Below are 120,000 nucleotides of genomic sequence, written 5' to 3'. Positions count from 1 at the left end.
TCTTCAGCGGCTGTCTGTTTTATGCCAAGTCTTTGCCAGAAAAAAACAAACAAACAAACAAAAACTAGAAATGTCGCTATGGCAACTGGTATGCCTCTGCCTTAATGCATGATTCTCCTATTAGATCTATAGTACAATGTCTTGACAATGTGTGATGAGTTTCAAAATAATTGGCAAAATATTAAAATGATAGGTTTGTCACAAATGTGTTGCATGTTCACTTTCCTTGACCTAGGTTTAATTGGATGGATAGCTATACTGCATAAGAGTGCAGGTATTTGGGGATTTGAGGATTTTTACTTCACTTTTGACCCTTTTTTTGATAAGTCTATGCACTGATTAAATTCTCGAGGTATGGAGAAAAAATGTAATTTCATTATCAAATAGTAAAATATTTGCATTTTAACTTGGCCTTTGACCCTTGTACTTTGACCCTTGGACCCTAAAATTCCTAAGAGAATCACTGTCAGGTAGAATATGCATCGATATTATGTACTAAGTTTCATGATGATACCTTGAGTCACTTTCGAGAGATATATGGACCAAGAAATGAAATTTCGCCCTTTCACTTGACCTTTGGGCATGAAACTTCCAAGAGAATATCTATTGGGTTATACATGTACAGTATATATCAAGTTTCAAGAAAAATCTGCCAAGTATTGCATTTAAATATGAGGGAAAAAGTGAAATTATGAGGAGTTGACCTTGACCTTTGACCAATGACCTTTGATCCATGACTCCACATTCCCTAGATAATCACTGCTAGTCAGTACATACATGTACTAAGTTCCATGAAGATAGCTTGAACCATTTCCAAGATATGGAGAATATTAAAGTGAAATTTTAACATTTTCACTTGACCTCTGACCTTTGAACTCTGACCTCATGACTTCAAACACTCTCTAGAGAATCTTTATTTTGTATTACATGTATACACCAAGTTTCAAGAAAAAACCTCCAGGCATTGCATAGATATGGGGGAAATAGTGAAATTTTGAGCATTTGACCTTGACCTTTTGACCTTTGATCTTGAGCATGTGCCCCCAAAAGTTGATAGGCACAACTTCGTCCACTCATGCATATACATACCAAGTCTCATGAGGATACCTTAAACGGTTTTTTAGTTACGCTGTCCACAAAATTCATTACGGACGGACGGACGGACGGAAGGACTGACAACCCGAAAACATAATGCCTCCGGCGACACTTCCTGGCGGAGGCATAACAATGTAACTAACATTAAAAGGTGACTCCTTTCAAACAACACTATCATAACAGATCAACTTGCAGTACCTGAATCCTTTACATGCCCAGGCACTTATGTATTACTTGCTAAGCTTTTACATATCTATGGATCTCACCATCAAGGATTTCTGGTCGATGTAGAATCTCCTCCCTGGAAGGGGAGAGGGCAGCAACCAGGTTGTTCAGCAGCTGATCCTGGATCTCATAGTTCATCAAGTCTTTGATTAGCTCAGTTCCTGCCAAAACAACCAAGATTACTCTCCAGTTATAATAATAATGATGATGATAATGAAAGTATCAATGAAAAATGAATGAATTAATTAATCAATCAATTAATCAAAGATGATGATGATAATAATGATAATCTTTAATTAATAACTAATTTTGCACACGGACAAATTAACTAACAAACGAACAAACCAACGGTAACAAAAACATAACCTCCTCCCTTGGCGGAGGTAATAACAATAATGATGATGATAACAATAATAACAATAATAGTAATGATAATAATAATAATGATAATAATAATAATAATAATATTAATAATAATAATACTAATAATAACGATAATAGTAATAACAATAACAATGATAATAATAATAATAATAATGATGATTAATAATAATAATGATAATAATAATAATAACAGTACAACAGTTTTTAATTTTTACTCAACCAGAAACGATAAAACTGTGATTTGTTGGACGTACCTTCAAACTGGACCTCGAGGTGGTAGGATCTCAGCAGGGCTACAGCTGGCTCTACAATGCTTGGATTAGCATGGCCAATTATTTTCTGTGGGCATAACAAAAAAGATAAAGAATATAGTTCCTGATTTCAAATGTCATCTCTACACCTCACAGCAGTAAAAATTGTGTAAGTTAAATGCATGGGAACAGTAACCTTTATTTCCGCTGGAAAATGCTTATTCATTTTTCGGGCAACAAAAAAGAAAGACTATGGATTTCTGTAGGTTAATGAAGAAGGTGGTTTCTGCACTTGTGAAAGGACAATAGAAGCATGGGTGACCTTAATCTTATGTACACTCTGAAGTCATATAACACTTAGGCACAGCAACTGGTAAACGCATTATGGTTCAGCTCTTACTCCAATTGCCCACTAGACTTGTTGGCTAACATGAAGAACATCACAGTGTTAGTCATGATGTAAAAATTCCTGAGAAGCCTTCACTGTCACATCCCAAATATACTGTACCATTACAGACAAAACAAAAAAAAAAATCGCTGGCAAGTAATGGCATTGCCTAATGTAATCAACAATCAGCTTCTACTACAGGGTTATGGTTATTGTTTTCAATCCATTATTTTGACAATTTATAACACGCTTATTATCTATGCTGTCTGCAGATTGGCTCAGTACATGGTAAAGGTCACAGCGTGCAGATATTTTGCAGTACACCACCCAACCATAGCCCTGAAATGGTTTGTTCTTTATATATTCTTCCCACACTGAAGTCTGAGGAGAACTGGACAAGTGATTGAAAAACAGTTTCATAACAGACAGTTAACTGTCAATCATCCATATTCTTTTTTTCTTAACCCAGCAATCTACCAGGTAAAATTACTCTCAGTCCTTTTCAGGACTACCCCTATGTCACCTGTCTGGTCATCCTACCTGGACTATCCTGAGGGTCTGGGCAGCCATCTGCTGAGCCTTAGGGGAGCTGCATGGCAGCAGGGCGATGAGACCCTTGTAGACCTGGGACTGGAACTTGGGGTTGCCCTGGGCCAAGTTCTGAAGGAGGCTCCTGGCACACTCCTGGGTCTCTTCAGACTTGGACCTGGCCAGACACTCAGCCACTGCCCGGATACCTGTGTCACATTACGACACCACACAAGCAGGTCAAGGTGTTAAAATTAAGTGTTCCACAGTTCATCAGTGACTTCAAACATTCTACTCAAAAACTTCATTGCATTCTTTATTGTCTGTACCCTAACCAATCACTGAAACAATTTTGTAGTCACTCCATCTTGCACAACAGTTGAAAACACAAACTGAATTCAAAAAGTAATACAGCACAGACGGAAAGGACACCCTAAAACAAAGATAATGGGAGGAATAAATATAAAACAGTGGCAACATCGTCAAGAAAATGCGAAATCAGACAAGGAGAAGAGAATGCAACAAGACTAAGGATACAGCAGAGAGACAGGAAAGAACCTCTGCTCACCGTAACTCTCACAGATGAGCTCCTTGTACTTGCGGCCAGCGTTGGCCACACACTGGAGGAGGAGCAGTGCCTGTGTCTTATCCTCCTCCTTGGCTTGTTTCAGGCCAAGAATCTCCAGCACTGTCATCACACCACCCACCTCAAGAAACTCAGCCAGAAACTTGTGGCTGCACAAAGGACAGAGAAAACTTTGTTAGCCCCATGATGGACAGTTTTCAGACCAGTGTATAGCTAGCTGCACTCCTTTACTAGTTTCATCTACCATGCAGAACAAACACTGTTCAATAAAACAGGCTTCTGAAATTTCTTCTGGTTTTTCTTTTTCTTTTTTTTTTGGGGGGGGGGGTGTCAAATTTCACTTAATTTTGCTCCATAGGGAACAAAATCATGTCATGATTTATCAATATCCCAATTATATCACCAATCTATACAAATAATAAGCAGCAGTACCAAATTGATTTAAGGAGCAACCAAGGCTCTTGTAAGAATTAAAGAGTAGATTTACTTTATATTGTGCCATTTACATCAAGTACGATTTGACTGAAATACCGGTAATAATTTCAATGTGACAAACAAATCCATATTTATTCAAATTCATGCAATTCTTGTGTCACATTGTTTTCATGTAAATGATTGACAAATTGCCCTTTCATTTATGTTGATGCAGGGGAATTTGTCAATCAGTTGCAAATCCCTATTTAAATGACAATAGAATTTAGTAGGGAAGAGAAAACTTACCCGCTTGATGCTGCTAAGAATATTGTTAAAGCTTGCAGCTGTAAATTAACACAGGTCCCAACCATATACCTGTTCCAAAGGAGAATTTACTGTCAAGGAAGAAAGACATTCGTCATATGACATATCCAACGCAAGTAGATATACATTTCTGTTTTTACTGTAAACTTTACTTCATACAAATTGTATTCTGGACAGTATCCTGAAGAACATACGCTTGCACAATGGTCTGTAGCAAGTAATCAATACACTGTGACAAATCAATGCTTTTGAAACATTGCTGATGAGACATGTCACTTTTGTGAAAATGGAACAACTGATATTTGTCAATATGCATAAATTGAACAATCCTACCTGAAGTAGTACATTGTGTCTGATCTACAGTATGTCATGGTATATATGTCATCGTCAAGTAAAGAAAGGATACGTGAGGCGAAGCCATGCAGTCAATCTTGCCAGAAAGAGGCTCGCTCCCTGCGCAAAGTGGGCCTCAATTTCAGGCCCGGTCTTGTTGTGGTTGTTGAGGACAAAGTCCTGAAGAATGTGTGCCCTGACTGCCTTGGAGCCCTTGTCCCACTCCCGTAGGAGAGACAGCATGTTGCTTGTTGATGTGTTAGCTGATGCCATCTGGCAGCCTTGTGACTTTCTTCGAGCCAAGGAAAGTCAGTCCTTTCTTTCACAACTTCCTTTCAATAGAAAATGACAAACCATGAAAGGACTACAAATCAACCTGCATGTAAGGATAAGAAAAGAAGTAAAATTCCTAGTACAACTATAAATCAAAGAATGTGCACTAGTTTCTGTAGTTTACTTGCGGAGTTTTCTTCTTCTTCTGCTTTTCTTAATCTTCAAAGAGGTATACCGGTAGTACATACCAGTATATATGCAGCCTTGCGAAGATGATCTTGTGTGGGTAGGTAGGCTACTTCGCCGGATTAGCACCCTGCTCTTTTAAGATGAAAAATTAATGAAGTGGGATCTTTTATGTGCATGGGTTGTGGCTCTCTCACAAACAGGACCTCCATCTAATGGCCTATCCAAGGGGGAGTTTATGAGAATCTAGTCTCTAGAAGATCTAGAACTAGAACTTGATCCGTATTAACTATATTTTTTTCCCCAATCAAACTAAATTCATTGATTCACAAATTCCTCAGATTCTTAATTCAGTATTTGTTTTCCTTTAGTCAGCAGATCGTGAGATTACTTGATGTGCCAAAAACATTGAGATGGAAAGTCGATGGAGTCTCTGCCTAGCTAGACTTTTATTTGACCGAAAGATTGGTCTGTATATGGTCGTCTGGGATTTGTTCCGCGGAGACTGCGTCTGGCTTCACGGATCCCCTCCTAGGAGAGAGAGAACGTCAAAAAAATGAAAGACTCCTCCGGACAGACGGATCTTTCTGTCTAGACCTTTACATACCATGTTGAAATACCCGCACCTTGCCAGGGGCCCTAAAACCGCCACCCTGCATAAAATGGCTATCATAAGTGCACTGAACAAAAATGTACTCATGGCACTGTGTGCAGTTTCTATGCTTAGAACTTTGTAGGGCTAGCAACCAAGCAGACTGAGGTGTAAACAGGCCATTTTTTTTTCTCGAAAATCTTAAACAGATAAAAGAATATGTGTTGAAAGTATAACATTTACAGATATATAGACTGTGTGAAATCACTCAAGGTCCCCCGTACACATTTTTTTTTACATGCTTTGTCAATGGGACATTGGGTGGTGATGTGTAGGCCCCTTATACATATCTAGATCTACCAAGCGCACAAAATGACATCATTCACGTTTGACGATGATAGCTAGATTGTCTACAAATTTCTTGGATCGATCACTGAACTTAAGGTTCCATTAGAATCTTCAGCATTTTTTCTGGAGACCCTAAGGCCTAGCCCTAGGTAGGCTGTAGACTAGATGGTCTAGAGTCAGAGACTGAGAGATCTATAATTTCAATGAAGTTAGAGTCAATTGAATTTGCACAAACATTAGGGTCTATGGCGATGTGCGGGACAGTCTCAAGCAGCCTTGCTGCCTAGACCTCTGGTAGAACTCTCATTTTACAGTTTAACTTCTCTAGAGTCTAGGTCGGTCTAGAATTAAGAAATGGACGGCAATTCTCCCCCGATCTCCCTCTAGCAGTAATAAAGCCGCCAAGGCTCTTGACTCTAGTCTAGATCGAACGTAGACCTAGTTCTAACGTTAGGCAGATTTAGACTTGACCGAAAGATCAGTCTGTATTTTTTTTCTGTCATGGTCAGTCGTATCTCTGTTTCACAGAGACCAGCAACTGATCTAACCTGTATTGCTGTAACGTTAGTGTTTGTTAGGTCTCTGACGTTAGTAAAATGTTAATCTATTTCTAAGTTAACGTTAGAAGAACATTCTTGATTCATCATGTTCTAAATTTATACGTCTGGCTTCATGGAATCCGGAATCCTCTCCAGATCCGCAGGGGGGACTGTAAAATTAAAACAACAACAAAAGTGCTAAATGTTATAAGACTCCTCCGAGTCCGGGCAGACGGCTTTTTTCTGTCTAACGTTTTGGAGTGTCGAAATCCTAATGTTAGACTAACTACACGCAGCCGCTGTCGCGAAGCGCCACAGCGGTCTGGTCAGGCTAATGTTAGACGAGTTATCACTTGGCAACTTTAACATTACAGTAAAGTCAACGTATGGGACTGATCTGTTTCTGACCACTTTAACTGGACCACGGTCGTGGCGACAGGTTAATTGACGATAAAACTACTCTACACGACTTGTCAGGAATAAACTTATTTGCCCACTTGTGTTAGCTAGCTTTCATGTCACCAGGAATAGAAACTGTGGACAGAAAATAAATTTTGATTAAAAGTTACCGGAGATGATGAACTATCAAGCGCTCGGCAGGCGATGATCTTCGTTTCCAAAGAAACACAACGCTGTGTGTATGCAACCGCTAGGTGGCGCATGTCACCTAATGGTGACATTGCTAGTGATGTGCCAATCACCGAACTAAAACATGTTTTAGTTCGGTGGTGCCAATCAATCACCGTGATGATGCATTCACATCACGTGTGTGCCCATTTTATTTCGCGTCGTATTGTGTATCATTACCTGGGCCCTGTCTTATAAAACTTGTGATAGAAATCAATCAATCACAAATCTCTTAAAAGCAGCAATCAATCGCAACCTGTGATTGATTGATTGCAGTTCTCCGTTCTCAATCATAACTTTTTTATAAGATGGATTTGCATTCAATCGTAAAGTTGTGATTGATTTGAATCAATCACAAGTCTTTATAAGCCGGGGCCCTGAATTGCATCAACACTTTGCTCCATTCCTCGTCGCCGCACATTCCCTTGTTTTATCTTGTTTTTTATATTTGGTTCATTATGAATATTTATGTGTACTTTATCTCTGTGTGTGTATCATTTTGATGTATTCTGTTCTTTATTCATTTGATGTAAAATGTCACAATTCGGCCTTTGGCTGCACTGATGTTGATATCAAGACACCACTTCAATTCAAATTGAATCAATTTTGCGCATGTAACAAGCAAAACGAAACAAAACAAAAAACAAAAACAAACAAACCAAAAAAAAAAAAAGACTTCTGATACACAAACCCGGGGCCCTTGCATTGGGATTCATTCAATTAAAGAATTTTCCTTGAACTACGAGTTAAGTACTAATATCAAATATATAACTTTGAGGATTTTCTTGTCTGTATCGATATCCTTTTTAATCTTTTTTACGGGGTTCATGCTATCAAACATAAAATAATCATGAAACCTGTGAATGACTGCATGAGAATTAATTTTAAAAATTTAAAGCGTGAGGCCCATAAGTCTATCATCTACAACTGCCTTTTTTATGTCATTGAACGATACGGTGTGTGTGTGTGTGTGTGTGTGTGTGTGTGTGTGTGTGTGTGTGTGTGTGTGTGTGTGTGTGTGTGTGTGTGTGTGTGTGTGTGTGTGTGTGTGTGTGTGTGAGTGTGTGGGTGTGGGTGTGTGTGCGTGCGTGCGTGCCCTTTTTGTCTCTAAAGCTATACGAACCCAACTGCAAAGCTTCTGCATAGGTGTCATAACATCCAACGTCATTTTTAGCTACTTGAGTATATAAACCCTTCCCACCAAAATTCAATTATTCACTCTTCCGTCGGACGTCCCCCATTGTTATAATTATATAGGCCTGCTTCCGTCCGCTATCCCCGCATTCATTCACAGTCTTAGGACCCAAGTTCAAATCCCCTCAGGTTTATTCTCCGAAGAACTAGAATGCGTTGAATGCTTTAAAAAGTACATTGAAAACTAACTATTAAAAAAAAAAATGCCTAAAGAGCATACACCTTCCTAGGACATTTCTCAGAGTTCGTATTACAGTCTGTACGAACAAAACAAACAAAAAAGTTTTGTGCATGTGTGTTTGAGTTAATAGGTCTACTGATTTAAAAAAAAAATCTTTGAATCGAAAATAAAGTCGGTTTTCTGATAAAGCGTCATAAAACTTTATACTAAATAATCCTTCATTTGTTTGTCCATTCATTTGTTTGTTATGTGCATGTGTGTTTGAGTTAATAGGCCTACTGATTAAAAAAAAGTCTTTGAATCAAAAATAAAGTCAGTTTTCTGATAAAGCGTCTTAAAACTTTATACAAATAATCCTATATTTGTTTGTCCATTCATTTGTTTGTTTGTTTATTTTACCTCTTTATTAATTTGTGCATAAATTCATGAATTGATTTGGTTTTTTTTTAATTTCATTACAAGGCTCTGCCGTTGATGAGCATTTTCGACGTTCTCTATATACTTAAAAGATATATAAAATATTTAAAGCACCCCAAGAGATGCAAATAACTCCCCCTTTCTCGCGATCAAAGAAAATCTTTTAAATTATGGTATCAGGCAGTCATTAGAACACACATGAAAGATAATAGGTATTATTATTTAGGTCATTTTATCTTCCACACAAATTCTGTCAAAATCCGTTCAAACGGGCAAACAAACAAGACACCACCTAACAATTACCCGTAGAAAAAAAAAATATCTGAAAATAACAGTAAGACGAAATTAACACCACTACAATACACCGCTACTACTGTTGGGCTGTATATGGGTCACAGATGCTCTATGATACTATCTTAGCTTGTAACAGAGAAAAAAAAAGTTGGGCGGTTTAAGCGGGCACATTATACTAGTATTATATTCTCATACAGCAGCTAGGGCGGGAAAAAACCCAAACAAAGCTCAAACTGAAGTGGGAGAGCGACAAAGAGCTTATAATTATGATGAGGAGAGGAAAAATTGTCTTTGGAGAGCGAGAGATTTAGTGAAAATGGCCTCAAAGGGGGAGATCTCCCGCAGATCGAAGCGGGATCATTGCTTTACTACTCAGGGCGGGCGGAGCGTTTTCAAAAGTGGGGGGGGGGGGGGGGGGGGGGGGCATTTCCGGGTTTGTATTGGGTTCATAAATAGCTGTATAGGTTGGTTCATTTTATATATTGATAATGTTATTCATAACAATGTATATATGGGTTCATATTATATAAATTCAAAACGATATATACATTTATTGAGTTTATATTGTATGAATATACATTTATAACAATTTATATTGGTTTCATATCGGCTAAAAAAATATAAGCTTACATAATGACGCAATAATATAATTATATATATCATTACGCTTATCATATGAAGAGTTTGTTTGCAAAAACCGATAAGTCCATTTTTGGAGATTTTGAAGTACGGTCTCTGTCATAAAGTACAAAATAATACCTTTTAAATGATATATTGGTCACTACATATAAACATACATTTTTGAAGTCATGGTCAAAAGAAGCAAAAAATGTCTTATTATTCTCTTTATTTTTCTTGACCTTTAATGGCAAATATCTCCATTTGACAAATATGGGCTTATCGGTTTTTGCAAACAAACTCTTCATATGGATTCTTAATAATATATATATTAGTTTATATTATATAAAGGTGTACTGATTTATATTTGGGCTTGTATTGTTTATAATTCACACATGTTTCTGTGTTTATAAGGGCACCAAAACTGTCACAGAGTTTGACATTTAACTTTCTTATCAATACCTACATATTCCAAAACAGTATATTGTCTATATTCTAATAACATTAAAATATGCGAACATATACCCTGGCATTGATGGCAGTATATATGCACATATATCCCAATATTGCCTACTATTTCTATAATTAATCCAATTCTTGATAATCATTAACTACCTACATAATATACATATAACTTGCTACCACGCGCTCAATAAAATAATGATGATAACCAAAGCAAAACCAAAGAGAGGTATAGCGCCATCATTTGGCGAGGTTTGTAAAGTGTTTATGATTCGGCTAGGTGCGTGGCATGGCACGGCATAAACATGTGGTTGGGGTTGTGCAGTTGGATGTTGTAATTCAGCGGATGGGTAGTTACGCCCACCAGGGACTAACCACCTCAACCACGGTAAGAACATTTCAAAGTCCTATGTATAAATTTACCAGAGACTTTTTACTCGATCGTTTATCAGTGCTCACGTATAGATGAAATTATTGGCAGGCAATATCATCTTGTAAATTGCATAGGGCTAAATTTATATACACATGCTTGCAGACTCAGTAACTCCTCTTCATAGATGTTTCGTGCGTTAGAAAGAGGGGGAGAGACCACGCCGATTCTCTTCAGGGGAATACTCCGGGTGCAGCCCGCTGGCGGAACTGTGACCTTCGCGCTGTTGCGGCAGATAAGCTGTTTGCGTGTGTGTATGGATGCGTGTGTGTAACAAGTTTCAAGTTACAGCAGCAAAGTTTGAGGATTAGGACTTTGTGCAAGGAGTCTCTTATCACGAATTTTAACCGCAGGGAGGGAGTAAGCAGGGTTTCTTCTTGCCAATGTAGGGAGGCGGAACTCTGTTGACTCCTAGATGTCAGTGATTATTTTATAGCCCAATCTCTCCACACAGATCATCATGAAGCTAGGAAGGCAGTTCAAACAGGATTGTTGTACACATATTTTCGACAATGTCACCAGATCCTACACCTATCTGCCTATGGCTTGTCCATTTTGAGAGTTATAAAGGAGAGAAAAAATGGTATACATGTAGGCCTAAGTGATCTGCTACTCGCACACTGTATATCGAGATTGTACTGAGATCTATGATATGAGACAGGTTGTTTTTCAGATTCAGTTCAGTTGTGCTGATGGCAGTACAAGTCTAGTGTGCTGACGATTACCATCTGGGAAATGTGCCTTGAAGTTACAATGAAATATCACACTTTCTCTGAAAAAAAAGAAGAAGATATGATTATTTCCTATTTTATATCTTCCTGTGAAAAAATTTCAGAGACAGCATACACACATATTCCAAGAAAGTTGTGCACAATCTTACAGTGTACATGGTATGTAGAAATGGCAACTGTTAGCTGCTGGAATGTATTGCAGGAATATATTGTAAGGGCTGTCCTGTTTGTTAAAATGTTATCTCCCAACCCCCCCCCCCCCCCCTTAGAAAAAGATAGATAGATAAAATTAGAAATAAAAAAAGCAAAATTAAAGTGAGTGCTTATTAAATTGTTTAATGCAGTATCTACACCTTGTTCACATTGACATTAGTAATCTACAGTGTATGGTACCGGTATTTACATGAATAGAATTGTTGAGATTCATAAATCATCTGGGTCAGACTCAGAGGTGTTTTATTCTTTTTATACTGGAAAGAGAGAGAAAACTTACTTGGAGCATATTCTGTGTATTGTGTGATATATGTGTTGGAAAGTGATAGACTTGTGAGTTTATGGTATCAAGACCTTACAGATGTACAGGTGTAGTTTTTATTTATTCCATGGAACCACGTGTGATGAACCATCAACATTCACTGAATTCTCTGCAGATTCAAGTTTGATGAAGCTTCTGCTATGTTATACCATTTCCTTTGTTCAGTTTTGCTCCATTTTTTGAAACCAAAGTTAAACATCATGTGGAATTTCACTCTACTTTCTATCTTTTTAGATGCATTTTCATTCAAACTGCTAAACTTAAAACTTTCTGCACGATTAATGTCCTAAACCAGTGCATTGCACTGTAGTGTTTCCTTTCCAGTTTATTTGTATGGTGTACCAAGTATAGTCTTTTAACTATAAGATTGATAGGATTTATAGTGAATGCAAAAGAGATTAAATAAATCTGAATTCTTTACATAATTACCTGCATTTTTTCCCACTGAAAGATGTACACACTTGAGTGCCCTGTCTGTGTGCATACGTGTTAGTGCATACTTGCAGTAATAAATCGTCAGGTGAGAATTAGTGTTCAAGACAACTTAACACCTTTCTCATTCTCAACCTGCAGAATGCAAATCTATGCTTTTGTCGGTTACAACGAAATTTCGATTTATTGTAACAAAAGAAAATTGCTGGTCCTCAGGACTTTGTTATAATGGGAGTCCACTGTACCACTTGCTCTGAAATGAAGATTTGTGTGTGTGTGTGTTTAGAATGGTATACACGTACCAATTTTGTTTTTGTTTTTTTTCTTCTCAAGTGTACCCTTGAAACCAGACTGGAAGTAAGAAGGTCCAGTGTGATATAAATCTGTGGAGTTCTCCATTGATTATTTTACTGACTTTAGTGATATTTGTGATTTTTTTAATAGTTTGTATTCAAATGGAAAGCCTTCCATTATTCAGTGAAATCTTTAGTAACAATGCAATAAGATTTCATGTTTAGTAGATTCCAGCTGTCAAAATTCAAAATATAAAACTTGGTACCATTCATTATGTAATATGATTTAAAGTATCTCAGTGTTGATTGTAATACTTCTGTCATTGGAACTTCTGTCCTGGAGTCCGTTTGAACTAGATACGTTCTCTTCAGCCTTTCAGGGTGAGATCATAATACAGAAACTGTATCGTCAGGATGTGTTTTATATATTTTTTTATCAAAAGACTGATGAAGTTTCTTCAAGTTTCTGAGAAATGCCCCTTACCACTCCGTGTGAATAAAGGACACCAAAAAATCCTAGCATCAGCAATATACACTTGTTTTGTGTATTTTAACAACACTTAACATCAAGTTTACTGATTCAAATTTTTACAGTGGTTGTTTATATTACTAACTCACATTTTAGAATTATTTTGAAGCACTAGTGCTGGGTTTTTGTTTCATCTGTAAATGGTAAATTATGCCTTTAAGATATATTGAGTATACAAATGTTCAATTAGACATGGGAACTTTGCCAGTACAAGTAAAGATGACCATGGATTCTTGTACCAAGGAGAGGAAATGCTAGATCAGGTTACAATTCCCTCAGAAAGCCAAATTGACTGGTAAACGAATGCCATCTTGTAATTATTTATTACTACCAGTAAAAGACAGCAACTCATTATTGTAATGAGAGACCCATTAAAAGCTGAGTACTATGTGCAAGTACTCTCAATGAGAAGAAGTGACAGTAATAAAGGAAAAATGGTTACTCCTTGTTTAGATCACATGACTGAAATTTGCAATTCTGAAATAATTTGATGTGAAGGGATATTGTGTCTTCTGTTGGAATTCATATCAAGCAAGAAATAATGAAATTCACTGTTTACACACATGTGTCAATAGGAGACTTTTGTGGGCTGATAATGCCACCAGCCGTACACCATTAAGTTGCATTCTATGATGATTTGATTACAACCATTTATATGTTCTGTGAAAACCTGTAAGACTCATTTATTACCATGCAGAACTGTGAAACTTTGTCCAATCATCAATCGAGTGCTCTGTCAATCAGTATAGTTCAAATGTTTTGAACAGCGTATGGAGTTCCATTTGAATTGTTCAGGGACCTTTTCACCAAATTTGTCATTCATTTGTTAAAAATAAAATAATTTGTCTCATTTTATAAAACTGCTAGTAGAAACTGCTCTTTTTGCTTGATTTTGCTCTCAAGTTCACACAATTTAAATTTGATTTCACTTTGATTTTGTTGTTGTTTTCCCTTCGGGCATAGATTTTTGTGGTAAGTGTACAAAATTGTACTTCATGTTCAGATGCAAAATGCAACATTTTCTTCAGTCATGTACTTGTAAGCAGCACGTTTCAATCAACCTGCTAAAACACAACACAAGCTTTTAGTGAGAATCGTGTCACAAAAATCAATACCACTCTATTGTACAGTAGGCCTATATTTGCTGTGTGATTAGACTCTTTTTTTTTTTTAATGTGCATGTGCCATGCTTATCAGAAATACTAGGTTATCAAGACTGAGAATGGTACCATATGAATTGCCATGTTACTGTAAAAGCTGTTTTTTTTTTCTTGCATGTACCAATTCATATATTTTCGATATTGAGGAGGTTACAAAAATGTTGACACAGCGACTATCGTAAGTGAACTAATGCCTGTCTGTTCATGATATTTTCACATGTTTGCTAAATTCGCAGCCCAACAGTGAGTCACAAAATTTGTGAAAATTAAACCCTCATGAAAATACATTGTACCAGCATTTAGGCCCACAGTGCTTGTTACCATGGTATTTCACCATTGAGAGAGGTGGCAACAACTGACCGTGGTATTTAAGCTCTCAATATGCCCTTTTTCATTTGCTGATATTTTTAGTTTCACTTGAAATTTTGAAATAATGTTTGCATCATCGGATAACTTATGATGTACTCTTTCAATATTTGAAATTTAAAAAATCGAAAAAAATTGCCCCAAGTCCTCCCTTGCGGGAAGCCGACGATATATGAAAAGTGTGTTCATCGCATAAATGCGCAATTACAGTTGTAGTGTCATCGTGTAATGTGCATGTTGCTGCCCCTTTCTCTCCATACATGGAGTCATCTAGAGGCAACATGACTTGATATGTACTGTGAACGCTAAAAAGGGATATTTTGTGGATCAAATGAATGAAGGTTTATTCTGATGGTGAATTTGCACAACTATGAGAATGTTGTGTCTTTTTTATCACCATTTTGTGTGCACGTGTGCACATGTTGCCATGAACCAATACCAGCCAATTAAGCGGGATCACCGCTTAAACAGGAGAAAAACTTGTCTCCCGACCCCTCGCTATTAGACGTCCTGTAGTGTGGGGAAGCATGGATTGTCTGATTGAATTCATCTTCAGTCGCTGCACACCAGGGTACATTCGAAAATCATGAACGGCGCCCGTCAGCAAATATGTCCACGGAGACTCCAACCCCAAGCACCTTCTGATCTGGAGATTCTCCCGCCCGAAACCCCTAACAAACGGGAGACTCCAAGTTGATGTGTGCGAAGTTCCTAGGGTTTTAGATGTTCTCTGGTGCTATATAAGGCTTATTTTTTCAACATACGATAGCAATAAGTAAGAAATCCTTTCCACCGGGAGACACAGAGCGAGGGCGGGAGAAATCAAATCTCAAACGGGAGAACGGGAGATTTTGCGAAAATGGGTTTTCGGCGGGAGATCTCCTGTCGAAAACGGGAGAGTTGGAGTCTCTGTGTGCATCGAAACATCATACTCTCATCATGCAGTAACGGCCGACACCGGTTGAGATTCTTCAGCTGTGAGTGTACTTTTTAATACGTAGAGATCAGTGATAAAGCTGTAACACATTTCATTACCAGGATTTTTTTTATATGTCAGAACTGGGCTAGCCTTCCCATGCCATGGGCCATGGTATCAACATGGAGGTACACCTCCCTGGTATCAACAAGCGATTGGGTCTTAAAGGACAAGTTCACCTTCATAGACATGTGGGTTGAGTGAATGCAGCAATATTAGTAGAACACATCAGTGAGAGTTTGAGCAAAATCGGACAATCCGTTCAAAAGTTATGAATTTTTGAAGTTTCTGCTCAGTCACGGCTGGATGAAAAGACTACTATAGCTTGTGATGTCACATGAGTATAACGATATAAAGAAAGAATAAAGAAAATTCAGCATATTTCCATTTTTCTCCCATAACAAAAGAACACTCAACTTCTCTCTTTCAGAAGGCAGGGGGAATAATATTACCCTTAACATACGTCAGTAGCAAGTCGAAGAACTGTGCACTTTATTCAAAAAGTAAAGTTTTGTGAAATTCTCTTTTTATTTTCCTTATATACAGTAGTTGTACGCATGTGACATCGTACACTGTAGTAGTCTTCTCTTCCAGCAGTGACTGCGTAGATACTTAAAATATTCATAACTTTTGAATGGATTGTCCAATTTTCCTCAAACTTTCACTGATGTGTTCTACTAATATTGCTGCATTCTCTCAATCCTTATGTATTAAAAGGTGGACTTGTCCTTTAAGTACCATGGTAATTCCAAATCCAATGTGAAATTGCCCCAAGTGTATCAAAGTGTCTGCCAACACAGTAGGCCTGCTTGTTTGTGTGACCTCCACCATCCTCTCTGGGCTTGGTTACCTGGTATTGGGTCAAAGGTCACCATTTATTATATTAGGCTTTCAATGAAACAGCCCTAGAAAAATTAGATTTGGTTTGTGGTGTGTGTGTGTGTGTGTTTGTCTCTGCAAAAGGGGGTGGATTAGGAGATTTTACGGTAACTGATATTCAAAAGGGACTTGTATAACTACAGTACACCTCGATGGCGTATTGTACATTGGTTTGCTGCCATGATAGTCATCATAATCATGAAGTTCAGGCAGTATTTTACTTAAGTACGTATGTGTTGTTTATACAGTTGTATACGTCCCTTTTTGCAACCATTAGTTTCATCCTTTTGGTATGTCATTAGAATTAGAGAACATGTTTAATGTCATATATTAAATTCAATAGGATTAGTACAACATTTGTTCAATGAAAGCAGTGCTTTTCGGTAGACAAAGATACAAAGTCCTACATGTACAATTGTATGTGCTGTTCGTATAACTTTTTCAGAAATATGCACCCTACAGAAACCAAGCGGATTTATTTGATCCTTTGGGAAAAATACATTCTTTGGTATGAACATGAAAATTGCTGTAGTGTAGAGTAAATCAAGTACGTGATTGATGTGCATAATATCTTTGTGATTATGTACACCATGCAGACAGTCATGCACAATAAACCACAGGGAGCTGCTACAAAGTCCCCAGTTACAAATCGTCGGGTGCCCGTGCATTGGCCGCTAACACAATACAAATTGTATTGCGTTAGCGGCCAATGCACGGGCACCCGACGAAATCAGATAACATGACCTGGGTAGACATGACAACAAGGTCAAGGAAAACGCGGTCTGTAAAGGCACACACACACACACACACACACACACTACAAAACAACAACAAACAGTAATTTGTTGTCATTCTACTCACAGCAGCTTCTCTTAAAGGCATAATTTACCATTTGCAGATGAAGCAAAAACCCCGCATTAGTGCTTTAAAATAGTTTAAAAATGTGAGTTGGGGATAGAAACAACCACTGTAAAAGATTGAATCCATGTAATCTATGTTAAGTGATGTTAAATACACAAAATGTGAACAAAGGTTGTAATAAAAATGTTTCCGGACTAGACTGTCTACAGTTACATTGTACGGTTTGTTGAGAAATACATCTTCTTATATTTTAGGCTTTATTGCGAAAATTTGATATGGTAGGATGTTTTGTGATACAACAGACCTACACATTATATGCATCAAATGTGATATCTTGAACGTTTTTGAAATCAATGCTCCCAAAGGTAAACAAGACCTTTAACCCATTGAGGACAGACTGATATTGCTACAACATGCATTTCCCATAGACCCCTGCCTGAGTATACTCGGGACTGATCTTCAATGAGTTAATGTGGAAATACATGTACATCGGAGAAGAATTTGCAGCTCTTTGACTGTTCTTGTCCCTACTCAGCACTCCTCTGGAGAGGAAATCCATCCTCAAAATATATAAAAATAGATAAAGAAAGAGAAAAAAAATTCCCTACAGAACATTGCAAAAATGACAAAAATTAGTGAATAAGAAATAAGGAAGATAGGACATTTTGAAATTTCACATTTTTTTCAGAACACATTTCTTGATCAGTCCTTACAAATAATTCAATTGAGTGAGTTGATCATGTCATGCCGTCACAATTTTTCATGTAGGCCTACATGTTATGAAATTCAGAAAAATTGTTATTTTTAGCTAACACAGGTAAAAAACATAATCTCATACCAAAATATATCATAGATAACATATTTGTTCTTATTTGTTTTTGGTGGTTTTAAGGCAAGTTCTATATTTATATGGCTGAAATATGAGATTTTTGTCATTTCTCTCGAAGTATATGAAATGAGGATTTTGTGTATCAAGTCTATGGGGATAGGCAGAATTTTGGAGAAAAAATGTTCACTAACCCTTTCTGTGCTAGAGATATTGGACAGTGTGTAGAGTGCTGCATGAAGTTTCCTGCGCCGCACACATTATTTCTTGAATTGATGCGGCATCCATAATAGTCAATTTCCTGATAATGTACACAGGATTTAGTTCTAGTGGTGTGATCATTAATTGTCCTTTGGAGTCAGCGTGTGAGGGAATTTCATTGAGGTATGTTTCATGATGCATCATACATCTGAGAAAACCTCCGTTTAGGTGTGGTATAGGAAGAAGAAGAAGGAAAAAAAAATTGAAGAGCAACAACACAACAGCCTGCCATGTTCTACTTGAAACTGCAGTTTATGTAGACTGTTATACAATACTGAATGGTAAGTCTAGCGTCATTACTGGAATTAATCATAGTAAACACTTTAATATTCATGACGTTGAAAATAAAAGATGTGAACTTTTGTGTCAAGAACTAGACCACAAAAAAATTATTGAGAAGTTATTTGATTATTAGAAATTTGGTTGTGAAACCAGTTTCTTGTCGTATATCAGGTGTAATCCTCTGTACCAAATATCTATCCCTGTTGTGATGGGAATATGTTACGTGATGTCTTTTGTTATCATAAGCAGCATCATAACTTCGCAACACGTTTTTTAACCCGTTGAGGACAAGTCCCAAGTACCGGTATACTCGGGCAAGTGTCTATGGGAAGTGCATGTTGTAGCAAAATCAGTCAGTACTCAACAGGTTATGGAATTGGGAGGCAGTAATGTTATGTTTTGGCTTGTCCATCCCACCCTACCTCTAGAGGTAGGGTGGGATGGACAAGCCAAAACATATCTGTCCTTTCATTGGTTCGGATCTGTTCAAGAGATCATTGATAAGATTTAAGAAAAATCCCTCTTTTTATGTGTTTGAGGATTTGAAAGAATTAGTCTGAATCTTCAACCACAATGTATTTTTGAAGGAAAAGGTAATGACCTCTCTTTCCTGTCGCGACATATTTCCAGCAAGTGGAATTTCCTGTGGAGACACAGCAAATGTTTGTAGTCGTCATTATCACAAGGCTGCATTTGAATCTTGGGGGAGATCGTTTTGTGGAGATGTGTATGTCACAGACTCAAACGGATCTTCATATTCTTCATAAAATGTTTCATATTGTAGTCTTGAACTGGCTGGATGATTGTTTTTATAAACAAAATCCAACAAAATTGAAATTCCCATATTTTTTCATGAAGAAATAGGAGGTACTTTGTACTCAGGCCTGCTCTTCAATAGTGTATAATAATTATACACTTAAATACTGTATCGATATTGATAATTTAGTATTTCATTCTTGATTTAAGGGAGGGGGTAGAGGAGTAGAGAATTTGCCCAGGAATGTGTCTTTACAGCAAACTTTCATTGAACAGAAAATCAAACCCTTTTGTGGCACTGTTTTAACTTGGCATTTTAGCTTTTTTTAGCCTTTTAACTTGGCATGTCTAACCATGAATTAAAACACAGTTTGCATTTTTCATCACCACAAAAGGCCTCAAACACATTTGGAATGGTGATCATACCTCAGAAACGAGAATGTTTAGTAGGCCCACACGCTAGACAGCCTGCAAGCTGTAGGGGGGGGGGGGGGGCGTTAACACACAAATGAGGGTTTTTATGTACTTCACACAAAGGACACAAGTTTGTTAGATAAAGGTATAATAAGACATGTTTCACGCTTATCAGGTCGTTTATAGCAAAGTTCACAACTTTATAACTCTGTGAATGCATTTGATAGTGCATTTCAGAAATGTCTTGATACAGACATTAGATTGTGCCTTACCTCCCTGTGAAGAATTACCTCGAGTTTTAAATTCTATTCTAATTTAAGGTGGATGGAATGCAATCAGTGTATGGGTATATTCCAGAATTTCCAGAAAGTGTCTCTTTCTGATCATTGCCTTATCTCTTTAAAGGACAAGTTCACCTTCATAAGGATTGAGAGAATGCAACAATATTAGCAGCGGTTACTGCACAAAAACTTCAAAAATTCATAACTCTTGAACGGATTGTCCGATTTTCCTCAAACTTTCAATGATGTGTTCTACTAATATTGCTACATTCTCTCAATCCTTATGTTTATGAAGGTGAACTTGTCCTTTAATAACGTTTAATCCCGGATGTTGGGCATCTTGTGATTTGTAGAACATGACATGGGTGTCATTTATTGCTGGCTGTGCATTTTGATTGATGTCAGAATAATTCTAAGACTGAGAGAGGCAGTTCCTGAAAGAGTTTATGAACCCCTTCAATAAATGTTCATGAACTGTGAAAAGTCAACATCGGCTTATGTACTTTACACCCACCAGTGCTTGGGTCGGTAAAAAAAAAAAAAAAAAATGTCAGGAAAACTGTACAATAATGCCCTTTAAACTGGTGAAGAGAAAACTGTGCACATTACAAAAATCACAGCATCTCTGTGAAAGTTAATGTGCAAATGTACCAATTGCCACTTGAAACGTGGCAAGGAAAATGGCATACCATAGTGCTTAATTTTCTTGAACTTTGTATGAAGTTTCCTGTGATATTCGGCATGAGAATGCTTTCTGCAGAAATACTTTTTATGATATCATTTGTCAAATATCTGCCACTTGTTTGAATGGAATTGAAGCCGATAGCCTTTTTCGCGGCATGAAGCTTTCCCCAAATTGCCAACCATTAAAAACATAACAAGTTTACTAAATGTATCTCGGAGACAAACGTTTTCACAGGCATTTTACTTTCGTAAATTTTGGCTCCTTGGAACATTGATGAAATTTCATGCACATGAACATTTCTGGTTTTACAGTCTTCAAGTGTGTAGCACAATATGCACAATTTTTATTTTCCTTGCTTTTTTTTGTTTTAGTGTTTGCACTCTGCCTCAGCATCATCTGCCTAAAAATGCATGCATTGTGTATCTCAGCTGTGTACCACAGGGTGTTCAGATGAAAAAAAAAAAAATACTAGAACGGTATAGCTATACGATGAATTTATACGTCTGAATGCTAACTAACGAAACGACGTATGACAAAACATTGGTCAGAGCATCGTTTCGAACTAGAACTTGATAACGAATCAGCATTCCGTCATGTCCATTGTGCGTCTGAACGTATGACGACCATAGAACGGTATAATTGGGCAGAGCTTAATGGGAGCGAGCATGAAAGGTGACCTTGAACCTGTCACTCATGACCATAACAGCATGCGCAATGAGAAACTGCACATCTATACAACGTTTTCCAGAACGGTCGAGATTAGTGTCTGAACGGTCTGTTGGCTATACGATGACACTTTATCGAGTTTTGGTATAAATTGGTTTGCGTCTGAACAGGGGGCTAGTGACAAGCAGTACCAGGTGACACATTTGATTCCCTTGGCACCTGTAGTCTTCTTGTCATAGACAAAATGAACGCTCACCAGCAAACAACAGATTCACAGTTTTGTGGGTTTCCATTTTTGTGATAAAGCTGTCCTGCCTTCCAATTTACTCCTGTCCGTATTCAGAGCAGCCACAACAAGAACAACACAATCTTTGACAACAGTCACCTTTTCAAATGAGCAGCAACTTTATAATGGCAGCAACTTTAGATGGATGTTTAAAAGTGTCTGGAAATCTTAAATTGCTTTACAAGTGTACATAGTTCCATGTACATGTACTTGACCGTGCACTTGTCATTAGCTATGATGATTTATACTTGCATTGTGAATGTTTGTAGAGTCTGTTGTCAAAAAGCCTCAACAATCAATCACCTGTTCAAGATATCTAGACAGCGAATTGCCATATTCAGGGGGAATGGGAGGTAGGCAGGCATGTGCTCATAGCTGGATTCCACATTGAGGAAGAACTCATTTACAAGCGCGTTCCTTGAAACTGATTTGCCGACTGCTCACATCAAAGAGCAGTGAGTCTCACCAAACATGCAACTTGTGTATGATACATGATGCCTAAAATGAAAACAGGGTTCAGCCAGACTCTGCCTACTCGATTGTGATTAGGGCCTACAGAGGTCAAGCCATTCACATTACACACGTGCACCCAGAATCAAGCAAAACACATTTTAAAAACATCTTCGCACCAGGATTTGCCAGACACATGATTGGAGAAACGTGATAAAAGTTTGCATTCAGACTAACAAAAACAGAAATGATTTATTTGTCGTGAAACATGATTAGAAACACTTTACCAAACATTGTCATCATTCACAAGTGTTAAGAGGATACTATGGTGGGAGGTGGTTTCATGGTAATACCATGGAGGCCTACTCTTTCTTGAATATGAGTGTGGTACTGAATTACGGACCTACACAGTCTTCAGGGGTCGCACTTAACGTTTTTTTTAACTAGCCAGGCGGACTACTTAGAATCAATTTTGACACTGAAGCAATATTTTGGCTAGCCAGACGGACTAGTTACTTCAAAATTTTATGATTTTTAGCTAGTCTGACATGATTTTGGGTGGCCAATGGCCAGCGGACCATCGCCAATTTCGAACCCTGGTCTTGATGTTTCAATATTGCATGAACTTACCATCCTCCGAAGAATGGTATTAAGAACATGAATAGAGAAGCATACAAACGTGCTTACATTGTATCTCTGGTGAGAACATGCTTTAATACTGAAACCGAAATGCTTTCAGGGCCACAGTCGTATCCAAGAAAAAATACATGATGTTCCATGAAACCACCTGCTATAAGTGCCACCAGTCGTTCCATCACCATGGAAACCTTCCGAGAGTACCAGGATACTGGTACTTATATTTGATTTGAAGCACAGACATTATTACCTCATCTATGAAGTACACAAGCATGATTACAGCCATTGTTGCTGTTTTGTGAAATCAATATGTAAGATTCTGTAGCTTTTCAATTTCTGATGTAACCTAACTTGTATTGTTCTGTGTGTTTGATGTAATGTCATCTCGGACATTCCATTATTAGGTGGAGTTATTACTTAATTGCAAAGTGTTTGTAACAACCATAGGTGCTTTCAATTCTGAAAGACTGCAGTATTTTGTGTGGAATTTTGTAATTGTGTAAAGGTAAATGCAAACTTTGTAGGAAATACTCATATGAGGGCTTTGAGTGTAGATCATGTCACAGAATACCGCCTACTCTTCATGTGCTTCTCTTATTGGAGAATGCCTGTGCATGATGCTTGTACCAGAAATACAAGAGTATACACGTGTACATGAATAAGAACTGTACCAAGTGAATTACCATGGTATAGTATACTACCATGGTATTTCGCCACTGGAACAGTGCCAACAAATTACTGCAGTATGTACATATGTAATACTCCAGTAATTTTTAATGTGACTGCACCTCATATTCTTATGTTTGACCTTTGCACCTGTTCATAAGCCTAGATGCAGTAGTAATTGTGCTTCATTAAGTGTGTCATTCTTAAGTCTTAGTTAATTCCCCCAGCACTGACAAAAATAATGTTAACCCGTTGAGGACGGTTTGATTTTGCTACAACACACATTTCCCATAGACACCTGCCCGAGTATACTCGGAACTCGTCCTCAACGGGTTAACAGGTGTTTCCAATTGGTTGAAAAAATTCACATTTTCCTGTTTTTCCCCCACTGCTGTTACGAAGTGTAAGAACATGGAATGCTACCTAGAATGGTTTTTGCATTAACATGACTGTGAATATCATTTGCAAAAGTTTATACTCGGAATGAAATATATGCATCACTTGTTTTCAAAGGCATTTCAACTGAATTGGTATCACTGTATTGTGCAAGTTGATGTTAAATATTGATAATAATGTTTATCGTTCCACACTGATGTGCAATGTGTTTAAATTGTTATTTGTCAGGCTATGCTGATGAAGATCATGCTTACAATATGTGATTTTAATATGGTGTGTACTTTTTGTCAAAGCTTCCACAGACAAACAGCTTCAAGCACAATTTAAATTGATTTATTTTGTAATTTCACATTCTAAAGTATCAGATTTGATGAATATCCATAGTAAAGATAGCTTTGTAGGACATATGATTCTTTAAAAAAAAAAGGATTCTCTTTCTGTTGAAAAATTTGTAAACTTGAAACTATCTTTTGTTGATGCTTTCAGATATATTCCAGATACAATGTATGTATGTATTTTGTTTCTGTTCTTTCTTACAGACATATTCTGTGAGGTTCACCTGTGTTTGTTTCCAGTCAGTGCCTGAGGACAGATTCCAGACATGATCAAAAGGAAAACATTAGGTTTGTTTTGCATTGCCCTCTAATACTGTAAAACAACATTTTTTCAGCATGAAATTTTCATGAATTGGAGCCAATGGCCGTGTTCACACGGTATGAAATTTTCGCGAGTTGCCTCTCATGTTCAATGCATATAGAGTAAACAAGAACTTTTGAGCACATTTTAATTTTGCAAATCTCGGTTCTCGCGAAATTCGTGAAATTAAAATGCTTGTGAACATTCCTTGTTTTACAGTAGCCATCTTTGCAGTGGTACATTTGTGACCACCCAGCTCCAAACCCACAAAAAGTGGTTACAGCTCGTTATTCCGAAGGTTCGTTGTTCTGAAGGCTCTTTATTCCTAAGATTCGTTATTCCGAAGGTTCATTGTTCCGAATTTCATTTTCGGATTAACCAATCTTCGGAATAACGAACCTTCGGAATAACGCCACAAATTTTTGGATTAACGAACCTGTAGGTATAGGGAATTTGCGTGTTTCGGATTAACGACCCTTCAGAATAATGAACCTTCGGAATAGCGAACCTTCGGAATAACGAACAGCACCCCAAAAAGTCACAGATTAGGATTCTCTGTAATGGACCAAAATAGTAATTTGGGTTGACAGACTCAGTTTTGGAGAGAAATCCTTTCTCTGTTGACCTACTGTCAAAATTTGGTGCTTAAAACAGAATCAGAATCGATATTAGCAGTATTTATTTAGATGGGCACCCTTTTCGTTAGGATGCAGAACATGCTTTCATTGCTAATTCAGCACTGTATGCCTGAGTCACCCTAATCTGTAAATCCTCTTATCTCCCTTTTCTATGAAACTGCATCTTATTATAAGTCTCAAATATTTCAATCACCTCTTGAATAGGTTAGGATGGTCTAATTTTAGCAAGCATTATATCATTTTAAAGCTTAGAGCTTACTCTCTTAAACTTAGTAGAAAAAAGGAAATTATTTTTACCCTGCTTTTTGTAGGTTTTGAGCTGGGCGGTCACAGTAAAAAAAAGAGACAAAAAACCTCCACAAAACTATTGATAGAAATTGTGTGCAATTGCTTTGGTAACTGATGGTAGCAGAATGAATCCAAAATTTCTTTTAAAGGGATTAAGTTTCCTCAAAGCATGTTTGGTGAGTCATCAGTGCCCCACGTTGTGAATATTGTGAAAAATCAGACATTCTGCCAAGAATTTATGGATTCTTAAGATGGTGATTAATTCTGCTAGATAGGGACTCTGCAGCAGTTTGAGATGCCACAGTTGTAGAATGTTTTTTAAAGAAAATGCAAAATCAGTTGTAAGTTTTCATTCTCTTTAGGAAGAGTTCACATTCCCTTGACCATTTAGTGAAATATGTAATGCAATTATTTTTTTCCATATTTCTGTTGGAGGAGCTAGGTCAAGTATTCTTCCAGTTTCGTAGAAAAATTAGATTTCCTTTTCAGCTATCATCAGTTGTCATAAAATGTGCTCTTATACAGCTCTTTCAGTAAAAAGAATTTTCTTGAGTGATGCTAGTAGTACTTTGAAACCAACAGATGCAAATTGGATTGTAAACTAAAATTTGAGCAGAAATTTCGATAGAGAGAAGAAGCTAGTAACCATCTTAACGGTCATTGAGTTGAATGGAAATGGTATCCTAGAAGCTGATTAGAGTCTTGTGATTTTATTACTAGTAAATGATTTCTGTCATTTGCTGGCACTCATTTGCTTTGCTCGTGTAAAGCATCATCATTTTTTATATTTTTTTTTTTCAGTTGATTTGAGTAGGTCTATACTAGGATGGCATGTTTATTTATTCCTCACACAGCTGTCTCAAGCAAAATCGTGGAGAAAATTGTCTTTGAAGAACTTGTGCATGCTGTTAGTGATTACAAAGTTGAAAATGATTTTTCTTCTATATACATGTATGCAAATGAAGACACAGTCATAGAACTTGTTAGCTTTTTTTTTTCTTACAGTCCCTGTACAATCCAAAGTCATTTGGACTTACTGTTTCTGCCAATTTCAAAGGAGACTGCATCTTTCTCAGTATATGTAAATTTGACAGACTGCAAACTGAGGGATATTTGGTGTTTGTTTCCATGAAGTTTGGGTTTTCCATGAGCGTAGCGATGATACTCCCAATCCAAATTAGAGACTCTTTCCTGAAAACTTTGACTCTGCATGACCTCTTTTGACCTTTGTCGGAGAGAGAGAGTGAGAGAGCATGAGAGAGAGAGAGAGAGAGAGAGCATGAGAGAGAGAGAGAGAGAGAGAGTAAATTTCACTTCAGGTCAAAGTACAGTATGTCCTGCTGGGTGAGGAGAAAACTCATAAAATCCATCTTGTTCCTGGTATAATGATTGGAGTATGTACCTTTGGTTGTGAGGCGAGTTTATTGGATAACAGGTCCCCCCCCCCCCCCCCCCCCCCCCCCTTGATGAGGGAGGGGAGAAAAAAAAATCTTGCCTGCCCCTCCTCTCAGTGCACCATTCTCAAAATATGCAATTTGTGGAGAAAAATCCACCTTGATGTGTTGTTTCTGGTATTACTTCAATATTAATAGGCAGTTAATTTCTACAAGTGTACCTTCAGCAGTTTGAATTCATACAAAAATGAAGAGCCTATTTCTGGCCCAAGAAATTTACGTGATCTCATAATGCAGCTCATTCTCTGTCACACTAATGGAACCTGTATATTCGGGGCAAGTGCCTATGGGAAATGCAGGTTGTAGCCCGTCCTCAACTGGTTAATAGCCAAGAGCCTTTTAAGCCCTTTTTACACTTGTGTTTTTTAACCCCGTACTTTCTCTTACCCAGGACTATCGTTAATCCCGTACCAATTTTTTCAGCTTTTTACACTCGCCAATAAATCCCGTACTAAGCTCTTGTCCCGGGCTAAAGAGAAAACTGACCTTTTTATGCAGCTGTCATTTGTATGACGCACCTCTTGACCCCCGGGATCTGGATAGGTGCATCAAAGTACCAATGTGCGTCATACCTTTTAGGTACCATGACGTACCCTCCGTCACAAAAAGTGACACACCTCTATGAGACATTGACGCATTAACCATGCAAAATGGTGACGCACCTCTTCGTGAAAATGACTGACCCTTGACGCACATGTTATTTGCGGTACGTACCAGACTGGAATGCTGCAGAGCTCTGAATGATCATGTCCCAGTGCAGTGGCTAGTTTTCATTTTGTACGCGAGCGCTGTAGCCTGGCGCGCTTCCCGACGGCTAGTTTTTGTTTTGCATGCGAGCGCTATATATTATTAAACCTAGGGTATGGTGCACTTCCCGACGGCTAGTATTCGTTTTGCACCCTAGCCTAGACTATATGGCTCGCTTCATGGCGCGTACGTTTGCGGTATATTAAAGATACAAGGTAATTGTAAATATTTAAATGTCCAAACAGTAGGCCTACTTTCTGAATATTATTCAGAAATTTGTATCAACATTTATCTATAAATACAAGATAAATTAATACTAGTTGCAGTGGTGTAGACAGGTCCTTCACCGGGGGGGGGGGGGGGGGGGGGGGATTTCCCTATAGCTGGGTCGTATATATATCTATCCATATATATATAAACTCGGTCATATTGTAATTTTTATAATAATTTTGATAATCATTTGAATACTATTGTTTGATTTTTGAACTGGCATGCAATATTACTATTTAATATAGTTTTTGATCAATTATAAAACATCCCCCAGATTGATTAATTATAAAACAGATTGATTAATTATAAAACATCCCCAGATTTCCGTGGATATCAAAATCTCTTCTTCGTTCAATCAATAGGAAAAATAGGCTATATTATAAATTCAAAATGGATAAAACTGAGAAGTCAAAAGAAAAATATACTTCCTATAGAAATACTTTAACTAAGATTATACGGTTAGAAAAGAGGAAATATTATATGTTTCAGTTAGAAAAATATAAACATGATATGAAGAATACATGGAAGGTTTTGAACCAGGCCATGAATATATCAAAAAAGAAATCAAATATTACAACAATAAGATATGGCAACAAAATATATGAAGATCCAAGTGACATAGCTAATATTTTTAACTCTTATTTTTCAATGATTGGGGAGAATTTGGCTAGAAGGGTACCACAGTCAAATACGCATTTTTCAACATTTTTAGGTCAACCAAACCCAAGTTCTGTCTTTTTTGTTCCAACTACGAAATATGAAGTTATTGATATTGTTACTGCAATGAATGACAAGCGAAGTGCCGGTTACGATGACATAAGTAATTTTATTTTAAAGGGAATTATATTTTCAATCGCTGACCCACTTTCACATATCTTTAATAGATCTATATCATGTGGTGTTTTTCCTGATTTTATGAAAATAGCTAAGGTTTTCCCTTTATTCAAAAAAAGGCGATAGTTCTGATATGAGTAATTACAGGCCCATTTCTTTGCTTTCATCTTTATCTAAAGTTTTGGAAAAATTGATATTTAAAAGATCAATTAATTTTTTAACTTTTCATAACGTTTTTACAAATTCTCAATTTGGGTTTTCGACAAAAAACACAGTACCATTCATGCCCTTTTGAAGTTTATCGACCACGCAGCGCATACTATTGATAATCATTCTCATCTTATTGGTATATTCCTGGACTTCTCCAAGGCCTTTGACACAATAAATCATGAAATCTTATTTTACAAGTTGTCTCATTATGGGATAAGGGGAAGGCCTTGGAGTGGTTCAGGAGCTACCTGCAAAACCGTAAACAATACGTATCTCTGAACGAGAACGTTTCAAGTCTCGAATTCATTAAGTGTGGCGTCCCACAAGGTAGCTTATTAGGTCCTTTACTTTTTATCATTTATATCAATGATTTTTGCAGATCATCCGACGTGTTGTCATTTATACTTTTTGCTGATGATTCAAATGTTTTCTTTTCACATCAAAATCCAGATGAACTCGTGCACATTGTTAATTCCGAATTAAAAAAAGTGACCCAATGGATAAGAGCTAACAAATTATCTCTTAATCTTTTGAAAACTAAGTATATGTTATTTAGTAACTCTACAGAAGTTTTACGTAAAGAGATTATTTTTGATGACATTCAAATAGAACGCGTATCTCATATAAAATTCCTGGGGATTACAGTAGACGATAAATTTTCATGGAGGCCGCATATTATTAACATAAGTACAATAATATCACGTAATATTGGAATCATTAATAGACTTAAGTTTCATATTCCATTGTCTTCTTTGCTGACGTTATATTTCTCTTTAATTTTACCTTTTCTTAACTACGGTCTTTTAGCATGGGGTAACGCTCATCAAACTTTATTAGATAGATTACTGGTATTACAAAAAAAGGCACTTCGTGTTATTTGTGGCGTCCCGCCACGTTCCCATACAGATCCATTATTCACTAAATATAAGATTTTAAAATTAAAGAATTGTATTTTTTTCAGCTTGGACAGTTTATGTTTAATTTCAACACAAATGCACTTCCCTGTATATTCAATTCAATGTTTGCAAGGAATCAATTTTTCCATAATTATCCCACCAGACAATCTTCTGAGTTTCATCTACCTCTTCTGAGAACATTATTGGCTCAGAATACATTTATATACACAGGCCCTAGATTCTGGAATTCATTAAGTAGCGAAATAAAAAATTCTCCTTCTTTGTATTCCTTTAAGCGTAAGTTGAAATCCTTTCTGTTAAACCCTCACTGATGTTCGTTTTTGTTAATCAAGTTCCAACAACCACAGAGTTTATCATCCAACCATCAATCAATTGATTTCTGAATTCATTAATTTATGAAATAGCCATTATAATTTCTACACAGCTGTATGCAACCACCGGCTGTTTAAAGAATTTCAATTCCCTCTTCAATTCTCTCTTTCGTTTCTTTGATCAGCGTGTAGGCATTCTCCTTCTTTCTTCCTTCCTTCATTTCATTTTCCACCTTTCTGTCTAGTCGTGTCATGTTATTGTGTGTCTCCCGTTTGTTTCCGTCTTGTGTAAATCATACTTGTGTCCAGCATATACAAATAAGTATTTAGTTAGAGTTTGTTGAGTGGTTCACAATCTACAAGCTTGCTTTTTAGTGGACCTCTCAGTTCTCCCTTTTTTTCAACTGAAACAAAGACTTATATTATTTTGTGTATACATAAAATGTTACTTTATTATTGTATCATTTGATATCATTTGTAAGTTGTGTGTATACGATTGTGATAATAACCTAATTCATACCGTGTTGTGTTTTGTTGGAAAAAGGAGAATGAAATAAAATGAAATGAAATGAAATGAAATCAATCTTTCGATCGGGGGGGGGGGGGGGGGGTGAATGTACACACCATCCCCCCAGCTAAAATTCTGGGGGATGCATCCCCCATCCCCCCTGCTATCTATATGCCCCTGACTAGTTGACAATATGAAATCAAATTTTTGAGATATGAACAAAAATGCGGAGGAAAAATAGCAATGAAATATAATATGAATACAAAGTATTAATATCAAAGAATATTTATATTAAGAAAATGCAAAACATATGAGAAATAAAATACATAAAGTATTTTAGTAAAGATACAAGGTAATTGTAAATATTTAAATATCCAAACAGTAGGCCTAGGCGCCTAGGCGTACTTTCTGAATATATTCAGAAATTTCTTTCAACATTTTAAACATGTTACAAGATTCCCAAATACTAGTTGAAAAAATTAAGAAATCGAATTTTTGAGATATGAACAACAACAAAAATAAAAATGCGTAGGAAAAAACCACTTCAACTTCGAATGACTTCGAATTTCTCAAAACCGTTCCTTAGTTCATGGACATCCCATAGAAACGCGTGTTTTGATATACACGTTGCTATGGCATGTCCTCGAACTATCTAGTTTTGCGAAACTACGGCCTGGCCACAGTAATTTTTTCCGTAACCTTCCGCCTCCCCTGGCCTTCCCCGATTCGAAAACAGCTTGATTGAAGCCCCTGCCTATTTAAACACAAACCTTATTAAACCCTATGTTAGGTACATGGATTATATGGCTAGTGTTTAAATAAAATTTACTATTTTAAGTTAATATAGGTTTTAATAGACTCTCAGTAGTTCCATAATCGTTTGTACGTGTGTCGATCGGCAGGTTAAGGTTACAGAAAAAATAATCGCGGCCTGGCCTCTGCCATGCCTCGTCTTCTGTATGCGCATACATATGTACGCCTGTACTGTATACATGTACCACATGGTCCACATCACACACATGGTTTTGCTGCAGATTCCACGGTCGACGGTCGATGCTACACTACAGATTACAATGAGAGCAATTGAAGGATAGCAAGCTTCGCGATGCCGCGGGCGTGTATGTGAGGATTTTAATCACAAATTGTGTTTGGTAGTGTGGTTTTGGAGCAAATTTGTGCTCAAACTTTTTGAAAAGACCTTTAGTCTGACATCAGATAGAAAAAGAAGACATACGAAAATGAAGTGAGTATCAGTATGTTATAATAAAACTGAATGAAAATTGTGTCATTTTTGCGTTTTCAGGAGCCGGTGATTTCGGCCGGCTCGCGATCGCGAGTTTGTTCTATTCTGTTACGGAGGGATACCATGCAAGAAGCCTCGCAAAATTACATGACGGTCCTATTAACGAACCTTTTGACACACTCTGGTTAAATGACCGACTATGACGCACATATGGGTCAGTATTGTGACAGATATTTTGCTCCCATGACGGTACCACGCGTCATCAAATTGGTGGTACTTGACGCGACCATGACGCACCTTTCCCGGGGGTCAAGAGGTGCGTCATACAAATGACAGCTGCATTACACTCGTATTTCTTAGTCCCGTACTTTGTGGGGTTCGGGCTTCGTCTCCATCGCTTAACCCTGGATTATCGGTGGGGCTAGCCCACCTTGGCAAAAACAAGTACTGTATAAACAGAAAGTGGGCCAAGAAAAGTCTGGTACCAATGGTGGGGCTAAGAAGCCCCCCCCCCCCCCCCCCCCCCCCCCCCCTTAGCCCCACCGTTGGTATGGGATTAAGCAAAAATTTGCAAGTGTAAAAAGTGCTTTAGAGATTGGTGTGGGAATATTGTCATTCTATTTTCGAAACAACATTTGGGGTATGAGAAAAATACGGGAAGTGGTGCTCTCTCTACAGACACAAGAAAAGTCATTATTATTATGTTGGCAGTGCTGCCAAGACAACCACATTTAGAGAAACTGATACTGTGGTTATCAATCACATGCCTTTATGTGAGGCTGTTCTGCCAGATTATGCGAGCTCAAAGTGTGATCCCCCAGCTCATTTTATTGCCATGGAGAATTCAGGGAGAATTCCTGGCCCTGACAACAATGACATTCCTTGGCCCTAGCCAGCAAGGTCACAAATTGCAGGGCTCGTATATCTCAAAGCAATGTACCAACTTTTCAACATACAATGAGTGCAATTTCCATGGTAACAGCTGGGCAGCAACCAATCGGCTGTGAGTATTCTTAACTGTTACTATGGCAACTGCAGTTATGGTAATTGTATTACTCACAAAGTTTGATAACTATTGGGCACAAAGTTGATTGCAGTAGGGGAAGGATTTCCTTATTCTGGCCACGTTTGATATGCTTTCAAAGGACACTGGTGCAGTATGTTTCTTTGACACTTCAGTCATAGAGTTTTTTTGTTTGTTTGTTTGTTTTTTTAAGTCTGAGAATCCCAAAAGGATCCTCTAAGAAATTTTGTGCTGTTTGCCAATATAGTCTCATTTTTAGGCTGCAATACGAAATATATTTTGGTAAGGCCCTTTCAATATGTGTTTGAGAAATCAAGTATGTTCACACACTGTATATGTTTTAATCATGAATGACATATTTCTCAGCTTTGGGGTGCTTGAAATGTAGAGGTACTATCAGATGGCAACTCGTTCTGAATTATTACCTCCGCCAAGGGAGGAAGTTATGCTTTCGTTACCGTTTGTTTGTCCGTGTGCAAAATAACTCGAATAGTTGTGAACAGATTTGGATGAAACTTACAGAAAAGATTGAAAATGACACAAATAACAGATGATTAAATTTTGGTAGTGATCCTGGACTTTTTACAGATCTTAAGAAGGATTTTCGATATTTTGGCAGGTTGGGTCAATAAAATTGGGAGTTCAAGCTGCATATTTTTGAGATTTTCATGCGCGCACTATAAAAATGCATGCTCTAGTGTCTGCTAGCGCAAAGCGCACCGCGCAGCTGAAAGTTGATGACGTTACAAAAGGCTTCTACATAGGTTCCTATTGGGAGAGTGGGCTAATTTCAGCATGCATACATGTACATGTAGCCTATGAGTGGAAATCACTGAGCTCTATGGAAGAACAAGATCAGTGTAGGAAAAACCTGCTTGGCGGAGGTCTGTGCTCTTAGAGGGCTTTTCTAATTTGTTTTTTTCTTTTGTTTCAAGTCTGAGAATCCCAGAAGGATCCCCTAAAAATGTTGTGCTGTTTGCCAATATATTCTCATTTATAGGCTGTGATATGAAATATATTTTGGGAAGGCCCTTTCAATACTTGTATGTATTTGAGAATTAAAGTATGTTCTTGCACTGTATATAATGTTTTGATAAAGAATGGCATATTTATCAGTTTTTGGGAGCTTGAAATATAGAGATTATACTTAGATGGCTTATTGTTTTGAATTATTATTACTATCATAATGTCAAAAGGTAAATGTTATCAGGGAGGTTATTCAAAAGGAGGTGGAAACAACCTCCCAAAGATAGTATGTGTTTGTGTGCATTTTCCTATATACATTGTTGTTAGATTTCTTTTTTCCTTTTTTTATGCCTCCGCCACGAAGTAGTGCCGGAGGCATTATTTTGTTCTGATTTAGCGACTATAGACCTATAGGCCTACTTAAGAAATACTAATATGAGGAATTCCTTCAATTCATTCCAGATGTAACCAGTTTCTTGGGAAGAAAAAAAAAATCACCAAGATTATACAATGCCTTTAATATAAGATTGCTTGCATTTGTGCTTCGATGTGCTTCCCCATGCTGCCCCCATGGTCAAAGGTTTACTAGTAATCTGTGCCTTGTTGACTGTTGCTAATGCAATCCTGCTTCTGTTATCAGATAAGGCGTAACTTATATTACACATTTGTACAGTGTATGAGTATATGTGTAGATTCAACTGGAGCACCTTGCAGACCAGATGAGTCACACAGAACAATCTGCAGTTACCAAAAAGTGCAACTACAGTGAAACCCCGTTATAACGAGGTCTGTGGGACCGGCGATATTACCTCGTTATAACTGGTACCTCATTATAACAGTACACATCAAAAACAAAGAAAAAAATAAGCACGATATCATATACCCATCAATCAAACTATGGATCAGTATTATTGAGATAATAAAGGGAAATTATTTGTGAATTAGACGAAAAAGTAGGGGTTGAAATGAGTTAATTCTTTATTGTAATTCTTGTTTGTTAATTTTTTCTAAACACCAACACAAATAGAGTAAAATACCTGTAGGCATTGTTTACCGTAACTTACGAGGTATTTTTACGCTGTTGGTGCCCAGCGGGAAAGCGATGATTTCATGAATCATTTCGGCTGTAATCTTGTACAATATTTATGATCGTTGTGCCTGAAGGGATTAAAAATGAGTTCTTTATTTTCTTCCGAAAATCTCTTTGCGTTTTGTACATCCGTTCTTAAAAAATATGCGACAGGATTGAATGTGGAAGGTTGTGATCCTTTTTACGCAAATCTGTACCTCATAGACCATTCTGAAAGAAAGAAAATCTTCATTGTGAAATACAGTGTTAAAATTGTGATAATGAACAAACCCATTTCTATTCAAACCAATAAATGCGTTTGTTTCTTTTTCTGATTTAGGTTAACATGCGTCATTCAACTCTTTTTTACGCTACTGTCACCTGGCGAGATCGCGATGATTTTAGAGTAACATACATACGTTGTTTACCGTTAACTTGTGAGGTATTTTACGCTGTTGGTGCCCAGCGGGAATTGGATAATTTCATGAATCATTTTGGCTATGATTTTATACAATACATGATCGTTGCGCCCGAAGGGATTTGAAATGCGTTCTTTATTTTCTTTCGAAAATCTCTTCGCGTTTTGTACATCCTTGAACTGTTACATGCGTTCGTTTCTTTTTCCGAACACCGATTAAGTACGTGTAGGTTAACATGCGTTATTCAACTATTTTTACGCTACTGTCACCCGGCGAGATCGCGATGATTTCATTAATTATTTCGGCTTTAATCATACATACTCATATTTAAATTATCATTTGCTAAATGATAATGAACAAATCCAGATCTATTCAAACTAATAAATGCGTTTGTTTTGCGTTATTCAACTATTTTTACGCTACTGTCACCCGGCGAGATCGCGATGATTTCATTAAGTATCAATTTGGCTTTAATCACACACACTCACATTTACATTAATGAACAAATCCAGATCTACTCAAACTAGTAAATGCGTTTGTTTCTTTTTCTGAACACCGATTAAGTATTATATAGGTTAACATGCGTTATTCAACTTATTTTACTTGTATCCTTGTATCGCAATGATTTCATAAATTATTTCGGCTTTAATCATCAACATTCATATTTGCTAACCAGCAAAAGAACTTGAAGTTGGAACTAAAAATGGAAAGGATATAATGATGAGTTGCACACGCATTCCAATTGTCCAATTTTGGCCACAAGTGTCGCTACATGAAAAGTTTTTAAATGCTTTATCTTTTTTTTTCTCGTTGCGCTGTGGTCTGCCCTAATATCACGCACCCGTATCTCGCGAAAAAGAAAATCGAATGATTATGTCTAATGATTTAGTAGGAACATGGGAAGGCATTTCCTGTGTCTTATCGCGTGGTTTAGAAGAAAACATGGAAGGAACGGTTCTCTGCAAAACGGAAAAAAGACGTGGATAGCGTGAATTCGGTTTTCAGTGTTCCGTTTGTCGCCTGTTTGAAAGCGGCAGTTTAGTCAAGAAATGGAACCTCGTTGTATCTGATCAAATTGCGTATGTTTTTCTTTATCATGATGCACCGAAATTGTCCTCGTTATAAGCGGAATCTCGTTATAACCGAACTCGTTATAACCGATTCGTTCTGCCATAGGTTTACACGAAAAGGAAAACGGGACCGAAGCGAACACCTCGTTATTAAAGCGGTTCCTCGTTATAACCGAACTCGTTATAACCGATTCGTTCTGCCATAGGTTTACACGAAAAGGAAAACGGGACCGACGCGAACACCTCGTTATTAAAGCGGTTCCTCGTTATAAACGAACTCGTTATAACGGGGTTTCACTGTATGGTCAAATTTTCATCATTTTCTCAACAGCATTTCATTTTAGAGAGATGTCAGACTGAAGAATTGTGTACTTGTTCTAAATTGACTTGTTTGAAAAGAGTGTTGAGCTGGACTCGTGAAATGTGTATCCAAGGGCTGGTTCACATTGCAATTGAAAAATCACAACATCAGAAAATTCATAGCATTTCAATGACAGTGTTAAGGCAATGGTGCCTAAATAGTCCGGGAGCCAGCGGGGGTCAGCCTAGCTGAAAAGGTTACCAATTTTTATGTGTATAGCAATTTAGTACATATGCCCCTGAGTATGGAAATGCACGTCTGGCTGGTCATCGGTGGTGGGTGTGGCCAGGAGAGCCACAAAAAGGACCCCCCAAAATTAGGCTAGCCTAGCTGGAAAAGTAACCCCATGAAAACAACTGGAACTTGTTCGTTACACTTACAGGATAAATGAATGACCATTGCCAGACGTTTTAAGTGGTGGGGGGTAGCCGCCAGACGCTCTTAAAGGCCCAACTCCAGCTAGGCTAGCCTAGCTGAAAAAGTAACCTCATGAAAACCACTGGAACTTGTTCGTTGCACTTACAGGATAAATGAATGACCATTGCCAGACGTTTTAAGTGGTGGGGGGTAGCCGCCAGACGCCCTTAAAGACCCACATTTTTCCAGCTAGGCTAGCCTAGCTGAAAAAGTAACCTCATGAAACCCACTGGAACTTGTTTGTTACACTTACAGGATAAATGAATGACCATTGCCAGACGTTTTAAGTGGTGGGGGGTAGCCGCCAGACGCCTTTAAAGACCCAAATTTTTCCAGCTAGGCTAGCCTAGCTGAAAAAGTAACCTAATGTAACCCACTGGAACTTGTTCGTTACACTTACAGGATAAATGAATGACCATTGCCAGACGTTTTAAGTGGTGGGGGGGGGGGGGGTAGCCGCCAGACGCCCTTATAGACCAAACTTTTTCCAGCTAGGCTTGCCTAGCTGAACAAGTAACCTTGTGAAACCCACTGGAACTTGTTCTTTACACTTACAGGATATATGCATGACCGTTGCCAGACGTTTTAAATGGTGGTGGTGGGGGGGGGGGGGGGGGGGGGGGTAGCCGCCAGACGCCCTCGAAGACCCAATTTTACCAGCTAGACTAGCCTATATATAGCTGGAAAAATAACCTCCTGAAACCCACTGGAACTTGTTCTTGTGATACACTCAAAGGATAATTGAATGATTGTTGCCAGACAATAGCCGCCAGACGCCCCAAAGACCAAACTCTTACCAGCTAGGCTATAGCCTAGCTGAAAATTAGGAAAGTAACCCCATGAAACCCACTGGAACTTGTTCTTACACTTACAGAATAAATGCATGACCGTTGCCAGACGCTTTAAGTGGTGGGGCGTAGCTCCCAGACGCTCTCAAAGACCCAATTTTACCAGCTATAAGGTTCACATATTTCAGAAATGATAGCAGTGTAATTCCATAACAATACCGCTTGCTTGCAAGTTCACCTGTCTATAATCTATGCATGCCTTATTCTTTTGTTCTGCTTCCTTGAGCCCCAACTCATGCATTCTTATGGCGACTCTCCCATGTCATCATCCTTGTTCATTGCAATTTGTTCTATTTTTAGAACATATTCTTATTCTTCATCCCAATCATCACAAATTCTGAAACTCTGTCCTCAGTACAACTAATTCATAGTTGTACAAATGTAAAAATCTGAGAATCACCCGGAGGTCTCCTTTAATGGGGGAGTTTCTTGAGCGCAAAGGGAAACATGCTTTGAAATATCAATAGGGCAAGTGTTGAGACGAAATACTGTAGAAATATGAGAATATACAGTGCTGTGGTTTTTGTAGAAGAAATAGGGTGTCTGTATTTGTCCTCAGTGATAACCAAAAAACTTATTTGGGAAGGATAATAGACATCAAAAAAAGAATTGCCCAATCAAACATGTCAGGATTTTTCTCAAACATCAGTGTTCTCATTTTCTTTGCAGTGTAAAACAAAAATAAAAAACAAAAAACAAAAAAATCAGGGCCGGGTACAGTATCCGGATGGAAATTGGTGGGATGGGCGTAAACCCGCGGGTATTATAACATACTGACGTGAAAAAAAAACAAGACCAAAAACTACTTTCTTTCTGTGCCCTGGGGAGAAATATTCATCAATTGCATTTTGGAAATGTTGAAAATCACAACTTTTGATAAAATTGTGTCCTACAGTATCTCTTCTTATATGAAGGCTTTTTTTAAAAATTAACACTGCAAAAATATCGGTGTTAGATTTAACACCACGGGTGTTAAATCTAACACCGATCAAACTTCAATAAAGGACCACACCCACAGGTGTTGAAAATGCACTGTGATGGTGTTGAAAAGTGTTCACCTGACACTTCGTGGTGTTAATTTGACACTCTACCTGGTGTTATTTTGACACTGTACTGGTGTTAATTCAAAAATGACACCACATGGTGTTGATTTGATATTTGTTGGTGTTAATATCAATGGTTTAACACCCATCCAGCTTCAATAAGAGACCACACCAGCTGGTGTTACTTTGGTGTCAATTTATTTTCACATTTTTTCAAAAATCTAGTATTTTAATGTAAAATTCTTGATCGTCTTGTTTAAATTAAAAATCAACAAGAAGTGCAGTTACTAAGAAACTCTTCAAAAAACAGTTTAAAATTTGGAAATGACACCCGGAGGTGTTAATTTAACACCATAAATGAGCACCGAAAATTCAACACCAGCTCGGTGTTCACTATTTAACACCGGACTTTTTGCAGTGAAGTTTCTTTCCTCTATGACCATGATAAAACAAACATCTGATGATTAAAACAAAAGACAATCAAAATTGGCAAATGAACTCTTTGGACATTAGCAAAACCCATTAACAGTTTTTGCAAACACTTTATACAATTGTCTAATACTCCATCAAGCTCATCAAAAATACAATTCTACTGCAACAAGAAATCCATTCAGTAAGACTCGTCCTCGGTGTACAAAGCTTAAAATGCCAACTTTTTTGAAAATAATGCCCCAGCTCTTAAATTTACTTTAAAAAGGGGAAGTAAAGCTCAACACCTTTGGCCTATGACTTTTTAGGTACCGTATCACCTTACGGTTGAGGAGATGGGTAAAGAAAAATTATTAACAAAACAAAACTTATAGGAACATGCTTCACATGACCTCATCGTTTTCTTCTCTTAAGAAAGAAACGAAATCTGAAAATTGTTCAAGAGTGTTTTTGAACATAGTACATTGCAAAAGCAGAAAAAATCAGTGTTTTTAAGAAACATAACTCACAACAACAAGGAATTCCTGTCGTGTCTAGTATTGCACGTTTTTGGTTTGGAGGGTTTTGGATGCTAATATTTCAAGACAAGTTTATGCTCCGGCACTTCAATGAACTTAAATGTAAAGTAATGATCAACCTCTCTTGCCAATAAACTCAACATTTGCTGTTCTTCAGTAAAGCATATGACAGAAACATATGAGAAACATGTCTAAAATTCATATGAATAAGCTCACAGCAACAACAAAAATATTATGTTATCTATAAACTAATACTGCATGTACTTAGTTTCGAGGGATTAAGATGCAAAATGTTATGACAAAAGCCCCTACGTGGCTACCAGCAATTAAACATCCTTCAAATTCTTTAGCAAATGAGCTCATGTGTACCATCTTCTTGTTGAGAAGACGAAGATGAGTAATGATAAAATAACCAAACTATCAACTTTCCTTAACATGTTTTACATGAAATCATTATTGCCTTCTCGTAACGAAATTGAAAAAACCAGAACATCTGAAATTGTTCAAAATCGCTTCGTGATAACGATGAAAGCAAAGGAAACTTAGTATTTGTAACCACTATGACACGTGTCTACAGATCTGTCATGCTCATAAGAAACGTAACTCACAGGAATATAATTTTATACAGTGAGTACTTGGTTTGGAGGACATTTAGATGCCAACTTTTCAAGAATAATACACCAGCACTGACATTAACTGGTGAAAAAAAAGGAATGCTCAGCTTCTTTATCCAATTAGCTCATAGGTAATTCCTTGTAGTTGAAAAAAAAAAAAACGAGTACACATAAAGATATAGACTTCCCGTAACATGTATCACAGGTCATGATCTCCACATTTGCTCCTCTTAACTTAAAAGAAATAAATATATATTTAAATTTGTTTTAAATGACCTTTAAACAATCTGAAGAAAAAAATTATGTGTCTGCAAAGGCTTGACACGTGTCTAATACTGGGTCACGCTCATATTAAACGTAGCTCACAGGAACAAGGAATTCACGTGTGTATAAAATAATACTGCAGAGAGGGTGCAAAGTTGAACCCTTTATTGAGGGTGCGAAAATGTTCCCTTGGGTACATCTTTCCACCCACACTAAGTGGTGCTAGATTGCACCTCTTCTTGAGGGTGCATCTTTCCACCCACACTAAGTGGTGCTAAGTTGCACCTTTCTTGAGGGTGCGATCTTGCACCCTTTACCTTTCGGCGCACCTTTGCACCCCGTGTAGCCTTTACATCTTGGTGCAACTTTACATCCTTTCGTGAGGGTGCAAAGAAACACCCAAAGTTCCAAGATTGTGCCTTGTTTTGAGGGTGCAATCTTGGAACTTTGGGTGCTACTTTGTACCCGCAAGAAAGGATGAAAGTTACACCCTCGGGAGCAACTTTGCCCCCTTGAAAAAGGCGCAACCTCGTACCTTTAGGTGCAACTTTATGCCCGAAGGATGCAAGAATGTACCCTCTCTTGAGGGTGCAATCTTGTGCCTTATTGGTATGATGTTGCACCTATGTGGTGCTTATTTGCTCCATGACTGCTGCAAAATTGCTCCTTTAAAGGAGCAAGTCAGTGTCACTGCCCGCTCCTTTATAGGGGCAATATTGCCCATCATCTCAAGGTGCAACTTAGCATCACATAATCGGGTACGATTTAGTTCCTTAACTACTCTAAACCTTGAATAGTGCGAACTGATGTAAGCCTATTTGCTCAGTATATAACTTATGTTGTTGTTGCACTCTGCAAAGTAAATAGGATTAGTGTTACTTGGATCTTGTGAATCATGAAATGTGTGTGCGTGTGGAATTTGTGAGTTGTGAAAATGTTAATGTAAAAGTTAACTTAGTTGTGTTTGAATAATATACTGAAACCAAAAATTTACCCAATTACCTTTTCAATAAGGTGAGCACTATATCTATCAAACAGTTAACCTTCTCGGCAAGAGTATATATCTGCATGAATTAAAAGGAAGAGGTGAAAATATGATATGCAGTTGTCTGGATACGTTTTATTCAAATCGTCCTTGAATGCGTACTTATTCACATAATCTATAAGAATAACATATGCTTCTTACCAGTATTCAAAGCCTCTAAAACAAGAGCATGCTTCTTACACTTCTAAAGTATACACCATATCTTAAAAACAAAATGTAAGAGGATTTAAGAAGCTGTTTGTATGCATTCAAACGAATCCATATTTCTATCTGAAATCTAAAACGTGTCTTGTAAAAGGGGAATTCGTTTTATAATGACGATGCCAATTGTCTTAAAGTCCTTATCACGACATGTCTTGGAGTTCACGCTTATTGAAAACATGAGATTCTTGGCACGTATCACTATGATTTAAAGAGTTAACTGAGATACGCATACCGTATACGGGCATTTCGATGAAAACATTTAAATGCAAGGTACTGTAAATAATATGAAAATCAAACTTGATACCAGCCCTTATCGGCAACCAATAGAGACTATGGAGGACTGCAGTTATAATTGTGTTCAGATATTGTTTTGGGTGATACACGCATGCCGACTGATTTGGGATCAATCCGAGTCCCTCGAGCTGAGATTCCGGAACTGCAATGAGCAAACCATCATTATGCATAACAAAGTGACTGAGAATAATGTATGCACCAGTTTCTGTTTCGTTGTTCTATACACAGAAAGTTGTTTCGTTTTCCAATCCTGTGCAGGCACACAGATTTACAGAATTCAATCATATTTGGCTATAACGCCATGGTCGCGTGCAAAATTAATGCAGCTTATCTAACTTAACCTGTAGTTACTGAATAGGGGACTACTGTATATTCAATTTATACATTATTAATCGGATGATAGAACCTGTCAAAGAGTAAATTGCGGATATCATATATATATACCATTGTCAAATTCACTTTCTGTTCTATACATAGTATCAATGGAATGTTATGAACCACTTCAGCATTACCAATCATTATCATAATTATTTCCCTGAAACGGCTGCATTTGTATGAGCGGGAAGAGTTTTGCATCATACATAGCAAGAGTCGTGACTACAAAACTAAATACATGTATTATACAAGGTTTTAGGACACTTTGAATCATGCCCCCCCCCCAAAAAAAAAAAACAACAACAACAACCAACAACTTAGTGAAATGTTGTACAATGTATGCCCTACTTCCATTAACCTATGATCTTTGACCTTTGAATACATGGCCCGCATTTTTTGAACGAATAGGCATTTGGATGCAACGTAGGTATTATATAAAAGAAAAAATGTTTTAGGAAAATACATTTAACCACTTCAGAATTAATTATGGAACAAATAGCAAAATATTGACACGTTCACTTCTTCCGTAATGACATCACAGAAAACTTTCCTCACCGAATCGTTCTGCCGTAATTCACGAGCAAGTCATGGATATATTAGTTCGATTAAAAGTATACATTGAGTCATTGCAAAAGCATCTAATGAAAAGTATGCTTCAGAACTACATCATTGTCATTTATTCTATAGCACTAATAATATAGAGCTATTGGTCCGCCATATTGCCTAACAGGTCGTTGTCCTCCTATCACTATACCACGTTTGTTTAGCAAATAAGGCACAGAATTTAATTTTGCACTTGTTGCCAAAGACTCTAATCTTCTTTACCGCTATTCTCAGACATGTATGCTGGTGCTGTATGAATTAGAAACGGAAGCTTACAAATATTCACCATCTAACAAGGCAAAAGCGAAGTGATGTCTCGTCCACGTATCGACTTTGTGATTACAGAGATTTTCAAATGGCATATGCCTAGTTCATTGACTTTTTGACTGTTGACGTAGTCAGACTTCACCAATATTAACACTTGACAGCAATCATTAGATGATCTGAGGAGTGAATTTGGTGGTCATAAGGATAGCTCAAAAGTGTGGAAAGTTATTGAAAGAACACCAGAATACTATGTCGACAGTGTTTATCAGGTGAGATACAAACATAGAACAAGTTCCAGTGGGTTTCAGGAGGTTACTTTTCCAGCCAGGGCTATAGTCTAGCTGGTAAAATTGGGTCTTTGAGGGCATCTGGCGGCTACCCCCCCCCCCCCCCCACTTCTTAACGTCTGGCAACGCGGCCATGCATATATCCTGTAAGTGTAAATAACAAGTTCCAGTGGGTTTCATTAGGTTACTTTTTCAGCTAGGCTAGCCTAGCTGGAAAAAGTTGGGTCTTTGAGGGCGTCTGGCGGCTACCCCCCACCACTTAAAACGTCTGGCAATGGTCATTCATTTATCCTGTAAGTGTAACGAACAAGTTCCAGTGGGTTTCATTAGGTTACTTTTTCAGCTAGGCTAGCCTAGCTGGAAAAATTTGGGTCTTTAAGGGCGTCTGGCGGCTACCCCCCACCACTTAAAACGTCTGGCAATGGTCATTCATTTATCCTGTGAGTGTAACGAACAAGTTCCAGTGGGTTTCATGAGGTTACTTTTTCAGCTAGGCTAGCCTAGCTGGAAAAATTTGGGTCTTTAAGGGCGTCTGGCGGCTACCCCCCACCACTTAAAACGTCTGGCAATGGTCATTCATTTATCCTGTAAGTGTAACGAACAAGTTCCAGTGGTTTTCATGAGGTTACTTTTTCAGCTAGGCTAGCCTAGCTGGAGTTGGACCTTTAAGAGCGTCTGGCGGCTACCCCCCACCACTTAAAACGTCTGGCAATGGTCATTCATCTATCCTGTAAGTGTAACGAACAAGTTCCAGTTGTTTTCATGGGGTTACTTTTCCAGCTAGGCTAGCCTAATTTTGAGGGGTCCTTTTTTTGGCCCTCCTGGCCACACCCACCACCGATGACCAGCCAGACGTGCATTTCCATACTTAGGGGCATATGTACTAAATTGCTATATACATAAAAATTGGTAACCTTTTCAGCTAGGCTGACCCCCGCTGGCTCCCGGACTAAAAGGCTTCCTGAAACAGAACCAGGAAAATGGCTGACTAGAGGGAAACATTTCATGCTAAAGTGATTTTGTGAAGTTTTTTGTGCCATTTGCAAAGAGACTACTTACTGCAGAAAAATTGCAGTGATTGGCATGTTATTTTAGAACCTTGTATGTTTGCAATCCTTCCTATGGCCACGCACTTGAAATACACAGCTACAGTGTAGCTGCCAATTTTTTTTTTCTTTTTTTTGATGTCACAGCTGTAGTAATGTGCAGTGGACGGGCAAGCTGAATTTGTTGTTGTAGTGTGTATGGAAAGCTCAAACATATTGATTTATGAAGATGGTGATATTTCACAATAATTAGAACAGGTCTCCAGTTACCCTCTCCTTGGATCTTGGTTTAAATCAAAAGCTCTCGGTTAGTGTAGCCATAGGAAAGATTTCAAACACACAAAGAGAGCCAGGGGTGCTTGTGACTGGTGTAGTGCCATGGGAGAATTCTAGGACCCGAACAACTTACCATCTCAGAGGATTTATTGGTTGTCATGGAAACACAGTAGTCTCCTGCATAATGGGGCACCAGTTATAGGGTGCTCCTGGGAATTGTTTAGGCTTTGAATATTAGCCACTCGCTGTGAATGAAATCAGATTTTATCATGTCTTTCTTTTACTTTGGTGATTGGATAAAATTTGCTCTCCTTGACTCGGTGACATGAAGAAAAGAAGTACTGCTTGTCAGATTAAACTTTTGGAGATTCTGAGCAAGATATGAAACACAGATTAGATTAACCTGACTAATATGAAGATTACACCATTCTTTGATTTATCTGTTGAGTCATCTTTTTTCAGGCAGATGAGCTTTTGTAGTCCATTATATGCATATTGCTGAAATTTAAGGCTGTAAATACAAAGAAACAATTAAAAACTCAATATAAAAAATTTGGACAGTAGATGATGGATATGGAGATTCTTTCACAAAATTTTGAGTGATATACTTTCTCAGGAAAGAAAAAGAAACTTAAGGTTGCATTTCTTTTCAACTATGGGTGAGGTGAGCAACCTCAATACACCCTTTCCCCATTAACTTTGTCATTGTCAGGCAACCTGCTGATATACCTTGCCAATGCCGTCAGATGATGGTTCTGCCAACTTATGCAAGAGTTCAGTCTTTATTTGTATTTGATTATTGTCAGCATTCATAATTGAGGACCATGTACATAAATGAGGAAAAATTGTGATGTAAACAAAAACTGATTCTATGGCGAGAGTTGCTCGGCAACTACAATGCCAGTAGCAATCAGATGCAGTGCCAGAAAATGCACACCTCAATGTTATTTGTATCAACTAGAAATGGCATTTGATGTCATGATTTTCAGTTGTAAGCCCATGTGGCAAAGTCAAGATGTCTGTCACATGACTTCCACATGATGTTTAGATCACTCTACATGGCACCATATAAAAGTTTCTGCATGGCATCTAGGCTAGTGTTACATTGGTTGTGTGTAGCAGACTGTGCATGCGAACGGCACATATGTGTATGAACATTATGGTGGCAAAACCCCATGATTTGTCTTCAGATGGTTTCTCAACATTCCAATGTTTTTGTTGTGGTGTAAATAGATAGCTCAGTTATGGCAATTTTTTGATACACTGATATTTCCCCATTGAGAACAGGCCTTCAAAATGTACGTTGTGTGTGCATTCGGATGTGATCTTTAACCCGCTGAGGACGGACTGATTTTACTACAACATGCATTTCCCATTGACACCTGCCGGAGTATACTCGGTACTCGTCCTCAACAGGTTAAAAGTAAACTTTTAAGTTTCATCTTTTGGCAGATGCTGGGGAGGCGAGGGAGGACCGGTTCATGCTCCCGGGAGTGGACTTCAAAGCCAAACTCATCGGCATTGAACCTGTAGCAGAGGCCAGGGGGGACAAGATGTGTCTGGATGCTATGATCAAATTAAAGGTAGCCATGGCAACGAGAGTGATGATGATGATGATGATGATTTGTTGTGATGTTGAAGATGGTTGTGATGATAACAGTGATGATGGTGTGTCAGTGTGGTGTGATGGCGGGGAAAGTGTTGATATGAAAATGATAATGATTATGTTGGTAAAACCTTATTGAAGGATAATCAATCAAAATAATGATTATGTAGATGCAGATGAATAATGTGTTAATGGTGATGATGGTGATGATGGTGATGATGATGGTAATGATGTTGGTAGAAGAAATTATAGTTTGAATGTGATGTATTGCAAAGACTTTGCTGAAAGAAGAGATGATAATAGAGATTATGAAAGTGATTTTAGTGATGATGATGATGATGATGATGATGATGATGATGATGATGATGATGATGATGATAATGATGATTGATGATTGATGATGGTGATGATAATGATGATGATGACATCATGAGTGATGGTTAAATTGGGGATGAAGAGGATGAGGATGAGGAAGAAAAAGACAAGATGGAGTAGGAGGGAAGATGAGATAAATGCTAATCTGAATTATGATAGTGAGGATGACAATTTGGCATGAATAAAATGCTTATAATAGCATTTTCTCATGATGTTAATGAAAAAAGTGAGAGAATGGATTCGAAAGAGAGACAAAGGTATGAAAGATAGATTCCATTCATGGCATATAAATGCGAGAAGGTCTGCATACTGATTTCAACGTACATTTCTTCTCATTGACAGTATCTTGTCAAAACCAGTGGTGAACATAAGCCAAGGATTATCATCAACGTGTCCATAGAGGGCGTTCGCATCTTGGATGAGAGAACGAGGGTAAGAGCAAGATTTCTGTAGTGGTGATTTTCCCTGAATTGACTTCTGACTTAATCCAACCTACCTTTATAATAATCTTAAAGCCTACTAGTGTAGGTATTTATTGAGAGATTTTGAAAATAAAATGTTAAAAAAAGATTGATCAAACAAAAATGAAAATCTTCTGATTAAATGAGAGAAACGTTACTCCTTCAGGAGACCAACATCACTAGAATTGTGACCTGGTGCAGTGTTTCATTGGTTTTTTGATGCAGAGTCACATGTGTGTGTCTCTGCCTTGCATTGTGCATTTTATCCGCTCGGAACCACTGTCTGAGTGAGTAGAGTTCAATGGCTGTTGACTTAGAATTTTAGCTGTGATGGGGTTAATTTAATGCCAGTACACCCTCATGTGCAGGAAAACCTGTCTATAGCAGCTGCCTAAGGGAGACAAAAAAAGTGGCTGTTATAGACAGGGGGCTGCCAAGACAGATTTTACTATACGTTTGTATTAATTTTCAATTTTCAGTTTGATAAACAGGTGGTATTCGCTCTGCTCAGCTGAGTCGGTATATGATCATGGAAATAAGTGAAAATATTGTATGTGTGTATGTATATATTTACATATTAATTCATGCGTTTATCTATTTCCTTAAAAGTATAAACACAATATATGCAGGGCATGAGGCACCAGGGGTATAAATATCTGCAAGTAGATTTTGTCATGTCTGCCCCTACCATGTATACCTGTACAATCCTTCACCATATGTGGAGTGTAGTCATTTACATCAGTGCAAACAATCTTCCTGTACATTGTGTCCTTGTCAATTATTGTTTTATAGGGAGTAGCCTAGTAGGCGGAAAGAATTCTACTTTATCTAGTTTTATCCCAAAACATAGCAACAAAATACCCAAGAAAGCTCTGTTCTAATTTTTCTTGGAGTACAAAGTTACTGAGGATCCCATCTATTCAGAATAGTGTATGTGGATGGTATATACTCCATCTGATTATATCACTTCATCCTTTGACCTCTAACCTTTGACATGCAGGAAGTGCTCCATCAGCATGAGGTCCACAGAATATCATTTATCTCCAGGGACCCGACAGACTTCAGGGCCTTTGGCTACGTGACAGGGGAGCAGGGCAACCACAAGTTTTACGGCATCAAGACAGAGAAACAGGTAGAGTGCACTGTTGCCATGGTGATTGGAGATGGAAGACTTTCACTGGGAAGGACTGTGGCCTGAGGCTCATGCCTTGCAAAGGAGTGTATTTAATCAATTTTATGGAGCATCATTTGTATCATCCATACAGGTGGCAGATTTCTCAAGTTTGGAAACAATATTGCATCTAAATCACTAGTTCATCTGTCATTTACACACACTTGATAAGCTGAAATGCAAAATTCTCCTACAAAAGTACAACAGAACAACTCCTTTGCTTGCATCTTTAATCTTGTTGGCTCTAAACCCCTAAAGATACATGTGCGAGTCATGACAAATAAATGTAAACATTGAGGTGTGAGTTTGTTAATTTACAGATCAGCAGTTGCGATCGTAACAAATTTAATTTGTAGAGGGAGACAAAGTGAAAAAACTCACTCTCGAACCTTTCACCCCTCTGAAAAATATCTTTCTTTCATTTAATGTAAACATTTGCAAGTCAATACTTTAATACTCATCTCACAATAATTTTGTGTTAATGGAGTTTGCCCACTCAAAATGCACAAAAAAGAAATTACAATGTATGTGCTTTTGTTATGGCTGGTTGTCAAAAACATCTTTGTCAAAGGTTCGGTGTTCAGTAGCAATTAACCTCATTTTCCATTTGTCATTATCCAGCAGACTTTGAAGTAGATATTCCAGCAATTGAGATTAAGCCTGTTTTAAGATAAAGGCTTATAGTATATGCCTTCAGCCATAAAAGCATTCTGTTTTAACAGGAAAACAGATATTAATGATATTTCCAACAGGAAATGGAAGTAGGTTTGTAGAGCTTTAATATGTGTTTACAGCATGAATTTCAGATTAAATCATGATATCCACAATACAGGTGAATTGTTGCTAAGTGTTGAAGTGATAGTTCTCCTAACTTTAAGTTGTCAACTATCAAGAATTTTAAAACAAGCTTGAAACACAAGCCTGCTATGAACCAAGATGTTCAGCTTCTAGTCGCCAAAGTGAAGGCATAGTCCAGTGGTTATTGTTTGTTCAGCATATGTACTAAAAGATAATGAAAGGAGTAAGTATAAATGATATTTTGTTAGATGATACCTGTAAATGTTCTCCCTAGGCCGATGCCCTAGTCCTGACCCTGAAAGACCTATTTGAGGTAGTCCTGGACCTGAAGAAGCAGCAGATTGCAGCACAGAAGAAGCAGGAGGAGATCACAGGACAGTCCTCCACACCCGCAACAGAGGCAGAACCAAAGCAGATAGCCTCCTTCAAGGTCAGTGTTGGTTCCTCCTCCTCCTCTTCCTCCTTCTCCCCCTCCTCCTCTTTCTCCTCTTTCTCCTCCCCCTCCTCTTCCTCCTCCTCCTCCTCTTCCTCCTCCTCCTCCTCTTCCTCCTCCTCCTCTTCCTCCTCCTCTTCCTCTTCCTCATTCATCCCCCTCTCCCTCCTCCTCCTCTTCCTCCTCTTCTTCCTCCTCCTCCTCTTCCTTCTTCCTCCTCCTCCTCCTCCTCTTCCTCGTTCCTCCTCCTCTTCCTCTTCCTCCTCCATCTTCTCTTTTATCTTCCATATCTCTACAACCCCTTCTCTTTCATCCTTCACTTCACCAGTTTCTTTCCTTTGTACACCTCATCTTCTTCTTATTATTCTTCCTCATCTTTTTGTTCTTCACCTTTTTCCTTCCCTTCCTCCCTCTCCATTCCTCCTACTACTCGGTATTCTTCCCCTAATGCAGGATATATCCTTTAATATTGTGTACTCGAAACACCAGGGCCCCATTTCATAAAAAGTTGATATGATAGCACCTCTTGCTGGAATGGCAGTTGTCATGGTAACGACACAAATCCAGAATCCTGATTGGCTGTTGCTATTGGAAGTTGCCATTCCAGCAAGAGTTGCTATCCTAACATCTTTTATGAAATGGGGCCTAGGTCAAAACAGCATTGAATGTAACACATACACCAGTACCCATATGGGATGCAGTTCATAAGGTGGAGTCATTAATACCGGTAGAGGCAGAAGTGCACATACTCGCTGGAGTTACTGGAGTTTTGCATTGGTTGGCTTTGTGTAATGTCAGTTTATCTTTGCTAGATAAGAATCTTAATCCTCTTAGCGCTGCGTACATTCGATATCTCTATCTCCAAATTGTAGCTTCCAGGTTGTTACACATTTTTTCTGCCATGGGATATTGTTGATGGGGAGTTTGGAACCAGAAGCAGGTAGTGCAAACAGAAGTAAATATTGAATATCCATTTATCTATCATGTGGTATAAACCACCGTGTCTATTGTGTTGCCAATTTTAGGAGTGTCTTTCCTCTGTTGGCTATGGGAAGTAAACATGCATGATAAGCTGTCTTGACTTCAGTATGATTATTAAAAAGTTGGGTCAAAGTTCTGAAGAGGTTGTTTGTGGAAACAAAGTCATTTAAGTGTTTACCAACTGGTGGCTCTCCTGCTCAAAGAATTGAGAGTGTAATAAACAGCAGCCTAGTTTCTATTTATATTGCAGTGAGTATTGCAGAGTTTAAAGGGATTGTATAGACTTGATAGAGACCTAACGTTGGGTTAATAAAATTTTTTTGGTGAGATAATGAAAAACCTCGTATGAAAATATGAAAGAGATTGTAAATTTTTCCAGAAGGATTCAATGTCTATTTGATGAAACTTGGTCTTGAAATAGCTGACATATAAAAAAAAAGCAATCCTAATAGTATTGACAGACCAAGACTTTAATTAGGATCTTTTTGTTTTACCTTATTTTTACATATCTCAGTCATTTCAAAACTGATTTTCTTCAAATAAACTTTTGATTCCCGTAGAATTGTATGCTCTTTAACATTTTATAGAGTGGTTTCTAAATATCTCGCAAGACATTACAAGCTGAATACTCACCTCAACCAGTGCTGTACAGTCCCTTTAAAAAGACAGGACAAAATAAAGTATAGGTGTATGTTGGATTATACATCAAAAGATTTGAAAAAAGATTTGACAGATATTAGCATGGATTGTTTGTGAACATGCTGATATGTGTTGATGTGGAGTTTGAATTTAAAATAATCAGTTTGTATTCCTCTTTTCCCGCTTTGATATCCATATCCTATGAATGTTTAACTTGTCAGTGCTGCATTCACATTTTTTGGCAGGTTACAAATGTAGTGGATATGTTGCATGTACGTGTAGTTGATGTAGTGCCAGTTAGTACAGACAGTGGGTTATCAAAGAAATGTTTGTTTTGTGGTTTGGCGCTAGAGGGCTATTAAAGATTATTACTCAATGTGAATTGATTAATTTGAGGGACATTTATCATGAAGTTTTTACAAAGCATAGAAAGTCTACCTAATAGAGACCTCATATGAAATATAAACCATATATGCATAAAAAGATCACCATGATAATTCATGCAGAATGTGAACGCACCCTGAATTTGAGGGAAGAACATCTCTGCTCTTTGAATTTTGACCTGAGATGTTTATCAAACGGCTTTGTCAGCTTGAGAGATCACTCCTTGTGCAAGGCGTATGATGATAGTGTTGGTCCGCGTTGACCCAATCTTCTCCAAATATAACAGAAGTTTACAATGCCTTGATTGCAAAGATACGGGTCTTGAGCCTGAAGTCCAATGTGTTTGATGTTCGAGGGTCCAATATTCAATGTCCAAATTACATTGTGTACAACACGCATATTCATAGTATTGCCTTGGCAAATGATTTTAATGGCAATATTATGATATAAAATCCTAATTAAAGATTAAGTGACACACTGGCAGGACCATAAAGTTGCTGTATACGCCATATTACCGAGTCTACATGTAAATTTTCGCAAATCCGGGCTTTCCGATAATTTTGCAAGTGGTTAAATTCGCGATCGTGAAGGGCTGTACTGAATGGAGAAATGTATATGTGTTTGTCACATTCATATTGGGATCAGAGTCATTATTTTTTGCATGTTTTTAATTTCGTGAATAGCACCTGACTCACGAAATTTGCAAAAATAAAAACCTTGTACATGACTGCATATCATATGTTTGGGTTTTCATCCATTGTTAGTTCATATTGCAGGATATGCCATATAGTACAATGTTTTTGGCAAGTCTAATTTTTCGCAGATCGGGACTTCCCAACAATTTCATAAGTGGTTGAAGTCGCAATCGTGGAGTTTAGTAATGAACCGAGAAATGTATGAGTGCACATTGCTGTCATGTTGGCATCAGAGATAAAAAGTTCTGCATTTTGTTGAATTTGCAGTTAACACTCAACTCACAAAATTTGCAAATATGAAAAACCCAGTGAAGTATATGGCAGATACATTAAACATGACTTTAATTCTGTGCTGCTTTGTGGTGTCTTCAAATGGGATTGATACCAACTCACGGCTTGTAGAACTCTTAGCCAACACAGTTGTGATCAATGAAAGAGACAATAGTGCATCTTCTGCCTTTCAGAACAATGAAGCATAAGAACTGCTTGCTGACAGTAACTACTGTACATTTTTTTTTCTTTGATTATGACCTCAGTGTTTGTGATAGTGAAAATCAATCGCAAGTGATGAATTGAGTTGAAAAGGTGAAACATGCACTTTTTTTGTCAGGCTTCTTTAACCCTTGCAACTTTCTCAAACAGGAAAGTGGAGGACTGGGCTGCATTTATGCCTGATATTGGGGTAGAATTCGCTTTTCTACAGCCTTTTAATTCACTGAGAGTGTCATATTATCACATGACAGGTTGGACTGGACCACAGCAGTAATGGAAGTCTGTGTTCAATTGAAATCAAATGCATAATCCCATGTACAGTAGGTTGATAAAACATGATTATGAATGACTGGATTAAGTTCAGTTTTCATCTGAGCTAAAATGTGAAAGTTTGTACAACCACTCTGTAATTCACTCGATGCCCTGACTAAATTTACCCCTCTATCTTAGATTTTCAAAACTTACAGTGAATCTATATGGTTTCATATTTTTATGTTTTTTTTTAATGTTTTTTTTAAATTTATTTATTTATTTATTTATTTATTTATTTATTTTATTTTATTTATTTATTTTATTTTATTTTTTTTTTTGGGGGGTGTGTTTTGGTTACAGTAGACTATCTAGACTGTAAGGGGACACAAGTCCATTGTTGCTTAAAGTAATGAGTCATCCAATCAATTAATCACATTAAAGATTAAAAGTCATTTTTCAAAACAATTGTTTACTGTAGACTTTCTAAGTGGGAAGTCTTGATTTCTTTAAAGCAGTTCAAGTCTTTTTATTCATTTTCATTTCCTTTTAAGATGCCATAATTGTGATACATACTTGGTCTACAGTTGTATATTTGGGTGAATAGAAGGTATTGTCCTAAGATGGTAGCTAAAAGTTAACTTTCTAAATTTGATCTCCCCAACTTTCAGAACCCCCCTCCAGCTGAGAATGGTACAACCCAAGAGGAGAGTGAACCCATGTATGCCCAGGTCAACAAACCCAAACTGACTGAGCTGGCAGCACACCTCAACGAGCAGACGACGCCAGGAGGCCTCTTGGATCTGGAGAAGGAAGTGGCAAATCTACAGATGGTGAGCAAAGAATGATGGGAAGGTTGTGAGTGGAGAATGTCATCTCCCCCCCCCCCCAAAAAAAAAAAGAAGAAGAAAAAAAAAAGAAGTGAAGTTAGAAAAAATTGTGATGCTTGAATCTGCTGGGTTTTTTTCATTTCAATCATTATTATTCATGATAAAAAAGAATGATATGTATGATATGAGTTCGAACATTGAAGACTATCACATTTCAAAGAACAGAACATATTGCTGGACCTGTTGGATGCGAGAAGAAAGTACACACCCTTGTACTTGTGAGTTGGGAATGATTGGAGTTTAATAGTGAGTGCATATTTGAGAGGAAATGAGTTGGATGTCATTTCAAGGAAAGTGGAAAGGTAGAAATTGATTCCATTGGACATGAAATTTCTTGTACTTTATGAGATTGGTCTTCTATCCTTTAACCCGTTGAGGACAATTCCTGAGTTTAGTCAGGCAGATGTCAATGGGAAATGTTAGTTCACTGTTGTGGCAAAATCAGTCCGTCCTCAATGGGTTAAAGACAGGCAAGTGATATCCATTGATGCAAAGAAAAAAGCGGAAATAAACAAAGAACAAGATCCATCAATTGACATGATTGAGATTGCTTGTTAGATTCATTTAGGAGACTGGTGATGAGGTTGTGGATATTTTTCTCATTTGAACTGTCTAAAGACAACGGGAAGAGAGAAACAATGGGAGATTGAAGATAGATTTGAATAAAAACTTGCCTTTCTTCACAATGTGCAGCTGGAGGTGCAGTACTTTTTCGAATAAAATTTCATTTTCGCTGAATGGTTGAGAGGAGATGGTACACTTGTACCATCATGTAGGTGATCAGTGAAATGTTTTAAAGGTGCATGTATTTCTTGCTAAATCCTTGATGATGTACCTCACAGTACAGGGGAGATTGACCATTTAATTCTATAATAACTGTTGACTCTGGTTAACATTTTTCAAATCCTTTTACATGAGGTTTTGAAATGATTTTAAGTTCTACAATTGCACAAACATGTACATGTGCTTCCAGCAAACAAATTATTGATGCACTACAGAAATGCACCTATGCACTTGTCTGTTCTGTGGCAAATAATAAAGAGAGATAGATAGAAAGAGGGAATTCACTCAATGCAGAGGGGGATGTCAAGAGAAAAGCGCCCTCTTTGACCAGCTATTGAAGTCTTCATGGTTGGCTCTGTGTGAGAAGTGTGTGCATTCAATATTCAACAGACTGTTGATAATATCGAAATAGAAATGGATGGGATCATTTCATTTCACTTATTTGACAAGAGGCACCTGTTTGTAGTTTCTTGTGACATGTTACAGTGATGCTTGAACCAATACAGCTAAATCTAAATTAACACAGAAAAATAATTCACACAGATTTAAATAGTGTCCACTCATTCCGAGGTTATGTGTACCCGTGTCCTTGGTGGGAAAGAAGGTTGATGGGTTTGGGGTAGATAGATCTATAGATAGGTAGGTAGATAGATAGATAGATATATCATAGATAGATAGATAGATAGATAGATGTACATAGATGAATAGATAGATAGATAGATAGATACATGTAGATAAATAAATAGATAGACAAATAGTTGCGTTGGTGGATACAGTAATGCTTGGTGTTGTAATGAAGAGATGGATAGATAGATGGATTGGTAGATAGGTTGGATGTATGGATAGATAGGAATATGGATGGAAATATTGAGGTACATAGAAGAATTTATGGCGAGATAAATAGATTGATCGGTTGGTAGGTATGCAGGCAGGTTGGTGGCAGGTAGATACAGGTGAAGGCATATAATGGATAGGTAGATGATTAAAGACAGAGAAAACTAGTTAGAAAGAAAGAGAGTGTGTGAGAGAAGAGTATAAAAGGGATAGAAGGAAAAGAGGATAGAAAGAAAACAGAAGGTAACATTACGTAAACATTATTTTCATGATCGCAGTAATGACTTTCCACTGATTACAGCCTGTCAATTTCTGCTACCACCTCGATTCAAATGAAAGGTTTCAGCTGTCAAAAGATTTTCATTACCGCAGAGTACTTCTTCTCTGATACTTTTCTTTATATGTCACCAATGTACCAGTGCCCCATCTTGTAAAGAGTTTTGCAATCACTGCAAGGTATGATGATTATGGTTACCGTGGTGACAACTGACATATTTGCACTAGATCGGTTTGGTATTTTTCAGGTGCTACCACGGTAACTGAAGCTACTAGAAACTGTTTACCCATTGAGGATGAGTCCTGAGTATACTCGAGCAAGTGTCAATGGGACATGCGTGTTGTATGCCGTGTCGCAGCCTGTTGTAGCCCATGTTGCAGCCCGTGTTGCAGTCGGTCCTCAAAGGGTTAACTGCTTTATGAATGAAATAAGCCTGGGTCCTAAAAGACTGAGGTTGTTTTCAACTTCAGGCTTGTGATTCCTTGGCAGTGACTAAGAGTGTAAAGCAACGGCAGACGTAGATGGGGAATAATTGGATAGATGACCCAAGAGATACCCAGGGGACCTGAGAATGACGCAATGAAGATAAGAGAGGCCAGTGATCATGGAGAGAAAATTGTAGAAGAGAGAAGTTGAGATGGGTCTTTTGGTGATGTCACGGGTGAGTCATGGCGATGAGTGGTAGAATGAATCGACTTTGAATGAGGAGAGAGGGAGAGAGACTCCAGGGGCAAAGTGAGAGAAATTGATTTGGCAGTCCTTCTTGTACTTTCATACGATTCTCCCATGAAAGGAGGAAAACTGTGAGGAGTGATACAGAGTGAAGGATGGAGAACAGGGATCAATATTTTCCAAAAGGATTTTTGGTACACTTGCACTGATGACAAAATGACAAATGCTATCAAGGAGCTTGTGCATGTTGTGATAGTGTCAAAGTGAAAAGAGGTGGAGAGAGAGAGGCTGGATGTAAGACTACAAATAATGAAAAGAAACTGGCATTCTTTTGTTAGTGAATGAACTAGGAGAAGCAATTTTAATATATTGTGAGATACATTGTATACTGTGAAACCAGAAATTTTTGGGCGAATTTGGATTTTGCAAATTTCGTAAGAGCAAAGATTCGCGAAATTAAAATGCATGCAAAAGTTCTTGTCTACACTAATAGTGTAGGCAAGAACTTTCGCGTGCATTAATGTGTTGGATGCCAGTGGCAATTTGCAAAAATTTCATGCCGCATAAAAGGCTGTCAGCTCCGATTTGAGAAAATGTCATGGCGCGAATATTTCTTACATTACAGTATGAAAGAGTCATAAAGGGAAGAAGGAAAGAAGCAGATTAGAAATGATAAACCACTAAATGATAAAGAGAGAAGGCATCTAGGATAGTGTTTCTGTTTGGATATCAATATGGACAGTAAGGTGAAGGTAAGAAATGAAAGATATTCAGATGAGACGTGAAACTGACCACTGGAAGGAAGGCAAGAAGGAGGCTAATGCATTAAAGGGACAGTACAGTACTGGCTGAGGTGAGAATTCAGCTTGTAACGTTTTGCAAGATATTTAGAAACCACTCTATGAAATGTTAAAGAGCATACAATTCTAAGGGGGGAATCCAAAGTTTGTTTGATGAAAATCAGTTTTGAAACGACTGAGATATCAAAAAACAGGGTAAAACAAAGAGATCCTAATAAAAGTTGTAGCCTGTCAAGTTTATTAGGATTGCTTTTTTGGATATCTCGGCCATTTCAAGGCCAATTTTCATCAAATAAATGCTGAATCCTTCTTGGAATTACATGCTCTTTCATATTTCATAAGGGGTTTCTCATTATCTCACCAAAAAAATTTTATAAACCTGAGGTTAGGTCTCGACCAAAACTACGATCTCTTGAAGAGGAGAGAGAAAAGAAAAGGTAGATGAGACAAGAATCGGGGAATAGTGGAAAGAAAGAACATGGATGAAGGACAATAGAACAGTTCAAGGGAAGAAAGAACGAGACAGGAGACAAACAGAGAAAGAAAGCAAGATTGTGTGGGTCGAGGGAACATTCGGGGAAGTTGCAAGTTTCAGTCATGGGAGGAAATTGGTCATCTTACGTCACTCGTCTCAGGAGGGATGTGAGGATAATCGTCTCTGAGATGGAGCCAAAGCACCTTAAAGGTGTTCATCGCAACCCTGTCCCGTTGTGGCAGCTACTCTCATCGTATTGGAGCGGATAATCCAGCCGGGCTGTCTGGGGAATCTGCGAGATCTGTGCGGATGTAATAGTTTTGGAATGATTAATTTTGGGTGTTACAATCGGCATCACAGGAAATACATCGTATTGGCCTGAACCATTTGAAGTACTAATTGACTGCCTTTGTTATATCAAAATAGTATACCACCTATATTATGTAGTTGTTGAAATACTTCTATTTATGATTGTATGTATTTGCTTCAACTAGGGTATGTTATATTTTGAGTATACTAGCAAGAAATATTTCATGCTCAGGAAACTAGTCTGAATGACTTGAATGAATGATGTGGAAACTGTAAATGGAGAGTGCATTTTTAAAACTTGAGTAACCAGTTGGTGCTTGAGACTTCATTGTTATATGGTGAATGTAGCATTGTACACATCCTTAATGTGACAATTATGCTGCATAGTACACCCAGGGCAATAAAACATAGTTCTCCTTCTTTTTAACCCAATTTGTACAGTAACCTGGTGGCCTGTGTATTAAGTCTATGGGGGTTTCAAAATTCAGTATGGAATGGTTTAAATATATTATAAGCAGCTTTGCACCAGATGATCTTGTATGATTAACTTGCACTGTCATATGTCACTTTTTCCTTCCTTGCCAACATGTCATCAGTGTGCTTTTTTTCTATAGTCCAACATGATATGATGCTGGCACAAATTTAATTTCTCCCTAGCAAGCCCCCAAGGTGTCATGTGCTGCTAGCGGGAGCAGTGCTGGTTACCATGGAAACTGGCATGAATGTTGTAACATTTTGTGATAGTTGGCAGCTTCAACAGTGTAGAAAAAAAGGAAGGGTGAACTGAGAATACTTTTACATTGTAGTAGAGACATTGAGAAAACAGAAAGAGATAGAGAAAGAAGACGAAACAAGAAAGAAAAGTAGAAGAGATAGAGGGCAGTAGACAGAAATTTACAGATCTATGCAAACTGTGTCTTGGTAGGTGAGATTGATACCTGGTATAGGTGATGAATGCATGATGTCACATTGGAAGGCATGTAGATAATCATGTTATGTGCATGTGTGTGTGTGTGTGTGTGTGTGGGATTTAAATGTTTTGTTTGCTATCAACCTGACTCAGAGATCTCGGTGAGGTCATCACATCAGCCTCTGCTGCTTTTCTGAAAGACAAACAAGCACACACACCAGGTCACGACATAAGCAGTGGCCCTGGCCCACTTAGAGTTGTTGTCGGGCCACCAAATTTTAAAAAAAAGGCTATCTTTTGATGACCCACTCAGGCATGTAACATTCAAAGTTAAATGTCATATTTCCTTTTATTTCAGGCCACCACATTTCTTTTTCTGGCCACAAAAATATCATATTCAAAGATTTAGTGGCATGAAAGGGCCCCCAGAGGAAAAAGTAAGTATTGAGCCCACACAGACATACATACATACATAGAGAGGACAAACAAGCAGACCCAAAACAGTTGAGCCTGTTTGTGCAGACTAATTACCCCCATCAGACAGTGTGGTGTCTCTCCGTAGCACAAGCGACCAGCCCTCCAATATGGATGATTTCCTCTAGAGCGGCTCTTGTTTCAGTCTCCTTGCAGCCAGCTGATGCCATCTTGTAACTTTATCACACCTGTTGGATTTTTTTTTTTTTTAATTGGGGGGGGGGGGGGGGAGTGTATTCGCTCAGACGCAATGTGCAAGTTTTGTGGAAGTGTCTGATTAAAGCCTTTATAGCTTTTTACCTGTACGCTATCACTGATAGAGATGTAGAGAGTTTGTGTAATGTCTGTGTCAGATCTTGTGTAGAGTGGGGAAACCCATCCCTAAATACGTTGCAACATTTTCCTTGTAATTTGTGGCAATCACAAAGAAGAAATCACTTCGTATCAAAGTTAGTCAGGACAAGGGGTTCAAAGAAAAGCTACCCTTATCTAAAGTAAGAATGATATTGGTAATATACTGTTTGTGTCTGAGTGCCAAGAGTAATCTTTAAATCATACTATAGTGTATATTGTTCTCCATAGCCCTTTCCTTTTAAATTCTATTCAGTTCAATTTGCTTCCTTTTCATTACTTTTGAGAAGACATCAAATTTTTTGAGATTTTTTGAAGCGTTTTCTTTTGTTTCATTCTTATCTTTCAAAGCTGACGGTAGGAAATTGCTTGGATGATCATTCAGAACAAATTTCCATGGTCTTTTGGACCAGGTATTACCATTAGAAATTTTTAAAAATAGCAGACTCTTTGCGAGAAAGTTGTAATGAATTATGGTTACCATTTCATTTTAATCAAAAGTAATTAAAAGTAATTGGCAGTAAAAGTCTTGTGTATGATAGACAAACATTATTATTTTGGTAAGCAGAGATGTGATCTGCCAGCCTGTTGTATGGTAGATGAGGGAAGTCCAGTGTGCATCCAAACTGTGACCTGCCATGAAGGTGCTGTACGGAGAGTCTAACCCACGCAGTAAGACAGACTCATGTCAAGACCCAAGGCTGTTCATGTTCCAGCGAAAATCACCCCCATCTCTGCAATCAGTTGACTTTCTTGAGAATTTTCTGAGGCACCTCTTTAGAGGCCCTGCCTCTGATTTCATGCAGTTAGTGATGACAGGCCATGTGATTTTTTTCACCCTTTCATTCAAGGCCAGAATGCAGTCATCCCTACTTGAGCAACATCTAGATGTTCTCAATAGACTTGGTCCCCAATGCCTCTGCTGATAATATCTCCCTAGCAAACAAATACTCATGATGTTTCAACTTCAAGGTCCGTTTGTTTTCTCTCATGAAGAAGGAAGAATATTCTCTATCAAATGTAATCCTGTAAACAAGAAATTTTTGCATGCATGAAACTTTCAAAAATGTTGTGAGAAGCCAAGATTTGCGAAAGTAAAATGCATGCAGTAAGTTTTTGTCTACACAATGCATTGAATGCCAGTGGCTATTTGTGAAAGTTTCATGCTGCAAAAAAATGATGTAGCCTGCAATTCACAAAAGTTGCAAATGTATACTGTAAAACGAGGATTGTTTGCGTGCATTTTAATTTCGCCAATTTCGCGAATGCCAACATTCGCGAAATTAATTGCCTACATAATATGCTTTGGACGGCAGTGGCAATTCGCGAAAATTTCATGACGCAAGAAAGGTCGTCAGCCCAAATTCGCGAAATTTTCATACCGCGTATTCATTGTCTTTTACATTATGGTTTTACAGTATCATGTATGTGTGCAGAGAAGTCTTTCTTTGTAAAGATAGATGGGTGATGCCTCAGATACTTAAAATGATGACAAAATAGTGTTAAAGGAGACCAAAACCCAAAGAGAAATATGGATTGAGTGAAAGCAGCAACATTAGTAGAGCACATCAGTGAAAGTTTGAGGAAAATCGGACAATCAATGCAAAAGTTATGAATATTAAAAATTTTGGTGTTGGAACTACTGGATAAGGAGACTACTTGAGTTTATGACATCATTTGTGGACAACACTGTAAAGAATAATCAAAAGAAAATTCAACATGCTTTCACTTTTCTAGCATAATGAAAGAGCACTTCACTAACCGCTTTCAGAAAGCAGAAGAAATAATTACTACCCTTAACATATGTCAGTATCAAGTTGATGGAATGTGTGAATTTTTATGAAAAATGAATTTCTATGGAATTCTCTTTATATTTTCTTTATATTATTGTCCACGCATGATGTCATGAACTCTAGTAGTCTCCTTATCCAGTCATAACAACACCAAAACTTTCAAAATTAATAACTTTTGCATTGATTGTCTGATTTTCCTCAAACTTTCCCTGATGTGTTCGACTAATGTTGCTGCTTTCACTCAAATCACATTGCTCTTTGGGTTTTGGTTTCCTTTAAGTGCCTGACCTCTATGCAGGCAAATTCCCCTCCTGCACCTCCACCCCCAATAATCGCTGAATCACCCACAACTGTCTTTTCTCTATATTTTGGGGGTGTGTATGTGTATTTGTATGTCTGCCTGTGTCTGACAATATGTTTTATGTATGTTTGTATGCATGGGATGTGCATATCCACTGTATATGTACACATACATATCTACAACATGTGTGTTTATGTATGTAGTACTAATGTGGCTGGCTGTTTGTAAAGGGTGTAAAATGAAGATGTGTACATAGAATGTTTCTTTGTCTGGTTCATATCATTCTTGTGACACTCTTCTGTGAGAGTTACTCTCTTGAAAAAAGAAACAATGGTCATTTAAAATCCAAATTCTTGCAAAATGGGAAAAAACTTACTGCTTCTGCCAGCAAGTGATGGTGGCATGTAGTAAGAGCCTCAGGGTGCCAAAGAGTAGACCTAAATCTGTGAATCGCTTGAGCTAAAATCTCACTGTGATATTCTCATATCTGGTGTCATTTTGAGATACCGAGTTCTTCACTGCTTCTTCATAACTCATCTTTTCTTCCTCTTTTTTTTTGAGGGCTCCCCAAAATATCTATTACTTGCTAATGATGTGCTTTATAAAGGTGAAAGGTAATTAAAGGTAATTAGTAGATGCCAACTAATGATGAGCCTAAAGCTCTTCAAGGAACAAGTTGGTAAGTGTAGAAACAAATGCAATTATGTTTTAAAAGCAGCTTATATTGTATCTGTCAGGTTTACAAATATTTCATGATTTATGAAAAGAGAGTGTATTTCAAAAGTAGTGTAAAATTCTCAGAATAATAAGTAAATTTATCACATTTGGCAACAAGTGCCACCAGCCAAGAAATACATCAGCTCTCAACAGGATAAATGCAAACAGCAAGCAGTACATTTGCAGGGTCTTATTGTCATGCATATCAGGAATGAAAAATGTACCAGGTTTTTGTGATGTACATATGTAGCTTGCCATGAATTATCTCCTTGATTTACAGACAGTACATGTGTATAAATTTGGAAGGATTTTTTTTTCTATTAACAAAAAGAAAAAAAAAAGTGAGGGTAGCCCTTTTGTATGACTTCTGGCGAAGTACCTTCTGGTCCTGTTTTTTTTTCATTTTTTGTTTGTGACTGGGACGTCAGTATTGATTTACAGAGAGGGAGTGTATATGCCAACCCACAAAATCCCAAGCTATGCCTAACCCTCTTCTACCCCCCCCCCCCCCCCTTAAGTATGTCCTGCTTTCGTCAGGTCTGAGGTGAAACAACATGACTAAACAACACACACAGGATGTAATATAGCTCTCTCCTTTTCCCTCACTTTCTCAACGAGCCACTCTAGCCAGCCAGCAGCCGCTCACCGATACAGTTGTTCTTCACAATGACTCTTCCCCCCCCCCCCCCCTTATTGGAGAGTCGCCGTGCCACTTCAACGCTTTGCGACATGAAGCACAAAACCCTGCCGATCTGGAAGCTACGGTTTGATTACAGCCTGTGCAGTTGATGGGACAGGCCGCATTATGTGCTGGCACTCTTACCGTGTTTCGGAGAACATACATGTTTTTCGTGCCATTCTTATCACTGCTGTGACGCAATGGATTACGCGATTCCACCACATGCGTGACGATTGCCCCCAGCCATGACTCTTTCTTCACTACATTTGTTGACGCTTTCCCGGAAAGATTACATATTGCTGCCAAAGTGGCCTTGGCAGTGATTTCTGTTTTGATGTTGTCTTCACCGAGAATGTTAATTTGATTGCATGGATCTGACTTTCGTACAGGTGCATGAAATCTCACGTTCAAGTGATTGAAGTTGTTCGCTGTTCAGTGTCTTACTCTGATGTCTTACGAAGAATTACTTGTTGCTGGGGTCTTGCAGACGTTTAGTCATCAGTCCTCCCTGTCGTCCGATCAGAGCCGCTTTCCACCAAACTTTCTGGAGTTGCGTTCTCTCTCCGGGGGACCGTCTGTGCCCAGTTTCTCCAGAGTTTAACATCCTTGGCAAGGATTCTCCCTCCAGAGCTATTTTTGTCTCAGATCGAGCTGCAGCCATCTTTGTAAAAAGAAAAGGGGGGAAAAAAGACTATCAGCTTGGATTTGCCAGCAGACAAGAACACTTGTTGGATATGACGTGACGTCTTATGCTGTTGAGCTATCCAAAATTGTGTCAAGCAAGTTAGAGCAGCCAGACTGTAGTGTGAATTTGTGAAAAATATGGAGATACAAGCATGTAGCTGTTGCTGCAATGTCCTATGAGTAGTTCAGGCTGAAATTCATGGTGACATCATCCTGATTTGACAGAGGAGACAGAGTGGTATATAACATTGCATTGGAAATTAAAACATTTCTACTGGATCTATCAGGAATAATTACCATTGGATGCAACCTTATCAGGAAAAAAGATATGATAGAAATGTTTGTGCAGTGTATAATATGAAAAATGATTTCTGAAACACAATACGCAGTGTTCAAATACCAACTCATTATATGTTTATGAATCGACAAATACTTGGAATAATTTGCTGTTTGAAGTGTTTTGGAGAAGGATATATCCAGAAGAGGAATGAGTGTCAGTAATTTACACCGTTTCCTGGATGTATTAGAACCTGTCCTCTGGAGATGGTTTCCAGGTCAGGAAGAGGGTATTGGTGTTGTCTCTTAAGCACAATTCAGGAAAAGCGTATCTTTACTGTGGTCCTGTATGTTTTCCATAATTCATGATTATTTGTGTTTTGGCTAGTGAGGTTTAGCTAAAGTGTAGCACCTCATTTCCTGGATGCTGGCTCTGGCTACGATTTGCCGTACCTGAGTGATTTGGATGTGAACCGCTAAAGGGAGGCCCGACCTCTGTTGGTTGGACAGCTGTGATGAGAGAACAACAGTGGCGAAAGTGATCTACGTATGACAGCGATTGGAGGTGATGGTTTCATAGGCTGTGACGATCATTGCCTACTCCTCGGCTGATGTAGGCTTAGGAGAGTGAGCTCAGAGACACAAAGTGACAAATCTATTCCTGCAGGGTGAGTCAATACGTAGCTCCGTGTCTCAGCTTCCCTCCCCAGACCACAAAGCCAGTGCATTCGACAGAGGTGTCAAACTGGGATGCAACGCGAGAGGAAATTCCAAGTGACTGCACTCAAAGTCGTATTGGTGTCAATTTCGTGGAGTGTCCGATGGTAAACTGCCGTTTGTTTGGCTTTCTCTCTCTCTTCCACTCAAGCACTCTCAGCAGGAAGGATACACACGCAAGAGAGCGATGCCGGCCAGGGTCCATGTCAAGTTCATTGCGACTTTTGGTCCTCTTTTACCATTTGGAATCAATCTACAAATCTAGTTGTTGTCACACGATGCAACGAAGATAAGGAAGTGTTTTGACAAGTGAAAAAAATCCTAGCAACCCAGGTCAAGGCACATTTCAAAACACACGTCACAGAGAACGTCTAGCATATAGCACATCATCTTCTAACTCCACTCCTTATAACTTTGGTGGTGATTTACAAAGGAATAAAATTGCCATGGCAACCAAGCTTCACAGGAGCTACCTGCCTCGCTCCCAGTCCATGAAGACCAGGAGGCCCGCCCCAGTCCTGGAGGCGATGGCCCGCAATGGTTCCGTCGGGGTCAGGAAGGGAGCGGGGTACGCACCGAGGGTTAGGTTTCGCTCGTGCAGCCGAGAGCCAACGTTATCTCAGGACCAGCTGATAGAGCTGTGGAATCTAGGCAGGCTTCGGGAGGGCTTTGCCAGTAACATGTGGGCCTGGGTGGAGCACTTGTTGAGGGTCCACCACCTGCACTGCAAGGTAACATTAGCTCCAGAGCTTGAGGTCATTAACTACCGTATGTTTTTAAGATGTGGTAGTATATTGGTTTTGGTCATTAAAATGTAGGTCATAGGCCGAGAGTTCACCTCAAGGCTTCATCCTCAGCTGTCCTTATTTCTCAGCTAAGTGAACTGGTTGGTACATGAACAGATACTTGGGGCTTTTATACTGCCACCGAATAACCATATTTTGTGCACATTCCAGTTTTTCCATCAGAAGTTGTTTTGCAACAAATTACCTGTATATGACTGAAAAACCGGAATAAAAACAACCCTTCTCAGCCGTGAAGTGTTTTCAAACTATATACACGTATTTTTATTCCAGTTTTTTTGCCAATTTAAATGTTCACTCTATGGCTCACCAGTTTTTGTTTTTGTTTTTTGTTTGTTTGTTTTTTGTTGGGGGGAGGGGGGGGGGGGGGTTAGGTCACACTCATGGAGCGGATCTCCTGCCAGCCTGCCGACACTCAATTTGGGCTTGTGCACTACTTACCAAACACCCCAAATAGTCTGGTTTATCTCACATATGCACATTTCCTGCCAAAACAAGAAAAATTTATGGGTTTTGTTTTTCTCCAGCAGTGTGAAAGGTACATTGAAAACTCTTGATTTTTTTTTCTTTTTTGCCTTTTTCGGTATTTGGTAGTGTAAATATCCCTACTGATTCTTGACCAGGCTCAGGACTTTTGAAATCACTTCAAGCACTCCTCACTCACCCCCACCATGACCACCACTGCCATCACCACTGAGAGGGACTTCTATTACCCTGATTTGATAACTCCCTTTAATGCTTCCTCATTCATCATGGTTTGATAGGACAAAATCAGAATAGGCAAAGCAAACTGTCCCCTTACTTCCTGCTATTCTCTCCACATTTTTTACCACCAGGGAAAAATTCATATTCGTATGTATTCTGTTGAATTTTTATCACATACATTAGTGGTTTTGCCAAAGTTTGGTCTGTGAAAAAGCCATATGACTGTTGCAACTGATGACAAATTGCCCTACATTTTGATGTAAATAAGCACCAATTATTTGTTGTTTCAGTAGTAACCACGATAAAGAAATCATGGGCACACATACTCAGACTGGATTTGGACCAATGGTCTCCTGACTACCAAACAGGCACCATATCCACTGGACCACTGAGATCAGCCTGACAGCCAGAATTCACTAATTTGAATAAATGCACAGTACCCGCTGCATGGATAAAAACCAGCAAGGGCTGTCGGGCGGAGCTGGATGGCCCATTGGATTAGATGCTTGTTCAGTAATCACGAGTTTGTTGGTTCTAACCCAGCCCGAGTGTGTGTGCCCATGTTTTGTTCTTGTTTTTTATTGTGACTATTACTGAACCAACAAATAATTGGTCCTTATTTAGGTCAATGTACACTGTAGGGCAATATGTCAATAAGTTGCAATGAAAACAACTCGATGCAAGAATTCATTAATTTGAATATATGAAAGTATTTTGGACTACTACTACTACTACTACTACTACTACTACTACTACTACTACTACTACTACTACTACTACTACTACTACTACCACTACCACTACTACTACTACTACTAATAATAATAATAATAATGATAATAATAATGATAATAATAATAATAATAACAATAAGACATTACATTTGTAATTCGCTTAATACAATGTTTCTTAGTGCAAAGGGAAAAGACAAAAGGAAAAATGAAAAACGAGAGATAACATGAATGAGCCAACCTGTCACTGTAGTCTATAATGAATGCAGCACTCAGCAGATACAGTGTACATTGTAGATATTGTGCTCTTTAATGTGAGTCAATCAAGATGAAATTATGAAAGTATTGAGAACTCATATTTATAAGAGGCAGAATGACCTCAGTGAATATGGAACGCCTGTTTTGGAAATTGTGTGACACTTAGGAGGGAAAACCGTTATTGTAATCAAGCAGGTTAAATCAATATTCTTTTTGGCAGCACCTGCTCTCTCTCTCTCTTCTACTTGAAAAGAAGGTGAATGTATTTTAAGAAAAGGTTCAAGGAAAGTTTACAGATTTGGGGACATCTAAAGTTCAGATTGGAGGGAGTTTGAAGGTTGGATAATGTTGAGTTCTTGCTTCATGTCACATTTATATCACAGGAGACTCACATCCACATTGTAGTGGTGCAGTCTAATACATGTGTGATTTCAGTAGCTATACAAATGCAGACATGGGGGGGGGGTTCTCAGGTATTTTTCAATATGAGATAATGAGGAAAGACAGACTTTGTGGTTGGTTCTTTTGTTTTCATCAAAGCTTCATGGTTGATGTTTTGTTATTGGGATTTGCTGTATGATTTGTGCTCTCAGCATTTTTTTTTTAGCAAGTATTCATATATTCTATGAATTTATTGATATATAGATATTTTTTGATATATTTTATAAATATCATAGTTGTTAACCGTCTGTCACTGAATTATCATACATCTCATACACATATGAAATATGCTTGTAACTACATTTGTATGTAAGTGGTGCTGTGCATTAAAAGAAATAGTCATTTTGTTTGTTTTTGTTGTGATACTATGCCAGTCTAAGAGATCAATTAAACATAATTTCTTTGATTTTTTTGCACCAAATTTTATTAAGAATTATGTAAATTCTTTAATATGCAGTATATTTTGTTCATACCAAAGTTGTAATGGTTTGAAAAAGTGAATAGAGCCTGATACACTGAAGATGCTTGATTATATTCAGTTATAAGTGTTTGGTTTCAGGAGTGCTTGTATGCAATTGAGCCACTCGTGGGTGGTGTTCATGTGTGCCAGGACTTTCCAAGAGTTGTTGTTTGGTATACAGAGAAAGCAGTTTCATAACTTTGAAGAGCTATAATCAAAACTTTCGTTTTTGTCCCCACCCCCCCCCCCCTTTCTGATAGAGCACAGTTTAAACAGATTAACCCAAGTCGTACAAGGAAAGCACTTGGAGAGCGCAGACCTCTGCCAGTGCTGATAATTGCCCAATTTTCCAGCGATAAAGACACCTTGTGTTTACGCACCTTATGAGCTTCCTGATATTGCATGCTGTGAGGCACCTCAAGCAGAGCATGCACCTCAGTATGTGTATGCAAATCTCAAGTATCCACAGGAGGAACTACCAAGTTCATTGACCCTAGGCAAAGGATGATAAATCCTTCAAAACTTTATTGAAAATCCCAGGTCACTCTCAAAATTTAATCATCTGTTCCTTGTGTCATTATAAACCTTTCCTGCAAGTTTTATTAACTTTTCCAATTTAAGTTGGTTTGAGTAAAAAGAGACCGATGGACAGATTGGTTAAATTTTCATCAAGTTTATTGAAATAGGACATTAACTATGAAGTAAGGGAATTATAACATTTCTTATGTTTCTGCAATTTGGTGATACTAGTCTCAAGTACATAAAAGGTAAGATATGATAATGTCATCACCAAACAAGTCTCCCATTGAACTGTACACATTTTTTTTTTTTTTGCATGGTACTTGACCAACACAGCACAGGTTTTTCAAACTCGCAAAGTTGTCAAATAGTGTGTTTTCATATTGTTAAGTCCAAAATATGAAAAACCAGTAACTCTAAATGGAGCGATCATTACATGACATTTTTGAGGGGCTAATTCTCAAGAATGTACAATATTGAAATATTCTTTGACCCCTCTTGGTCTTTTGTAAAGAATATCCATATGTAGCATTCTAAAAATGTACATGTATGTGACATGATGTTAAGCACTTTCGATCAATATCAGAAGTGATGTTTCATGATATTTGAACATTTTCACTTTTGCCCTTCAAATGCTGATGATTTAAGACAATAGCAATACATACATCATCAGTGAAATATGCAACTTTAATTGTCGTACCCTGTGTCAGAGAAACATGATCAGATAAGATAGGTTTCAGTGGTAAGAGTTTAAGGATATGCAGTAATTGGACAATAAACTGGCTGCCTGTACTTTACACAAGCTCTCTGGGATTCAGGAATCACAGGCAAGCAAGGCTAAACTTGGCAGCTTCTTTGTCGCGTGAGCCTAATGTAATAAGGAGTTTCATGACCGCATCCATTGTCATTAGCGTTGCCAATTTAATCACCGGCTTTGGCCCGATTATGGAGGGGTTTTCTCATTATTGTTCAAGGAAGCACTTGTAAAGTAGCGTGATTTATGAGGCATCAGCCATCTTTCATCAGTCACAAAACTAAACTAGATGAATAGGATTTTAAAAATGGTTTCTTCAGGGAAATGTGTTCATTTGGTCATCTGAAAAAAAAAAAATGCTTTTATGAAGGGATATACCATTTCAGAATTGCTGACATTTGTTTAGATACTGAATATGTGCATTTTTGGTCATCTTTAAAAACATGTTCATTCTATTGTTGAAACTAATCTTTTGCAAAAACTGAAGAAATCTCTGAAAGTGGCACAAGTGAGGTCCTGTCATTTTCTTATTTTTCTGGAATACTTCTGCCTTCAAATACAATTTTTTGTGTGGGGGGGGTGTTTCTTTTTCATTTTTGTGGAAATATATGTGTATTTACGAATTGTTACGCATACTTTAAGTTGCTTATCACATTGACTCATATCTGTGTGTTTTGGAAGAAAAAAAAAATGATTTTATTATATATTTTCTTGAAATACTTAGAACCTCACCAATTCATTCATATACTCAGTGCAACATTCAGTTGTTATATCCGTCGAGTCAAGTTATTTATGCTCAAAGTATACATGAAGAGGATTGCAAGATGTGATCTGCATTAAATGATTATGTTTTCATGAAAGGATGTGAGAAATATAGAACTATTGCACATGAATATAAAGTCATCCTGAGTATCACTCGGGGTATTTTGAACCAACCATGGTTTAGGGAAGTCTTGCATTGTTCAGACAGTGTCTGTGTTATGCCAAGCCTGTATACAACAAGCTGCTGGTACCACCAAACTACATTGAAAATTGCCTGTCTGTATCATTAGTCCTGAAGGAGGGGGGGGGGGGGGGGGGGAGGGAGCAGAAGAGGGAGAGGGGGGAGGGAGAGGGGGAGAAGAGGGAGGGGGAAATAAAAGGAAGCTATATTTGGCATGTCTGTAGATGATGTGGTGTGAAAGCTTTCATCTCTCACCCTGCCTCTTTTTTGCAAATCATTGAATGTGGAGGGAGAGATAGGAGGCGTGGTGGAGGTGTGGTGGTGTAGATTTGGGCACACCTGTCACCATGCAGACAGACACACCCACCCCTCACCTCAGCTAGGATGGAATCATGTAGTTACACATGGATCTGCTGGTAGCCGTTGATATCGTGGCAATTTATGGTATAAAACTTTCGGTTACGAGCATGATGATGTTGATTTTGATTGCAAAAGCAAATGATGAAAAAGCATGACATATTTTGTAATATATCAGGAATCCATATATGCTGGCCTAGATTCGTGAACTCGTACAGATACTTGACTGTGTGCTTGAAGTAAAAGCTATACACGCATACAATATGTAAGACCAAAATGTTATGTATATTGTCACAAATGTACACACTAGTAGTTATGTACATTTATGTATGATGTAGTGTATGCATGGTTGTTTTAATGTGTATGTACACAGGTTGACCAGATTAATGGAGAACATTCTATGTGGTATAGATATAGTACATACAGGCTGACCAGATAAGTGGAGAATTTTCTAGGTGGTATACAATGTAGCTATACAGTACATGCATGTAATAGGAAATACATTATAGCTCACTCAATCTAGAGTGATTTCACCCATTCCAGAAAGTTCTGGGAAGTGCTAACATATTTGGCTGAGTGAGGCACTGTCCCTGTAGCCCAATGTGATTGGTAGTTATTCTTGGCAGTGATGTTTTGTACATAGTTAGGCAGTGAGTCATCCAGGTTTCCTGGAACTTAGACTGGCTAGTAGGTTGGAGAGAGTTATAGAATGTGCTAGAAGGGGTGAATAGATAGTATATAAGCTAGAGAAATTCTGCAGTAGGCAGAGTACCCAACACCTCTGCTCTGAGAGTTACGTCACTTCTGGCTCTGAAGCGACTTGTTATAGTCAGTCCTGTGTTACCTGCTGACCTGTTATGTTTGTGGAGATAAGGCCTGGGAGACATTTTGCCTGCAGAGAATTAATTTGCCTTCATTGGGGATAGACACCATTTTTATGTCAATGGACGTTGCTACGGAAAAGCTGTGACGGGCTGGATTCCTAGCTGGACAATATTAAGTGAATCATCATTCAACGCATCAACTGGACGTGGTAGTCACAACATTTGGACTCTGCACGTTTCGCCGTGGACGTATATCGTGGATTTTACCCCGGATCTATACCGTGGACTATCGTAACCTGTACCTCTGGAGTTACGTCGGAGGAATCATTCATCGTTGCGTCAAGGATCATTCGTCTGTGCATCGAACATCGTATTTGGACACTTTCAAAGGATTATTTAATACGTGTAAGTGATTCCACTACCGATTTATAACTGTTTCTATTGATCATTGTTGTATTGATGTGACGCCGATTACCAGTCTGTACCCACAATATCACTGTTAATAAACCGCCTGAACATCAGTTGATTGTTTCTTTTGTGCGATCATTCTCAGAGTGATTTTGGTCGTAACAAAATTGGGGGCTTGTCCGGGAAGTGAATTTAAGCCAAAACGTAGAATTTGGAACGTTCCGGAATCCAGAATATTGGTACAGACAAAATACCGGTTGACTTGGTTGTTGAATTGCATATTGTGTGTATTACAGTGTGATAATGTCAATCAGTACAATGGATGTTCAGGCATTTGTTCAGAGGACAGATTTGTCCCTCAAAGATTTGCAAAGGTTACGCAAATGTGATTTGACTGCTATTGCACAGCATTTGAATGTTGATGTTCCACAAGGTGCAAGAAAGGCAGAGATTCTTGACTTAGTGGCTGGTCACATGGAGCTCAAAGAAGAAATTGACACTCCAGATCGAGCTCAAATTTCAGATCAAACACGGCTTGAGCTTGCTAAATTGGAAATGAAGGAGAGAGAAAGGGCGAGGGAATTAGAACTGGAGAAAGAGAAGATGAGATTAGAAATGGAAAGGGAGAGGGATAGAGAACGAAGAGAAGTGGAGAAAGAAATTGAAATGAAGAAACTTGAAGTGGAGCAACAACTGAAATTGCGTGAGATGGAATTGACTCATGCACACACTGTTGGAAATCGTGAAAGGGCTCCCTCTGAATTTGATTTGGCCAAGAACATTCGATTGGTGCCAAAGTTTGAAGAAAACAGAGTTGATGCATATTTTGTGTCATTTGAGAAGGTGGCTAACAGTTTGAACTGGCCACAGGAATTTTGGCCCTTGCTCCTTCAAAGTGTGTTTGTCGGCAAAGCAGCTGATGTGTACTCATCTCTCTCTGAAGAGCAATCACGTGACTATACTACAGTCAAGAAAGCAGTGTTGAATGCTTATGAGTTGGTGCCAGAGGCATATAGACACAAGTTCAGAAATTCGTACCGCAGACCAGGCCAGACACATGTTGAGTTTGCTCGTGAAAAAGAAATGATGTTTGATAGGTGGTACAGATCCCTGAAAGTGGATCAGGACTTTGATAACCTACGTGAGGTTGTTCTCTTGGAAGAATTCAAAAAGAGTGTTGCTTTCAGTGTGAGGTCACATTTGGATGATCACAAAGTGACAAGTTTGCATAAAGCAGCCTTGATGGCTGATGAGTATGAGCTGACCCACAGAAATGACAACAGACCACCTTTCAGGAATTTCTCTGGAATCAAGAGAGACAAAAATCAGTCGAGCAATCCAAAGAATGCTGGTCCTGAAAAAGGCACGAGTTCTGAAACTTCATCGGCACCAAAGCCTCAATCTGACAAAGGGTCCAGTACAAGTGCAAATGTCATCAAATGTTTTCACTGTAACAAGACAGGGCATGTAAAGTCACAGTGTTGGAAGTTGCAAAACAAAACAAAGAAGGACTTGGGATTTGTCATGTCAAAAAGTGTCCTACCTGAAAACAATGTCCCATTCAGTGAAACACAGGCCATTGAAAGTCAATCTCCCAAATTCAAAGATAGGCTGAAGCAGGTGGATGAGAGCTATCGTAGCTTTTTGTTTGATGGTGAGGTGACCCCATGTACTTCTGGTGAGGCAGGTAAGCCAGTGGTTATCCTGAGGGATACGGGGGCCTCTCAGTCGTTGATGGTGGATGGTGGTATGACTTTTCCACCAGATAGTGCAGTGAATGCAAAAGTCTTGATTCAGACTGTTGATGGCAGTTATATGTCAGTGCCACTGTATAGAGTGGATTTAAAGTGTGACCTAGTTTCTGGTCCTGTGACTGTTGGAGTTGTTCCTGAGTTGCCCATGGCAGGCATTGACTTTTTGTTGGGGAATGACTTGGCTGGGGATAAGGTGGTTGTGTCTCCAGTTGTTTCGGATAAACCAGTGGTGGTTGCTGAAACTGAGCAGTTGCAGGAGGAGTTTCCTGGGATTTTCCCAGATTGTGTTGTGACTAGGTCTCAGGCTCGTAGAGCTGTTCAAGATGATGCGGATTCTGTTGATGTGGAGGAGAATTCCGGTGTTTGGTTGGCAGAAACCTTTTTCAAGGATTTGAATGATGGGGTTGCTGTATTAGGCTCCGAGGCTAACAGCGATGGGCTGTTTAGCAAGTCTTCCTTGGTTGAAGCACAGCAGGCAGACTCTGAGTTGAAAGGCTTGTCTCAGACGGCGTGTTCTGAGGCTGAGGCTGAAAAGGTCCCTGAGTGCTATTATGTCAAAGATGGCATTTTGATGAGGAAGTGGAGACCTCCCCATAGGCCAGCTGATGAGGATTGGACGGTGGTCCGTCAAGTTGTTGTCCCTCCTAGTTACCGCGGTGAGATCTTGAGGATTGCTCACGAGTTACCAGTTGGCGGCCATTTAGGCGTCAGAAAGACAAAGGATCGGATCATGAGGCATTTCTATTGGCCGGGGTTGAATGTGGATGTGGCTGAGTTTTGCAAGACTTGTCACACATGTCAGGTGGCTGGTAAACCACAGCATTCAGTGAAGCCGGCGCCATTGATTCCGATACCTGCGTTTGAAGAACCATTCAGTCGGGTTCTAGTTGACTGTGTTGGACCTTTGCCTAGGACTAGGTCGGGTCACAAGTACCTCTTGACAATCATGGATATGTCTACACGGTTTCCAGAGGCTGTCCCATTGAGAAATATCACTGCTAAGACTGTGGTAGATGCTCTAGTGCAGTTTTTCACTAGGTATGGGTTGCCCAAGGAAGTGCAGTCTGACCAAGGGTCAAATTTCATGTCAGGCATATTTCAAGAGGTGATGTATCGTTTGGGTGTGAAGCAGCTGAAGTCGTCAGCTTATCATCCCCAATCCCAAGGTGCGTTGGAGCGCTACCACCAGACCCTAAAGACAATGATTAGGGCATTTTGTGAGGAGTATCCCGAGGATTGGGATAAGGGCATCCCTTTCCTGCTGTTTGCAACGAGGGACTCCCCAAATGAGTCGACGGGTTTCAGCCCATTTGAGTTGGTGTACGGTCATGAAGTTAGGGGCCCACTGAAGCTCATCAAAGAGAAATTCATGACGGAGGATGATGAGGTCCACCTACTTGACTACGTGTCAAAGTTTCGTGAAAGGCTTTCAAAGGCTTGTGAGGTAGCTAGGGAACACTTGAAAGTGTCACAAGACTCTATGAAGAGAAAGGCAGACAAAAATGCCAAAGCCCGAACTTTCAACCCAGGTGACAAAGTTCTTGTACTGCTGCCCATACAAGGTGAACCACTGAAAGCCAAGTTCAGTGGCCCATACTGTGTCAAAAAGAAACTCAATGATGTGAACTATGTGATCAGCACACCAGACAGATGCAAAGATCAGAGGATGTGTCATGTCAACATGCTGAAAGAATGCTATGACAGAAAGTCAGTTGGTGTGACATAGGTAGTGGATAGCACAGTAGAATTCAAGGGTGAAAAGTTTTCACCGGCATATCACTTACAGTGTATGTGTTTAGCATATCTATGAATGTATGCAAAACAGTTTGACATGATTGTATAAGCTTCGAGAATCCAAGCAATATCAATGTAAATAGTATCCATGAAAAGAGAACATGGAATTAATACAGCTATCCAAAAGGCATGTGATAGTAGGGCCTATGTGATTATTGTAGCTTGACTTGGATTTTACCTCACATTCATTGTAAATAATAATGAGAAATTGTGAAGGTAAAAGAAACCCTTGCTACGGCAAGGCTTTCTTTTTCCCATGGGGGATGGTGTCACAAATGTACACACTAGTAGTTATGTACATTTATGTATGATGTAGTGTATGCATGGTTGTTTTAATGTGTATGTACACAGGTTGACCAGATTAATGGAGAACATTCTATGTGGTATAGATATAGTACATACAGGCTGACCAGATAAGTGGAGAATTTTCTAGGTGGTATACAATGTAGCTATACAGTACATGCATGTAATAGGAAATACATTATAGCTCACTCAATCTAGAGTGATTTCACCCATTCCAGAAAGTTCTGGGAAGTGCTAACATATTTGGCTGAGTGAGGCACTGTCCCTGTAGCCCAATGTGATTGGTAGTTATTCTTGGCAGTGATGTTTTGTACATAGTTAGGCAGTGAGTCATCCAGGTTTCCTGGAACTTAGACTGGCTAGTAGGTTGGAGAGAGTTATAGAATGTGCTAGAAGGGGTGAATAGATAGTATATAAGCTAGAGAAATTCTGCAGTAGGCAGAGTACCCAACACCTCTGCTCTGAGAGTTACGTCACTTCTGGCTCTGAAGCGACTTGTTATAGTCAGTCCTGTGTTACCTGCTGACCTGTTATGTTTGTGGAGATAAGGCCTGGGAGACATTTTGCCTGCAGAGAATTAATTTGCCTTCATTGGGGATAGACACCATTTTTATGTCAATGGACGTTGCTACGGAAAAGCTGTGACGGGCTGGATTCCTAGCTGGACAATATTAAGTGAATCATCATTCAACGCATCAACTGGACGTGGTAGTCACAACATTTGGACTCTGCACGTTTCGCCGTGGACGTATATCGTGGATTTTACCCCGGATCTATACCGTGGACTATCGTAACCTGTACCTCTGGAGTTACGTCGGAGGAATCATTCATCGTTGCGTCAAGGATCATTCGTCTGTGCATCGAACATCGTATTTGGACACTTTCAAAGGATTATTTAATACGTGTAAGTGATTCCACTACCGATTTATAACTGTTTCTATTGATCATTGTTGTATTGATGTGACGCCGATTACCAGTCTGTACCCACAATATCACTGTTAATAAACCGCCTGAACATCAGTTGATTGTTTCTTTTGTGCGATCATTCTCAGAGTGATTTTGGTCGTAACAAAATCATGTGTGTGTGTATAGGTCTCTCCATTAATGCAGGGGTCCCTCTCTTCCTCTCCCTCTCTCTCCCTCTCCCTCCCTCTCCTCTCTCTTCATTTTGCACTCTCTGTCTCCCTCCTCATGCTCATAAATGCATCAAATTTTGATTTCTGTCTGACTACATTGTAGTTCTGTTCTTTGTCTCTGATGTAAGAGCACTCACTTTCTGTTTATGAGCGGCTGCAAACTATATCCCCTTCCCTCTTTAGGGGCTATTTTAGGGGAACAGATATCATCAGCGCTGATACCCACAGGGACAATATTCCTTTGACACGTTTCCTGAACCCGTCCCTAGCAGGCTGTGTGGTCAAGCCAGAGCATTATAGGGTTGGCTCACTCATTTGTATTGTGATGAAGTGCCGAGGGGCAAGGCATTTATTCTCTGAAGTCTTCTCCATCAGGCGAATGGCATCCAACTTGAAAGATTTTCAGAATTAAGTGATGAAATGGGAATATTTACATCAGTGATAAAAAATTTAGGGCCTTTTTTTCACTTCCCTGACTTTCCTTGAAATTTGATATTCATTACATGTTGACTTACGCTAATATGTACAAATCTGCTAATGATTAATTGAAACAATTTGATCAGAATATGCATCACAGGTTTGATGTTGTGCACTTTACGGTGACAAATGCCCAAACTCATAAAATTACCAGACAGGTCTCATAGAACTACATCTCATTATGATATTAGCATAGTCATTACCATGTAGAAAATGTTTCTGGATTGAGAGTATAAAGGCAAGGAAAGATGATGAATTGTATTAAATGTGAATGCTGTCATGGCAGTTGTGAGCTGGTGCATGTGGTTATGGCAAGGTACAGATCATAAGGTGTTGTTATACTCATTTCAGCTGATTCTACTGAACCATAATGACTCACATAAGGCAAGCAAGATTTGGGAGGGATGGAGCTGTGTGGGTGCAGAAAAGAAAAAAGGAAGAAAAATCGTTAGAAACATTTATACCTTGGAAATATACCTTGGAAGTAGGCATTTAAAGTTAATAACTTATTTGCCTCTCGTTGACGTTATCATCAGGACGAAGAATCCACATTAGGACACAAGTCTAGTGGCGCTGTACAGCAGTTGATGCACATGGACAGGCAAAGGACTCTTCTGGGTCAAATTGGTCTTTTCTTAACAACCAAAATTTCGACAAGTTGGACTTGAAAGTGTTAATTGATGTACTCTCCACCACAGCAGATGGGAGGTTGTTCCAATCATTAATACATCTCTGAGAAAAGGATCCATGTCTAAGCTTTGAGTAAACTCTCTTCTTGGCAATCCTATATCGATGGCCACGGGTTCTACTATCAGTTGGATGGTCAAAGAAGTGTGCCGGATCAAGGTCATCTAGGCCATGCATTATTTTGTACATCTGAATCATATCTGCTCTATGGCGTCTGTAGGCAAGAGATGGCAATTTATAATTCAATCAAAAGGTTCCCGAATTGGTGATATGAAGATATATTCACCTTGGCAGAAGTCATCATGGACACATGACTGGAATCTGTGTAATGTGAATCTGTGTATTATATGTGAAAGGTACCGGCAGATTAAAAACAGAAGCTGCAAGCTGTTCTTCATCGGTATCACGCAGCCATTCACAATTAGGTTAGGTTCCAAATCAAAGGCAGAGAATGCCTCATACATCCTGTGTGACTATACACAATGGATCAGGAATGCAGATTATGAACCTATTGCCTCCATGTGTACAGTCCTGACATTCTGCATCTACCTCCTGGACAATCAAACAATCAAACATGTCAGTTACAGTGTGTACGTATCATTCCATGGCACTTAACCCGTTGTGGACGAGTCCTGAATATGCTCTGGCAGATGTCTATGGGAAATGCATGTTGTAGCAAAATCAGACCGTGCGTCCTTGACGGGTTAAAGGCCCACTAACATATGATTCTATGTTCAAAGGGGGAGGGGGAAGGGGCAGGAACGTGGATTGGAGATTCATGCCAATAGGTAGCTTGTAAGAGAGGGGGACTTGGTTTGCTAGATGAGGACTGACCATAACATTCATTATTAAAGCAGTACCAGTACTATGTTTCAAAACTTTTTCCATCACAAACATATTACTATCAAATTTGGTTCCTGTGAAAGTGAGAAATTGGCTTTTGAGGATAGGACATACCCATTGTATTAAGTAAATATGGATGTTGTTCTTGTTGTTTTTGTGTCAACCCAATGAGGACAGGCTGATTTTGTTGGAACATGCATTTCCCAGAGATCAATTGCCTGTGTATATTCGGGACTCGTCCTCAGCAGGTAAATGTCAAAACATTAATTTTACAATTTGAAATCTGGATGGGATGTAGTTCAGATAGCAAACTACTCTTTTATTCTTTAAAGATATTTTTACCAAAATCAAGTTATTTTACTTTTTTCAGCTCGACCTTAGTGACCATTGCTTGCATAATATGTCGGTCTCAAAGTTTTAGGGGAAATTCATTTTCTGTATGTGGGAAGATCTGTTATACCAAACTATTCTCTCTGTCTTTGGAAGAGCAGTGCCGAAAATATGTAATTCTACACATTCCACACTCAACAAGAATGATGTGTCTGAGGCCTGTTCACGTGACAAGCATGTGATAGTCATATGACAGTCATGTGATCAAGGGTTTATTTCAAAATGACCATTGGATTCCAAGTCATCAGCTGACTTCTACACATTTAAATGGTAATAAATTACTTGAGAATTACTTGATTTCCCTCAATACTTACAGTGTACTTTCTGCTTTGAGTTCTTGCATCAGCACACAAACAAACAAAACAAAATATGTAGATTTCTGTATGGAAATATATTTTTCTAGACTGCAAAAGAAACAAAATTGTTTTGTGCCTTCCCTTGGTTTCTTTTTCTCTGCCCTGTATGTTTATCATGACAAGATGATGCACATTTACTGTGAGCCCGCAGGCGTGTTTGTCCACACCATGTTATATTTCTGCAGACAAACTAATTCTGACTGCAGTAAAGGGGAACCATGTGAAGAGAGTTCGACCGAGTCTTGACGTCGCGACGCGAAAGATTCCCAATTCCCATCGGAGAAGCAGTACGGCTTTGTGCAGCATTAGAATTTCTTTCTGAGATTTTTGCGATAGCCGCAAATAGTCGGAAATCTCCCTTGAAGTTTGCAAAGGATGATCCATCAATTTGACTTCGTTCTGACACAGAATATCACATTTTCCTTACCTCCTCCACAGCAGGATATGAGATTAAAGGTAGTCTCTATTTTCCTTCTGATCGAATTCCTGACTTTTCAAAGTTTCTGTGTGTATGTGAGACATCATAGTTGAATTTAAGGAGACAGCATTTCCTACAAAGGATGTGACAAACAATGCATTGTTTTCTTTCTTTCTCTCTCTCCCTCTTTCCCTCACCCTCTCTCACTCTCTAGCTATCTTGTTAGTCTCCAGAATTTTCTTGTGGAAAGCTAAAATTTTGCAATTTCCGTCATTTTCGTTGATATCCCCTTATTTACTTCAGATTTAATTTTTCACTTACTGTCCAGTTGTCCAACATGAGTGTGTGATTGTTCAGTCAAGTAATCTCACCAGTGTGATTCAGCCTTATGAGTTCTTTAAAGGACAAGTTCACCATCATATCATACCTGTAAATTGAGAGAATACAGTACCAGAAAGAGTTTGAGGATAATTAGACAATCCTTTCAAAAGTTATGAATGTTTGAAGTTTCAGTGCCACCATTGCTGTATGAAAAGACTACAGCAGCTTGTGATGTCACATGTTTAGAACGATATATGAGGCAAAAATAAAGAAGTTACAAGTCAAGGAAATTTGTACTTTCATCCAAAAAGTGAAATTTTATGAAAGCCTATTTATATTTTCCATTATTGTTCTCCATGTATGCATGTGACATCATAAACTTTAGTTGTCTTCTCATGATCATCCAGCACTGACTGTGCAGAATTTTTAGAAATTCATAACTTTTGAACGGATTGTCCGATTTTTCCTAAAACTGTAGTGATATGTTATGCTATTTCTTCAATCACTGAATCCACTTATATATTTGGGGGAAAATCTCCACAACTGCCAAAATACTGTCTGTACAGTGTACTTGGACAAAAATCCACTTTGTATCCTCCAAAGCAGTCTTGCACTCAGAACAAATAAATTACGTTCACTTCAAGTTTAGGTTAAAAACTAAACCGTTGATGATTAATTAGCTCCACTCACGAAGTCATGACACGGGTTCACAAATGCACCTAAACTTTAAGTTACAACTTACGAGCAAATCACACTCAATGATTTCGCCAGAAGTGCAGAGTCTTTGCTAGATGACCATATGCCCATACAAAATAGTGCAGCTGGAGATTGACCCGAATGTGAATGGGAAGTGAGGTTCACGCTAACTCACAAGCTTGGTGATTATTGTGTCCACACAGAGCGAAACTACAAGTGGGGACCCTCCGTGGCTCGTGGAGAGAGCGTAAACCCTAAGATGTCTCGTGGTTCCGATCATCGACTAAACTTTAAGATTGCTAACTTTCGAGTGCATCCACACCGTGCTAAACTACAAGCTAATCATTGAGAGTTAAGTTTTTGACCTAAACTTAAAGTTTAGGAACAGCGTGTGAACCTAACTGTAGACTTGAATCAGCAAAGACCTCAAATGATGATGATTAATACCTTTAAAGTCTTTCACAGCTGTACACCGCAAGTGGGAGTTCCTTCAGGTTGATTCATGGAGATTGGCAGGGACTGTGTTGAAGGATGTGGGCTTGGCAATTTCATTTCGACCAGAATGTTTGCTGTACTCACAAGCATAGATTTAGGAACTTGGATGCTTGTTCTGCTTCACAATTCATTTCCTTCAACAGAAACATATCAAGGTGTTAGACTTGTAACATTTGAATTTATAATGTTAATCCTGTCAATATAGTGGACACAAGATAATTTGAATATTACTGTGCTTGATTGCTGGTGGATGGGGGGGGGGGGGTAGCTTTTAGATTTTTAAGATTGTAATTGTGATGCATATTCCATGAGGATTTGATCATTTGGTTCACTTTATTGTGTCTGTGTGTGGATGCATGTTTATAGGAACTAGTTGTATTTCATACCACTATCATATCATCTTTTGAAAACAGTAAAAGATACAAGTAATGAAAATTCATCTGCACCAGTTTTTTAGTGGAAATTTTACTGCAAGAGCATCTGGATATGTATAGAACCAGTGAGAAGGTAAAAACAGCCGCTAATGTGGTTACACTCTGAAGTGTTCATTCAACCTTAAAGGGATAGTATAGTTTTGGCTGAGATGGTGATTCAGCTTTTCACTTTTTGCCAGATAATTATAAAACCACTTATGCCATTTATGAAATAATGTAAGAGCATACAAATCCAGAGAATAATTTTCCTTCTTGAAATTGAGTAGCACTTTTAGTTGATGGATGTACATTTTGAACAAAATTGTGTACAAGTCTATGTAATGAAATTGCTCTGCCAATGATATTTTGTATAGCACTCATACCAAAATGCATAGCAAATTGCTATGCAGTACCAGGAAATTTATTTCCTGAAATCTGAGAGGAAGTTTATATGATGAGCTTCGGTTTTGAATGGTGAGATATCCCAAAACATAGTAAAACAAAGCAATCCTAATAAAAGGTTGTTCCCACCTTTTATAATAAGTGCTTTGTGTTGGATATCTCAGCCATTTCAAAACCAATTTTCATCATATAAACTTTGAAACCCTCTTAGAATTATATGCTCTTTCATATTTCATAAGAGGTTTCTCATGATCTCACAAAAAAAAGTTAGAAGCCTGAAGTCTGCCATCTCAACCATCTCTTTAACAACGAAAGTGGATGGATGGGTATTCTACCCAGGAGTAGAAAGTGTAACCATTCAGTGTTCTTGGAAGCAATCTCTCTATCTCTGAATGAATTTGGTTTTGAGTTTTGAGGGATAAAAGAGTGAAAGTTATCTAAATCAAAGAAACAAAAAATATGGGAATTAAGGCAACTGCATACTAAACAAGATTGTATTGTCTGTGGTCACATGATGAGAGTGAACTTCTCTTGTTTGTGCAGTCTGTCTTTTCCAGTTCAAATGCTTTATTTGGAATGTATGACTAGTTTTGGTCTTAAGAGTTGATCAGGCTTCATATTGCCTTCATGTTTGAGTGTGGGTATTTAGTCATTTGATCAGATTCTTTTTTTTTTAATGTTTAGTGTCTCCTTGTATTGAGTGGGCTTTTGAAACTGAAAAACATCAGAGTATGTTATTTGATAGGCATGCCCAGCTCTGTGCATCACCAAAATGAGGTGCTGTAAAAGGTGTTATTTTTGCGAGGGTTTAATTTTTGTGAATTTTGTTAATCACTGTTGAGCTGTGAATTCAACAACACGCAAAAATATCACCACGTGATCTTGATTGCATAAAATTTGCAATGCAAAATCATTAACATGTTAATTTCACATTATTTGGCACCTTCCAAGCTAGGGCGAAACCACGGTCATGGCTGGCCAGATATGCGCATGCTACGTCTAACATTACGCGCATCCCTCTTTATCGACAAACCTCAATACTAAAGTACATGATTATTTACAGTAATGGTGGCAGAGTGAACGGGCAGGCATTAGTGCACTTACGATAGCATCAGTGTCAAATCATGAAAACAACATCTTGCCAAAACGTCTATGACCTCCTCATTTGCAAAAATATCTGAACATGAAAATAACAGCCTACACAGTTCATCAAATTTCTATCATTTCCCTACCTTTTCAGCGACATGTTTGTTCTTTCCCATCTTAATCCTGTCTAGGGATATTTATAGTCTGACCAAGGCCCAGAACAACAGTCTGCACACTTGCATTAGGATATTTCCATCATCTCTCTCAACATTTGCACAAGTCACAACGACTTGTTTGGCAGTGCGTAATGATTTGATCATTTGGTTCACTTTATTGTATATTCTGTGTGTGGATGCATGTTTATAGGAACTAGTTGTATTTCATACCACTATCATATCATCTTTTGAAAACAGTAAAAGATACAAGTAATGAAAATTCATCTGCACCAGTTTTTTAGTGGAAATTTTACTGCAAGAGCATCTGGATATGTATAGAACCAGTGAGAAGGTAAAAACAGCCGCTAATGTGGTTACACTCTGAAGTGTTCATTCAACCTTAAAGGGATAGTATAGTTTTGGCTGAGATGGTGATTCAGCTTTTCACTTTTTGCCAGATAATTATAAAACCACTTATGCCATTTATGAAATAATGTAAGAGCATACAAATCCAGAGAATAATTTTCCTTCTTGAAATTGAGTAGCACTTTTAGTTGATGGATGTACATTTTGAACAAAATTGTGTACAAGTCTATGTAATGAAATTGCTCTGCCAATGATATTTTGTATAGCACTCATACCAAAATGCATAGCAAATTGCTATGCAGTACCAGGAAAATTATTTCCTGAAATCTGAGAGGAAGTTTATATGATGAGCTTCGGTTTTGAATGGTGAGATATCCCAAAACATAGTAAAACAAAGCAATCCTAATGAAAGGTTGGTACCACCCTTTATTATAAGTGCTTTGTGTTGGATATCTCAGCCATTTCAAAGCCAATTTTCATCATATAAACTTTGACACCCTCTTAGAATTACATGCTCTTTCATATTTCATAAGAGGTTTCTCGTGGTCTCATTTAAAAAAGTTAGAAGCCTGAAGTCTGCCATCTCAACCATCTCTTTAACAACGAAAGTGGATGGATGGGTATTCTACCCAGGAGTAGAAAGTGTAACCATTCAGTGTTCTTGGAAGCAATCTCTCTGTCTCTGCATGAATTTGGTTTTGAGTTTTGAGGGATAAAAGATTGAAAGTTATCTAAATCAAAGAAACAAAAAATATGGGAATTAAGACAACTGCATACTAAACAAGATTGTATTGTCTGTGGTCACATGATGAGAGTAAACTTCTCTTGTTTGTGCTGTCTGTATGACTAGTTTTGGTCTTAAGAGTTGATCAGGCTTCATATTGCCTTTATGTTTGAGTGTGGGTATCCAGTCATTTGGTCAGATTCTTTTTTAATGTTTAGTGTCGCCTTGTATTGAGTGGGCTTTTGAAACTCAAAAACCTCAGAGTATGTTATTTGATAGGCATGCCCAGCTCTGCGCATCACCAAAATGAGGTGCTGTAAAAGGTGTTATTTTTGCAAGGGTTTAATTTTTGTGAATTTTGTTAATCACTGTTGAGCTGTGAATTCAACAACACGCAAAAATATCACCACATGATCTTGATTGCATAAAATTTGCAATGCAGAATTATTAACATATCAATTTCACATTATTTGGCACCTTCCAAGCTAGGGTGAAACCAGGGTCATGGCTGGCCAGATATGCGCATGCTACATGTAACGTTACGCACATCCCTCTTTATCGACAAACCTCAATACTAAAGTACATGATTATTTACAGTAATGGTGGCAGAGTGAACGGGCAGGCTTTAGTGCACTTACGATAGCATCAGTGTCAAATCATGAAAACAACATCTTGCCAAAACGTCTATGACCTCCTCATTTGCAAAAATATCTGAACATGAAAATAACAGCCTACACAGTTCATCAAATTTCTATCATTTTCCTACCTTTTCAGCGACATGTTTGTTCTTTCCCATCTTAATCCTGTCTAGGGATATTTATAGTCTGACCAAGGCCCAGAACAACAGTCTGCAAACTTGCATTAGGATATTTCCATCATCTCTCTCAACATTTGCACAAGTCACAACGACTTGTTTGGCAGTGCGTAATGATTTGATCATTTGGTTCACTTTATTGTATATTCTGTGTGTGGATGCATGTTTATAGGAACTAGTTGTATTTCATACCACTATCATATCATCTTTTGAAAACAGTAAAAGATACAAGTAATGAAAATTCATCTGCACCAGTTTTTTAGTGGAAATTTTACTGCAAGAGCATCTGGATATGTATAGAACCAGTGAGAAGGTAAAAACAGCCTCTAATGTGGTTACACTCTGAAGTGTTCATTCAACCTTAAAGGGATAGTATAGTTTTGGCTGAGATGGTGATTCAGCTTTTTACTTTTTGCCAGATAATTATAAAACCACTTATGCCACTTATGAAATAATGTAAGTGCATACAAATAATCTAAGAGGAAGTTTGTATGATGAGCTTTGGTTTTGAATGGTGAGATATCCCAAAACATAGTAAAACAAAGCAATCCTAATAAAAGGTTGATCCCACCTTTTATTATAAGTGCTTTGTGTTGGATATCTCAGCCATTTCAAAACCAATTTTCATCATATAAACTTTGAAACCCTCTTAGAATTATATGCTCTTTCATATTTCATAAGAAGTTTCTCATGGTCTCACTAAAAAAAGTTAGAAATAGAGGTGGGCTATAGAGGGTGACATTTTCAGAACATGCTCATCACACCTTAGTTTGATGACTTTTTGCCTACTGACACCATTTTTGAAAAAAAGAACGAAAAAAATGCAAAATCCGGGGTGCCCCAGCCGAAATCGTAAAAAATCCAAGATGGCCGCCGTTTCGGCTTTAAAAAGACATTTTTGGCCATAACTCGGCTATTTTTTGGTCTATTGTGATAATTTTGGTGTCTAACCCCATGTTTTAGGGGTCAAGGAAATGGATTATCATGATAATTTTAGTGTAAAACCTAAGCTTCTACATGAAACTAACCTTTTCCCCCATATTTAGGGTTGAATTTCCTTCTCCTTTACCCCTACCCCAACCGCCATTTTTTGCACTTTTTTCCGTATTTTTTTCAAGTCATGTTAACTACCATACTCTTAATAACAAGTTCTAGCAATCTGGGTTTTTTTTACTACCGACAATACAGCAAGAATTATACAAAATAACTTACGGTATACATGTATGTGTTATGCCAATGCTGGTCATGTGGCTGCATTATGGTGCATTCAGAATGCATGGAACTGTGGAACCAGTATTGCACTGTATCTGCTTTATAGTGTCCATTAACATTTTGGTCTTAAGACCTTTAAAGACATGAATAAATAGATATAATGATAAATATTCCCTCTCCTTTACCCCTACCCAACCGCCATTTTTTGCACTTTTTTTCTCTATTTCTTTCAAGTCATGTTAACTACGATACTCTGCAAGTTATACCTATCAGTGTGGTGTTTTCTTGCAACAATACAGCAAGAAATATACAAATAACTTACACTATACATAGTTTACATATATGTGTCATGCACTACAGGTCTGAATAACAAATGTTTATCAGCACTACAAAGCAGATACAGTATATGCACTGGCTTCTGTTACAATGTACCATGCATCCTGAATGCACAAGCCACACTATACTGATATGTGCATGACACATATGTAAACCATGTATAACAGGGTGGTCCACGAGGGGTTTTAGCATATCGCTGCAACATGCTAAAATTCTTGTGCAACATCCTAAAAAGCCAGCAACATGCTATGCAACATCCTCAAGAATTTGCAACAAGCTCAAAGTAAAAGTATTCAAAAATGTGCAAAACATGTGCATAACATAAGAAACATCAAACTACCAGGTACTTTAGATATTTGTGTGCAAAACATGAGAGAGAACATTGAATGTAAGCGGCACAAAGAGAGATAAGCAGCAAAATATTGCGTACTATGTAAAATTACTCATCGTGTGCGCTCCGCGCATATTCAATTTCTGCAATATTTTTAAGATTCTGAGCTTGCAACATGCTAAAATTTCAAGTTGTGGACCACCCTGTATAATGTAAGTTATTTGTTATTGTTTATTATTATATTTATTTATTTATATTGTTAAAGGTGTTAGGACCAAAATGTTAATGGACACTATAAAGCAGCTACAATATTTAATACTGGTTCCACAGTTACCGTGCATTCTGAATGCACCAGCCACATACCAGTATTGGCATAACACATACATGTATACCGTAAGTTATTTGTATATTTCTTGCTGTATTGTCGGTAGAAAAAAAAAATAGATTGCTAGAACTTGTTATCAAAAGTATGGTAGTTAACATGACTTGAAAAAAATGCCGAAAAAAGGCAAAAAATGGTGGTTGGGGTAGGGGTAAAGGAGAAGGAAATTTAACCCTAAATATGGGGGGAAAGGTTAGTTTCATGGAGAAGCTTAGGTTTTCCATTAAAATTATCATGATAATCTATTTCCTTGACCCCTAAAACATGGGGTTAGACACCAAAACCATCACAATAGACCAAAAAATAGCCGAGTTATGGCCAAAAATGTCTTTTTAAAGCCAAAACGGCGGCCATCTTGGATTTTTTACGATTTCGGCCGGGGCACCCTGGATTTTGTATTTTTTTCGTTCTTTTTTTCAAAAATGGTGTCAGTAGGCAAGATGTCATCAAACTAAGGTGTGATGAGCATGTTCTGAAAATATGACCTAAAATTGACCCTCTATAGCCCACTTCTATTAGAAACATGAAGTCTGCCATCTCAACCATCTCTTTAACAACGAAAGTGGATGGAAGAGTATTCTACCCAGGAGTAGAAAGTGTAACCATTCAGTGTTCTTGGAAGCAATCTCTCTATCTCTGAATGAATTTGGTTTTGAGTTTTGAGGGATAAAAGAGTGAAAGTTATCTAAATCAAAGAAACAAAAAATATGGGAATAAAGGCAACTGCATACTAAACAAGATTGTATTGTCCGTGGTCACATGATGAGAGTAAACTTCTCTTGTTTGTGTGGTCTGTATGACTAGTTTTGGTCTTAAGAGTTGATCAGGCTTCATATTGCCTTCATGTTTGAGTGTGGGTATTTAGTCATTTGATCAGATTCTTTTTTTTTTAATGTTTAGTGTCGCCTTGTATTGAGTGGGCTTTTGAAACTCAAAAACCTCAGAGTATGTTATTTGATAGGCATGCCAAGTTCTGCGCATCACCAAAATGAGGTGCCTAAAAGCTGTTAGTTTTGCGAGGGTTTAATTTTTTGTGAATTTTGTTACCACGGGGTAATCACTGTTGAGTTGTGAATTCAACAACACGCAAAAATATCACCACATGATCTTGATTGCATAAAATTTGCAATGCAGAATTATTAACATATTAATTTCACATTATTTGGCACCTTCCAAGCTAGGGCGAAACCAGGGTCATGGCTGGCCAGATATGCGCATGCTACGTCTAACGTTACGCACATCCCTCTTTATCGACAAACCTCAATACTAAAGTACATGATTATCTACAGTAATAGTGGCAGAGTGAACGGGCAGGCATTAGTGCACTTACGATAGCATCAGTGTCAAATCATGAAAACAACGTCTTGCCAAAACGTCTATGACCTCCTCATTTGCAAAAATATCTGAACATGAAAATAACAGCCTACACAGTTCATCAAATTTCTATCATTTCCCTACCTTTTCAGCGACATGTTTGTTCTTTCCCATCTTAATCCTGTCTAGGGATATTTATAGTCTGACCAAGGCCCAGAAACAACAGTCTGCAAACTTGCATTAGGATATTTCCATCATCTCTCTCAACATTTGCACAAGTCACAACAACTTGTTTGGCAGGTTCCTAATGAATTGCTTCCTGAAGTTTTGATGTTACGACAGACAATGCCACGAACAGGTCATGTAAACATGTTGTTCCTCTGGCTCAGAAAAGGGGTACACTGTACTACCATCGTTTGCCATGTCTTGGGACATGATGGACGCTTACGGTCCGAATGGTCAGAACTTGACTGGAAGCAATAGAGGTGGACGACTTCCTGGGGATGGGTGGCCACAGGAACTGGAGAGCTGTGTAACTTGTCACTCTCACTGAGCGGGGTGTGTCCACGCCATTGCATGCTAGTAGGGTGCGACAATTGCATAATTATAGTTTGCGTCTGCTTGAAATCACCCGGGGATGATGACATACAACCTGCAGAGAGTTGAAGAGCCAGATCCTTGGGTGATTCAATGTTGGGAGTTCACCATGTAGACTGCAGAACTTCAGAAAGTTGTTGAATGCTACAGGAATAGAATGAGGTGGCAATACTGTGTACTTCTGTTGCTCTTTTGCTATGCAGCCCAAAGGGGAAAATATGACCAGAATTGTGTAGTAGAATGTCTTCCATGGTCTAATGGATATTCTAGACCTTTCAAATGAACTTATGTACAGATGTAGACATTTTGATCTTATATACAATCGTAACTGGATTTTTCTCTCCTTTACAGTGACATAGCAAAAAACAACAACAACAACAACAAAACAGTCATGCAGTTTACCATTTACACAGCTTTGCTACATGTATGAATACTGTGGTTTTAGGTGCCAAAACCCACCACCTTTTATGAAACAATCATTTAAGGTAGATCACTTTAAAAATAAAACTTCCAAAGATTCTGTGGTCCTATTTAACTCTCTTTCAATAATTGGTATATTGTACCATTGGTAATGGCGATGTGTTAATGTACAATGTCTATAGGCTGTGGGTCTGATGGGTTAATAGCAATCTATTAAGGCCTCTAGCTCTGGTTTTATTGAGGGTAGAAGAAGAGTAGACATTACATGAGGTGGACTGTATTGAGGCAGTGGTATGACAAAATGGTTTGATGCAGTTTCAATTCAAGATACAGATTCAATTCAAGATACATATTATATAGATGATGACTGGCGGGGGAGGGAACATACCGAATGTTCCACCCGAAGGGTTTTAAATGCTATTGAGGGAGGTTATAAGTCCTGAGACGCAGTCGAGGGACTTATATAACCTCCCTCAATAGCATTTCAAACCCTTCGGGTGGAATGTTTGGTACGTGTTCCCGACAACAAAAGTCATCATCTGTTATATAACTTGGGTTAGTCAATACATTGTATGGAATAGGCAAATATATCCTATCGATTGCGTAAAAAATATGATCGTTCAATCGTTTGGTATCGTTTGTCATTTGTTACGTGAAAATGTTTTCCCATGGGAGAATATTACAAAAATGTTCTGCCCATGGGCGAACATAACCAATGTGCCTCCATCACGTGACTGTGTTTAGCCAATCACTAACCGGTATTTGACTAACCCATTTAATATTGTACATTGTCAAGATGCAAAAATACACTACACACAGTACATGGTAGTTTACAGTGATCTGATGAGGAAGACATGTTCTCAAAGTTACAACGTACACTTGTCATACCGTGATATGAAATAACAGTGTAAATAAATTTTGTACAAGAAAATGACACGCACACACACACAAGAAGAGATTAAAAAGGAGCAAGATAAGAGTTGACAAACTTCAAATATTGAATATGTATGTTTGTCTTGGGTGTACTTACATGAGACAGCAGCTTATGTTTGGCTTGTAAAAACAAAACAAAACGAGATTCAGCAGTTCTGGCATATCACACTTGGTAAGGGGGAATCCCCTCTGAGGGTGAATGAAATTTTAGCATTTACCATCAAAAAATCAATTTGTTGGTTGCAATTTATAAATAATTTTGAAAACTGAAATGATTTCTCTGATAACTGTGTTTCCTCCATGATATTGAATTACATACCAATTACATACATATTTGAATATAATATTTTTATTCAAAAATTATTTTGTTTGACCTGAACGAGGACGTACATGTACAGCTGTAGCAATGACAGTTTAAATGGCCGAATGAGACTCTAAATTGGTCATGTGTGTTGCTGTTTAAAGATGAAATAAAATGGGTGTGAAGTATTATGTCAGTAAACAAGGAGTGGAACCACTCCTTGGTCAGGTGAATGCCTCATGTATCCATGATTTGTAACCCATTGAGGACGAGTCCCGAGTATACTCGGGCAAGTGTCTATGGGAAATGTGTGTTGTAGCAAAATCAGCCCATCCTCAGCGGGTTAAGTAAACCATCTATTTTTAGTAAAACAGACAGTCATCACGTGATTCACGTTTTGCAAGTCTATGTCAGGTGTGAAGATATTTTGTTTGTGATGTCAGTGTCAGCGATGATCTTCCGTTAAAAGTTTGTGACCTCAAGGAATGTTGAGCAATGCAAGAGAAGGCAGATATCTGTGATGAGAATTTGGGTTGTAGTTTGTACTCTCTGTAATGTGGCGTGTGCATCACCAATGCAGGTCAAACTGGGAAGTTTTGGCACAAAAAGGTGACCACAAATCTCACTCTAATTTCAGGAGATTGAATGGGCTATTTACAGGGGCAGACCTAGGGTGTTTTAAATCCCCTCGTAAGGGGAGCGATGCGATACAAACTCGTCTGCGAAAAGGGGAATTTGGTGACGTGGCCAACTTTGAGTATTGAGCCATTCTAATTGACACCTGTCTAGATACTTCTAACCCTGGATGCTGCATGAAAGCAAGTTTGTGTCAGTGATTCAGTTTGGTTCATACAGGTCATCTCTCTGGCTTCCTGTGAATATGCTTTGCCACAGTTATCTCTAAAATCATTATTTGTGACCCACTCACCGACGACTAAGCCGAGAAAATTGAGTTTGAAGTCACATCATCAAAATTTTGGTCAAAACAACCCGATTTCTACTTTTAGCATAATTTTGTAGTCTAATGTTTTTTGTCTATCATCTGCCGAAATTTCGAAGCTAAATGATCAAAGGAAAGGCAAGAAATCAGCATTTTTCTGGGACATGATTTTCCGACCTTCCAAAGTAACAGAATCGTGTCCGAAGGTTTGGATTTAGCACCGCAGCTAGATTCCGCCCCTAGCAAAAAGAGAGTGATCTTATTGGTCAGTGCGTGGCATCCTGATTACTGATTGGTCGTGCATGGACCGCTGGTGCTAAGCTTGAATGAACATCGTGGAGGTCGCTAGAAGCATACCTTCTATTGTCACGCGGTGGAAACTGTCTTGCCTCCCCTTGATCATGATAGCGTCGGAACGAAAACTTTGAAGGCGTTTTTCTCAAAACTCTGATTTCCACAACCACTTGACATGTGCTAATAAAATCATCGATATCTCCTCAACTGAGTACTCTTATGAGTTGTTTTACATATGTGTACTTAAAGTAGAAGAGTAAGGGAATAATGTCATGCCATTTTCAGAAAATTGTCCTCCCCGACTTTTGGATCCTTTTGTTGTAGCGGGTCACATTGTTCCTTTTTTTCCCTTGTAAACCTTTGGTCAAAATTCCAACACATGTACCTATGTGTAGTTGAGTCTTTTTCCGAGCTTTACCTTTCACTCAAGAAAGTTGCCCCAGTGTGCTTTATCAAAATGTAGTGCCTCCTCATAGAATCAGAAGGCAATAGCTCCATACAGAAGCCATTTATTGCAATAGCAGTCTTGTGTTTCTCAAGTGTCAGAAAGATATGACACTTGTCAGACTTGTGCTGTATACGCCATATATTTAGCGAGTCTAAATTTTCGCGAATCGGGACTAGACGATTTCGCGAGTGGTTAGATTCACCATCATGGAGTACTGTACTGAGCGGAGAAAATGTATACGTGTGCATCTCATTCACATCGGGATGAGAGTCATTATTTTTGCATGTCTTTAATTTCGAGAATAGCACCTGACTCAAGAAATTTGTGAAAATAAAAACCTCACGAAATTTTTGGCGTATACAGTAAGTGAATGAAACGATGTAAAGGCATGGGTCTTCAGGCATTGTTGTTTTTCTTTGAGTGTATGTGTGTGTCTTTTATATTGCCTCATTCTTCTTGTAATCATGTTTTCTAGGAAATAGCATTCCCGTGATGAAACAATGGGTATTACCGAATGATTTGCCTATTTGTTTATGTGTGAAGGGATTAGATCTTTCCCTCTCTAATTCTATGTCATTTTTTAAAGCGTCTTTTCTTGTTTATCCATGTGTGTCTGTCTAGCCCACTCCTTCTTCCCATTGCTGGTCTTTTCACCTTCCCATTCCTTGACGGGACATTGACATTGAAGAGGGGAAATCCTGCCCATCAGGGCTAAATCCTTGTAACAAGACTAGCTGCTACACTCTTTCCTCGAAGGCTAACAGGGATAGGCCATTCACACCACCTCCACTGATTCTACAAAGACCCATTGCTATATTACATATGAACTACATGTCATCTTCCTGCAAATTTGATTTAGATAACCTAGTATGTATTTACCTTAGATATTTGATTAAAGGCGTAATTTACCATTTGCAGATGAAATGAAAACCCAGCATTAGTGCTTCAAAATAGTTCTAAAATGTGAGTTAGGGATAGAAACAACCAATGTAAAAAATTGAATTAGTATAATCAATATTAAGTATACACAATGTGAACAATGGTCATAATAATTTAAATGTTTCCAGACTAAACTGTCTATAGTTACGGTTTATCACGAAAAACAGTGATATCTCCTTATACAGGCCCTATTACTTTTATTGCAAAATTCTTTTGTGTAGGATGTTTTCTGATACAACTGACCTTCACATATGCATCAAATGTGATATCTTGAACATTTCTTACATCTCTGCTTTCTATTATGGTAAGCAGGACCTTTAAACCATTGAAGACTAGTCCAGAGTATTCCAGGGAGGTGAGATTTTTTCTCTCACCTCCCTGAGTATACTCCGTCATGTGTTTATTGGAAATGCATTTTGTAGCAAAATCAGCTTGCTCTCAACAGGAGACTCTTGACTTCTTACACAAGAACAACCGTGGGAGCTTTTTGAACAGTGATTTCTACTGCTTCAAGTCACCTCAGGTTACAGTCAAGTCTCAGTTATACATTTCAGGTGTTATTTCAGAAGTCCAAAGTAGAATGACGGCTGGTTGATATTAACGAGAAATTATTTTCTCTTTTTGGTTCAGTTTATCCTTATTTTGCATGACTTAGGATTTCTCTGTATAAATAAGTATAAATCTCAAATATATCTCAAATTCATTAAAAAAATATGTATTTAAACTCTTCACATAATTATATGTTTATGCATAAACACACAAACAATTATTACTAAACAACATGTATGCCTTGAAGCTTGCAAACTAATCTTATTTTTAGTGTATCCTTTGCTGTATTTTCGTAATTCATGTACAGTAGTGTACATGTTGCAGATAGTCTAACAGTCACTTTGATAGATTTAGGTGCATTAAATTTCTTGTTTCGATTCATAAAGTATACACACATAGAATACCTACAGAAAGTTTCCAAGTTCTCATGCAGAGTGCACCACTTCTTGTAAAGGCCAAGTGAAGCAAAATATTTTTTCTTCCTGAGCCCCTTTTCCCCTCTTCACCCTTTCCTCCCGCGTCACTATATAGTTGCCATGGTAACATCTACTAGTTCCTGGCTAAGATTTAGATTTGCCATTAAAGTCCCTCATTTATAGGTCAAACTTTCACATGGCATTAGAGTGGAACTCAATAGGACTAAGTCTGGTGGAAATTCCATCACAAAATGCCATGTTGTCGATCCCGGCCTGGCGCTGTGCCAGGTGCAACGAAACCAAAGTTGGTATTTTTATGTACATGCGAAATGGCAACTGGATATTTGATTAAATCAGGCTGCATTCCTATTCAATCTTGGCTTTGTGTGGACTGAAGGACGACTTTCAAAGAGCTTTTCAGTCATTCTATCATCGCAAACAAGAATGTCACTTTATATCCTGTGACATTTGGTGACATTTTAAAAATGTTTCCATTTGATATCAGCTTTGAACCTTTTAGAATGCAGATTTCCTTGATATTGAAGAGGATGATGCATTTAGAATAAGGTTGAAATGTTTCAAGAATTACCTCATATAATTTTATTTTTCATTTTTTGTGCCTTTGAAAAGGTTATGGGTTCACCTGCATGATGGTGATGCCATTTGATATCAAATTTATGCACTGTAATGAAAAATGTGTTTTCAATAAAGTTCAGATTCTTCAGTAATCAGCCACAATGATAGCTCGACACATTATCTTATGAGAATCATCTGTGTTGTGTTTATGCAGAGGTACACTACCTGTGAAGTAAGGGTGCCTTATTTATGTATCGTCATCCATGGATCCATGTTGTATGAGTCATGCCGTCTTCTTGGGAACCACATAATTGGATTCTCCTGAAAAATTCCATGTTCCAGCTAATTCTGATCGGCAGTGGATTTACACAAAGCCAGAGTCAGATTTCTCATCTAGGCTTGCCTATTTGCGACATTTTCCTGCAGGTAGAAGTGGATTTCAGCTATTTTCAGACAGTTGATTTATTTTGGATTATAGCCTACAACTGATGATGGGTAAAACAGCTCCTTTCACTACCAGCTACTTTGCAAACCTGGTGCTCAGGTGTAATGATTAGTTTGTCAGTGTACATCAGTGAGTACCGCTCGATAAAATAAGGAAGTGTACAGTATGTCCCCCCAAAAAAATAAAAAATACAAAAAATAAAAAAATACAAACAGATTTTCGCATTGATAACACCCAAAAGATTAAACTGTCTAAATGCTACTTCAGGGTCTTAAAATATAACATCTTAGCTCTATTTTGCAGAAAACCCCATTCAGTTTGGTTGAGCAGTCACAGAGAAATGTGGATTGTTGTAAAGGATGTCCTGAATCTTATTCTTCCAAGTTTAGCACTTCGATGCTCTTGTGTGTGAATACAATAGACAGAACTTGGAGGGAAGATTATACATCCTCTACAAAATTCCTCATTTCTCTTTAACCGCTGAAGTAAATCGAATGGGGTTTTCTTTAAGATGTGGGCAATGAGTTATAGTTTCATACCCGGAATTTGTATTTAGAGTGATTCACTATTTTTAAAGATATTGCGGAGGGTCCCGTTGTAATTTTTTTTTTTTTTTTTTTTGCCATACGGTAGTGCATAGCATGCAGTGAACTCTGTTTTGTGCATTGCGAGTATTGCCCGATTTTGTGAAGGGAGAAGTTGGAAGTAAAGTTACCATCAATTATAACCCGCTTTGGCTGCATTGGTAGAAAAAACCAAAACTGTAGGCTATAATTATGTTAGACTCTTGTTTGGTATTAGCTCTAGGGCAAGTTGAGGTACCGGTATTCATCAGTAGGGGAATTCCACACTGGTGGAAAATGAATCTTATATTCCTGAAGATAGAGTAAAATTTCATAAGCCTATCAGGAAAAATGCGATCAAAATCTGATAAAAATTTGATAGGGAAGTTATGAATTTGTGAATTTTCAGTAATTTTCACAAAACTGTTCTTGAACAACCGATATGAAATATTCGTATGAGTGAGTTGATGATCTCGTCACCTCACAACATGCCATACAGTTTATACACAAAATATACAAATTTCTGCATCATGCCCCCGTCTCAAATTCAAATATGTCTTAATACCGATTATTATTTTGAAATTATTCAGTCAGGAATAACATTTTACTTTACACTTTTATGGCAGAAATGTAAAATTTCCATCTCTTCTTTTTTAACATAATCAATGGAGAATTCTTTTGCCAAAATTAACGAAAACTCACAAATTCATAACTTCCCTAATTTGTATCTGATTTTGATCAAATATTCATCGTTGTACCTATAAAGTTTTTCTCTTTCTTTTTGGCCTAACTTAAAAATAGTTCAGAATTCCCCTTTTACTGGAAGCACTGTAAAAGTGGATATTTTCGCGATCGGTCGGGTAAGAAGAGTTTCGCTTGTTTTTAATTCCGCGGAATCAAGACATCAACTACTGGCACATATGGCAAGCAAAATTATTTGTGTGCTTTTATTTTCGCGCAAGTTTCCGGTTGTGCGAAATGCGTGAAAATTTCAACACCTTGAAAATTTCCACTTTTACAGTAATTCTGTGCTTGCAGAGGTCAAGCATTACAACAAGTTTGTGGTAAGCTGTGTTCACATTTATGTGAACTCTCTTGGGATTCCATCGTCACTAGAGTTTAGAGAACTGTTCTGCTAGCTGAGTGTGAACATGATGTTTGTGATGCACATATATTTGAGTGTAGTCATATGGAAGATGAGCTTTGAGGACATCTGAAAAAGACTGGTGTGTGCAGGTGTCAATTAAAGCAGATTTAGTGGGCACGGAAAATATAGAAAGGGACCCAAAGTCAAAAACAATATATAAGGTTTGATTCTTGCTGCAGATACCCCATGCAGGAAAATGAGTAAAAATTTAGAAAATTATCATGATGAAAGAGCACAGGGACAGGAAGTTTTGATTGATATAAATTCACCACTAACAGTGAAGTGAGGGTGGTGCTCACTAGATAATTTGTAACAGCTCTTGGGGGGACCACTGTGAAGTGCAATTCAGTGTATCTAAATTTTCATATGTTATTTTTACCACTTAATCAGAACCATGACTGGCTTAGTTAGAGCCCAATTTTAGCAGTAAACATTTCCGTTTTCTCTCATTTACATGAATATCTAGAAATAGCCTAATCCAGAAAAAAAAACGACAACAGAGGGATTGTTTTATGGGCCAGAATTGTTAGTTTCTAACCAAGGTTAGACAAATAGCACAGCCTTAACATTTGAATTATACCTTAAAGGGACTGTACAGTACTGGTTGAAGTGGGGATTCATGTTTTGAACATTCCTAAGTGAGATAATAAGAAACCTCTTTTTATAAAATACGAAAGAGCATCTAATTCTAAGAAGGATTCAACGTCTATTTGATGAAAATTGGTTTTCAAATGGCTGAGATAGCCAAAAAAAAGTGATGATAATAAAAGGCAATAGGCTATGCCTTTTATTAGGATCTCTTTGTTTCACTTGTTTTTGGATATCTCAGCCATTTCAAAACTGATTTCAATCAAATAAACTTTTGATACCCCTTAAATTGCATGCTCTTTGACATCTCATAGAGTGGTTTCTGAATGTCTCGCAAAATGTTCAAAGCTAAATCCTCACCTAGACCAGAACTGTGCACACCCTTTAATGTACGAGTGTAAGATTGCCTCAAGTCCAAATTTAGATATTGTGTGTGGACACCCCTTGTGAAGAAATGCAATAGATAATCACTCAAAGTACTGTCCTACATGTACAATAATTTGTATACAACTTAATCCCTTAACTGCAAAATTCAAAATATTTGGAATATGTTTTGTTGTTGTTGTTGTTGTTTTGTTGTTGGTTTTTTTTTCTTAAGTTTTCTCAACATTATGTCAAATGGACTTGGTTATTCTTGTATCCATCTACTAATTAGTAGTATAGGAAGTTCGTAGTTTGTGAGACTACACAATAGGGTGGCATTATACTGGCAGTAGTAGTGATTCCAACCAGCCTAGTTACTTGTACTTTCACATATTTCTTGGCACTGTTTGTCTATGCGATGTCATAGTGCACATGTACATGTACCCAAAGTTGTGTGAGCATCAATTGGTATATGATGACTATTCATGATTTAGTGTCATTCCCACATCTATACAGGATATCGTGTAGGGTGATTCGCATTGGTCACTACCAGCCACTGCTATTATGGGGATCCCTGCTTAAATGGGAGATAAACTTGTATCCCTGATACTCGGTAAATATATTTCACACATATCAGTCATGAATACTTCATTATCAGACTTACAACTATTACTGTAGCTGCTTGTGCTCAGAAGTAAATGTTTACTGGGTACATGTGGTTATAGCAGTTACTGAAAATGGCCTCGTATGGGTGAAATTGAAGAGAGTTGTGGACAATTAGTTATACACATCCATTCGGATACAGATTTTCATGTCAGATGAGAGACAGAAGAACTTTTAATGTAACTCCACGACTTAAAGATAATAAAAAGTTTTGGTACCTCAAAAGTGTCCTTGAATTTCCTTGCCTTAGTTTGTGTTTCAGGTTAAAGTACCTTTCATATAACTAACACTGTGAGACTTACTCGCCCCAAAGTGCTCTCATGTCTTAGTAATCATGCAATTAACTGCGACCAGCAGCCCCATACGCATAGCAACCAGCAGTCCCATACGCATAGCGTAATCGGGCTTCGCATTGTAGCATACAGGATCATGACAGATATAGTATCGCAGGGTAAATGTCAACTTCAAATCCCATAAATTCTTCAATTTGAAGACTTACCAGTTAAGTTGAAGTATTGAAAACAGGCTTCGGGCAACGTTTGGTTCTGCCTATAGTCCCTTTCTATTCGAATTGATGACTGAATGTGACTCGGTCGACAGGACCTTAGGAGAGCTACATACAGTACACTGAATACTACAGCCCGTGCCTGCGAAATGCAGTCCGCACACAAATTTCAAATCCATGAACGGATAAGATGTTTGTGTGCGCATGCGCTGGCCATAGTATCCAGTGTATGTAGCTCTCCCAAGGTCCTCTCGACCGAGTCACATTCAGTCATCAATTCGAACAGAAAGGGACTATTGGCAGAACCAAACGTTGTTCGAAGCCTGTTTTCAATACTTCAACTTAATTGGTAAGTCTTCAAATCGAAGAAATTTTTGGATTTTAAGTTGACATTTACCCGCGATACTAAATCTGTCATGATCCTGAATGCTACAATGCGAAGCCCCATTACGCTCTGCGTATGGGGCTGCTGGTCGCAGTTAGCTATGCGTACAATGGGCTGCACGCTGCTGGTCGCAGTCAGTGGTTTCGTACAATATTTATCGACGCTGGTCAGCGTCGGCTCTGGTACGAAACCATTATTGCATGATTACTAAGACATGAGAGCACTTTGGGGCGAGTAATTCTCACAGACAATGTACTTTAACGTGAAACACAAACCAAGACAAGGACATTCAGGGAAACTTTTGAGGTACCAAAACTTTTTATTATCTTTAACACGTATACAATGTATTTAGTCTTTCTTCCACTCAACTGAAATGATTTTGCATTTGTGTCAAGAGTCAAAGCTGTGCCATTGTGCCATTAAAACAGCATTTAATTGGTTTATCATTTGTAGGACATGGATACTGCAGGGTGCATTAATAGGGATTAGCAATGTGTAATCCATATGACTCCTTAATGTGCTGTTTCACATTTTGGCGTTGTTGATGGTGCCATGGGCCGTGCATTTTGCCTAGAATGGTTGACTTTATGTTATTAACAAGGGGATCTTCAGACAGACATCAATGGAGTTTGGTTGCAGCTACAAAATTGTGATATCCTGAATCCCTGCGAGCCTTGGGGGAATTACTGTAAAGTGATAAGTGCAAACCTGAGTCAAATGATTAAAAATGTCTGGAGGAATTACTTGCTGTACGTGTCCTTGGGATAGTTGTCTAGTGGCATAATACTTCACCGACTAGAGGAAGACTTAAGAAAAATTTATGTCAAAAGAGAAAAAAAAATCATGATTTGTAACCAAAGTGTTTAGATGAATGGAAAGTTAACTCCCTCTTCATAAAATGGCATGGAAAGTCAAGTATTCATCCTTTACATGATGAACAGTGCTGAAATGACTGCAATGTATGCCTCCAGTGTTTTATATGATGATAGTAAAGGACATCTATAGTGAATGGCCTTCAGATATCTTTCGAAGCACTGGAAGAAAAAAAAAACAGCAGCAAAATAGAATCACAGCAGTTACAATTGTAACTTACAAAGCAAAGTGTAGTTTTGTTCTCATGGTAACTAAGCAACGCTCCTAGCCTTATAAAAGCATGCTAATTTTTGTTAGGATTTCGTATGACTTCGGATTTTTGGATGGTGTTTTATATTGAAATTAAAGATTCTCACCACCGCATCCTTCTGAAATGAATCTTTGATATTCGTACGCGTCACTTTTATGGATAATCCTTCTTGAAGTGTTCGAGCATTAATTCAACATATTATTAAAGTTATCAGTAAAATGTTAGTTGTGTCCACCAACACTCTGTTAACTCCTGGAAGGAGACTAAGTTTGTCTCTGTTACTTCAGCTTGTGATCGGCTTCTCACCTTACACCGCCATAGAAGGATGAGCCTGTGATGTGCATCAAGAGATCTGTGGGGCATTTCATGAAGCAGTTTGGTCGGATATTTTTCTGACAAACTGTTACAAGCTTCTGAAATCCTTGCATCTGATTGGCTGAGAGCAAATTTGTTGGACAACTTTGTCGTACAAAATGCTTCATGAAGTGCCCCCCCCCCCCGATACTGACAGTTCTTATATCCTTACAAGGTGGACCTGTGCTCAATACAAGTAGCCACTATTATTATCATTATTATTATTATTATTATTATTATTATTATTATTATTATTATTATTATTATCATTATCATTATTATTATTATTATTGTTATTATTATTATTATTATTATTATTATCATTATTATTATTATTATTATTATTATTATTATTATTATTATTATTATTATTATTATTATTATTATTATTATTATTATTATTATCATTATTATTATTATTATTATTATCATCTTTTCTTCTTGTCTCCTATCGTGTCATCCCACAGGGCATTGATACTATGGAGGAGTTTGACCTGAACCCCCAGACGCCTACCAGCCCCCAGCCCCAGCCAGACCTCTTTGCCTCCCCACCGACCACGCCCTCAGTGGCTGCCCCAGCAGCTGCCGCTGCAGCCCCAGCTCCGGCTTCAGACCTCTTCAACCTGTCTGGCCCTCCAGAGCCCCAGAAGCCACCAGTCGCTAAGGCCATGAGTCTGGACTCAGCCTTTGGATCATCTGACCCATTTGCAGTGCAGGTATGATGTGGTGTCCACTGACCCCAATGTGCTCTGTTTTCTCTTTCTGGAAACTGATATTAGAAAGATTAAGCAAAAATTTTATAGCCTTTATCCATTTACTGTGTATGTGGTATTTTTTCCAGAGTTTTCACTCTTTGCAAATACTTTTGTGCTAGTTCCATGTCGTGTGAAATGCGCAATAAAAGTTTCCACACCATGAAAATTTCCAACCTTACAGGTCGTTAGTGTATCTCACTTCATGCAATGAACATGTAGCTTCTCATATATGTGGTATTGGTGCTTTACTTTCCCATTGCAGGCTACTCCAACAGTTGCTACCAACAGTGCTGCACCCCCAGCCAGCAGCACCCCATCAGATGATCTCTTCAAGGAATTCAAAGACACCTTCACTGCACCTGCCCCCCAGCCAGTCAACGCCTTTCAGACACCCATGGCCCAGCCGGCAACCAACCCCTTTGGTGCTGCACCTGCTGCTGCACCTTTCCAGGCCAACTTTGGTGGAATGGGGGCTGCTCCAGCACCTTTCGCTGGTGCACCAGCAGCATTTGGAGGTGCGCCAAGCATGTTTGGGGCGCCTCCACCAGCACAGCCTGCAGTAGATCCCTTCGGAGGTGGGCCTGTGTTTGGTGACAGCGTGCTGGCCCCAGACACATCAGCAAACCCGCTGAACCAGCCCAAACCTCAGAAATCGGATCCGTTCTCAGACCTGGGTGCCCTGGGATCATCAAAGGCAGATGCACCAAAGAGCAATAAGGAGATGTTTGCCAATTACAAGATTGGTAAGCCCGGTGAAGCCCAGCCTGCTCCGGAAGTCAAGCTGACTGGAGGACCCAAGAGACCGCCTCCAGCCATCCCAACGAGTCCAGAGAGTAGTACGTGTCAAGCATCATTATCTCCCCCTAATACACTTGATTTGAAAAAGCTTCATAGCGAAAGGCGGGATGTATTTACCATGCCTTCCCCCGAGGGCCCTCCTCCACCCCTTCCCCCAGACACATTGCGAACTAAAGACCATGAACCAAATAGCTCCCTCTGTGAAGAGGAAGATGCTAACATCAGCTTGCCACTCCCCTCTAGCCCTCCTCCTCCCTTGCCTTCATATATTAACATCAAGGATGTCCATGCCAGTAACACTCTTGCTGAAATAAATCTTGGAAGTGATGCACTCCCACCACCTCCTCCTCCAAGATCCAAATCTTCCTCACAACTCAGGATCAGTGTGTCCAACCCCTTGCCAGTTCCTCCTAGAAACAGGAATCATTCCTCCCCACCTCACAGTCCGCACTCGGAGACGGCCAGCATCAAATCATGTGATGCTCGCTTCGTCTCCAGTACTCCACCTCCAAATCGAGTCTCCTCCCCTTCAGTAGTGTCCACCAGCAGTGCTCTTAGCACCCTTGATGAACTCCAAGGCGAGGACCACTCGTCGGGAGTAACCAGTAACTCTGCTCCATCTCATTCTAATAGCATGAACAGCTTATCTAGTGTGTTTGATAGCAACAATGTATCCACAGACACTTTTGATAATGATTCTAGTGTACCTTCACCTGCGCCCAGCCCCATTGCTTCATCTTTGTGTCATGAAAACTCAGCTAAACCTATTGACATAATGCTGCCAAAGGCTTCATCAGTTAGCATCCACAATAGGGGTCCATGTTCAACTTCCCAAGACTCACTGTATAGCTCTGTGGAAACCCTATCTCTATCCTCCTCACAAACCATCCATCCATCAGCCAAAAGCTCTCATCCAGTCCATGGTAATCATGCATCAAAAGTCACAACAGCTTCCATCTCCATTTTGTCCACGTCGGCGCCAGTCAGTCAGGACTCGTTCCCAAAGACCAATCCTCGATCCGGCCGGTCGCTGTCACCCATTGTACTTCCCAAGCTCCCTGTCCACGAGGATCCGTTCGCAGACGACCCATTCTCGCGACACTCTCCATCAGTCAAGAAAACATTTGTTCTTGATTCATTCACAAACTCTTCGGTCACCTCCACCACCACCACCACCACCAATGTCGCCGTCACGAGTCACTCGCAAATTTCAGACATGTGGTCATCTCATGAAATCACAGCAGCGAACTCTGACTCTAAATTTGGCGTTGTCATCAATTCAGATCCATTTGCTCCCGGAGGAGCTCCGGTAACAAACGGCGGAGCCAGTCAGGCGGGGAACAACCTCTTTGGAAACTCCTTTGACACGTTTGACTTCAGTAACCCAAATCAATGATCTCTCAATATCCTATTACCTGCAACAAGGTGAGAACTATGTCTTATCAGTAAAGCCAATCAGTTTATAGATTTCTCGTTCAAAGCATCATGTTAAATACTCACAGAAAATCTTGCGTCGAAAGGATCTTTGCACAAAGATTGTTTCATCCAGAAGTTTGACTTCAGAACGATGTCTCTTGGATTATCATACAAGGTACATCAGCTGTAGAATGTCAGGTGTTAAATGTGTTTGTCATTTTCAAAAGTTATCACGGAGTCTCTAAATTGATGACTTTAGTTCCTAGCTGATATATTTCAGCATTTTTATGAAGAAATTTGTAAACAAAATTCTGAGTGGTTTTGTTGAAAATAGTCAGGGTAATCTGCAATTATCAAATTCAAATGCATGGTCTTACATCAGTCAAGTGACATTGAACACAAACAATTTAAAGTTATTTGATGCTCATATATCAATACATCTAATAACTCCTTGATCTGTGCAGAATTTTGCATGTATTTGACAATTGTTATGACTACTGTGTAATCAATTCAGTAAAGAATTTGAATGGTCTTATGATTTTCTGGTACTCCTAACTTTTGGCCATGTTGCTGTGTTTAAATAAATTCCATGTCATGTTCATAGCATTCAGATTGAAGTTAAAAACACAAACTTTCTCTCTTAAAGTCTTTGCTCTTCTCAATTTCTGTTACGTATTTAATCACATTGAGGCAACTCATTGCAGTGTATTTTATATTCATCCTAGTTTCTTTCTTTTCTTTGATTGTATAGATATCTGCTGAGATCGCATGCATGATATGCACATAACCGCATGATATTTATTTGTCACGTTTAACATACTTTCCGCACTATACTTTCATCATCCCATTGCTGTGCAGTCTACTGAGCATGCTTACCAATTTTTTTTTTTTTTTACCCACTGACAGAACATGGAAGGTCTCTCCCAAACAATTTGTGTTTACAGAATGAGTTTGAATCAGTTTTATTATTTGCTCAAGTCTGCTTGTTGAGTTTGAATCAATTTTATCATTTGCTTGATTCTGCTTGTTTGTGTCTTTTAATTTCTTCCAACCAGTCTAATTTGTATTGAGTTTGCTTCTTTTTTTTTTTACAATCTTTGTGTTTCAGCAGAATTCTTGTCAGAGTGATATGTGGAATTTGAGGCAGTAAATATTTTAAGAGAGAAAGTTTGTACGCACATCTTTTGTACGATGTAGAAATCCTTCAAGGTTTGTGTCAGGTCCAGATTAAATGCCGAATGATTAGGTGTACCATAGCATTTCTAATGTTAAAAAAATCAAATGACTGCGTCAAGAGCTGACTGTGGAATGCTGATTTTCTGCCAAGACCATGTCAGACCAAGTAATGAACAGTTTTTTAGACCCACTGAAATAATGATATATTGATGACTTTTGCTAGTTGCACGGCTTTGATTGTAAATTGATGGTTGATCTGCCATTTAGTTTTTTACTACAATAACAAGATACTTTATACTGATTGGCTTGCACCACGGTAACTGCAACAACAAGAAGAACACAATACCAAGACACGTTTTTCTGGACGTACTCTGCTTGCAATTTCTCTTTGAAATAAAAATATATGTGACCCTGCATCACAAAATGAACAGGAAGTCACCAGACATGAAATCTTAGTTAACAGAGACTCCAACTCTCCCGTTTTCGACGGGAGATCTCCCGCCGAAAACCCAATTTTGCAAAATCTCCCGTTCTCCCGTTTGAGATTTAATTTCTCCCGCCCTGGCTCAATGTCTCCCGTTGGAAAGGATTTCTCACTTATTGTTATCGTATGTTGCAAAAATAAGCCTTAGATAGCACCAGAGAGTATCTGTAACCCTAGGAACTTTGCGCTTCACACACATAAACTTGGAGTCTCCCGTTTGCTAGGGGTTTCAGGCGGGAGAATCTCCCGATCAGAAGGTCCTTTGGGTTGGAGTCTCTGAGTTAAGAGCATAATTATTCTAAAAGAGCAGACTTTAAGCTTTAAAATGATATATAACTCAAATCAAATGGACTCTCCTGACCTATCTAAATATTGGAAAGAATGCACACAGTCAGGAAAAGTGTGAACTGAGAAAAGAGGCTCTGAAGTACAGTGTCTATTCAAGCATTAAAGGACAAGTTCACCTTCATAAACATAAGGATTGAGAAAATGTAGCAATATTAGTAGAACACATCATTGAAAGTTTGAGGAAAATCAGACGATCCGTTCAAAAGTTATGAATTTTTGAAGTTTTTGTGCAGTACCCGCTGGATGAGAAGACTACTGCTGTGTATGAATAACTTAGATGTGACATGCATACAACAATATAAGGAAAATATAAAGAGAATTTCACAAAATTCCATCTTTTGACAAAAGTACACATTCCCCTGACTCCTTACCGACATATGTTATGGGTAATATTATTCCCCCTGCCTTTAGAAAGAGGCAAGTCAAGTGCTCTTTTATTATGCGAAAAAAGTGAAAATATGTTGAATTTTCTTTTACATTTTCTTTATACTGTTGTACGCATATGACTCACAAGTTGTCGTAGTCTCCTCATCCAGCGGTTCCAACACAAAAATTTAAAAAATTCATAACTTTTGCATCGATTGTCCAATTTTCCTCAAACTTTCACTGATGTGTTCTACTAATATTGTTGCATTTTCTCAATCCTTATGTTTATGAAGGTGAACTTGTCCTTTAAATCTTTACCAAGTCGTGCTGGCTGTGCGATGAATGGGACAAAAAACAGGATGTAAACCACCGGAGTAACAACAATGAAGGGATTATCAGATTAAACTGAAATTGAGCATGCCTTATTAACACATTCTGGCCATAATTAATGCCAACTTTCAAAGCAGTAGCATCATCCTTTCAAAGGTTATTAGAGTTGAAAGTGAAGAGTGTGTACAAGGTTTTTTAAGAAATGAAAAAGGGACTCTAAAGACACACCTAATCACACTATTTTACAAAAAAATGTTCGAGAGAAACTGCTAAAAAACACACTTTCTTACCTGTTTTATGATCCCAAATTTTAACATAATGTAGAAGAAGACTTGCTCTTTCAGAAAATATGAAAAAGTCAAGATTGACTAGGTTGACCCATTTCACCTATGTTCAGTCCTCACACAAAATCAGTGTGTGCGACTTTTTGTTCATTTTGTGATGCACGGTCACATATCTATTAACTCGCTAGGAAATATCTTTGTAGAGAGTCCTTGCTCTGTCGAAGCACACAAATTAAATTGGCTGACAAAATTGACAAGTTACCTTTTGTAAACTTGTTATATTTTATTCCTATGCAGTCTAGAGCTGTATGTTGCTGTCAAAATGCAGAGGTAAAGTTCTTTTTCCTTCTCACATAGGACAGACACTGAATGTGTTTGCTTTCGTCTTGTTTTGTCCACAAATCTCTCTTTCATTTCCTCCCTTTTATACAGCTTTGATCCTGCAATAGTCACTCACTATAGGGAGTGACTTCAGCTTACACTCTCGGAAAACGGCATGCAGAAAACTTTGACGTCGACTCAGTATCAGGAATCCTACGGCGGGGCTGATGGCACACATAGACACAAACCGTCTAGGGAAGGAAGACAATGAATCACCATCACCATCACCATCACCATTCTACTTCCACAATGGAGATGCATTTCATATGATATGATTTTATTTCTGATGAATGTGATAACATTTCTTGACAACTCTATTTTTTGTGATGTTATATAGAATGATGTTTTATTGTGTGAGGATTATAGTAATACACTTTATGGTTTTAAACAGTACATTCCCTTGTAAAACTATCTCACATTGTGTGATTGTGTACAAAGTGTACCTGCCTTAATGCTTCAGTCTTCAAGCTGTCTTATATTTTTTGTTCCACTTTCATAAATCTGCTCATGATAATGTTCACACCTTTTGATGCAGTTACAGGGCCATGAAGAGATGACAATGTACATTTAACATTCTTGCAAGGAGAACATTTATGTCATTTGTGTTAATCTCTACAAATAAGTTACATTGTATTCATGTAAATTAGTTTGTAAGGAATGATAAGGTGTGAGAGCTAAGATTGCACTGACTTGCTTTAAAGCCAACTCGTCTGAGTTATGTTGTATTTGTTTGAAGTTTGTGTGTCCCTTTTGCAGTGCTGCAAATTATATTGCTTTCACAAACTGGTACATTGTAGAAGGAGGTAATTCAGGCCTTTCCTCAGAATGATAAAACTGGAAACTTCTTTATGAGGGAGGGTTAAACAATAATATAGAGTTACAGTGAATTTATTTGGAGCCTGGAAAAAAAATGTTATTTTTGGTACAGAAGGGAGTGTATTCTCAAGTGGCATGAGGTTAGTTTTAAAGCTTTGAGTATGTATTACTGTAAAGATTTCATGCACAATATTGAGAGACATTAAGCAAAATTTTGTGATGTTTGCAAAAGGGATATGCGACCTTTAGGAGACACGATTTGTGATGTGCTTAATTTTTATAACAGCTCTACATAAAGGCAGATTGATGTGGTGACAATGTATTCGTAAAGCTGTTGAAAATCATGTATATTGATTGTAATCATGGAGTTATCATGTTTTTTTCCTGTTTGTATCAATTATTACCCCAAACTTATCAAAACCCATGCTTCAAGTGTGCAACTGTATCATGTCATTTATTTCGTATGTAATCATTTTTTTTTTATGCCTTCTATACTTGTACGTTGATCTTAGATATAGAGTAATGAATTACGTTTTAGTTTTATTTCATACTAGTGATTAAGTCTTCATTTTCATGTTCTTATTTGGTTTGGGACCATGTATTGGTATGCAAATCAAGTACAACTCAATAGTTCTGTGATGTGAGTTGTTGAATCTTTGGGACTCCGATATTTCAATTAATTTGCATGAATTTGTATTTTTCAATGAGAAAATAGGTGTGCTATTCTGAAGATTTTTTTTTTTTTTTTTGTCTTTGCTCATTGTGATATGCTGAGTATGCATCCTTTAAAGTCATATGATTTTCATGATTATGTGATTAAAGGTTCAGGCTAGCATTTTAACTGTCTTTTTAGATTTCTGTCCAGATGGAAACAATATCACCAAAGAATGACGTTACAAGGCTTCTCATTTTCTATTAAAAGAGCATCAAGAAAACTCTTGTTAATATGATGGTGGCATTTGGATGTTCAGTGCCAAAGTACGTGTAGATGTGATGACATGTGATATTTTCACTGTATGTTTTTCCTACTTTTGGGAAGGAACATAGTGAATTTCATGTTTTTGTAATTCTTATATCCGTGAAGCTCTGATTACTGTCTTGCCAAATGTGATCTTTTTATAACTCTTTTTTTTTCGCTGTATTTCATATCTGTGATTTTCATCTGTGTGTAATTAATCTTCCAAGTTTACTTTCTTACACTCTGTCTTCCAAGCTATACTTATGCCAGAAAAAATCATGGCTTTGTGCTTTGTTTCTTTTTCACAAATCAATTTAACCACGTATTAAAGATAGTACATATATGTAGAACCTCATAGTGATTTGTATTTCTTTTGTAGATTTATGACAAGAAAAGTGAACAACAAAGTTTGTGGTTGGATTTTCTTATGATATGATTTATACAACTGTATTTTATAAACACTTTATTTTCTAACATAGATGGTTATGAATATGATGTAGAGAAGATGAAAGATATTGTCAAATTTGATAAAAGATGAAAATGTCTTCACTCGTGCTGTCATCTATCTGCCAATGTTCTCTCTCCTTCTCTCTCTCTCTCTCTCTCTCTCTCTCTCTCTTACCATGTAATTTTTTTTTCTTTTTTTTTGTGCAGAATGTTACATACACTGTATGTATGATGTATGTTAACCATCAGATGGACACAAGCTAAGGATGGGTACAGCAGATATGCCAACTGTTACTTTTGTTAGCAGTATTTTGTACTGGCTTTTTTTCATCAGAAATACTGCAAGTTTCATTAAAAATATAAGTTTTCCCAAATTCTATTGCTACACATGTCTATCGCAGGAAAAGTAAAAATACTGTTTTCCAACCAAAATATGCCTGTTCAGCTCTCAGAATACTGCAGTGCTGTTAACAAGGTTGATATCTCTGGTAATGGGCACATTACAGAGGAGTAACACTGTACCAGCATATGCACTGTTAATACAGGAACACTGCTGTTGCTATAGTTATTGTAGATATTACTTGAATTACAGATGATTTTGAAAATGACATTCCACATTGCTCTCTTTCAACAAGAATATGATAACATTTGAAATATGTTTGAGCTAAGTATATAGAATCTAGAGATATCATTCTTGTCAGATTATAGTGTAGCCATTGTTTTTTATTCACCCTTTTGAGAATCATTCAAAACTAGTCTTCTGTCTCCTTTCCCACAAACAATCCTGCTCTGAGTAATAATTCCAAAGACAAAAGTCACTCGGCCAAGCAAAAAACAGCTTGCAAACAAGTCGTTGATCCTTGTGCTTGATTTCAAATGCAAGTCATGATTCAGGTCGAAACCACAGCACTTTATGGCCATTGAACATTACCATAGTACATTGCCCCCAAGCATTAGACTTCTTGCATAGTATTAGTAACCAGTGATTTGGTTCTACATGAATGGCATGTAATGCAAGAGTAGCTACATGTGGAAAAAAAAAATGAGCTGTTATTTGTGTAAATTCCTATTCTGTATTTATTCCTCTTTTTCTAAGTCTGAGGGGTGAGATTATAAACAGGAACTTTTGTCACAAAAATGAATGGGGCAGCATTGTCATATCCTATTTCCTGCAGAAATAATGAAACTCTCTGTAGTTTTTACAGTTCCTTGAAACAGACATTTTACCCTGCACGTAGTGCACTTGAATATATCCCACTACATTTCCACGAATGTCACATCTCTCGTTTGCACACTGTGTAATGGTTAACTTTATCATGGAGATGAAATGCTCGTGGTCAAAGTGATTATAACAAATTAGTGATAGCAAAGATTTTGGTTCTGGATGTCAGGAATCAGTTCTTCTGTCATTGCTGCTCACACAGATATTAATAATTTTCAAGGGGAAGCTAAATAATAATAATGATAGTAGACATTTATAGAGCACCTTTTCCACTTGATACAAAGCGCTAGACTCAATAAGACTTGTGTAACTGTACTTTGTTGTGTTCTCTCTTAATACATGAAATATGGCTGATGCCATAAGTGTGAGGTGTACATGGCAAAAAGACATCCTCAGTGTTTGGAATGAAAGAGCTCAACTTCCACATGTGACCCTCAGTGATGCGTGGGGCCACTGATCGAAATGTCACAAGTCACATTAATTCACATACAATGTATATGTATCATTATTCCCAGTAAGCATACACAACACCACCATAGCATCATAAGTTGTATAGAGATAATGTTATTCTGCTTTGTTGTGGCCAAATGTGCACCTCGCATTATGCACTTTTACCCTTTTTTTTACGCTCTCCCATGAATGTGGTGATAAAAATGTTGGAGGGATTGGAAAGTCATTATCATGCCAGTCAAAACCCCTGCAGTAGAAATAGTTGAGATTTCTTGTAGATTTGCACAAAATGTGTTTTTTAAAAATTGAATTATATAATGATATCAATATTGCTATCACTTGCAGCTCTTTCAAACAAGGATCTTGCCCGAAAGTGTAGAAGGTGCTAATGTGATTCATAATTCCGCTGTTCATTCCATTTACTACCAGGAGAAATAGAGAATCTGCTTTTGAATGAAATGGTTGTAGTTTCTTCAGGTTCAGGTTTCAGAAATGGAAAATGAAAATACGGCATATACCGCTTGTTTGGTCCTACAGATGAGTTGAAGTGAAACAAGATTTTGACTATTGTCTTCCTCCACACTGATCGTAATTAACCCTTTGTATGCTGTATTTGTGGTTTGGCACTGAAAATCCCATGGCATTGTACACAATCTCCAAAGTCCCTGGCACAGAAAGGGTTAGATTTTTAACAAATTAGGAAACGTTGCTTTGATATTTGTGACTGTGCACCTCAAAACGAACATAAAGTCGCACACACTGATTTTGCGTGAGGACTGAAAATAAGTGAAATGGGTCAACCTAGCCGAACTTGACTTTTTCATATTTTGTGAAAGAGCGGGTCTTCTATTACATTATGCTAAAATTTGGTATCATAAAACGGGCAGGAAAGTGTTTTTTTTTTAGCAGTTTATCTTAAACATTTTCGGTAGAATAGTGTGATTAGGTGTGTCTTTAGAATCCCTTTTTCATTTCTGTAAAACCTTGTCCACACTCTTCATTTTCAACTCTAATAACTTTTGAAAGGATAGTGCTACTGCTTTGAAAGTTGGCATTAATTATGGACAGAATGTGTTTATGAGGCATGCTTAATTTCAGTTTAATCTGATAATCGCTTCATTGTTGTTACTCTGGTGGTTTACTTCCTGTTTTTTGTCCCATTCATCGAACAGCCAGCATGGTTTGGTAAAGATTAAGTGCTTGAATAGACACTGTACTTCAGAGCCTCTTTTCTCAGTTCACACTTTTCCTGAGTTTGTGCTTTCTTTCCAATATTTAGATAGGTTAGGAGAGTCCATTTGATTTGAGTTATACATCATTTTGAAGCTTAAAGTCTGCTCTTTCAGAATATGATCTTAACTAAAAATTCATGTCTGGCGACTTTTTGTTTGTTTTGAGGTGCAGGGTCACATTTGGCCTACTTTGACTTGAAAGTCCCTAGCTGTACTCAGGAGGATTGCACAGCATTGAAATCTTGTAAGATTTTTCTCTGATCCCAGATGAATTTGTCATACACAAGGTTGAATGTGTATTAATTCTTGTGGAGCTACTGCATCTGTGATTCCCACTGGTGCTCCTTTACCTTTTGCTTGTTATCAAAAAGCAGCGATAAGCATTCTCTTTAAGGATTGGCGATGACATTCCTAGTTCTACATTGTTACATAGTCACGTCGGATCAAACTTGGCTCTCTTTAGATTGACAAAAAAATAATCTAAAGTCAGAAAACATAAGTTGTGAATGTGGAAACATTAACATGTGATATGAATTTGTACAGGTGCAGGGTACCTGTACCTGTGTTGAGTTGAGTGTTCCTATCAAATTTGATAAAATCAATTCTTCCTTGTAAAGAATGTAATGGCTCTTGTAGCAAATCACTACAATTATGAGATATTGGTATTGCCTTTTTTAGATGAAACAATGGCTTGACAAAATATGGGGGAAATCTGTGAAGAAGGTCTTATTTAGGCTTTATTCAGATTAAGCAATGTTTTCACAAAGTATGGTGGGAAAAAAAAACAAACAAAGAAGGGCACTTTATTATATAAGTGCACACATGCAAACTAGTCCAGTGGCTTTTTATGTCACTTTTTCATGCAATAATTTTATACAAAGAGGACGAGATACATTTATTTCCTGTAAATCGTATAGATTTTGTCTTGCCATGTGATCTACGTAATTGATATCGAGTACATTGAGTAGCATGTTTATTGATTTTATAGGGACACATAAAAATATGACATTAAATACATCTATTTGTTATCAAATGATTCAAGTTGTGTGGTTGTATTTTCATGGTCTTTGGCCAACTAATTACTGCCTTACTGATTACTGCAACAAAGAAGTGAGATGTAGATTTTACACTTAACCCTGTGAGTGTCAAATGACATCGAAACCCCCAGAGTGTTGTATACAGTGTTCAAAGTCCCTGGCAGAAAAAGGGTTATACGAGTTCAGAAATCAATATCAAATTGGACCAACATTGGGGCTGATGTACACATAGTACTACTTTCTGGGTTCATGTGCAATTAGGAATAGTATGCATGCGGTAATTATGTAATCTAGTTTAAATTGATTTGGCTTTGCCTCATGGGTTATAGGGATGGTATAGTTTTGGTTGAGATGAGGATTTAGGTTTGAACTTTTTACAAGATAATTAGAAAACATGTGCAATGTATATGATATACATGTATAAAAGAGCATGCAATTTAAGAAAAATTCAAGTTTATTTGATGAAAATCGGTTCTGAAATGACCGAGATATCAAAGGACAAAGTAAAACAAAGTGGTCCGACCACTTTGTTTCTGGATATCCTTGCCGTTTCAAAACCGATTTTTGTCAAATAAATTTTTGATTCCTTCTAGATTTTTATGCTCTTTTAATATATCATAATAAGAAGTTTCTAATTATCTTGTAAAAAGTTAAAACCTGAACCCCCATCTCAACCAAAACTATACCATCCCTTTAAACAATTTCATAGTTAATTTATGCACACAATTCCTAGTGACACACTCGGGCATCTGCATCATTTGTATACTGTCGGTCTCTAGCATTTTTGTATCATTGTACAGGGCATACAATTGAAGGGGTCGGTGCAATATAGTGCTAACCCACACAATAGTCATTTTGAGATAATCGCTGTTGAATCTTTGGAAAGTACATACATTGTACATTAATAAAACATAAATGCATGCATTTTTAACCATCTTATTTGGTTGAATTCAAATATGATATTTTCACGGAGGTTAGAGTGAAGGATAAGGATTATGAAAATGCATGTAACTCAATTTTGACAAAAGTGTGGGTTAGCACTATATTGCACCGACCCCCTTCAATTATGATTTGTATGGCAAACTGACAAATTCTCAACCTGCAGTAAGCAGAGACAGAAATCTTTATTTTTTTTTTTTTGGTAAATGTAGTGCACTGTAATTATAAATTACTGTGCACAATACACACACACACACACACACACACACACACACACACACACAAATAATAGGAGCTAGCATTCCACTCACAGTTGCTGCTTATGAATCAACACATTGCACACTATGCATGAACATACCCATACATGTACAAAAACACAATATATTACCTTACTATAAAGCACATAACTATGTACACATGTATATAATTGAACAAACACATAAATACATGTAATGCACCACGTGATACTGTTAGTAGTTTCTTTATTCCTTTCTGAATATGGAAGAATCACAGAGTAAAAATTGGCAGCCACGGATATAACTTGGATATCTGTCCAGTTAATTAATGGTTATTCCTAATCCTCCAATAGGCCATTTTTGTAATGTACGTGTATTCAAATTTATGGATGTTTCATTCCCGGGAACTTAGAGATGAGCTTTTCCATTAACCTGCTCTTCTGAAATGAAATACACATGTACAATTGCTGGAATCCAGTTTGCATATACCGGTAGATTGTATTACTCGTTGCTACAGGCAAGCCTTGGACAAGCCTTTAGGTTGTAACGAACAACCTCTGTTTAAAAGGTATGGGTAAAATTTGAAAATTTTACAAAAAACAGCCTACTCTGCTGGGCTGATTAGAAATAATCACTTTGGGAGAAAAGAATATCCATACAGTATGTTGCACACAATGGAGCCAGAACTTTTGGGGATACATTCCTGAGTTTGCTCTTGGAATTCTTCAGAATCTGTACACTACAATGTTTAACCCTTCATATACCAATGAGTCAAATAAGCACTAATTTCACACAAACAAGTATACAGACAGGAGGTTAATGTAGCGCTTAGAGGGTTAAAGGGTGAAATCTGCCCTTCCTGATCACACTGAGTGTGCTGAAGCTGATATTCTGAGGATTCACATCAAAGTGTTCTTGACACAAACAATATCTTACATGTAACTAGTAGCATAAAAACACTGATGCATCTATCCAAAAGTTATGGAAACTGTGGTGAGCTCTACTTGCTTCAACATCACTGGATAAGAAGATTACAACTTGTGCAGTCACTAGAAGACAGCAATATAAAGAAAATATACAGAGTATTCCACATATTTTCCTTTTTTCAAGCATAATGAAAAGAAGGCAGGGGGAATAATACTGCCCTGAACATTACGTCTGAAACAAGTCGAAGGAATGTGTCCTTTACATTAAACAAAATTAACTTTTGTAGAATTCTCTTTATATTTTTTCTTTACACAGTATCTCTGTCTTGTGACATCACAAATTCTTGTCAAGCAATGGAAGTACTGAACTTTAACATTCAATACTTTTGAAAGTATTATCTGATATTCTTAAAACTTTACTGATGTGTTCTACAAATACTGCTGCATTTACTCAATCTACATACATGTGTATACTTTGGGTAATTTGTATAGTGCATGTTATCATGTTCCAGCTGAAAATAAACACACTTAAAGTGCATTCCACAGAGAAATGTTGATATGAGGCGTGTTCCCAAGGGTGTCATTGTTCTACCAGAAATAATGAGAGAGTAGTTCGATCCACAAGAATTTTTGCAATGGACCGCCCGCCCAACGGACCGCCCAGCCAACTGCCATCCAAGTGATCCCTAGATACCCCCATATATACTATGTGTGGGTGGGTGTATAATAATTAAAAAAAAAAAAAAGGTTTGACAGTCATGGTCACAAATAACCATAATGGTGCAATTGGCTTTAATCTGGCCCACCATGCAACCATTGTCTCCTCAACACTTACTCTCATTTTCCACAGGGTCCTTCGGCAACAGTGGAACCTTATCATAACAAAGTCAGATATAGCAAGATAACCAATGAGGTAATTTTGCAGGTCCCATTCTTGTTCAATATATTCTTTTGTTTTAATCCCTGATATAATAAGATATCTGACATAACAAGGAAAGTTCACTGGTCCCAAGCACCTCGATATAACAAGGTTCGCATGTAACACAGGGGCGGATCTAGGAATTCTGTAAAGGGGGGATGCATTTACAAAATTAAAGAGGGGCCATTTCTTCTTTACTGTAAAATGAGGAATGTTCGGATGCATTTTAATTTTGCGAATTTCGCGAGCGCCAAGATTCGCGAAATTAAAATGCATGCGAAAGTTCTTGTCTACACCCCATGCATTGAATGCCAGTGGTAATTCGTGAAAATTTCATGCTGCAAAAAAGGCTGTCGGCTCCAATTGGCGAAAATTTCACGCTGCGAATATATCATGTTTTACAGTATTTCTTTTGTTTTAACAAAAAATAAATGGAGCGCCGGTGCGCAAACCCCCCCCCCCCCCCCCCCCCCCCCCCCCCGATCTGCCACTGTGTAACACCTATTTAACATTGCCAGGTACCTGTCTCTACATCTGGATGAAGAGGATCCTTGTGGATACATCTTGACCATTAAGCACTAAGCAGGATTTGAACTCCAGACCTAATGTTCAAACATCCACCTCCTTATCCACTATACCATAGATTTCCTCACTCCCTCCACTACTTTCTTACTTTAATCTTATATTGATCATACTTAAAATTACTGTAAGTGTAATACTACATGTAAAGAGTTGACTACCCAAGAGCCCCAGCCTCAGGTGTACATTAACAAGGCTGGCTTGAGAAATAAACATGACTAGTATAAAAGTTGCTGCCATGTCAGACCAAATCAGATGAAATACATGTCCACATGAGATGACATGACAAAACTAACAAGTCCTCCAGTTCTTGGAATTAAACAGGACCATGCATCTCTTTCAAGCCGTCATTCTATGACATGAATTCCACTTAATTGTGAAATCTGTCCCACAACAAAAACTATGTGTCATAAAAAAACTTTCTCAAGATATAATGCTTGCACATATAAATCATGATGAAAATTCCAGTCATGATTTTTTATAAAAAGAGTCAGCATAAGTCAACTTCCCTTTCTAGAGGTGAGCTACTTTGTACCTATTAAAGATAAAAATAAGAACTTGTATCATTTCTATTTATCTTGTGTTTTATGTCTGTCATGATGCTTTGTTCATCCTCTCAGAATGCTGGTGTACAGCATCGATAAATGTCCCAACATGTTCTGGGTTGAAGTCGGGGTAGATCCCATGCCCGAGGTTGGCTATGTATCTCTGTGTGCCGAACCGGGTCAGCATCTGTGCTACGTATTCCCTGATTTCCTCCTTAGAACTGTAGAGGGCGCATGGGTCTAGATTTCCTTGCAATGTTACATCCTGGCCAGCGAGCGATCTGAGCACGTTCATGATAAATATGAAAGTAGGAACGAAAGACATTCTCCTCAAAATGGAGGAAAGCAGGACACGCAGAGTAGGAGTAGGTGACAGAAGTGTAACAAATTTTAAATCTATACAAAACAGTTATAGTGATAGATGTAATCCAAATATTACAAGTATATGTTCTCATGATCTCAAATATTCAACTTTGACTCAATTTTGACTTGTTACTGACATATATTCAGGGTAATATTATCCCCCTTGCTCTCTGAAAGAGATAAGTCAAGTGCTCTTTCACCGTGCTAGAAAAGTGAACATATGTTGAATTTTTCTCTATATCTTTATCTATAAAGAATA

General features: G+C 38.1%; 3 protein-coding genes across 3 annotated transcripts in view; 1 reads left to right on the top strand and 2 right to left on the bottom strand.

The window, feature by feature from the left end:
• The window catches only part of LOC139725276 (armadillo-like helical domain containing protein 1), a gene marked incomplete at its 3' end in the record, with an annotated part of 10,272 nt that extends 3,196 nt beyond the window's left edge, over window positions 1-7,076 (bottom strand). Inside the window, exons 1-7 of the mRNA XM_071636364.1 lie at window positions 7,036-7,076; window positions 4,602-4,860; window positions 4,178-4,246; window positions 3,440-3,606; window positions 2,884-3,080; window positions 1,959-2,043; window positions 1,362-1,481 (exon numbers count right to left, since the gene is read on the bottom strand). Coding sequence (XP_071492465.1) covers window positions 1,362-1,481; window positions 1,959-2,043; window positions 2,884-3,080; window positions 3,440-3,606; window positions 4,178-4,246; window positions 4,602-4,801 — 838 coding nt within the window. The remainder of the gene's footprint in view (window positions 1-1,361; window positions 1,482-1,958; window positions 2,044-2,883; window positions 3,081-3,439; window positions 3,607-4,177; window positions 4,247-4,601; window positions 4,861-7,035) is intronic.
• A 16,101-nt stretch (window positions 7,077-23,177) lies between these two features.
• On the top strand, window positions 23,178-105,600 carry LOC139725275 (uncharacterized). Its single transcript, XM_071636363.1, has 10 exons — window positions 23,178-23,208; window positions 40,635-40,673; window positions 47,004-47,134; window positions 47,875-47,964; window positions 48,994-49,125; window positions 50,237-50,392; window positions 54,507-54,668; window positions 103,202-103,450; window positions 103,752-104,325; window positions 105,275-105,600. Exons 1-10 carry the CDS (start codon window positions 23,178-23,180, stop codon window positions 105,598-105,600), a joined length of 1,890 nt encoding a protein of 629 aa, XP_071492464.1.
• Window positions 105,601-119,275: 13,675 nt separating this feature from the next.
• LOC139725289 (uroporphyrinogen decarboxylase-like) overlaps window positions 119,276-120,000 on the bottom strand; it is a 12,355-nt gene continuing 11,630 nt past the window's right edge. The window contains exon 9 of the mRNA XM_071636378.1: window positions 119,276-119,659. Coding sequence (XP_071492479.1) covers window positions 119,428-119,659 — 232 coding nt within the window. The 3' untranslated portion in view covers window positions 119,276-119,427. The remainder of the gene's footprint in view (window positions 119,660-120,000) is intronic.

Source organism: Diadema antillarum, unplaced genomic scaffold (genome assembly GCF_040938485.1).
Source record: "Diadema antillarum isolate AM-2024a unplaced genomic scaffold, OU_Dant_1.0 seq00000030_RagTag, whole genome shotgun sequence".
NCBI lineage: Eukaryota > Metazoa > Echinodermata > Echinoidea > Diadematoida > Diadematidae > Diadema > Diadema antillarum.
This window is presented reverse-complemented; position numbering and strand designations above follow the sequence as displayed.

Bases quoted from the DNA above. Each gene is read 5' to 3' on its own strand.
- LOC139725275 (XM_071636363.1), top strand. From the start codon at position 23,178: ATGGAAACCTTCCGAGAGTACCAGGATACTG. The intron at 47,965-48,993 runs GTAAGAGCAAGA...TTTGACATGCAG, and splicing joins TCTTGGATGAGAGAACGAGG to GAAGTGCTCCATCAGCATGA. The intron at 50,393-54,506 runs GTCAGTGTTGGT...CCCAACTTTCAG, and splicing joins AGCAGATAGCCTCCTTCAAG to AACCCCCCTCCAGCTGAGAA.